The following is a 142,985-nucleotide window of genomic DNA, read 5'->3' as shown; positions in this document are numbered from 1 at the left end:
TTACCCATGCAACTGGCACGAGTTGTCCAGCTGCTACAAGGGGCCTGCAGCCTTCAATTCCTGGCCTCATGCTCAGATGTGTGCCAAAATTGAGTCTTTGCCTTGTATCCTGCACACTGTGCAGCCCCTCCAAAGCTGCCTGCCACCATAGTCCTTCCCCAGTGGGCCTCATCTCCCCCCAACCCAAATCATCGGTGGTCTGACTGCAAATGAAGTTGTCCCAAACCACAGCACCTGCCTCCCTCCTTGATTTGTCATTGCTACAGTGCTCCTCCCATCAGGCTACATTCTACTCTTCCCTGCCCAAACCCAGTCTGTGTAACTCCCTCCGGTACAAGGCTCGTTCCACCTGCCTGTCTCCCGAGGCCCTATCTCTACATCCCTCAGTGGCTGCCAGTGTCCTCCTTGTCATCAGGTCCCTGTACGCCTTGTCCAGAGTGTACAGACTTATGCTCAGCAATCCCAAGTGTTAAAGGTGGTATAGGAATGAATGGAATGATAATCTGGTATGTGTCAGAACTTTGTAAAATGCTGAACACATATAAGGTCTTGATACTCCTGATCCTGAAACTACCCTCCCCCTTTGCCTAATGCTCTGAGTTTACATTCTGTCCTGGAAATCTCATCTCCTCTCAGGGACCAGACCAAGGCCTTACTATTCACAGACACACAGGGCACTGTGGCCTCATGAATTTCTAGAGCCCTTCCTGTTTACATTGCTCTCAGTGACATCTCATCAGACCCTCCTTGGTAAGCCAGAGTCAGGAGACCTGATTCTGTTGCCAAAAAGTTGTATAAATTTGACCCTCTGTTTGCTAGTCTGTAAAAGGAAGGGGTCAAACAACACCTCTGGGCCTTTCTGTTCTGAGGTTTTCCCTGTGTGGACTTTTTTCCTTCTTATCTAAACTTTGTTTTTTTGTTTGTTTGTTTATTTGCTTTGTTTTTTTAAGAGATGGAGGGAAAGAGAGAAAGAGGGAGAGGCAGAGGGAGGGGGAAAGAGAGAATCTTAAGTAGGCTCCATGCCCAGTACAAGGCTCCATCTCACAACCCTGAGATCATTACCTGAGCCAAAATCAAGAGTCAGATGCTTAACCGACTGACCCGTAAGCATAAAAAATTATGCTTTTAATTTCCATCACAACTTAGAGCATACTGCCAGGCTCACAGAGGCTCTATAAATGTATTTCTGGATTGGTAACTGAGTAACAGGTTTGTTCTACTGATAAGGTAAAGTGATTTTTTTCACTTTCTTTAAAAGTTTATTTTTTCATTATATTATTGTTTTCATCATAAGTGTAGTCTTTAATCCCATCATCTATTTCACCCCCCCCCACCCACCTCCCCTCTAGTAACCATAGATTTGCAGTCTATCGTTAAGAGTCCATTTCTCGGTTTGTCTTTTTCTGTTTTGTTTCTTAAATTCCACATATGAGTGACATCATATGGTATTTATCTTCTTCTGACTTATTTTGCCTAGCATTATACTCTCTGGATCTATCCATGATGTTGCAAATGGCAAGATTCTATTCTTTTTTACAGCTGAATAATATTCCATTTTATACATACACCACATCTTCTTTATCCATTCACCTATTGATGGATACTTGGGCTGCTTCCAAGTTTGGCTATTGTAAATAATGTTGCAGTAAACATAGGGATGCATGTACCCTTTGAATTAGTGTTTTTGCATTTTTTTGTATAAATACCCAGTAGTATGATTACTCGATTGTAGGGTAGTTCCATTTTTAATTTTTTGAGGAACCTCCATCCTGTTTTCCGGTTTACATTCCCACCAACAATGCACAAGGGTTCCTTTCTCTCCACATTCTTGCCAACAGTTGTTGTTTCTTGTGTTTTTTATTTTATCCATTCTGACAGATGTGAGGTGATATCTCATTGTGGTTTTGGCTTGCATTTCCCTGCTGATGGGTGATGCTGAGCAACTTTTCATGCATCTGTTGACCATCTGTATGTCTTTGGAGAAATGTCTGTTGATGTCTTCTGCCCACTTTTTTGTTTTGAGGGTGTTGAGTTTTATCAGTTCTTATATATTTCACTTTGGACATTCCTCTAAGTTTATGTTTTCTTTTCCCATCTCATAACAACTGGATTGTTTCCTGGAATACATTTAGTTAGAATATTAAAGCATAGCCAAATGCCAGTGACTGAAACCTCTATATTCTATAAATGCAGATTCCCAGGCACCAAACCTAGAGATTCTGACTCAGTAGGTTGGGTGGAAATCTGCGCTTGTGACAAGCCCCTCAAGTGATTCTGAAGCTATAGCCCTGAGCTACCCTTTGAGAAACATTACTCCAAGAAGTAAGGATTTATAGGACAATGCAGAGAGTAAAGATCTGGTAGCAGCATGTGATGTTTTCTTTCTTTGTGGAGAGAGGTTGGGTGGTCTCCTTGAGAGATGGAGCCTAGAAGGCAGGGGAGTACCCACCACTGGTTTCTTCTGTGGCAGGTTGAAACTTCCGCAGCACAGGAACTAGAACAGCCCATGCTCTTGGACTCACACGTAACCTCCATGACTACTCCGTTCATGACCTTATTGTGCCAACACGAGGGTAGCCAAGGCCAGAGCCTGGCTGAGGATAACTAGAAGAGCCGTTCTGTTTGGTTGATGAGTGCCTGTCCTATGGGAGATGATTCTGCTGGGCATTAACATAGGTTACAAAGATGTTCACACTCCATGCCCACTATCTTGGTCCACTAGTCACATGCCTCTTTCAAACATACCTTTATCCCCACTCTCCCAATGTTTTCAAGTCCCTGACCAATTGGCCAAGCTACTCATGATTGCCCAGAAGCCTCTGTGCATGCTCGCTTTGGACCATTTCTCTTTCTTCACAAAGTAGATGACTTGATGTACTGCCTGATTCCATTCTTAGGAGGATACTCTTCACTGCAATCCCTGAGGGCCCCCTAAGTGAGCATGCACTACAGTAGCTGTTCGTTTTTGTCTCACACCTACATACCAACTGATCTGTCCATGAACCAAACAGCATTTTTCCTCCTGTCAACTAGTCATAGGAGCTCTCCATGTCATCTGTGGAGGGCTGACTCCAGGATGGCCCCATGATCACCACCTCTGGGTGTTCACTGTCTTGGGTAATCCCCTTCCCTTCAGTGTAGGCAAGTCCTGTGACTTGCTTCTATCAGTGGACTATGGCAAAGATGATGGGGTGTACATGTGTATGTGTACTTGATACACTATATAAGATTGTAACACCCACCTTGCAAGGACACTCCCCGTGCCTGTTTGCTGTGAAGAAGTGGCCATGTTGAGCTACTACATGGAAAGGGATGTGTGACAAGGAGCTGAAGGGGGCCTCCAGTTAAGAGCCAACAAGAAGATAAACCCCTCATTGTGGCAGTCTGCAAGGAAGTGGATTCTAATAATAACCACATGGGGCTGGAAGTGAATCTGTCCCCAGCTGGTGCTCAGACGATGTCACAGTCTTGATTACAATGCTCAGATAAAATCAATGCCTTGATTACAGCTTTGTGAAAACCCAAAGAGAGTTATGTTATGCCCCAGGTGCTGACCCACAAAAACTGTGAAATAATATGTGTTGTCTGAAGTTGCTAAATTTGTAGGAATACTGTTATTCAGCAGTAGAAAAACTAATACACAGTCAGAAATGTGAGCTGAAAGAGAGGCACTGGTACAGCATGGTAGGTGACATGGGAGCCTGGGCCACTTACTCATGCAGGTCCCTGTGCATTGCTGTTCCCAGGCTTACCACTTCCATTTTGTGATGGAATGCTGGTAGTTCCTCCCAACCTTGGTGAATGTGACAGAACCCAGCTCCTGGTGGGTAAATCTGCACATCTGGTCACTTAATGTTCCCTAGTTAGGTACTTAATCTATACCAGGGCTCAGTAGCACATAGGGATCTATTCTCCAAATGATTGTCTGCCACAGATGGCTCAGTAGCACATAGGGATCTATTCTCCAAATGATTGTCTGCCACAGATGGCACAGATCTCTATCAAGACCCCGGGGCTTTATGTTGTGCTTCTACTCTTCTCCACATGACATCTTTTCTCACTAATACCAGCGAGTCTACCTGGTCGTACAGCCCACTGATCATACTGCTCACATCTCTGTGATGCTTGCACGTTAGCCCGGATTTGCTGGCAATTTTCCTTGCCACTAAGTCAAGAAGGGAGAGCAGTACTTCTAAATATGAAATATGCTGCCCCCAGAAACCAAAAGGACTGCCAGACATTGTGCTTTTTTTCTTAGTCATGTGAGATAATAATTTGTCCTAATTTGCTGGGAATGGGAGAGTATGTCCCAGCTTGCACCAAACCACTGGATCCCTAAGAATGTCCCTGATGTGGTGATCCCTTGAATCATTGATCCTTTTTTCTGTCCTCTGGCTTGCATGTCTTACCCAATCCTCCACTATATCTGCCATTTCTTGTTCACCTAATCATTAATATAATACATGAATGTGATTTTTTGCAAAATTTCCAGATGGTCCAGGTCCTTAAGTATATGTTCTAGGAAAGGGCAGATTTAACATGGCTCAAAGGGAACACCGTGAATGTATACTTGTCCTGTCCTATGTGAATGTGAACTACTCTGATCATCGAGGATTGAAAAGAATATATTTATGAGATTGATGTCCATGTAACTTTGTGTCCAAGGCCATTTTAATGCGGTCTAGCAAAGATACCATATCCGGCTCATAGCTGCCGTTAGGCGGCTACTATTTGATTGAGTTTATGGTGACCCACTGTTATCCCCCAGAATACACTTAGTATTCTGTAGAATACTACAGAAGTATCTTTGTAGAAGACATACTGTGCTAATGGAATTGGCCTATGATGAGGACCACCATTCCTGTCTACTTCAGGTATTTCAGGGTAGCACTAATATCTGCCATATGCCTTCTAATTGTGGTGTTTTTTATTTACTCTCTGGCTGGGAGGGGTAGAATGGTTTCACAGGACTCTATTTGACATTCTCCACTGGATAGCCCTTACCCTACAAGCCAAGGAACCAATGTGTGTTCTGCCAATACCTGAGCATGGCCCTTCCGTTATTCCTTTGGGAACCAGGGAAATTACCAGCAGATGACTGTGTGGAGCAGGGCGAAACTACCATGAGTCAGACCTGAGAAAGACTCCATTTATTACTCTATCCTTTATCCACCCCACTCCCAAGAGGGGAGTTGTGAAGATGCTTTGGGTCCCTGGATATCTCAACTCAGATATCCATGTATCCAACACTCCTTGAAAGGTTTTGCATTCCTCTTTCCTTCAGTGTATAGTTATATGAGTAAAAGTCTTTGGAAAAGGACTAAGGAAATCATTACCTCAATTTTTTTTTCTTTTGCCATGGTGTTTCCAGGGTTTTTTCATGATGTACTCTGTCAGTAGAAAACTGACAGCTCAGGTCTGGGAACTGGGAAAGTGATCCAAGACTTTTATTGTCGTGGCTGTGGTCAGCCTCCTGATCATCCATATTGGATCTATTTTGATTCTGTAGACTCAGCAATACTCTCATTTGCTGTTCATCTGTCATGTCTCTCAGGATGCTATGCTGTATTAACCCCTTCCCTAGCTCTCTATGAGTCAGACCTCTCTGACTGCCCCTGACATTGTCACTCATGATAACAGTTATACCTGGCTTACTTTTGAAGGTTAAGTATTGTCATCTGGCCTCTGTTTGGGGAGTCTATTGTCCCCAATGCTATCAAAAAGACCCTACTTTGTCCTAACATCTCCTACCAGTGGCCTTGACCTATGGAGGACAGCCCACCATTGAGCTTCTTCTTCTTCTTTTTTAAGATTTTATTTATTTGACAGACAGAGACACAGTGAGAGAGACAACACAGGCAGGGGGAGTGCGAGAGAGAGAAGCAGGCTTCTCTATCCCAGGACCCTGGGATCATGACCTGAGCCAAAGGCAGACACTTCATGACTGAGCCACCCAGGCGCCCTGTCATTTAGATTCTTAATACTGGAGCTCCACTCATCAGCACATCCCTTGTCACTTTGGACAAGAACACTGAATCCTAAGAACAGAGGAGGCTAGTAGCTTTCTGACCTTATGTAGTATAGCCCAGTCAAGTGTCCGATTTCTTCCCACAGTGCTTAACACTGCACGGCATTTCTACTTAGTGTGGGTCCCTGCTTTCTCCAAGTTTCCAAGGGACAACCAACTACTATCACCTGAACTCTTTGGCAGGATATTAAACCCCACATCACAGGCTTTTCTCTCTTTTCCATCCAGTGCAGTACCATATATGCTCTTCCGCTTGGTCAATCAGTTTGTTACCCAGTTCCGCAGCTCCTTCAGCATAAAGACCTTTCCCACCACTAGCTGGCCCTGCGTTTCTTTGACTTCAATATAGCTCTGGTGGTCGGGAGTGAAGAGTAGGGGAGATACGTGTTGTATTACAAGGCAGAAACTTCTGCATCATCAAGCTTATACATACATCCAGAGAAAAGCATCAGCCTTTAACAGGGAAGAATGGGCTACTTAAAGAAATATGGAAACTTAAATTTTCAAATGCATCAACCCAGATGACCCTATTTCAAGTCTCAGCTTTTTCCAATGAGGACTTCGACCGTGGTGTCACAAGCTTTGTTAAAAGAGAAATGAATAAACATGTAAAATTAACAATATCATATTGAGCTTGTACCAAACAAAATTTATAGTCACTCATTTGGAGAAGACCCAGATCACCCTTATGGGTTAGGGAAAAGGTCTGCAGCAGAGATAACATTTTAAAAAGGTCAGATTTCAGTAAGATTTAAGAAAAATTCAGAATTGATGTAAGACATAGGTAAAGATAAAAAGGGAGTCTTCAAATTTGCCTGGAGCCCACAGTACATGTATCATGGTGAGGTTAAACATTATTATTAATCTTTTCATTTTTATTGAGCGTCTGCACCACCAGATTTCTGGGCAGAGTTCTGGGATTAGAAAAAGACCATTAGCTGTATGCGCGGGTGCTCCCTCTCACCAATGGCCCATCAGTAATACAGGTATAAGCCAAATGCGTTCAAAAGGGCAAAGACTGCGCCGTCAGACGTCTCTCCCTTTAAAGCACAGTTTGCCACGCGACGAGGACCCCGGAGGCAGAGGACAGGATTATCAGGGTTGCCCTCTCCTAGCGAGGGACCCACTCCACCCTCCCCATTCCCAGTCTTTCTTTGGGGTGAAGGAGGTTGTTAGCCGAACTGTGTCGCCGAAGAAAATCTGGAAGACGCCCCAGGGCTACCTATGAAGTTCGCCCTCCGGGGACAGCGGGACCGCAAGAGGAGCACGCCTCTCCCGCCCCCGACAGAGGCCCTTCCCCGCCCACGTTCGCTGAGCACGCCGGGTCCGGCGTCCCGGCGGCTCCTCCGCGTCGGTCACGTTCAGAGCTTCCTTGTCCCGCGGCCTCCAGTCCGAGGGATGCGCGAGGACAGCTGGAACTTTATTTACCCCTCCTAAGTCCTTCTCGCTCCACTCTAGGTGTCCCTAAAGCCCGTCTCACCCGTGCAGAGAACACGGCGCTCGCGCCCGCGGCTCCGCGCCCCGGGAGCGCGTGCGACGGGCCGGAAGTGACGCGCTCGGTGCCCGCGTATTCCCGCCCTGCCCTTCGCCGGCTTCTCGGTGGCGGGAACCCGGGCGACCGTGCTCACAGTGGCGAATGTAAGTGTCACCCGGTGTGGCGGCTCGGGGCTTCCTAGGCCTGAGAGTCTCACACTTGGGAACGGAGCTAAGACTTGGCGAGCACCCCACCCTTTCTCTGTCCCTGAAGCTCTGGGAACGAGCCGGCGGCGTCCAGTCTCGGGAGACGAGAGGCTGAAAGGCCCAGGCAGTGCCCGGGAGTACGGGGAGCTGGGCATAACAGGTGATCAGCCGGAGGACTTGGGAGGGTAGCCTTCGCTCTCCTCAGCTCCTGCGCCCTCGATGCCCCTGCGGTGTCTTCCCACTCCGCACTCGTTCGCGAAAATGGTAGCTCCGTGCAGCATCCTTCAGAGCCCTGTTTTGGGCGGTAGTACTCTTCAAGTAATCACTGCATCCTGTGGCAGGGATGAGTGATCCAGCAACGTTAAAAAGCTTGGCTGTTTACAGCTATTAGCCATTCATTTATTGAGTATCCAAATCCAAGCACGAAAGTGTGTGTGCCCAGGGGTATGCTTCTTCTGTGTGTGTGTGTGTGTGTGTTTTAAATAAAGTGGAGTCTAATTGACATACAAATAAGCTTCAGGTGTACAACAGTTATTAGACGCTTGTGAAATTATTTAGTGTATACCCTATGCTGTACATTATATTCTGTGACTTATTTATTTATAACTGGAAGTTTGTACTTCTTAACTCCCTTCCTCCTTTTTGCCCCGTCTCTTCTGACAAGCACCAGTTTGTTCTATGTATCTATGAGTCTGGGTTTTTGTCTGCTTTGTTTTTTAGATTACACGTGTAAGAGAAATCATGCAGTGTTTGTCTTTCTGACTTGTCTATTTCATTAGTATAATACCTGCAAGGTCCATCCATGTTGCCACAAATGGCAAGATTTCATTTTTTTTAATGGCTTTACATGTGTGTATCACATCGTTATCCATTCATCCATTGATGAACACTTAGATTGTTTCCATAACTTGCCTTTTGTAGTGTTGCATTGAACATAGGGGTGCATATGTCTTTTTGAATTAATGATTTTAGGTTTGGTTTTGTTCTTTTTTCTGGATAGATAGCCAGTAGTGGAACTGCTGGATCATATGGTAATTCTTTTTAGTATTTTGAGGAAACTCCATATTGAGGAAATTGTTTATCATAGTGTCTGCACCTTTTTACATTCCCACCAACAGTGCATGAGGGCTTTCACATTCTTTTATTTAACTTTTATTTACTGATTTAATCTTTTATTAGATGCCGTACTGAATGGGCCTTTACCTCCTTTTACAGCGAGGGAAGTTGAGTCTTATAAATGGTAAATCAGTCACCAGATGATATGTAACATCTATTGTGTACCAGTTACTGCTCTTGCCACTAGGGAAAGGCAATGAAAAAAGTAGAATTGCCACAGATGCTGGGGATTTTCAGGCAAGCCAATGATACTTTTCTGTCCCTAAAACAGCCTTCTGCTGCCTGGAAGAAAGTTTACATGAGTGTGTTTTTGTTTTTAGATTTTTTTTTTTTTTTAATTTATTTGGCCGAGAGGGAGACAGCTAGAGAGGGAGCACAAGCAGTGGGAGTGGGACAGGCAGAAGCAGGCTACTCTGAGCAGGGAGCCAGATGCAGGGCTTAGATCCTGGAACCCTGGGATCATGTCCTGAGTGAAGGCAGATGCTTAGGGACTGAGTCACCCAGGGCCCTGCTTGAGTGTTAATAGTAGTTATCTTTTGGGTGAGATTTTGTATGCCTTTTTAAAACAACTCATACTTTTTCTCTTTGTTTTGAATTCTTCTGATGAGCATGTTACTAACAAAAGAGCTGTTTTCATTTTAACAGAACAATCCCCAGCCCAACCCCCCCACCCCCAACAGGTTCTGAAGGCAGTCATTGGCTCTATTAGTAAAACAGGCCCTTGAGTGGAGCTCTTGGTCCAGAAAAAGAAATGGAAGTTCTCATTTGTGGTCTCAGCACTCCTCATTGCTTAGTCCATTCCAGGGTCTGAGCTAGAGCTAGGTCCATGACTGGAATGGAAGAGACTGTAGAAGCCCACGAACAGTTTGGTCACTAATGACATCATATTTGTCAAAAAGTGTAGAACTCTTAAAAATTTTTCAGTCATAAGATTTATCTTTGATCTGTAACTCTCACAATAAATAGATTCTAAGTTCCTTAAGCACTTTGGCCTCTTTAATTGTCCCTGTAGCTCTCAGTACAAAACATTTAGAGGATGCTAGGTCATGAAGTGATGACCTTTATTTGGTAAGTAATTGTTGGAATATTTTGCACAAGGTTAAATGTGTTAGATGTGCTTTCTTGCTATACTTTCTCATAATGATTTCAAAAGAAATCATTTTCTTTTCTGTCTTGATTCTGGTCAGGGTGAAGTAACCATGCAGGCTTTTCTAAAAGGCACATCTGTTAGTACTAAACCACCACTGAAGGATCGAGGAGTAGCTGCCACAGCTGGAAGCAGTGGAGAGAACAAGAAAACCAAACCGGTCCCATGGGTGGAAAAATAGTAAGAATGCTTGTATTTTTCTTGACATAGTTAGTAAATTACTTCTCTAACTAGTTTTAGTCACTTTTTTTGTTGCTGTTACTTAAGAGGAGGATGATTTACTTTGTTTAGATGTCCTTGGATATCACCCGAAAATGTTAAGTCCTAAAACCTTGTAACTAAAAGTACCATCAAATGATCTAGCTTAATTATTTTAAAGATGAACAAAGGTCTTTCCTATAACTCAGGTCTATGGCTTTACAGATTAAGATATAGCAAGAGAAAACAGAATTTAGAATGTGGCCATAAGCTCTTGGTCAGGAATTCAACATAAATCCAAATAATCTGTTACCTCTTTCATTACAGATGAGTGGAATTTGATGAGTTTTGTTTATACATTTCTGGCAAAAACACTTGAAGTGGCTAATTAAATTTCAGTCTGCTAAGTGATAATATGACAAGTAGTTGTAACCCCTGGTGTTGCCTCAATTATTATCAGAAGTTTGTGGCTTACGTATAGGTCAAATAAGACCCTCATGTGTTTTGTTTGGCACAAAAAATGATTTTTAAAATATGAAATTTCACATTAAAATCTAGATTTTTAATTAAAAAAATACAAAGGGGAAAAAAGTCTAGATTTTTCAGCTTCTCAAGAGATTAGGCAGAACTAGTACAGGTTCTCACTTGACAACAGTTAAATGGATCTGAGTACTGCTTCTCATTCTGGAAAGGTCGTATGTTCCTCAGTTTACCATAGTTCCTTCTGTTTTCTCTTGCCTTATACTCTGCCTTCTTTTACTCTTGTTTTCTCCCTGGCCCCTGTAGGTATTTGAATCTGAAACCCTAGTTTATAACTTATGCTGGTTTCCCTAGAAAACATTATCTGACCTAAAATTCCTACCTGGCATTGATTTGATTGATTAGAAATGTATAAATCAAAGAAGAGCTTCCGACTAGCTAAGTAAGCACAATACCTAATCTTAGGATTAGGAGTGTAACTTTGTTCCAGCTTCTCTTAAAATCACCAGTTTAATGTTGTAAGATGAAAATTGTGTGTTATTATTCTTCATCTTGGTTAAACTTGTTACTTAGTTAGCCCTCAATCAAGTCAGTAGGTAGGCATTTTTTGTGCAGTTAGGTGATGGATGAAATTGGTATTAATCAATTAACTGTATTAACCAAAATAGTTGCCTATCCTGAAGTTATTAAATGGCTCTTCCTTTTCAGCTTAAGTGCATGATCTTGTCAAAATACAGTACTTTCTAGGCAAGTGTTCACTTTAAAATTTTCACCAGTTGACATCTGTGGTGCAATAAAATCTTTTTGCTTAATTTTTGTAAGTATTATAGATGCAAATTGCATTTATAAAGGGAAAAATGACTTCACTACTTCAGTATTACCTTAAGGTAAATATAAATGGTGTTTCCACCTGCTTCCAGTTATGAAAGTTTCTTAATTTATTACCAATATATGAGAATTATCTTGATGTTTTAGTAAAAGGACACTTAAAACATTTCTGTGGCTACTATAATATGCTAAATAATCTCTGGGCTTTTTTCCAGTCGCCCAAAATGTGTGGATGAAGTTGCTTTCCAGGAAGAAGTGGTTGCAGTGCTGAAAAAGTCTTTAGAAGGAGCTGATGTGAGTAGCAGATGATGTTTCATGTCATTGGGAGATTTAAGTTTTAATTTACTCATTCTTTTCCTTCCTTTGATAATCAAATGCCTGCCTCCCCTTAAATACTAGCTGTATATACAGTAGGCCTTTGATAACTATTTGTACAACGATAATGAGTTCAACAGTTATTTACTGAAGAATTACTTACTTAGGGCATTGTTATGTAGTACTTAAGTAGAGACCATTGAACAATACATACAGGGTTTCTTTTCTCGTGAACTTTGATTTTTGGTGGGGAGAAGCAGAATACATGTGGAAGCCCAATAAATAAGAAAATAATAGATAATAATATGTGCTATAAAGAAGAGTCAGATTCTTTGAAAGTATAATTGCTCACCTAATGTTAAATTTCATTTGAACTACAATACAAAAAAATGAGTATTTAATTCTGCTTATAGCATTGTGTCTTCTACTGTCCAAATGTGGCAAAAAAAAAACTCTTGAATGACTTGCATTGTAGAAGAGTTAGAGACAAGATAACCCTATCAGAAGAATTAGGAGCTTAAAATTGTATATGATGAATTGCTTTAAGAGCTCAATGAAAGAAGGGGAAAAGTTGCAGATAAAAGTAAGGTGTGGTTTTTGCTTTATTCCCAAGGAAGATTTGCTTCCTTCCTTTCAACCTGGCTACTTTGAATTAGAGGTTCTTTGGGCTTTTGCTGCCATTATTCACTTCCTGGAATTACACTGTAATAGTACATATTTTGAAAGAAGTTATTTTTATTAAACTATTTAAAATCCTTTTTTGGGGTGCCTGGGCAGCTCAGTTCGTTAAATCGCTGCCTTCAGCTCGGGTCATGATCCTAGGGTCCTGGGATTGAGCCCTGCTTTGGGCTCCCTGCTCAGTGGAGAGCCTGCTTCTCCCTCTCTCCCTGCCACTCTGCCTACTTGTGCGCGCACGCTCTCTCTCTTTCTGTCAAATAAATAAATAAAATCTTTAAAAAAAATAAAATCTTTTTTGGGGGCCGCCGGGGTGGCTTGGTCAGTTAGGCAGCTGCCTTCAGCTCAGGTCATGATCCAAGGGTCCTGGGATCGAGCCTCGAATCGGGCTCCCTCCTCAGCAGAGAACCTGCTTCTCCCTCTCCTTCTGCCTGCCTCTCTGCCTACTTGTGATCTCTCTCTCTGTCAAATAAATAAATAAATCTTTAAAAAAAAATAAGTTAATAAAATCTTTTTCTTCGCCAATTTTTGTTTTGATCTGATCCAAATGTCTACGTTTTAATTTTATAATATACGATTTAATTGTATAGTAATAATTACACAGATTGCAGGACAAGATGTATTTTAATTGGTAGTATTCTGAACCCTTGAGGCAAATGTAGTGGGATTATGACCCAGTTCTTGACTATACATACCATCTATCTTACAAGGCTGAATTAAGAACTTTCTCTTTTAAAACACTTTCTTAATATTTTATGTTTCTTTTCAGGCCTAGTTTTGTAAAACTTAAAGGTGAACTAATTTTTTAAACTTTACAGAGTACAGAAAAATACTTTATTCTTTCATTTCCTTTAGTCGATGTACTGCTGAAGTGAGCACTCTTTCATTTATATTAAAAGATTTTAAGGTAGAATTACAATAGATAATTTTAAGAACTAGTATTCACATACAGTTCTTGAGTGTACCATATGTATCACTGTTATATAATGTGAGCTTTAATAATTTTACCATGTTTTAAAGAATTTAAGTTATCATATGTGATAGTTATATGGATGAATTATTACAAATATTGAGGTATGCATGAATCAAAATAATAGTTAAAGATGAAGAAGCCTAGGAATTTTTTTTTAATATAATTGGCATACCCAAACTGACTTCCTATCAGAAGGAAGGAAATAATAAAGATTAGAATGGAAATAAGCGAAATAGAGACTAAGAAGAAACAATAGAAAAGATCAGTGAAACCAAGAGCTGCTTCTTTGAGGCTCCTGGGTGGCTCAGTCTGTTAAGCATCTGCCTTCAGTTCAGATCATGATCCTAGGATCAAGCCCCACATCAGACTCCTGGCTCAGCAGGGAGCGTGCTTCTCCTTCTCCCCACCTCCCTGCTCATCCTCTCTCTCGCTCTCTTTCTCTCTCTCTCTCAAATAAATAAAATCTTAAAACCTAGATGGTTCTTTGAAAAGATAAACAAAATTGATAGACCTTTAACCAGATTCATCAAGAAAAGGAAAGGACTCAAAATCAGAAATGAAGGAAGAGAAATAGCAAATGACACCACAGAAATACAAAGAATTATAAGAGAATATTATGGAAAGGTATATACCAACAAACTGGACAACCTAGAAGAAATGGATAAATTTCTAGAAACATACAATCTTCCAAAACTGAATCAGAAAGAAATAGAAAATTTGAATAGACTGATTATTAGTAATAAAATTGAACGATAATCAAAAACTCCGAGCAGCCAAAAGCCAAGGACCAGGCGGCTTCACAGGTGAACTCAACTGAATATTTAAAGAAGAGTTAATACTTACTCTTCTAAAGCTATTACAAAAAATAGAAGAGGAAGGAAAACTTCCAAATTTGTTCCATAAGGCCAACATTACCCCGATACCAAAACCAGTCAAAAAGCTTAGGAGGTTCTTTGGTGTTTGTTTTTAAGTAGTGAAACTCATAGCCTATATCTTAAGCTGTATGCTATGTAGTAGCATAACATAGTAGTTTCAATTAATATATTTATCTGTGCATTGGTTTATTTATTGGGCACATGTTGAGTACTACACAAGATGCTGAGAATACAATTGCGAATAGAACAAATAAGGTTCTTGACCTTAAGCTTACCATCTAGTGAAGTAGACAGGTATTTTGTAATTAAACCAAAACACTAAATAAAGAACAATAATTGCAAATTAATGTATATAAATAAATAATTGCAAGTTTTTAAGTGCAACAAAGATTGACAAGAGAGTAACAGAGAAGTTCTACTTCAGACTGGGTGGTCAGGGAAGGCTTCTGACTTGTAATGCAGTAGAAGCTGGGGAAGCAGAAAAAAACCAGCCAGACCCTATCTCCTGGGGGACAGTATAGGCTGCAAAGTGCTTGGCTGGAGTTCATTGCAATTGGAGCCTGGAAAGGTGAGCAGATCATGGATGTCCATAAGGACAGGTTGTTTTTTGCTTGTCTGGTTTGGTTTTTCTGGGTGGAGTGTGAAACCAGTGAATAGTCTTAAGTAGCAAGCAGGGTGGCATCTAATTTAAGGTGAGGAGTGGATGGGAAGCTCCGGGGTTAGGCAAGAATGGAAGCAAATAAACTGTTGCCTAGTTTCCTATGTGCAGTGATTGCTTTATGTGAAAGGACATACTGAAGAGTACAGTTTTATGACAGAGCTCAGTAGAATTTAGTACATTCATCATTCCGTACCACAGATTAGTTGCCTGCTTGATAGGAGCCAAGCTAGTGAGATTTGAGGTATAAAAGAAGATAATTAGTGATTTACTCTTACCCTTTCTTTCTGTAATTAATTCTCCCTGATATATGTGGGCTTCCCTACAGGGTATATAATCATGGAATAGAGTCCTGCCAGCCACTTAGTAAACTCTTATTTTTTCCCCCCTACTCTTGGAACATCAGCTCATCCAGAGCCCTGAGAAGTCTGTTTCATTCCTTTTCCCTCTGTATTAGCCAAGCTGAAGTTCTCCTTTGGTCTGTTTCCCCCTTGAAGCAATGGACATCTTTATAAAATAGAAAATCTTGCCCAATCCTGAGCAGAGGGGTGGGATAGGGAACAGATAGAAGCGTGAGATTCCCTTCAGAAAAAAAGGAGTTTCGAGGTTCCTGGCTGGCTTATTCGGTGGAGCTTTGCACTCATGATCTCAGGGTTGTGAGTTCCAGCCCCACGATGGGTGTAGAGATTACTTAAAAATGAAATCTTTTTTTTTTTTTTTAAGATTTTATTTATTTATTTGACACAGAGAGATCCCAAGTAGACAGAAAGTCAAGCAGAGAGAGAGGGGGAAGCAGGCTCCCTGCTGAGCAGAGAGCCTGATGCGGGACTCGATCCCAGGACACTGAGATCATGACCCGAGCCGAAGGCAGCGGCTTAACCCACTGAGCCACCCAGGCGCCCCTAAAAATGAAATCTTTAAAAAAGAAGAAAGACAGGTTTCTAATTTGTACTGAAAACTTCACCTAGGTATATTGGGTATAGAACAGTCATAAATATTGCTTCAGCTTAAGATGATAGACAGACATTTTTGGGGGGAAAGTATAGTATTATGTGAAAAAGCAGGATTCACAACTGCTAATAGTGTGATACTGGTTATATTAAGAAATATTTGTAATCAGATATGTGCCCTATTAGAGGAGTTGTTGCACTGTTCCATAGAGATTTTCAGTCATCACTTTCATCTGTTTGTACCAGAATACAATTTTTAAAAAATAAAACTTAACTTCTGCAGCTCCCTAATCTCTTGTTTTATGGGCCACCTGGAACTGGAAAAACATCCACTATTTTGGCAGCAGCTAGGGAGCTTTTTGGGTAAGTTGAAATCTCTCTTTTTTTAAAAGACTTGACACCAAAAATCTCTGCTTCTTTAACTTCTTTGACTAAACTTCTTTAACTAAAAGTTTGTATTTGGTTTCTCTGTAAGGTGATTATTTCTGTATTTTTTTATTAATTCAGTGGGCCCATTTCCAGTTCCTCCCCTACAGTAAATAAGCTTGCTTACATCTTTTGTAATCTTCATTCTAGACCTTATTCAAATGTTTGAATGTACTACAACATAGGAAGCCTCATGATTTTTTTCATCACTTTAACTTTTTCAGTTTGATTTCAGACCCCAAAGGCCTGGTCTTTAGTAATGCCAGTACTTTCATCACTCCCTGAATGGCTGTGTTCACATTTGTATCTTTGTGTGATAGGATCTGCTGTGCCCCATGCTAATGACCCCACACCACTCCTTCTAGAGTTCTTTCTTGCTCTGGCCTTTCCAGGCCCTGCCTCAAGTGGCTAGGCCAGCTCCTTGCCCTCAAGTATCTTGAGTGTTAGCAGAGTATGTAGTGGTTGAGGCAGAATTCCAGGTACTCTGTGAGCCACTTTCTTAGATTCTTCTTCCAGGATTGACTATCTTGCCTTACCAATGTAGAGGAGACTTTCACATATATATGTATGTATGGATGTATGTGTGTGTGTTTGTGTGTGTGTGTGTATTTATATGATATATATCGGCCCAGATATGTATCAGCGCAGGTATTATATCTCTAAAACATGCACCAATAGCAAAGTCTATCTTGATCACTTCTTGGCCTTTTGACTAAGATCAAGTGTACCAAAGACTATCTTGAATTTATCCAGAACTTTGGTATCAGGCATATGGTCAAAGGATACATCTGAAAACCTACATGTGAAAATAATCAGATGCCTCCGAAACCACCAAATATTTGCAGATAATTCTATTGAAATGTAAAGAAAGAAAAAAAGGAAAGTGCTGTGAATCTAATACTTTATTTTTTTGAGAGCAATTTTTTATTTCTGAGGGAAATTATAAAAGAGCTTTTTTGATTATTCCACAACTCAGAAACAACCTGAATCCGTTTTAGTAATATAGTCATAATAAAACCCAAGTAGTTTGTTAATAGTTCTTTGAGAGAAGGTCAGTCCAAATTAGATAATTATTAAAATGCCCTTTTAAAAATAATGTTTGTCCTTATAGAACTAAATTGTGAATTCCACATTTCATAGTATATGTGGTTTTTAAAATGGAGAATAAAGCACAGAGCTTTATGATTGTGCCCATAAAAAAATGCTTAGGAGGATAGCATGGTGTTTAGGAAAACTAAAGACAAAACTAAGTCCCAACTCTTGTTTCTTTAACTAAAAAATAAATCTGTGTATAATAAAGTAGAGGGAAGTTTTATAAATGAAGACTTGACAGGGTGTGCCGGTTATTTTAATTTTGATTTCTCAGATAGCCTAATGGTGAGCTACTTTTAATAATTGTTTTTTAAAAACTCACTTAAAACCCTGTTTATGTTTTAATCCAGTAATAGTCCTTATAGCAAGCTACCTAATGGAAACAATTGAAAATAAGCTCTATTACAGCATTATTTAAAATTGTACCATATTTAAAATATCTAACAATAGAGTGTTAAATTAAGAAAATGATGGTACAGTCATAGGATAGAATGTCATATTGTTACTAAAATGGTAACTGCAGTGGTTCTGATAATGTGGCAAGATGTTCATGATATAATCTTAAGTGGAAAATTGATTTAAAGTTTTATGAATTCGTGATACCATCTACCTGTTTTTTAAACTTAATGGAAAAAAAACCTGCATGTCTCTAAAAATAAAAAATACAAAAGTGATTGCATGCTTTCCGTCTAGTGTTTACTAGGTAGTTTTAAATTACTATAGAATGCAATTGTTAAAATGTGGTTCAAATCTCAGTTATTCATTTGCTCTATTATTTTTCATATTTGTTTCATTTTGACATAGGCCTGAACTTTTTCGATTAAGAGTTCTTGAGTTAAATGCATCCGATGAACGTGGAATACAAGTAGTTAGAGAAAAAGTGAAGAATTTTGCTCAATTAACTGTGTCAGGAAGTCGTTCAGAGTAAGTAAAGCTCACTTTTCCTTCTTCATACCATGTCATTGCATTTGTTTAAAATACATGCTTCTACCAAATGTCCAACTCCTTTTTGTTTTTTTTAAGATTATATTTATTTATTTGACAGACAGAGATCACAAGTAGGTAGAGAAGCAGACAGAGAGAGGAGGGAAGCAGGCTCGCCACAGAGCAGAGAGCTCAATGTGGGACTTAGTCCCAGGACCCTGGGATCATGACCTGAGCCGAAGGCAGAGGCCTTAACCCACTGAGCCACCCAGGCACCCCTGTCCAACTCCTTTTTTATCTTGGAGCATATGGGTTTTTTTATTCTATTTTTTTTAGTAATCTGTACAAGCAACATGGGACTCAAACTTACAACCCCAAGATTAAGAATTTCATGCTCTACTGAGCCAGCCAGGCACCCCTTTATCTAAATTATTAAAACTCAGAAATGACCTTTCCATTATAATACCTAATTTTAAATTGTTTAGGTGTCAAGGGTTTTGAACTTACGTTTTTGTCTAAGGAGTATTTATTAATCAAATTTGGTAGTTTGGTGGTACGCTGCTAGCAAAATATCCTGATTTTTGTTAGTGTGTTACTAAAAAAAAGTTCTGTTAGATATCTTAAGCTTCAGTATATACTTCCTAATTAAGGTGACCATGTAAGTTATTGAACTAACTGGGACAATTTTAGATTAAAAGAGGAAGTATTATTAATAATTTAAATAGGACTGCCCTGAGTTAAACAGGGATGTTCAGTTGGCTACTTAAAATCCTTATGGAACCTGGCTATATTTAAATTTTATTGGAGCACACTTTAGAATTTGTAGAAGGTAAATGATTGATTTTTCATTATCTACCTTGGATTGACAATGCATATATATCCTATATTTGATAAGGAACTTCCATCAAGAGTATATAAAGAACTCATCCATTTTAATAATCAAGAGAAAATCCAATTTAAAAGGCAAAGTAATTGAGTAGACATTATACCAAAGAAGATACAGTGGTCCCCCTTTAGCTATGATTTTAGTCAGTTTCCATGGTTTCAGTTGCCTACACTCAGATGAAGGCCAGAGCAAATGATTCACCTTCTGACATAATCATCAGGTCATTAATAGTAGACTAACATCACAGTGCCTGTGTCATACCTCACTTTGTCTCATCACATAGGCATTTTACCATCTCACATCACAAGAAGGGGGGAGTACAGTCCAATAAGATATTCTGAGAGACCACAGTTGCATAACTTTTATTGTACTATATTGTTAAAATTGTTTCATTATTACTGTTGTTAATCTCTTACTGTGCCTGATTTATAAACTGAACTTTTTCATAGGTATGTGTATAGGAAAAACATGGCATATATATTTATACACTGTTCGATATCATCCAGGGCTTCAGGCATCTGCTGGGGTCTTGAAACACATTTCCTGTGGAATGTGTTCTATACAAAAGGCTTATAAAGCTCCATTAGCCATGGACTGCAAATCAAAACCGTGATGAGATACAACTTTATGCATACTAGGATGGCTCTTAGCAAAAAGAGAACATCCTGGCAAGAATGTCGAGAAATTGGAACACTTATATTTTGCTGGTTGGAATGTAAGATGGTACAGACATTTTGAAAATAGTTTGGCAGGTCCTCTAAAAGTTAAACATAGCCTAGGTGTATACCCACAAGAAATGAAACCATAGGTCTACTCAAAACATGTTAAAAAATGTTCATTGCAGTGTTAGACATAGTAGTCAAAACATGTAAACCACCCAACTATCCATCCAACTATGAATGAATGAATAAAATGTGCTATATCCCTTTGCCATATTATTTAGCAATGAAAAGGAATGAAGTAATGATATACTACCACACAGATGAACCTTGAAAGCATGCTAAGTGAAAGAAGCCAATCACAAAAGACAACTTATTAATCCATTTATATGCAGTATGCAGAACAGGCAGATCTGTGGAAACAGAATGTAGAGATCCATGATTGCCTACAGCTGGGAGAATTGGAAGGCATGATGGGCATGGGGTTTCTTTTTGGGACAATGAGAGTGTTCTAAAATTAGATTTTGGTGATGATCTATGAATTACAACTCTTGTTTCTCTGAATCAGTGGGAAGCCATGTCCTCCTTTTAAGATTGTGATTCTGGATGAGGCAGATTCTATGACCTCAGCTGCTCAGGCAGCTTTACGACGTACCATGGAGAAGGAGTCTAAAACCACGAGATTCTGTCTCATCTGTAACTATGTCAGTCGGTAGGTATATTGCCCTAAAGATAGATGCTGGGCAGCCTTGTTTTGATAACCTTAATTAGGGAGAGGAAGAAATGGAAATAATGTTTCAAGACTAGTAATTTCTCCTCCATCGAATCTTGATTTGTTGATAAAAATGAGTTCATTGATAAAAATGGGGAAAATCTTCTTTAGACACTGACTTTTTTTTCCTTAATATCTTACAGAATAATTGAACCTCTGACGTCTAGATGTTCTAAATTCCGATTCAAACCACTGTCAGATAAAATTCAACAGCAGCGATTACTAGACATTGCTGATAAAGAACATGTCAAAATTAGCAATGAGGTAATTACTAATTACTACAAATATTGTAATTACGAATTCCTTTGATGAATTCATAATAGGTCCTGAAAGTATCACATGTGATAATTTAATTTCTGATGCCTTCAGGCAAAGTTAAGCTAAATAAGGGCAACATTTGGAAAGTCTAGGAATTATAGGTTAAGCCTTATTCACAGTATTTCAGAGAGCCAGAACTAGGACATACTTCATACACATAATGCAAATTTTCCAATAACAAATCTCTGCACAGTGGTGAGATTTTTTAGTGTCCTAGCTACTGTTTCCTTAATGAGTGAATTTGGTGATGAAATTTTGGTACAGAAAGAGGATATCGTAGGCCTTACTCATCTTAACAGAATTTTACCATAATTTGAATGGTCTTTGCAAATTTTTTTCTTTTTTTTAAAAGATTTTATTTATTTGACAGATAGAGATCACAAGTAGATGGAGAGGCAGGCAGAGAGAGGAGGAAGCAGGCTCCCTGCTGAGCAGAGAGCCCGCCGTGGGGCTCGATCCCAGGACCCTGGGATCATGACCTGAGCCGAAAGCAGAGGCTTTAACCCACTGAGCCACCCAGGCGCCCCTGCAAATTTCTTCTGAAGGCAAGAGATCTCTAGCCTTTCACTGGACTGATGCGGTCTCCGTGAATTCTGCCATCATAGGACTGATTAACATTCCCTTAAAACTGAAAATAATTCTCCCACTAGCTCTAGGCTAAAGCTGTGTTTTTCCACTTTTATTAAAGTCAAAAAGTCTAACTTGACCATCCATTGTAGGTTAAAAAAAACTTTTTTTTCTTTTCAGGGAATAGCTTATCTTGTTAAAGTGTCAGAAGGAGATTTAAGAAAAGCCATTACATTTCTTCAAAGCGCTACCCGATTAACAGGTGGAAAGGAGATCACAGAGAAGGTGATTACAGACATTGCTGGGGTAAGAGCACAAGATACTCTAAAATTTTTGGTTGGGCTTAGGACTCACTATTTTCAACTAACAAAATGTATTCAGAATGCTGATGTGCATTCAGGCAGTTTTAACAAAATACCATAGGCTGAGTGGCTTATAAATAAGTGTCCTAATTCTGGAGGCTGGGCAGTCCAAGATCAAGATACCTGTATCGAGTATCTGGTGAGGAGTAACTTCTTAGTACATAGACTCCTAGTTCAGACTCAACTGCGACCTTTAAAGGGCACTAATCCCATTCATGGGGGTTCTGTTCTCCCTATCCAACCAACTTCCCGAAGTTCTCAGTAGGGATTTTTAACATGAATCTTGAGGGCATTTAGTTTATAGCATGTGCCAAGTACTATGCTACAGTGTAATAAGGAAACAACCTGGAAGCATTGCAACACTTCAGGAATATGGCAGTTGAGATTTAATGGATACTCCTGTTCTTTCAAATCTGACCAAGGATCATATATGAAGGGCCAGTATTCCATATAGAGAAATCGCTTAGATCAGGGTTCAGCTCTACTACTAGTAGGATCCCTACTACTTTTTCAAGACTTAGTTCCTAAGGTATTTTTCATACCATCATGAAATTGATAGCATTAGTTCCCTTTACCTTTTGGGTATTATGGGCTTTCTAAAAGCAATCTTGTTAGTGGCATCTTTACTAGGAAAGGGGCACTTCCCTTAATTCCCTTTTTAAGCTAGTAAACAAGAGGTTAGCCACTGCTAAGGAAGTTAGAACCACTTGGGTGCAAACCATCGGCCACAATTTTTAGCTGCTCACCCACTGACTAGATTAGCTATTCTTGTTCTTTCATGGGCCCAAACTTGAAACTCATCAGAAGCAAAGAAAATTCTGTATATATCACGGAGACATTAATTTCTTAAAACCCAAATGCCTCACTATTCCATGATAGTGACTAAAAATGGTCTGAATCAGGATTAAAAGGGTACAGCTACCTGGAGAGCTTATTTCAATCGCTTCCTGGAGCTCATGACAGGAGCATGAGGCTCTTCCAAAGTTCTCATCCTTTGCCTTCCCAAAACTTTTAGGTAATACCAGTGGAGACCATTGATGGAATATTTGCTGCGTGTCAGAGTGGCTCATTTGACAAACTAGAAGCTGTGGTAAAAGTAAGTCACTTTACTGGTTAACTTTGGGGAAGGGAAAAAGAGTAAAATGACCATACCAAATTCAACTCTCTTGCAGGACTTAATTGATGAGGGTCATGCAGCAACTCAGCTTGTAAATCAATTTCATGATGTGGTTGTAGAAAATGAGAACCTTTCTGATAAACAGAAATCCATTATCACAGAAAAACTTGCCGTAAGTAGATACTTCTGCACATCTCAGCAAAATGTGTTAAATACAACCCAAAGGGAAATTTTCCTAACTTTTTAATTTTCTTACAGGAAGTAGACAAATGCTTAGCCGATGGTGCTGATGAACATCTACAATTGATCAGCCTCTGTGCGACAGTGATGCAGCAGTTAACTCAGAATTGCTGAAGTGATCATTTTTGTAAGATTTAAGTTTTTAAAGTATGATCTGATACAAATAAAAATGACCAAAGCACCTTTAAAGTGAATATACAATTTATTTAACATTCAAACTTCATTAAGACATGTGCAATATGGCAATTTTACTGGGGGTTTAACCCTACCTAGGATATGATTGCTTGCTGGGGCTTAGCAACAGGGTCCAGTTCACACTTAGCACTAATTAAATACTTTATTGAATAAATACAATACCAAACAAAATGCATTCAAATGCTTTCTAAAAAAAAAATCAATTTTAAAGGCCTTTCTATTCAGGCTAATGACAAAACACAATAAAGGCAGATATGCTAGTTTAACATAATTGGCTGATTTTATACAGCACTTATATCTTTTAGTCCACAAGTATATTATTAAATGATAGAGAACATCTAATACAACCATTTCTACAGAACTAGGAAATAAATTTCTAAGAAAGAAAGATTTTACAGACCCCATCTTTTATACCCAACCCCAACAGTCTAACTCTAAAGAGGATAAAGCCAATGCCTCTCCTCACAAGAGCTCACGACTAACGTCGCTTTGCTATCAAAATCTGTATTTCTGATCCGTTATGAGCATTGAGACAAGATTCAAATATTCCCAAAGAAAGAAGCACAATGCACGTTGTGATCGCCTATTCAGCAACAGCGAGCACTGCATTCAAAACTATCTCATCCCAGGAATTAAATAAGGTCAGCCACATTCATTGGCATTTCCTCCACTGTAGTATTGTAGAAAGTCTCAATGTCACGAAGAATCCTCTTGTCTTCTTCAGTAACAAAGTTTATAGCCACACCTTTCCTCCCAAATCGACCCCCTCTGCCAATTCTGTGTAAGAAAAAGAAATCAGAGCAGTTAGAATGTTACTTCTCCCATATGGATGAACTATTGAACATGATGATCCACTTGTTAACCACCAGCTGCGGTTTACTTAGTAAGGGTTATAGTTCGTGCTTCTAATTGGAGCGCACTAGCTGCTAATCAATATCTAGAGAAAAAAATCTTCCTTTGCAGTTAGTGCCAAAAGGATTCAAGGCTTGTCTGGCTGCAAAATGAGATTTTTATCAGGTGTCTTGAGCATTACTTTTAAAGCAGATGACAGTATTGTGTTTGGGGTAGTGAAATTAAAGCCCATACCAAAGTGGGCCAGCCAAGAGCAGATGTCAGCCTGGGACAGATGTAAACACCAGGGATAAAACAAAAAGAACAGTTATGTAATCCATTTCGACGCACCTCTGGAACTGTAAACTGTAAATACAAATGCTGCAAGGTTAACTATTGTCTAAAACTTACTTTTTCCAGTGGGAAAACAAGTATTTGGTATGGTAACCCAAACTTATCACTGCTTTTTTTGCTCAGTTTCACACGTTGTTAACTCAAAATTACTCAAAACGTGTTTACCTCCAAAACAGCCTTCTACCTTCCTGATAGAAACCAGACAACACAAACCACCTAACATACATACAAAAATGCCTTGGCTGGAGCAACTTAAAAATATCAAATAATCATGACAAAAGAAAAACAAATATAAATACCGACTCGCTCTTTATTCAAACAGTGTGCTGTTTCGCTTATGATTCCACGTCCTAAATTACGTCAACGCCGTTTCTGAGCGCCATCTCGTCATCAACTGCTGCTATCGACTCCTGTATTTTTTAAAAAGTCTTTTTTTACATCATATAACAAAGTACAGTTCAATTTACTTAGGGATAAAGCCACTATAACTAAACCAGGGACTGCTCAAATTGCTACCAGACAACACCAAGAAAATCCCAACTACAGAGGAATCACCAAGAAAGCACATGGACACAAGAACTTCACTAAAAACTCAAAAGTAAGCTAAGACCAACAGATCTAAACAACCTGATCTGTATGTAGTTAAGTCCACAATTTGGGCAACATTTATGAGTGTTTTCCCACTGCAGATGACCAATCTTCCCAAATACCATTTTAGTTCTACCTTACCTAGTTAATAAGTCTTTTTGCTTCCCTGATAAGAAGTTACCTTTCAAACAAATCAGTCCACAGAAAAACCACACACAAATTCAATTTACCAATATAGTAATAGCCAAAATGCCACCTACTCACCTGTGAATATAGTTTTCACGATTGGTAGGTAGATCATAGTTTATAACCAATGACACTTGTTGCACATCAATCCCACGAGCCTGAAACACAATGGTATGGTGTTCAAATTCTAATTTAAACTAAATAGCTATGTAATGTAGGCCACAAAATAGTAGTGGACTATATTTAGTGGTATAGCCCACTGTGGAGTGTGGTCTTTTCTTTACTCTCCCAAAGAGCCCAAGCTGGTAAAGGTTATCAAAAAACCTTCCCCCCAAAACAAACTTTTGGTAGGCTGAAAAGAACAGTAAGAGACTTACCAACAAGTCAGTAGTGATCAAAACACGGCTTGACCCTGATCTGAATTCCCTCATGATAACATCTCTTTCCTTCTGGTCCATGTCACCATGCTGCAAATGAACAAACCTTAAATCAAGAATCACCAGCCAAATCAACTATTTGATTTTTACTGACATGTATGAGACCAAGCGTCCCTGGCTGCTACAAGGGTATAGCAGACAGGTATAGTTAAGAAACAACTTTATTTTGAGCAGGGGGAACGACAACACAGCACTTAACAGCTATATTGTAGTCTAAATCCTGCTTTAATGAAAATAAAATTATCACTACCAGAACACCTCTTACCAGAGCAGAAACTGTGAAGTCCCTGGCATGCATTTTCTCAGTGAGCCAGTCCACCTTGCGCCTTGTATTGAGAAAAATAACAGCCTGAGTAATCGTCAGTGTCTCGTACAAGTCACAAAGAGTATCCAACTTCCATTCCTACAATTTTTCAAAGTTAACAGTTATTAAAATCTAGCTTCCAACCCATGTAAATTAGAAATTCATTCTGTTAGGCCTATCCCAAGACATATTGCACCAAATCTTAAGACTAAGGACACTGGACATTAAGAAAGAGGTCCACCCCAGTCTTTACAATCTAGTGCAGTTACTTTTCTTCTTGTGTGTACTCTGCTAGCATTATTACAAAAACTAAGGCAATCCTAGTTTCTGCAATTTTAGCACAGTGCTTATACAAGAAGGTTAAAAAATAAACTACATGTTAATGTTTAGTAATTAGATAAATTACCTCTCTTTCAACATTAATGTAGAACTGTTTGATTCCTTCAAGGGTCAATTCTTCCTTTTTCACCAGAATTCGAATTGGATCTCTCATAAATTTTTTGGTCACTTCCAATACATCAGTTGGCATTGTGGCAGAAAGCAACACAACCTTAAAATAAGGATTATATTGTCACACAAAGAGCACAACTTTAAAAATACTCAGTTTGAGACCCAGTGTTTCTGCCTTGCTAAGAAATCATGTAGTTATTCTGCACCAACTGCTTTAAGCAGGGGTAGGAAAAATACATCAGGTGTACTCTATGTAACCTTCATTAAACCTAAGCCCCAACCTACTATAGGACCAGAGTAAAATTAAAGCTCACCTGAATACTTGTATTTAATTTTTGGAAAATCTCATAGATTTGATCCTTAAACCCTCGGCTCAACATTTCATCTGCTTCATCCAAAACAAACATTTTGATCCATTTTGGAGCTGACAAAGAAAGTCATACATACTATCAGCTCTAGATGCGCAGGGACACTAAGTTTTCAATTTCTAGTAACACAAACAAATTATACTCTCAATGAACAATACTTACAAAGGTATCTTCTGTTTAACATATCAAATACTCTCCCTGGTGTACCAACAACAATGTGTGGTGCTTCAGCCTGCAGTTTTTGCATTTCGTTCCGAACATTGGTTCCACCAATGCAGGCATGACAAGTTGCTCCCATATAGTCACCAAGGGCCAAAATTACCTTTTGGATCTAAAAGCCAAAACCCTTAATTATTATCCAGGAGAATTACAGGCTGTGACTAAACTTCCAAAGCATAATGGCAAATATCTGGTCTGCAAATAGCTTCTATGCATGCACGATATTTAACTGCTTCCAAGCTTAAAATACAGACTGATCTAACTGCTTCATAATAAAATTCCCTTATCGTGTCTCTTCCTTGTGCCTTGTCAGAACTGAGATCCTGTTGCCCCAGATACCAGCTAGGTTAATTGATTTTAGTTAAATCATTTCCTACACTGCTTTTCATTGTGTAGGAAGGTAGATGTAAGTAGTGGAACTCTGCAATTACATCTAAGACAACTTACTGAAACTTTAGTTTTTCCCAAAGTACTGGACCTGATGTCCTCTTGACCTTAAAACCTAGTTTTATTAGCAAGGTTTTACTTCAAAGCCAATATAGCAGTGAGCTTTGAAAACATAGCATGCAACAGATGCATCACAAACTACTGAGACAGTCAAATGATAACATGTCACTGCAGTTTTCATGTTGCACAACTGCATTCAAACTTAAAAATGGGAACAGATCTAGTCCACCCTGAAAAGCTTTGGTTTCTCAAATCTGTTACACAACCCTGCAAACCATACCTGTACACCCAGTTCCTATTTTTAACTTTCAACAAAAACTCCCTGCATGCACGGACATTTAAAAGGAGGGCTCCTACTGACAGGACCAATTTATACTAAGTTTTTAATTCTTCACAGTTGTGAAACCTGAAACCTATGCAACACGCAAGCAGTTTTTTTGAACTACACTATCAATACCTGTTGAGCCAGTTCTCTGGTGGGGGCCAATACTAGTGCTTGGGTCTCCTTGAACTCAATCTCCAACTGTTGCAGGATGGAAATAGCAAATGTGGCTGTCTTGCCAGTACCTGACTGAGCTTGAGCAATCACATCATACCCTAAAAAAAGTAGGATACATATTTACCGATCCCACATCAAACCGCCACTTCTAGTTCACACCATGTATTCCGTATGGAACATTAATTATGCCCAAATAATCAAGTGATCAGCAATGAGTATTCTCTTCATTTCAGGTCAGTCCCGAAAGATGATTGCCATCATTTCACTTTAAGGAATACAAACAGGTGCTAGTCCCCCAGAAGTTATTTTCCCTTTTATGATCCAGGTCTATGTAGACAGTTAATTCATTTTTTAAAAGTACTGACTAGTTCTTTTACCTTTAATACAAGGAATAATAGCTCTCTGTTGAATAGCTGAAGGCTTCTCAAAACCATAAGCATAGATGCCCCGAAGAAGAGACTCCTTTAAATTCATATCGTCAAAGTTATCAACAATCTCATTCCAGTTGCTCTGCAAATTACATATAAAAAAGACTGAATAAATGGGTTGAACGAGCTCACCTTTCCAACGTTTCAAAATCAACACACATTCTTACCTCGATGACACCATCGGGGTCCATTCCCTCTGGGCCTCCATGTTCTCTGCTGACAAGAATACTGTAGTTAGAGAACATCCCTTCCCCCAGCCATCTTAACTACACAGGAGGGGAGAGCCCTATTATACAGCCCGTCTCATCTGGCCACCCTCCCCTGCACGTGCACACCCCAAGGCAGTAAAGGAAGCTGGCGGCGCAGGACACATAATGTTCCCTGCGCGCCCGCCGGGAAGGCCGGCAACAGGGGACGCCCAGGAAAGGCCCCACGGACGCCGGCCCTCCCCCACCCCAGGCCCGAGCGCCAGGCGCTCCCGTCTTGGCGGCAGACCGTCTCGCGAGAGCTCCACGCGCTGAGCTCCGCCCCTTACACTGCGCAAGCCGGGGTGATTGACGCGGGCCGAGGCCTGGCGAGAGCTATGCCAACGGTTCGCGGGGATCCCGTTGCCGGCGCGGTCCCTTCCGCCCAGGGGCCTTGGCGAGCGGGCGTCGCTGTCACCCTCCCCCCTTACCCCACCTAAAGTCGAGCACTGAAACTCGCGCCTTCCGCCGCCAATAAAGCTTCGGGCCCCGTTACACTGTCGACTGCGGCCTGCGCCACCGCTTTAACTAAACGTGCTCCGTACGGGCAGGGGAAACGGCCAGGATTTCAAAGCGTCTTCGGGAGGGAAAAAAAAAGACACCCTCCAACCACCCCGTTTTCTACCCTAGTCTCCCCGCAATCCAGGCCCTACCCATCATGGAAGCTTCTCGAAGGGCAGAGGGGTGCTAAACCCCAAGGAAACGCCTACGAACCCAGCGCTCCCTGCCTCCACGCCGTCCACTACCATCTCCGCTGCTGTCAGATGACCTTCACCACAAATTAGCACCACCGAGAAAGCGCCATACCTGTTATAATCCGCGGAGCCACCAGACATGATCCGAAGAACCACTCAGCGCCCGACTGGAAAGACAGCGGTACCGCGCCACCCGTTTTTTATAGGCTCGCGGCCGGAACCCGTTTTCTGCGGAGGAATTTTCTCGTCGCTCTTCGGCCATCCACCAAATTGTGATCCTGGGGTCCTTACCTCAGAAAATATCCTAAACGAGTGGGTGGGAAAATCCAAATTTGGTGATTTCTTGATCTTACAGGGCCGCTGGAAATCCAGGGTCTTGGGGGAAGGTTGGGACTCTTTGCCTTGCGGCGGAAGAATATTGCAGCAAGTGGTGGCCAAACCGCGCTCCCCGCCCGCCCCGCTCCTACGGGGTTTCCGCGTCCCTGAAGCAGAGGCGGCCGGGGGAACCGAGTGGGTCCGGGAGGCGGAAGCCTGGGGCGGCTGCGTGCCGGGCGGTCGGCGTTTCCCCGCGAGCCTGTGGGGCCGAGCTTGCCGTCCTCCTCCGACTCTCCGGGCCGCGGCGGAGACCCGGCCGCGCTCTGCACTGGGGAGAAGAAATGGGGTTGTTCCGCCGGCTCCCACCGCTCTTTAATTCGACGGTAAAGGGCTGTTTGCCCTTTAGCTGAGCGTTTAACATCTCTTCTCATCTTAAAAGTGTGAAACTCCCTGCTAGGGAAAATGTCGGCCACCCAGCACGTCCCAGAAAATCCGGCGTACCGTAGTACATTGTGCCCAGCGAGGAAAAACCGTGCAGTGTCCTTTGCAAATTGTCTCTGGAGTAACCAACTCTGTTCTCCCTATGCTGCCTCTGGTCTTTCCTCGTTCTGTTTTTAAAATAAAACTAATAATTTTTGCGTGTACGGAATGCCCGATAAAATCATTGTGAACTTTTGCAAAGGGTTAACAGCTAAGGAGTGATTTTCCTTGTAACGCAGGAATTTAAATGGACGCTTCCGGCAGATAGCTCCATGCCCCTTTGGGACTAGATAGATTGTGATTCTGATCTATACTGCTCATTATTTTCCAAAAGGCTTTGAACTTTAATTGCTTAATACCTAATGCATGTTGGTTTAATGGAAATTGAGAGCAATATAACCCTTGCTGCTTAAATAAAACTAAACGATTCTTTAAAACCCAGAGGTTTTCAACTGTAGCCCTGACCCAGGCCTGGGTTAGGCCCAATGCATTTAGTCACTTAACTTGAAAACACTACCCACACTGCAATATATTACCAGGGAAGCATTTTCTCATTAATTCAGATGGCCACCTAAGGGCTCTAACTGGAAAAGTTGATATAATTTTCTGTATCTGTATATGATAGCTGATTCTAAATACATGCTTTTTCAAAAAATTATTATTGTGCCAGGAACTCTGACATAAACTGACACCAAGATGACAAAGTAGACATGGGTCTCAGTTTAGGGATACTGCTCCTTATCCATCTCCCTATAATAATGTTCAAATTCAGATATAACACCAGATATTTTCTGAGAATGAAGGTCAAAGGTCCTTATTGTCACATCTAAAAACTACTAAAACCCTCCTGGGTTCTGAGAAACCAAACAAAATACTAAATCAGAAAAATGACCAACCATTTAGTCTCACTGGAGTCTTTAGGGTGAAACCAATCAATCACAGGGTGAAATCAGTCAACAATTAACACCTATTGTTGACTGTTTTCTTTAGCTTTAGTACTACTGCTACATGCTGTGGAGGATTTCCAGACTCTCTTTAAAAGGAAATAAACAAGGGCTAAATTCTTGTTTAGGTCACAGTTGCTGAAGGGGTTTCAAGGTTTAAAAAAAGCTTCCTGGGGCGCCTGGGTGGCTCAGTTGGTTAGACTGCCTTCTGCTCAGGTCCTGATCCCGGAGTCTTGGGATCAAGTCTCGCATCAGGCTCCCAGCTCCATGAGGAGTCTTCTTCTCTCTCTGACCTCCGCTCTCATGCTCTCTCACTCTGTCTCTCTCAAATACATAAATAAAATCTTAAAAAAAAAAAAAAAAAGCTTCCTAATCAAAAATCTAGTCAAAATCCAAACCACTGCACCTGTAACCCTACAATGTATTTCCAACTGCTTTGTTTACCACATCTGTATCAGCTTACGAAACACCATTAGGTAATAGATGAGTTAAAGATCCAAAATGTACATATTAACAAAGTTTGCTATCAACAGAGAGCATATTTTTTTGCGGCTAGATAAACTTTCTACTTGCCTTAGATCTAAAATTAGAGCCTTCTCAAAGTCCACTGCAACTACTTCTTAGCTAACCTGGATCATGTGAGGCCATTTCTACTCTTAAATAGCCACAACTGACAACTCTAAACCCAGCTACCAATTGTAAGCCATCGTTCACTAATGAAGGAATTACTATGAATTTGTCAGTTCAAAAACAAAATTTTAGAAACAGTAGACTTTATGCTGATAGTAATGGCTTCTTCTGGAAAGTACCATGTATTCCTTAGAGGTTCTTACATTATTTCAAGTCCATCAGTTGATCTTAAGTGACAGGCATTTAAAGCAGCGTCTTGGTAAGCTATAGAGATGCAAACATTCGTTAAGGTATGTGTTTGGATCTTTACCTCATTTATTATTTATTAATGTCATTTATTGTTTAGTAAACACAATATAATACATGCTTGTCCCTACATCTGTCATTTAAGTGTTTAAGAATTGCGTTGAGCTGGATAGGATAGGATAGCTAGATAGCTGCTCACCTCTTATTATTCAGGTGCTGGAGGAAACAAGAGGCTAGCTTCTGCTGGAATGTAGGTGGTTCCCACTGATGCAATGTGAGGGGCAGCACTCACTGACACATCCTTCACAATAACTCTGAAAACCATTTGCATAGAGATAAGTAAAGATTCAGAGAGTTGAAGGAAATAGTGAAAATTGAGGAGGACCACAGAAAGGACTGTAGAAGCTGTATATAAGGACTGGATTTAAATCTGTTAACCCAATGTTCTTAAATTCTATTGTGTAGCCAAGATATGGAGGGTGTTTGTTTTTTTTTTTGTTTTTTTTTAGCTCTACCTTCATAAAGACTAAAGTAAAAATACAGTATTATACTTCAAATAGATGCATCCAAAACTGTAGCATGAATAAATATCAATGGGAAGGTCTACTTGGAATGCCTGTAGAAGTGAGTTCTGCCCAGATTCAGTTCTACCCAGATTCAGGGGATTGGATCTGAAGTGGGGGCCGCTTTTTGTTTTGAAAAACTCAAAACCTAAGGAAGAGTTGCAAGAGTAAAGAAATGAACACCAAATCTTTGTCACACTTATCAATTGTTAACCATTTACTACATTTGCTCTCTCTCAGTTTAATGACTTTTTTTTTTTTGAGCTTTCTGCAAATCACCGACATAGTAGTGATACTTGACTCCTAATACTTGACACTACATCAGAAAATAAAGACATTCTCCTTCCTGGAATCACAGGAATATCATTATATCCCCCCAAGTTTACTATTAAAATAATATCTTCAAAACTATCTATAGTCAACACTTCTCAAGTGTCCCAATAATGTACTTTATAGCCTTAAATAAAATAAATAAAATGTAGGCCCCAAGCAAGGGTTACACATTATATTTAGTGAGCCTGTCTCTGTAGCCTCTTTTAATCTAGAACAGAACACCCCCTTGGAGAAGGAATTTTCTCATTAGAAAGACTATTACATGCATATGTATAATGTGTATATGTGTATGTGCTGTGTGCTTGCATTTCCTGCGATCTCATTATCTGGTTTGCTTGTTTTTTTCCGTCTTCTAGGACATTCACATTTGTGAAGATTCCAGAGCAGTTTGGTTTCATTTCTTTGTTTTAGTACGTCCCACACTTTTAATTTGTCTGATTGTTCCCTCATTATTAGGTTCAATGTCAACATTTTTGGCAAGAATATTACATTTAGGGCATGAAGGATCCTCTTCAAGCCATCATATCAGGGGGCACATGGTGTTAGACTTTCCTTTACTCCTATGTGATTCTGATTCAGGTTAATCTACAGACGACATTCTGAAGAACACTTTCTTGTAAAACCTTGTGAAGTTGTGTGTTTTATTTGAAGTCATGAAACTTTGCCAGAATTCTCTATGACCAGCTCTAATCCTTTATTGCAAGTGCTAAAACTATCAACAATCAACAGATAACTATTATGGTATGTAGCATGGTGCTGGGTCCTTGAAGACATCAAGAAAATGAAAAAGGCACAGGTCCCACTTTTGATCCGATAGAGAAAGGAAAAGAAGCATATAAAAAAGAGAAGACTTCTCAATCAGGTGATCAAAGATCAGAAAATTTGACAATACTCAGGAAAAATACATATCCTTTTGCCGGTGGGAGTTTAAATTAGTATAACCTTTTTGAATATATTTTGACAATATGATGAATTAAAATGCACACGTTCTTTGACCCAGCAATTCCAGTTAGGAATTTTATCCTATGCATATATTAGCACAAGAACCCAGAACTCTCTCCTACACTGTCTTCTGCCTCTCTTCCCATTTTCCATCCCTACACCCTCAAAGAACAAGAACATCTATTCCTTGGCACCTGGGTGGCTCAGTCAGTTAAGCATCTGCCTTCCACTCAGGTCATGATCCCAGGGTCCTGGGATAGAGCCCCACGTGTCCACTCCCTGCTTAATGGGGAGCCTACTTCTACCTCTGCCTCTGCAGCTCCCCCTGCTTGTGATCTCTGGCTCACTCTCTCAGATAAATAAACTCTTAAAAAAAAAAAAAAAAGAGCTCTTTTCCTTTTTTCATTATTTTAATAGCCCCCCCCAAAACAACAAAAAATCACAACAAAAAAACACCCTTGAAACAACCTCAATGCTATCAGAGAGAGACCGGTTAATGAATTAATGAACTATATGCCATGCACATCATTTAACCATCAAAAGCAATGACTTTCACTTCTAGGAAGATGGCATAGACACACTTTGCCCTATTTCTCCTGCAAAGTACAACTAAAACCCCTGGATATTATGTGTAAAGCAGACAGAAGAAGACAGAAATGGAGAAGGGAAGGCAGGCTGGCTAGAAACCTTGAGATGGACACGTGAGTTCCTTGGGTTTTGCTCTTGCCTCATTGGTCCCAGAATGGAACTGAAGAAGTCAGCAACCCAGGAAAGCTAATAGACACAGGCCACAAAAAGCTCTGACAGCCTTGTCTGGGTCGTCTGAACATGGCCGTGCGTGGCGTCAGGCTGTGGCTGTGACTGAGACCAGGACCGTGCTGAAGGAAATGCGCCTGTGCTCTGAGCTGCCCACAGGACTGAGGTAGGCTGCATGGGCCCTGAGTCAGGTGGGCACTGAGCAGTCCCCTCGGCACCGCCTGGACCCTGGAATTGCCCATGCTCTGGGGTCCCTCTACAAAAGCAGCCACCAGGCCAGGCCCACTGGGGTCCTAGAGGGTGCTGGGGTCACTACATCTTCCCGGGCCAAGGAGATGAGTTTTGATGCACCAGTCAAGCTCTGCAGGTAAAAAGTTGACATCACAGTGGTCAGGGCACTCTGCTCCTCTGGTCTCTGTTTTTCTTCCTCATGGAAAAATTCTTTTCCCTCGAGCTGCAAAAAAAAAAAAAAAAAATGCTGGTGCTTCTCTTCACATTAGCCCAAACACTTCTCTGGCAACATTTGAATCTGTTCCTTGGTTTCCTCTGGTGACATTCTCTCCTCCGGCTCCTTTTCCTTCCTTTCCTCCTGCCCTTCCCTCATCTTCTGTCCTATCATCCTGTCCACCCCTTCCACCTTGTGCCACGTCCTCCCCAACTACAGGGTAAGGCAGCCCTTTGACCGTGGTGGTGGAGAGCTTGGGGGGCACTTCAGGATGTGGCCATGGTGCTAAATGCCAGAGTCGGGATGCGGCTGCAGCGAGGCAGCCATTCAGGGAAGATGGTCCCTGGCCCAGGTGGAAGTCTAGCCTCTGGACCCTCAGGGCGCTATGGACAGCCCTCAAGCAGCCAAGGATCAACCTCATGCAAGGAAAAATCTTTGCTCTCTGAAATACTCTGTTAAAGGGATGAAAAGACAAGCTACAGAATAAGCGAAAATATTTGCAAACCATCTATCTGATAAAGTACAGTTATCCTTTGAACAACACAGGTTTGAATTGTACAGGCCCACTTGCAGATTTTTTTTCAATAAATACAGTGCAGTACTGTACAATGCATTTTCACTTCCCTAGGACTTTCTTTTTTTTAAGAGTTTATTTGTTGATGGGTGGGAGAGAGCACGAGTAGGGGGAGGAAGAGAGGGAGAAGAAGAGGGAGGGGCAGACACCCTGCTGAGAGCAGAGCCTACCACGGGGCTTGATCCAAGGACCTTAAGATCTTGACCTGAGCAGAAGTCAGATGCTTAATGGAGGGAGCCACCTAGGCACCCCTGCTTATGACTTCCTTAATAACATTTTTTCTCTGGCTTACTTTATAAGAAAACAGCATATAATACATATAACATACAAAATTGACTATTTTGACTATTTTTTTTTATTTTGACCATTTTTTAAAGTTTATTATTTTTTTACAGTTTTAAAAGTTGACTATTTCTTAAAATTTATTATTATTTATTTTTTAGTAATCTCTACACCTAGTGTGGGCCTCACACTTATGACCCTGAGATCAAGAATCGCATGCTCTTCCCACTGAGCCAGCTAGACACCCTGTTAATGGACTATTTATGTTATCGGTAAAGCTTCTGGTCCACAGAGGTTATTAGTAGTTAAGGTTTGGGGGGAGTTATGTAGTCAAAAGTTATGTAGGAATTTTTTACTGCATGGGGGATCAGTGCCCCAACTCCTGCATTGTTTAAATGTCAACTGTACTAGTATCTAGATATATTAAAACTCAAAAACTCAATAGTAAAAAACCAAACAATCCTACTAAAACGTGAGAGAGAACTGATAGACATTTCACTGAAGAGGATGGATAGAGGGCAAATAAGCAAGTGCAAAGAGGTTATAGATCATTAGCCATTTCGGAAATGTGAATAGATACCACAGTAAGTGGAGCTTGGGTGGCTCAGTCGGTTAAGAATCCAACTGTTGGTTTCAGCTCAAGTCATGATCTCAGGGTTCATGAGATTGAACCACATATTGGGCTCCATGCTAGGTGCAGAGCCCTTTTCCCTGCCTCCCCCCAAAAAGGAAGAAGCAAAACCACCATGAGCTATCGCACACATCTAATAGAACTGGCAAAAATAAAAACAGTGACAACACCAAATTCTGGCAAGGATGTAGGGAAACTGTACCTCTTCTACATTGCTGGTGGGAATGTAAAATGGTACAGCTCCTCTGAAAAAGAGTTTGGCAGTTTCTTACAAAACTAAATGTGCAACTATCATATGATGTAGCAACTGTTACTCCTAGACATGTACCAGAGAGAAATGAAGACTAATGTTCACACAAAGTCTTGTGCGTGAATGATCATAGCAGCTTTATTTACAATAGTCAAAAGCTGGAAACAATTCACATGTCTTTCAATTGGGGAACAAGTTGAGGTGCACTTCATCTAGCCATGGAATACTATTCAGCTGTAGAAAGGATCTATTCATCCATACACACACAACCTGGAGGAATTTCTAGACTATTGGACTGAATGAAAAAAACCCGATGTCAAAAGGTTACCTACTGTGTGATTCTATTTAGATCACATTCTTGAACAGAGAAAATTACAGAAATGGAAAACAGGTTAGTAGTTGTGGGGGGGTGTGGTAAAGAAAGAGCAGGTGGGAGAGAAGTGGGTGTGGCTATGAAGGGCCACAGAAGAGATCCTTGTAGTGACAGAGGTATTCATATCCTGAATGCACCACTGTCAGCATCCTGGTTGTGATACCATTCTGTAGTTTTCCGAGATGGTCCTTACCGTGGGGAGAAACTGGGGGAAGAATGCATGTGTTATTTCTTACAACTGCATGTGAATCTACAGTGATCTCAAAATAAAATTATAAGTTTAATTAAAAAAACAAAAAGAATAATTGTCAAATGGATTCCTGTATTCTGGGGTGGACACTGATAGGATACAATGACAGTGGAAAAGAACAAAATGAGGTCACTAGATCTGTGTGTACCAGTTTGGAAAGATGTTCAAGATGTACCGTAAATGGAAAAGGCTCATTGAGGAACAGTATATTTAGCAAGATCCTATTTGTGTTAAAAATGGATAGATATATGCATAGTTCTATGCAGAGAACCATGCTATCTTAGTCTGTTTGGGCTGCCATAAGAAAGAACCATAGCCTGGGGGGCTCAGACAACAGAAATTTATTTCTCATAGTTCTGGAGACTAGAAGTCCAAGATTGAGGTGCTGGCAGGGTCCGTGCCTTATGAGAGCTCTCTCCTTGGGTGGCAGATGGCAGCTTTCTCACTGGGTCCTCACATGACCTTCCCTAGGTACATTTGGGCAGAGAAAGTGAGAGGAAGCAATCTCTCTGGCATCTTAACTATAATTATTTCAATCAGACTTTTCCAGAAGGAAACCAATGCCCTCTAAAGGAAGTACATAAATGAGAGAAAAGAAAATTTTAATTTTTTACTTGACATGCAGTTGTTCAGTTTATTTTTTTGTGCCATGGGCATATATTACGGCTATAATTTTTAAAACCATAATTACAATATGATATGGACTGACCTGGGTTCCCCCAAGTTCATATGTTGAAGCTCTAACCCCCAGTGTACTAGATGAGGAGTTAGGGCCTTTAAAGAGGTAATTACGGGTGGCGGGTATTAGGGAGGGCACGTATTGCATGGAGCACTGGGTGCGGTACAAAAACAATGAATACTGTTACACTGAAAAGAAATTTTTAAAAAATGAAAAAAAAAAGAGGTAATTACGGTTAAATGAGGTCATAAGGGGGGGCTCTCTTCAGAAAGAACTGTTGTCTTTGCTTGCACAGACTGAAGGCCATGTGCACACTTACACCACTTTCTCTATTCCTTTTATCTCTTAAAATTTACTTAACCTCTTCGGGTGGGCTCAAAAGCCTTCTTTTCCTAATTGCCCTCAAAATGAAGTGATTTCCTTCTTTGGACTCCATAGACATTGGGTGGTGCCTCCCTTAAAACAATCATCCTGTTCCTGCCTGTAATATGCCACACACTAGTGTGTGTCTCTTCTCCTCTGACCAGTCAGTAAGCGTCCTGAGAGAGTGAATGTGTCTTACTCATCTTTGTGTCTCTCACAACAGGAAGCCCAATGCTTTGATGTTTGCATTTGTTTCTATTGCTCTTGTAACTCAACACAAGGAACTTCATGGCTTAAACCAACCAAAAATGTGTTCTCTTTTACTTCTAGAGCTCAGGAAACTGGAATGGGTCTTACAAGGCTAAATTCAAGGGGTCAGCAGAGCTGTGCTCCTCAGGGAGGCCCCGGGGAGAATCTGTTCCTTGTGTTTTCCAGCCTCAAGAGGCTTCCACCTTCCTTGGCTCCTGGCCACATCAGTCTGGTGTGGGGATTAGGGTATGGACATCTCTGGGGGGCTTGGGGCATTATTTTGCCAACTACAACAGCCAATCAATTTGTGGAATAGTGTATAAAATAAGTCCTGAGGGGAGATACTAAACAAATTATTAGAATGGAATAGAGGTAACCCATAAAAGCTTCTAAGAAGTTGTGAATTTTGATTCAAAAATGGAAAAATGATTTTTTTTGCTTCCTTGATTCATAGGTCAAACCAAGTGATTAGAAGAAATTTTTTAAAAAGATTTTATTTATTTATTTGACAGAAATCACAAGTAGGCAGAGAGGCAGGCAGAGAGAGGAAGGGAAGCAGGCTCCCTGCTGAGCAGAGAGCCCCATGTGGGACTGGATCCCAGGACCTTGAGATCATGACCTGAGCCAAAGGCAGAGGCTTAACCCACTGAGCCACCCAGGCGTCCCTAGAAGAATTTTTCATTGCTGGCAGTAATTCCTTATACATATAGTAAGCACTCAACAATTTTTTGATGAATGAGTGAATAATTAGAGGAATGAATAGTAGAACTCAAAGATGGAGGACTATTATCTATTTCCTGCAGTGATTTATGTTGAAACTGTGTCTGATTTCTTTCAGAGAGTAAATTACTTCTTATATGGAGTACTAGCTACATTCAAAAAGGACAGGTCCTGATGTTCCTTCTAGTTTCTACACCAAATTTTTACCCCCTAGGCCTTCATTTACTTGTTGAAATGGTGATGATTTACATACAAGTAAATTTACATACAAGTAAATTTATGTAAATAAATTTAAATACAGGTTTTTCAACAAAGAGCTCTTTTAAACTGTCTAGACTGTAAAATAAATTGCAATTTTACTTGCAATTTAGTAATCTTACTCTTTTATGCTACAACTAACACTTTAAAAACCATGGAGAACATTTAAAAAGTAAAATTTCTCCTCACCCTACTACATTAGGGAACAAAGCTTACTGCAGCTGAGCATTTCCGCCCCACTCCCTGCTCTGTTAGCTGCCCTGGTCTGGTCACTTCTACCAGTCTTATTTAAGTGGAGGCTGGGTCTGGATCAGGGCCTAGGGGAAGGGGGGCGCTAGTGTTCCTCAGACACAGTTCTTACATCTGCCTCAGGGATTACTCAGGCCTTGTGATTTTTGCCATACTTGAGTACCATCTGAGTAACATTATTTACCTGATAGTTTTATAAGTTGATTTGCATTTACTTTATCGGAGTGAAACCATAGGTTTAATTTGTTGCATTTTCCTAATACTAGTTAAAATAATTATGTAACTATTGAAATAAATGCATGTCAATACACTCCATCTAAAGATTTCTGACTAGGGATATACTAGTTCTGAGAGACCGGAGGCTTACCAAAATCTGTAGTCCTTAGCCAGATTATGGCAGAAGCCAATTTGATCTTGGGTTTCCAGTGCTGAATTCTGAATGAGAAGCTTGCTGAAGTCTGTGACTAGCCAGATAAATATTGTCAGTTGTTTTTGGTGAAAATTATTTTTTATTGTATCAATAGAACTTTGGCAAACAAAACAAAACAAAAACTTTCTAGAACTGCCATTCTGCTATCTTCCTGACTCTTATTGAAAGACTGAGGCAAAACATAACTAGCTGGTGCTTTCTGAGACTGTCTCTGTTTGAGAAGGCCTTTTTTTTTTTTTTTAAGTAATCTCTGTATCCAATGTGGGGTCAAACCCACAACCCCAAGACCAAGAGTTGCACACTCCACCAACTGAGCCAGCCAGGTGCCCCTTGGGAAGATCTTCTAGTCTTCCCTGAAGAAAGAAGACAGTCAAGGGGTAGTGCCCCCTTGCTGGAGGCTTTTATTTTTATTCTCCTTTAACATTTTTTTTTAGAAAAGTAACTTTATAAGTTTACACTTATACTTTATCTCAATTTTTAAAATTACATAAGGTATAATGTCATTTAATAAGCTCTGAGGAAGGGCAGCTGGCTGGATCAGTTGGATAAGCATAGGACTCTTTTTTAAAAAATTTTATTTATTTATCTGAGAGAGAGGGACAGAGATAACAAGAGAAAGCATGAGAGGGGGAAGGAAAGGGAGAAGCAAGCCCCCCCCCCCCACTGAGCAGGGCATCAGATGCAGGACTTGATCCCAGGTCCCTGGGATCATGACCAGAGCCAAAGGCAGTTGCTTAACAGACTAAGACCCCTAGGCATCCCACGTACGTGACTTTTGATCTTGGAATTGTGAGTTCCAGCCCAACATGGGGTGTAGAGATTACTCAAATAAATTTTAAAAAACCCTTTTAAAATAATAATAATAATAATAGTAAGAAGAAGAAGAAGAAATAGCAGCAGCAGCAGCAGCAGCTCTGGTGCAAGGAAACTTTTATGATCTGTTATGACCTTGACCTATTATGTCAAGTACATGAAATTTTCCAAGTACTAGGCTGGTCATTGTCTTCCACAATAACTTAAGAAATCAGGGATCAAGAATATGTACAAACCAAGGGCACATGCGTGGTTCAGTCAGTTAAGTGTCCAACTCTTGATTTTGGCTCAGGTCATGGTCTCAGGGTTGTGAGACTGAGACCCACGTTGGATTCCATACTGGACACGGAGCTTGCTTAAAATTCTTTCTCTCCCTCTGCCTCTGCACCGCCCCTCCTTAAAATGTTTTTTATATATACATATATAAAATTTTATATTATATATAATTATGCATATAATTACATATATATGTATCTGGATTGTACATATGTGTACATATGTACAATCCAGCAATCCAGTAATTTCAGGAATAAGGCGACCAGATGGGTGGAGAAAAGGACTCATTTAATTGTAATGTATAAGGCTCTATCTCTTAAGGTCAATAAGAAATACCAGAAATTTTCTTGGATGCCCAGTGCTGCCCACATGTGTTTCCTTCACTGATTCATCGTTTGATCTCTTATCCATTGCAAAGCAAATATAACTTTGCAGTGTTTCTTTAATCTACAGAATATGTTTGCAGTAGGAAATGGGATTTATTTACTTACCTTGCTGTTGAACTTTGATAGTCTTGATTTAACATAATTGATCTTTCTACATAACCTGAAGTCTCTTCTGTTACTTGATTAGGAAACCTGAGACTCTGTGTCTAGGTGTCTTCTTGGTGGCTGTGTAAGTAAAAGAAAATAGGAATTCTAATAAATGTACATCTAAACACACCCCAAACACACCCAGACCCTGGACCAGAGGAGGCTGTGGTAACTTCAGCTGGCAAAACTGCCTTCAGAAGGAAAGGAGAGGGGCACTTGGGTGGCTCAGTGGGTTAAACCTCTGCCTTCTGCTCAGGTCGTGATCCCAGAGTCCTGGGATCGAGCCCTGCATCGGGCTCTCTGCTCGGATGGGAGCCTGCTTCCTCCTCTCTCTCTGCCTGCCTCTCTGCCTACCTGCGATCTCTGTCTATCAAATAAATAAAATAATTTTAAAAAAAAAGAAGCAAAGGAGATGTTCTGGATGGACCCCTGACAAACCAAAGGAAGTAAAAGGCAGCCTGCTGATCCTTTGGGGCCTTCCTCAGGAGTCTTCCTGTCTTCCCTGCCTGGCTCTAATTTGGGGTTAGTTGCTGAATCTGTCAGACTCACCGAAGTAGAAAATGAATGGAACATTTATCAGATGAAGTAAATGAGGTTCACAGGTTAAAAAGTAGAGGCAGGGAGTGCATTTATTTTCTTTCCTTTTTTTTTTTTTTTTTTTTTAAAGATTTTTATTTATTTATTTGACAGAGAGAGAGACATAGCAAGAGAGGGAAAACAAGTAGGGGGAGGGTGGGAGAGGGAAAAGCAGGCTTCCTGCTGAGCAGGGAGCCCCATGCGGGGCTCAATCCCAGGACCCTGGGATCCTGACCTGAAGCAAAGGCAGAAGCATAACCAAATGAGCCACCCAGGCGCCCTGGGAGTACATTTCTATATGAGTTTAGATGAATCAGATCAAAGGTCATCTGATAAGACAGAGGTATGTTTGTGGGACGGTAAGAATCACTGAGGGATAGACTCTCAGTGGGGTACTGATTGAAGCAAATGACTATATTTTTTTGGGGGGGAGCCTATTTTCCAACTTTGGGGGCCTTCTTTCTTTGCAGGAACCCTGATTCCTAGAGGTAAAATCCATGGAGGAGATTGGATGGTACAGAGATTAAATGATTCATTTTGAAATGCTTACACAGGAATGTTTTGCTCAGGAGGCACCTGGGTGGCTCAGTGGATTAAGTCTCTGCCTTCATGATCCCAGGGTCTTGGGATCGAGCCCCAAACTAAGCAGGGAACCTGCTTCCTCCTCTCTCTCTGTCTGCCTCTCTGCCTATTTGTGATCTGTCTGTCAAATAAATAAATAAAATCTTTGAAAAATCTAAAAAAAAAAAAAAAAAAAAAGAATGTTTTGCTTGCATGGAAGGAGATGAGAGTTCCCTCGGCAATCCCCCCTAGGTTACCAAGTATGAACTGAGGTCTCAAAGCTTCCCAGGGAACTCTGAATAATTCAGTTTGTGAATCCAGATAGATGCTTTAGACCCCTAGAGGCATTAACAGCCCCACCTTTGCTCCATCCTTACCTCTGCCTTCAAGAAGAGATTTTGTCTCTGTATATTACAGTCTTGACTTTTGTTTCAAGTTGGAAGATGCTAAGAGCTAACTAAAATAAGGGTAAAAAGTCTGGTTAAAAAGACTTAAACCCTCAAGAAAATTGGACAAGAGACAACAGCCCACAAAGCTTCTTAAATTGGAAAGCAAAAGGGGAAATGATGACAAAATTAACAGATGGGAGAAAGCTTAGTCCTAAACGGGGAGTGGAGGAAGCCGAGAGCAACCCAGTTATGGTGCAGAACAGCCGAAAGCCTCAGGAACTAGAAGCATCAGGTTCCTTTGGACATAGATGTGAGACTAAACCATCAAAACGGGTTGAAAATCCTTTGCAAAAGCTGTTGGAAACCACCAGCACAGAGAGGAACAAGCACATTTCTGTGCTGGGGCACCTCCAGATCGCCGAGCTGCAGCAGGGCCCAGCATGGACCAGCGCTCTGCACATGCCCCCCACCCCCACCCTATTAGAACCCTGGGGTGCAGAGAAAACTCAGGAGTAGAAATGGACAAAGTGACCCATCAGGCTGAAATTAATAGAAACCTCCAGGAAGTAAAGAAGAAAAAAGAAACCCAGGGATCAGAAAAGCCCATGGGCCTTTTAATGAAACCTTAGATGGACTAGGAAATCCAGAGTTTCCTACAAGAACGGGAACCCCTTGCATGTGAAGGAGTGAGGATGGAGAATCATGTATGGTCAACAGCCAATGGCTAGGGTCTCAAGCACAGGGGCCTGAAGGAAAATGGCAACAATGTCTCCAGATGCTCATCAATTTGCAGGATTTACTCTCTACTATTCATGAGGCCAACCAGAGGAGAAAACCTGGTCCTGTCCTTATACAGAGGCCCTTCCCAGGATCCTGGGGTACAGATAAGAGGACAGTGGCTTCTCAGGTCCTTACTATGCACATGGGGCTGACCTCCCACCTCCTGAGCCCAGCCCTAGGCTTGCACCATTTTTCTTTCCAATGTGATCTACCTGGAGGGTCTTTGGGTACCTGAATTCAAGCCCTGAGACACGCAACCTCCAAAGTCAAGTACATTCCGGTTTCCTGCCTGTCTCCTAGCCGGCCCCAGCTCCCAACAGGTGTCAGCCTCCTCTGACTCAGATTCAGATCCTGAACTCAAAGAAAATTGGAACCAGGATCCCATTGCTGTCTGAAAGATAATGGCATAGAACAATTCTCTATACTCATGACTCTTTCCTTTCCCAGTCCAATGCAATGAGAATAAATGTGACATTAAATGAAGACAAAAAAAAAAAATGAAGACAAAAGAAAGAAGAAAAAGACTTCGGGAATTCCTTCCCTACTCCCATAGAGTTAGGCAACTTTCCCTCCATGCTGGCTAGGCTAGAGGTTTATTCTCCAAATATACTAGGTTTCTGGATTGAGGGTCCTCATGAAGGTACACTAGAAATTTGGTGTTTAATGCAGAGAACTGTGGTTTTACTCTTGCATACTGTTAGACATGGGAAAGGACCAAGTTCATACTGAAAAGTCTACTGCTACTCCTCAGAGAGGGTTTTGCTATGCCGCAGGGCTTTTTTGCTCTGTTCTCTTTGCTGCCACATCACCAGACCTGGCCCAGGCCTACCACAGGTATATGGGGGACAACCTATTCTGTTACCATTAGAACCTAATCCAGATTTCAGTTTGGGTAATAATAAGTTTGATATTCAAGTAAGAATGTTGACTAGGCAATAATATAGCATCCATGAGTCTGGGGACCCAGGGGTGGGCATGGAAGAAATCAAGTCATAAGATCTCAAGTTGGGAGTCATTAGCATGTATATGACATTTAAAATCCCTAGACTGAATAGAATCAGTGAGAGGCTGGTGTCAAATTATAAGACACTGGGTAACAGACTGAGTCCAAAGGCCCTCAACATTGAAGGGTCAGCCAAGGAGCTGAAGTCCACAAAGAAGTCTGAGAAAAGGCAGTGAAGTAAGTGACAAACAAAAGGAATATAGGGTTTCAAGGAAGCCATGTGCAATGGTTCGAATGTTAATGGAAGATCAAGTCCATGATTAAGAATCAACGACTGGTTAGCAAGGTGAGTGTTATGGTAAGGTTGACCAGAACAGTTTTGGTGGTGGGGATAGAAGCTTGATTTATGTGGATTAAAGAGTGATGGGGAGTTAAGATTCCACACACAGTGAGCTGATAGGATCTCAAAATCTCCCTACAATAACTCCCAGAAATGTTAGATAAGTTATAACAAAGACTTTTTTAAATTCATAGCTGAACTTGCAAGGAAGAAGGGATATAGCAGAGACCCACCATGAAGAAGGAGGTGAAAATGGGACCAGTAAGCATACAAGCTGACTCCACAGCGTACCTAATTGGTTTAGGAACTGGGGGGCTTCATTTTTAAAACATTACCTCTTTATTTTGGATAATTTGGGGTTTGCAAAGAAGTTGCAAAGATAGTACCCAGAGTTCCTATATGTGCCCCTTTCTTCTCATTGTTAACATCTTAGAGTCTGGCTCCTCAGAGAGGTTTGGAGTTTGGTTTTCTTTTACCAATCAAGTCCCCCAAACTCCAGAGTGAGAACCTGACCTAAGAATGTGTCCCAGTGCAGTGACATCTCAAGACTCCTGGCAGAGTCAACGAGAATGGATCTGCCAGAACTCTTTTTTGCCTGGGGCACGATGGGTTCTCTAAGCAAAAAGCAAGCACAGCTACAGATGAGTTCATAGTCAAAACATGAACACACATGGAAACAAGGCACCCTGCATGAGAGTCAGTCCTTAGAATAAGCCGTGGGATTCCGTGGCCATGAACGCCAGATGACGGAAAGGCTGTCTGAATGAGAACCTTAAATAAGAACGTTTAAAATGACTAAGATCTACAAGATCTGAACCCTAAGAAAAGAATGAGAATCATTGGAGGGAAAGCAATTCAGAGGGGGCTGGGCGGCTGGAGATCAGAGCTTCTCCTTCTTCCTCCAGTCTTTGCTCTTTGTCTCCCCTTCTAACCCCCTCCTCTACTTCTTTCTTTTAACCATCATAAACACAGCAGGAGAGCCCCAAATCCTTTCCTAGCTTAATAAAGAAAATTCACAGGTATTTATGTCTTTCGGAAAAAAAAGAGACAATCATTTAGATATTGTTATCAGACAGATAACTTGCTAAGAATGATAGCCAGTGAGAAATTAAACTAGAGGCTAAAAGCAATTTATACTAGACATGGCAATAGTGTCTCTCTGAACTACTGTAGTTCCAACTCACTAAACATTTGTTCAGCCCCTAATTCTCCAAGAGTCGATGCCAAGGCATCCATACAGATCCCAGCTCTCAGGGGATATATAATTTGACAACTTCCGTTTGCTTAAGATTCCATCCTTCCTGCTTTCAGTGTTCTGAAACACCTCTGAGGGTGCTCTGATGTGAAGGGCTTGCAAGTGTCACTTCCACTGGGACACCTCCATCCTTTGTGTCCCATTGAGGTCTGTGTTTATGTCAGTGAGTTCACTGTCACAAATTCCTCTGGCTGCATACATACCTGGAGTCTAGAGTCCAGCAGCTTTATCAACATTCCCCGTCAGTAACTTCTAATGACATCCAATTTATCTTCTAATGATACCACTTTTCCTTTTGTTGCTGCACTTTCATCTTTGTTGGACAATTCTCTTTCCATCACCCATTTTTGTAAAATGTTCTGTGGGTTTATTGCTGGGAATGTCCACTGCAATGTGTCCAGATCGGATGGGGGCCACCAAATATGGGGTGACACCATCAGGTGGAAGCCAGCAGCGGGGTGGTGAAAGGATTCATCCAAGGCCATGGTGGAGGGTTGGGAACAAAGGAGAGACCGTGTGCAATAAGGCAGGCAAGGGTGGGATGGGGGTGATATAGTTAAGCGGGGAGGGTGAGGAGGTATGGGAATGTGTGGAATTCTTTTTTGGTCAGGTGAAGTAACCCATTGATTAGCTAGGATTTATGGATATTTCACAGTGGATCACCTAACAGGCCTGTTTGTATTCTGCCAGGGAGCTGGGGGTCACTGTGGACACTTCTATCTTTGTCAGGTTTCCTTTGTTCAAGTTGGTTGGCTACAAAGAGCCTCTACAGCAACTACATGCCTGGCCGATTGCGTGAACTGCGTAACAGACACAGGCTGACAACTTAGCAATAGACTCTGAAGGAAGATATGTAATTGGCCACTCATCAAGATGACTCTGATGGAAGAGATCTGATTGGCCACTCATCAGGATGCACATCTGTATTTCCCTAGTGTTTCCAGGACTGCGAAATTTGCACTATGTGGTAACTGAAATTTGCACTGCATTGTTGCAGTACTGGTCTTCATTTAACTAAATTTGTAGAAAACAGAACCGAAATTTGTAGATATCAGAACCGTGCCAAGTAAGGATTGCCCGCACTCATTACGGGTCCAGAAAATGATCGAAGTGGTTTCTGGAAGAAGAGGTTATCAACAGAGAAGTTCTATGTTAATTACTTTGTCGTCTTTGGAATCAATTCACTCAGGTCAAAAGGTGGCTAATGTCCAACCTTGGTGCATGGGAAGGTGAGTCAGTACTTACGAGAGACAAAGTACAAGGGCGCCTGTCTGGCTCAGTCTGTAGAACGTGGGACTCTTGGTCTAGGGGTTGTGATCTTGAGTTCCCACTGGGCATTGAGAGTACTTAAAAAAAAAAAAATTAGCCCTCAGGGAGATTCAAATTAAAACCACATTGAGATATCACCTTACACCAGTTAGAATGGCCAAAATTAACAGAACAGGAAACAACATGTGTTTGAGAGGATGTGGAGAAAGGGGAACCCTCTTACACTGTTGGTGGGAATGCAAGTTGGTGCAGCCTCTTTGGAGAACAGTGTGGAGATTCCTCAAGAAATTAAAAATAGAGCTTCCCTATGACCCTGCAATTGCACTCCTGGGTATTTACCCCAAAGACACAGATGTCGTGAAAAGAAGGGCCATCTGTACCCCAATGTTTATAGCAGCAATGGCCACGGTCGCCAAACTATGGAAAGAACCAAGATGCCCTTCAACAGATGAATGGATAAGGAAGATGTGGTCCATATATACTATGGAGTATTATGCCTCCATCAGAAAGGATGAATACCCAACTTTTGTAGCAACATGGACGGGACTGGAAGAGATTATGCTGAGTGAAATAAGTCAAGCAGAGAGAGCCAATTATCATATGGTTTCACTTATTTGTGGAGCATAACAAATAGCATGGAGGACAAGGGGCGTTAGAGAGGAGAAGGAAATTTGGGTAAATTGGAAGGGGAGGTGAACCATGAGAGACTATGGACTCTGAAAAACAGTCTGAGGGGTTTGAAGTGGCGGGGGGGTGGGAGGTTGGGGTACCAGGTGGTGGGTATTATAGAGGGCACAGCTTGCATGGAGCACTGGGTGTGGTGAAAAAATAATGAATACTGTTTTTCTGAAAATAAATAAATTGGAAAAAAAAAAGACCTAAAATAAATGGAGCAGCACCTCCTTCATGGATGAGGAGGTAAAAAAAAAAAAAAAAAAAATAGAATAAAGTTTGGGTTTAAAAAAAGAAATAAAGTACATATGATCGAATTCCCGAGAAACAAGTCTGAAGAAAGACCTTTCTGTTAACAAACAGGCTGAATTGCCCCTTGGGAATTTCTCTCTTAGTTCTATCTTTACTTCTCTCCTCTCCCTTTAGTCATCAAAACAATTCTTTTAATCAGATTCTTAATGTTTCCCTTTCAGCATTACCCAGGGCTTGCTCAAACACAGATTGCTGGATATTTCCATTACCAGCAGGTTCCTAGATAATGCTGACTTGTTGGTCCGAGGACCACACTTTGAGAACCACTGCTTTGGGGAGTAGACTCGGGAGTGGAATTGAATTTTTGTTCATAAATTGGATAATTAACAAAATATTTGACTAGTAAAATGTTGTGATCAAGTGATGAAACAGATGAATAGCTCCCTCAGGCCATAATTTAGGCAGTCCCTTAAGACAAACCCTCAATTCTCTAGCATGCCGCTTTTTACATTACAAATGCAAATGTACCTTCTCATACATACATATGAAAATTTTAAAAATTTCAGAATACAACCTAGCTATTTGAACTTTTGCAAAAATACATGTGACAAAAAGTTAAGACCTGAAGGCAAACAAACAAACAAAAAGGAAAGAAAGAAAAAAGAAAAAAAGACCAAAGTTTTGCTGTGAACAGAAAGAAACAGTATGGGGACTCGTGGGTGACTCAGTGGATTAAGCCACTGCCTTCGGCTCAGGTCATGATCCAAGGGTCCTGGAATCAAGTCCCGCATCAGGCTCTCTGCTCAGCTGGGAGCCTGCTTCTCTCTCTGCCTCTGCCTGCCACTCTGACTGCTTGTGCTCTCTCTCTCTCTCTGACAAATAAATAAATAAATAAATAAATAAATAAAATCTTAAAAAAAAAAAGAAAGAAAGAAAAGAAAGAAACAGTATGTTCAGGTTCCTACTTATGGCTTGCTTTTTGAATCGAGGTTTTGAAACATCATTTAAAAGCTCATAGGAAATCAGAATAATGTGATAGTGTGGTTTGTAGTATTATATTATACTGTATTATAGTCTATTATGTCCACTATTGTATTATACTATACAATGTTAATTTCTTAGTTTTATTAATTGCACTGTGATTATATAAGATGTTAACATCAGGGGAAGCTGGGTGAAAGGGGTATACAAGAACCATCTTATTTTTGTAACTCCTCTGTCAGTCTAAAATCAGGCCACAATTTAAAAAGTTTGGAAAAACTCATTGGAAGAAGAGAATGCTGATGTATGGATACTTACACATTAAAAACAGTTTGTATCTGGGGCGCCTGGGTGGCTCAGTTGGTTGGGCCACTGCCTTTGGCTCAGGTCATGATCCCGGAGTCCTGGGATCAAGTCCCGCATCAGGCTCCTTGCTTGGCAGGGAGCCTGCTACTCCCCCTGCTTGTGTGCTCTCTCTCTCTCTTTATGACAAATAAATAAATCTTTAAAAAAAAAAACCACAGTTTGTATCTATGAAAAACTATAGGGTTTCCTCATTTATCTCTACAAAAGAGTTCAGTTACATGTTCTTTCTACTTCACACAATTTCAGGATACTTTTTGAGACAGTCTGAATGGACTTTACTGGGACGCCAACAGAACTTTGGTGGAGGTGTGGAAAGCATAGACCACTGAGTTTTTTCGAAATCGGTAACATCTCACAATTATCTTTCTCTTCTAAAAATGTTTATTTCTATTTTGTGAATAGGTAACACATTTATAAGATTTAAAGTTTAGGGGCACCTGGGTGGTTCAGTTGGTTAAGGATCTGACTCTTGGTTTTGGCTCAGGTCATGATCTCAGGATTGTGAGATCGGCCCTCTGAACGGTTCCACAGTGAGCATGGAATCTGCTTGAAATTCTCTCTCGCGCTCTCTTTCTGTGCCTCCCCCTGCTCCCATGTGCACTCTAAATAAACACATAAATAAAATCTTTTTAAAAAGGATTTACAGTAAGTATATACAGTAAAGAGTCACCTTCTCACTCTTGTCTCACTGCCACCTAGTTATCCTCTTCAGAGTCAACCAATAATATTAATTCCTTCTGTGTCCTTTAGATATATATATTAATGCATAAGCAAGGAAATCATGTCTAATTTACAGAAATGAGGGATACTTTATTTTTCTGAATCTCTCTCTCTCTTTTTTTTTCTCTTAATATATTTTGAGATACCATTTCCATATGAGTACATAATCTTGATCCTTCCTTAGGTCTGCCTTGCATTCTACTGCACAGTTACACAGCTCCTTTCACTAATTCCATTAATGGACATTTAGACATTTCCCATCTTTTGCTATTACACATAGCATTGCCATGAACAGCTTTGTACCATGGTCATTTGCACATGTGTGGATATAACCATAAGAAGTGCAATTCAGGGGCACCTGGGTGGCTCAGTGGGTTAAGCCGCTGCCTTCAGCTCAGGTCATGATCTCAGGGTCCTGGGATCGAGTCCCGCATCGGGCTCTCTGCTCAGCAGGGAGCCTGCTTCCCTCTGTCTCTCTCTGCCTGCCTCTCCATCTACTTGTGATTTCTTTCTGTCAAATAAATGAATAAAATCTTTAAAAAAAAAAAAAAAGAAGTGCAATTCAAGGATTGGGTATGTGAAATTGTAATTTAGAAGAGGGTTATTTTGTAATATGCACTTTTGGATAAGCAATGACATACTGTACCAAATGCAAAAGAAAAGGGTAAGTGGTTAAAAGGAAGTCTTTCTCATACCCCTTTCCCCTCTGGCTGCTCTCCCCATAGGTAACCACTGCTACTTGCTTCCTTGCTATGAACAGTATTTCTGGCCACTTGAGTCCAGTTTTTCCAAGATCCTTGGCCAGTGAGTGGGACAGCTTGTAGGGGCCCAAAGCTTCTGAATTTGGTGTCAAATTGTAGAAATGGATAATATATGAAAAAGTAACCTGAAGAGACTGCACAGTTGGTAAAAATAATAGAAAAGGTGACCGAAAATTTTAAAAGAGTATTTTATAATAGCCATACAGAGGTGAACAGTGGAAAAAAATTCCTTTAAGTGGTAAAGAAACATACTGTTTTATGCTTGTGATTAATTATGAAGTACTCAAAAACATCACAAGGATCAGGATAAACATTGGCACACTTGTGAAAAGTGAGAGTATACATCCAGAGCCATGACAATTTTTGCCGCCACGTTGGAACGTAGTTTAGGCAAAGAACTTTTACCTGCTTCATGCTGACAGCAGACTACATATCCAGAGACCAATTTTCTTTTCCCAAACTGCAAGTCATCTCTCCTTTGTTAAACATAATTTAAAAAATTCGTTAACTTTGCTCTAGCTCTGATATGTACACATGCATACATATATACTTATGTAGTTAGCTAAATTTAAATGACAATACTTAAATCTTTAAAACTCTAGGTTTTAAAGCAGCTTTACCAAGTCTACCATAATTTGATGTTTATATTTATTTTGCCTTAATTGAGTATTCTGAGGGGAAAAAGTATTCATGCATAAATAAGAATACATTCATGAAAACAAGCTTCAGTGCTATGTAGGAACTGTACATTTTATTTTTTTATTTCTCTTTGTGTTGGGAGACAAGCCTCCATGGGTTTCTCATAATTATGCACATCTTTTTTTTTTTTTTAAGATTCCACTCATTTATTTGACAGACAAAGATCACAAGTAGGCAGAGAGGCAGGCAGAGAGAGAGAGGAAGGTAAGCAGACTCCCTGCTGAGCAGAGAGCCCGATGCGGGGCTCGATCCCAGGACCCTGGGATCATGACCTAAGCCAAAGGCAGAGGCTTTAACACATTGAGCCACGCAGGTGCCCCAATTCTGCACATATTGAGAGCAGAGGCAATGGCTAACTTTGTTCTGCACTATCTTTCAAGGATGTTTGTACAATGAACAGCCCTGGGAGTAGAGATTGTGTCTCCTTTCTGAGTAAAGGACAATTTTATTTACTGTCCCTTATAATAAAGATAATGTCTCCTTCCAGCCCAAAGGTCAGGCAGGCTTACTGCATATTATAAAATATCTGTTTTCTTAAAACTCGGGGTTCCTCTCCTGCTATGCAATCCACCATGTGTGTAGTGCAGGTCTCGGCTGAACCCCTCCCTTGGGTCACCCCGTGAAACGCTGGGATTGCGATATGCAATGTTGTCTTGGACTCAGGTGTCTTGTGTCTTCTGCCAGGATCATGAAACTGTGGGAGGCTAACTTGTTAGCTTGAGATGAGAGTAATGTATTAGATTATTCTTGGCACTCTGAACTTCAATAGTTCTAAAAGTCCCTAGGTAAATGTTGATTATTAACTAAGTATTAGTTACTAATCTATTAGTTCAAGGTTCCAAAGACAACTGTGAATTAAAAAATATTAAGTTGGTATTAAAGTTCAATGTAGGGGCACCTGGGTGGCTCAGTGGGTTAAAGCCTCTGCCTTCGGCTCACGTCATGATCCCAGGGTCCTGGGATGGAGCCCCAAATCTGGCTATGCACTCAGCAGGGAGACAGCTTCCTTCTCTCTCTCTCTGCCTGCTTCTCTGCCTACTTGTGATCTCTGTCTGTCAAATAAACAAATAAAATCTTTTAAAAAAATTTTACTTTTCTAAGTTTACTCAGTGGGGCAAATGGAAGAACTCTGCAGGTTCTCCTAAGTTACAGTGTTATCCAAGGTTTATGAGACTAGTTTCCAATGACACTTGTTATTCAAGTAAAAACTAAATCCAGTTGTATGCCCATATTCATGTTTATAGACTTTAAAACATCAGTGTAAATCAATAATACATTACATGTCAAGTGTTTAGAATCTTGAAACTTGTATTTAATTTAACATTTTGTAAAATACTAAACTTATCACATGAAATTACATGTTATGTTTTTGAATTTTCATTTCTTGATTGACAAAACTGGGACAAAATATATAGCTATCTTTCATAGCCAGAATATATAAAATGATTTATCAAAGTATTTGAGCAGTATCACATAAACTTGGCTTATATTTACTTTTTATTCTTACATTTTAAAGGTAATATGAAAACTCTATAAATCATGGTTAAAGGATTTCTTTTTTTTTTTTAAGATCTATTTATTTATTTTAGAGGGGGAGGAAGAGAGAATCTTAAGCAGACTCCCCTCTGAGCACCTGAGCACAGAGCCCAATAGGTGCTCCATCTCAGGACCCTGAGATCACAATTTGAGCTGAAACCAAGAGTCTGATGCTTAACCTACTGTGCCACACAGGTGCCTCTAAAAGAATTTCTTTTTTTTTTTTTTTTAAGATTTTATTTATTTATTTGACAGAGAGAGATCACAAGTAGGCAGAGGCAGGCGTGGGGGGTGGGGAAGCAGGCTCCCTGCTGAGCAGAAAGCCTGATGCTGGACTTGATCCCAGGACCCTGAGATCATGACCTGAGGTGAAGGCAGTGGCTTAACACACTGAGCCACCCACATGCCCTCTAAAAGAATTTCTTAGAGTCTTTTCAATAGGAAGCTGTTTCTTTATAATTTATCATTTAACAAATGAAAGGGCTTTCCTTCATTTGTCTTTTCATTCCCTTTTTATAACTATAAATTATGGGTGAGATGTCAATTTGCCTATCTCTACTTTTTATTTTAGAATTGAAAGGACATTCAATGAGAGCTTATTTTCCTTTTCCTCATCTAAAAACATTTTTGAGAATGTTTATAAGAGAAACACAAGCCATATTGTTTAAATTTTTATTAATACTTTAGTTATCTTAATATCATAATTGGTATATTTTAACTTTATTTTAATCATAGTATTAATTCTCATATAAATCTAAACTTTTCCTCTTGGAAGTCCCTAGGAGGAAAAAGTCCCTTTTTTTTTTAAAGTTTTTTGTTTGTTTGTTTGTTTGTTTGTTTTTATTTATTTGACAGACAGAGATCACAAGTAGGCAGAGAGGCAGGCAGAGAGAGAGAGAGAGGAGGAAGCAGGCTCACTCCAGAGCAGAGAGCCCAATGTGGGGCTCCATCCCAGGACCCTGGGATCATGACCTGAGCCAAAAGCAGAGGTTTTAACCCACTGAACCACCCAGGTGCCCTGAAAAAGTCCCTTTTAAGTTGCTCTCTTTCATAGACTAACTTCAGTATACTTGATGCATTTCTACAAGCTGCATGCTGTAATTTTTATGCTGGGCACCCAGACATGGTGACAACAGAGCATTTATTTGCCTTTCCTCCCAGCCTGGAGGATTTTTTTTCTTCAGGCCTACTGTCTCACTTTTCTGGAGAAACTTTACGATTCTTTCTTTCAGATTCATATAAAGTCTAGTGGTCTTTTTTTTTAATTAAAGATTTTATTTATTTATTCATGAGAGATAGAGAGAGAGGCAGAGGCAGAGGGAGAAGCAGGATCCCAGCAGAACAGGGAACCTGATGTAGGACTTGATCCCAGAACCCTGGGATCATGACCTAAGCCCAAGGCAGATGGTTAACCAACTGAACCTCCCAAGCATCCCTTTGGTGGTCTTTTGAAACCAACTCTAGGAGCCCCACTAAACTTGAGGTATTTTACTGGACTTTGTTTTTTAATTTCCTCCATGGCTAAGTTATCCTATATAATTCAAAGTCTTCTGCCCTGGGAGGTTCTTGTTCTCTGGTGTTTGTGGCAGATCCACACTAGTTTCCTCCATTTCCCTGCCAAAGCTTCAGAAAGGTTGTGAGTCCCACATCCTCCTGGGTACATAAGAACTTTCATATGGGGAAAAAAACCCCACAGCCAGATAAAAAAGAGAATTAGTAAACTCTCAGGCAAATGGAAATTGTACAGCAACTCCATAAGAGCAAGGGAAAAAAAGGATGGAAATGTATTCATTAGGAAAAGAAAGTGGGACACTTGGGTAGCTCAGTTGGTTGGACAACAGGCTCTTGCTTTCCGCTCACGTTGTGATCTCATGGGTCGTAATCTCTTGGGTGGTGATCTCATGAGTGGGGATCTCATGGGTCCTGAGATCCAGCCCTGCCTTGGGGCTCTGTAGATCCGCAGGGAATCTACTTGAAGAGTCTCTCCCTCTGCCCCTCTCCCCACTCGTGCAAGCACATGCATGTGTGCTCTCTCTCTCTCTCTCTCTCACAAATAAACAAATCTTAAGAAGAAGAAGAAGAAGAAGAAGAAGAAGAAGAAGGGGGGGAGGGGGAGGAGGAGGAGAGAATTTTCTCCCGGTGGCCTTGAGTTTCCCAGAGAGACCTTCCCCTAAGCATTTATCCTCTGGGGGGCAGCAGTTCCCTGTAAAGGAGGAAAGGTAACCTTGGAAAAGGACCGTGGCCCCTCGCCCTCATTCAGTCCACTTCTCATTTTAGAAGTGAAGAGAAACTTGCTTCCTACAAAGGCTGGAATTTCACAAAAAATCCTCACTCACTGGACTAAGATTGAAGCTGAATCTCCTCTCAAGTGTAGAAACAGGTATTCTAGAAGTAAAGACCGTTGGTCCTCCTTCTGGCTCAACTACTGACAGATGGCTCCCCACCTATTTCATGGACCCACCTTTTGTACTATGAGTCAAAGGGCAGGACAGTAAAAACAACAACAAATATCATGCTTACAAATTCTCTTGGCCACTTCAATGTTTTGGAAGGGCATCACAGTTAAAATGTATCCATAGGAAGCTATATCACCTCAGTCAGTTAAGCCTCCGACTCTTGATTTCAGCTCAGGTCTCAGGTCCTGCATTCAAGCTCCACATGGGCTCCTTGCTGGGTGTTGAGCCTTCTTAAAAAACAAGAAAGAAACCAAAAAAAAAGGTATTCATATATTTGGGGTGCATAGCTGGCTCAGTGGGTATGTGACTTCTGATCTTGGGGTTGTGAGTAGAGATTGATTGGTGTTAGGCATAGAAATTACTTAAAAATAAAAAATTCTTTAAAAGGCATTCATATATTTATTATAATTATGAAAGAATTTATGGGAACCAAATCTAAGGACATAAAAAAATGGTCATGATTTTTATACACTACATTTATAGCATAAGTCCCTTTTTGGAGTATACACACCTACAGACATTTGGAGAAAACATTTCTAGAAAGTTATAACCAAAATTTCCACAGTAGTTTCATTTGGCTAGTGAGATTACAATAGCTTTTATTTTCTGCTTTACATTATTCTGTATTTTCTAAAGTTCCCACATAAAACACTAAAGGATTATGTACTATAAAATACATAAAAAGAAAGAACACGGGGTGCCTGGGTGTCTAAGTTGATTGAGCATCTGAATCTTGATTTTGGCTCAGGTCATGATCTCAGGATGGTGGGATGGAGGTGTCAGGCTCTGCGCTCAGCACAGAGTCTGCTTGAGATTCCCTCTCTCCCTCTCCTTCTGCCCCTCCCCTGCCTCAAATAAATAGATAAACCTTGGGGCATCTGCGAGGCTCTGTCGGTTGAGTGTCTGACTCTTGATTTCAGCTCAGGTCATGACCTCAGGGTCATGTGATTGAGCCCCATGTCAGGTTCTGTGCTGGGCACAGAGCCTGCATGAGATTCTCTCTCTCTCCCTCTCTATAAAAATAAATAAATAAAGTAAAATAAATCACCTTGAAAAAGTGGTTCATTAAAAAAAAAAGAAAGAACACACATACTAAGAACGTGAAAGAAACATTAATAAGGAATTTCACTATTTAAATGAATATTTGAATATAAATAACCTCAATCTTAGTCCTACATTTTCCTGCCAAATATTCGGGCTTTTACTTATTCATATTTATCTCGTCTGTATATGGAGCATAAAGTTGTTTTGGGGTGGATAAGTTTTCCAAACTAAGCAGTAGCAGATGTCCAAAACAGAGAGACTAAATGCATCTGCTAAATAAACTTTTAGGGCAAATCTAAGCAAATTATTGCCCGTATGTTTTTCCTTCTCCTCTTGGTCTATCAGGTTCTAGATTGCTTCATCACATAATTCTAGACTTTTTGAGGAGGATGAGCCACATCTGTCCTCTTGTCCTGCCCTTTTACTGACCTAGAAATCCTTCCCAGAATACCTCTGACTTCTGGCCTTGACATCAGTGCTTCTTTTTTTAAATTTTTTTTTTAAGATTTTATTTATTTATTTGGCAGAGAGTGAGATCACAAGTAGGCAGAGAGGCAGGTGAGAGAGAGGAGGAAGCAGGCTCCCCACTGAGCAGAGAGCAAGCAGTGGGGAGGAGCAGAGAGAGAGAGAGAATCCTCAAGCAGACTCCCTGCTGAGCAGAGAGCCCAATGCAGGGCCCGATCCCAGGACCCTGACATCATGACCTGAGCTGAAACCAAGAGTCAGACATTTAACTGACTGAGCCACCCAGCTGCCCCTATTTCATTATTTTTAATAGCCATGATAAAATAGTGTTATTTCCACCCAGTCAATATGATGCCATCTCCACATGCCAGATAAAGAAGACAAAAGTTAGGAAAGCTGTTGTAACAAAGGTCTTTTGCTAGATTCAGGCTTCTGGCTCAGTAGTAGAAATAGAAGCTGAGTTTACCTTCAGAGAACAATTTCTTCCCTTTCAGTTCTTCCTGTTCTTTCTAATCTCTTCTTCTGATTACAGCAGTCATAAACTTAATCCAGGTGTAAAATGATACTCGCCTGGGTGTATGGTGGGGGTCACAGATAGCAAAGGAAATGAAATAATGATTTGAGACAGATGAGGGATGTATATTCCACTTGTACATTGATTTCCTATGTTCATCCAGGTATTGAAATATCTGAAATGATGTGCCTTTTGGGTCAGTTTCTCTGCGAGTCACTGGAAAGCACAGACCACCCCTCCCCGATTTCCTTGCTCGTGTCAATCTATCCCCTTAGGCACACTAGACTGGAACACTTTCTGTCGTTTTTTATTTATTCCTGTCCTTCATTCAAATGTAGTCATTTGTTTTTAAGTCTTTGAAATGCCATTTATACCCATTTTGTACTCTCGGTTCTTATTGGGACAATCCTGGTGCATATAATACTCACAGTCTCCGTCTGACCATCTATCCATCTTTTGTGAGTTTCATAACCTTCCTGTTTTCAAAAAGATTTAAAAGAGTTAATACAGTGGAACAATGTAAATCTGGATAATTAAGATTAAAAAAAGAACAGAGAGGGCCTAAATCAATTGTTCTCACTATTGGATGCATTACAAACAATGGAGAACTTAAGAAAAATAGTGCTACTTGGGAGATTTGGGTCTATATTTTCCAAGCGCCGTAGGTGATTTGAATGTGCAGCCAAGGTTCAGAACCTGTGGAATTGGACATGAAGGAGTAGACACTACCAGCCACTTTATGAGCTAATTAAAACTTTTGAATCCTGAGTATGGCTGCAAAGGCAAAAAGGGACAGATGCTGTGTTCAACACCTCTCGTTATCTGACAAAACATTTTTTCCCCAGAGTTAGACTCTAAAAATAATATATTGTGTATGTCCTAATAATGCAATAGTTACCCTTTATTTTTTTTATAGCAATCTCTACACCCAATGTGAGGCTTAAACCCATGAGGCCCAAGGACTGAGCCAGCCAGGAGCCCCTCATAGCTACCCATTGTTGACTGTTTGCCAAGGGCTAAACAATATGCCCATTGAAGGAATTAGCTGTTTTAAGTCTCAAACACGTCTATGATGTGAGCGCATTATCAACCTTATATTTCAGGTGAGGAATCTTGGGTCTTGAGGAATTAAATAAATCACAGCTTTTGGACTAACTGTAGAATCTGATTCTTGACCACCTCCTATACTGTCTCTGGTATGAATGCCCTGGGCAAAATCTCCAGTTAAAGTTGTGCAAAAGACAGAATGGTGTTCAAATGGAGATTCTTGTAAAATAAAGGCTGAAGGAAAATAATTTAACAAAAGACTTTGCGTAAGGTGTTGAGACAATATTTGGCTTTCTGGTGGACTTAAAGGGAAAGACACTGGGACTCCTCCAAGAGTGGGTTGACATCATGTCTGCATTTTCTCACAGGGGCCTTGGGGAGGTCTGGCCTTTCCCACAAGGCTAGCAAATGGAGCAGCAGCAGAAGGGGTCCAAGCTTGGATGCAAGAGATCAGCAAGGATGATGAGATCAGCAAGCCTCAAGTCTCTTGGAACCAGGATTAGAGGCAGGAAATGGAATATAGGGTAAAAAGCCAAGAAGGGCATCCTGCTTGAGCTGCCAGGCCCAGACAACATGAGGAATGTCGGTTGGACTGGGCAAGAGGAAATTCCCATGCTGAAGAGAAGCATGAAGGGATCAACTGCATGGTTCTAGAGCCAAATAAAAACTGTGGGTGTGCCTCTGGCTCAGGGGGAGAATACAGATTTTTTTTTTTTAAAAGGAGTAAAATGTGGGTGCTGGGTGATAGGAAACTCATGATTATTTTACCTTAAAAAGGTCCAAAGTGGACCAAATCTTCATGTTCATGAACAACAACTTCATGTTGTTGAGTAAAGTGAGAACCATAGGCTTTGGAGGCCAGATTTGAGTAGTCATTCTTCCGTTAAGGTGTGATGAACCAGATATGCCTGGGGCACGGCCTTGAGTCCAGTCGGTCTCATCTGGCCCGTGCATCCCAGAATCTTCCGAATAATGGGTCTTAACATTCTTCCAGCACATCTTAGCTCAAGAAATGTTAAAGACCCTCCATGGCTTGCTCTGAACTCAATTCCCAACTGGACTTCATTTTTTCTCTCCACCTTGGTCCCTCCACCTCTTCACATCTTCCTATCACATCAGACAGGCCCACTCACTGCTCCACAAGTGACCGTGGCTTGGATTAAATATCTTTAGTTCTTGACTGCCCAATGAGATTGCAAGTTCTTTGAGGGAAAGGATTTATGGCTTTTAAAATTTTCTCTTCTACTCAGGATCTTGTACTAAGCAAATGGAAAAGAGCCAATCCTGCACCTGACTCAGGTACCCTGGGTAGTACCTAGGACAGCGCCAGCCTCAATATGCTATTTAATAAGGGTTTTTGGATTGAGCAAATGATCTTCTTGGAATCTGAAATTATCTTGATGTGTTTTTTGGTAATGACAACTTTGATAACAAAGGTTCCTTATTATGTGGCATAGTGGAGTTCAAAAGGCTTGAATTTCAGCTCTGTCACATATTAATTGTGTGCCCTGGGCAGGGCACTGAGAGCTACAGTTTCCTCATTGTAAAAGAAAGGTGATCGTGGAGAACCTCTGAGTGGTTGTGAGAATTAAGTTACACACCAAAAGGAAATTAGCACAGCAAATGGCTATCATAGGCATTCAATACCTGTGTTTTACTACAGAAAATTTAAAATCTCTATCACTTTCTCTTCTACTGGATTCCTAGTTTCTCCTCTACCTAGATCAGAAAGATATTTTTAAAAATTTTAAAGAACTTTGTTGTGGTTAGGTATTTTCTAATAATGAGAAGTTGGTAGGCATCCCATTAACACAAGATTTTCTTTTCTTTTTGGTCATTATCTGGACCATAAAAAAAAAAGTATAAGACACATTATTCTTCAGTTTAGGCTGGAATCAGAAGAAGAGAGAAGGAAAGGTGGAGAGTCCTTAGATTGCTGGTAGAAACATGACCCACTAAATGTTAATGTAGCCCCCATGATGCAGTCTTGGTGGTAAGGTAGCCTCGCCCAAGGGACTCCTGCCTTGGTTAGGACAAACACTCTAGAGCTGGGCTAGGAGTTTCCATGACAGAGCCACAGCACCACCATGAATTCACCAGGAATGAGAGCATCAAGACTGAACTTTATTTCATCCAGCAACAGAACAGTAGAATAGCATTCTTCTTTTTAACTTTTATCCCATCTTCTTGTCCTTCGAGCCAGGGCTGGTGATAGAGGTTGTTGGGGCTATTGTGCCAGGCGTGAAGATTCTGCCCACTGGTCAAGAGACCTCGCTCTCAGATGCTGGCTCTGCCCCTGCCTCCTGAGCTCGGCCCTTGTACTCGCAGGGCCTTAGGTGCCTCTGTAAGTATAGTAAAACTCTGTTAATCTGTTGTTATCATTCAACAAAAGAAGAGTGAAGCAACCATTTGACAAGATGAGACTTTTTCCTGACATCATTGGTTCTTTATTTAAAAGTGCAGATCATATCGGAAATGAAATAAAAACTCAGAGGTTCAAATGTATCCCATACACTAAAGTAGCGGTGGCACTCATCCACAGGGAAGTGTAGCTGTTTAAAGCCCTATCTTATTTCCCTGGGCCACAAGCACAGCAAGGGTTGTAAAATATATGCCTCCCACATGTTATAAGGCAATTAAAGACAATCGTATTATTCTCTCTTGCAAAAACCAGTGCTCTTCAGCATCACAGCAAAAAGATGAGATGATCATAAAGTGAGGCTAAATGGGAATTTCCTCATAAAATTTCTGAACGAACTTTGCATCCCATCTCAGGATATACCCTTGTCAAATATTGAAAAAACATCTTCCTTGGCAAGACTGCCTCGATATTACTTCCTCTGCTTTCTGTCCTTATCGTTAAACTCAGAGTTGCTAAAAGCCCAGGATTACTTAGTGTAGCCCAGGCAACAAATAAACAAACAAAACTCCCATGTGAAAGCCCTGTTGCAAAGGGTACTTCGTGAGCAAACGGAAATGACTGACTGACAAGAAACCCTCTCACCCAGAAAAAGAATTATCAGGACAGCTTTGTCAAGTGGGAGTGACTATTTGACATACTAGTCATTCTGGAAACTGAAAGTCAATCAGTTTACTTCCCCCTGTCCTCTCTTGGGCCAATTTGTCTTTCTTTCTTGTCTCTTTAACCTCTGGAGGTTTTATTGTTATTTTTCTTTTCCCATTAAGAAGTGCAGCATTTAGTCTCTTGACTTCCCTTATTTTCACACGTGTTCAGGGACCACATGCCACAGTTTATTCAGAATGTCAAGAATCTTTGCATGAAAGTTGATGACATACATTTTAAGGTACACATTTGTTAAGGCACACATTTGTTGTACCAGTTGTGGTAGGCCATAAGGCATGTGAGTTTGTCCATTTTCGGTGTTAGTAAAGAAGTCTTGGGAGGAAGACCCAGAGGGAATTTAGGATTCTGTACACAGCTTTATGTTGTCCATAGAGATTGACAGTGTCCCACTGGGCATCTCACCCCTTTTCTCTAGGCTGTTCTGAAGCTTCAGGGCTTTTGGTGCATTATCAGGATATTTAGACAATGGGGAGGAGGAATGATCAAGTGTTAAGTCTCATGTCTACATAAATTAATACAAAGCATCAGTGAGATCAAAATCATGAAATTCTTTCACTTCCACAGCTGGATTCAATCCATTAACTGGCTTCCAAGGGCGTCCAGGACATTTGGGGGAGGTTTTTTCTGGCAAGTCAGATACCAGGTTAAATGAAAGGCTATTTGGCTGTATCTGAATGTCAGGGATCCAATCATCATCCCTCTCTGTGGGAGATGGTGGGTTAGGCATCAGGGCTGCAATGAGATCTGAGTCCTGAAAGTCAGGCACGGTAACTGCTATCCCTGGCTGGGCTAGGGAAGGGAGGGGTGTTGGCTCTTCTGTCTTCTCTTGTGTCTCTGCAGAAGAGGTGGCACTATCTTCAGAAGAACTTGCCAAATGCTCTGTTTTCCAACCATTATGCTTTTCATTGTCTTTTCTTTTATTTTTATATTTTCCATGGCCTTGGCCATGCTCATGTGTATGTCCCTGGGCTAGGCCACGTCCCCTGTGATGTCCATGGCCAAGGCCATGTCTCCCTTGGTGTTCAGGGTCATAGTCAAGTTCCCATTGATGTCCATGACCAAGGCCATGTTGCTTTTGTTGTCCATGGCCACGACCATGTTGCTTCTGATGTCCATGGCCAAGGTCATGTCCCCTGTGGTACCCATGGCCTTGGCCATGCTCATGTTTATGCCCATGGCCAAAGCCATGTTTTATTTGCTTTCTATGGCCCCAGCCATGCCCATGGGTAGGTCCTTGTTCTTTTCCTGAATCCTGCTCTTCATCTTGTACAGATGCCATGGAAGTGTGGGGTGGACTTACAGTTGTTCCTTCTTCTATTTTCTTCATGGGTACTGATCGGAAAGGTGAAAAACCTGGAGGCCTTTTCATCAATATGATCTAAACGGGAAATATTAAGATGAATGCATTACTGTGAAAACCATACTATCCATGAAGAAAGAAGGGACTGAGTCCTGGCAATGCTATCTCAGTTTACAATAGGACCTATCTACCAGACTTTAAATACTCTATTAATATTCCAGAGAGGATGATAATGAATATTTTTTCCTCTTTTGATTGATTTTATAATTTGTGGGTATTGATTATTGCTCTTAGTACTCTAAGCTGGAGAGTTTTTCCTTTGTTGGGAAACATTGGGTGGTGGTACTGAACAATGTATAGGGTATCTTCTAAGTCAATGGTTACATAAAACTATGAAATATTATTTATTCATTGATACTGTTTGTATTAGCACAATTATTGTTTTTATCCTAAAAGGCCCTAACTGGCTTTATGAGCTGAATATCTAGGGAGCATATATCCACAACTACTTTGTTGGATTAAAACACATTAGCAGTGCAGCACATTAGCAGCTTGAAACTCAGTCTTTGTATAATGTTTCAGCTGGACTATAACATACCGACACATGGCAAAATCCTAAATCAGAAAAAAGTAAAAAGAGGCAAATTGCACTGAAGATATGATCTTGTGGGTTATTTCCTCTACACTTTCACTACTGTGAGAATGTGCTGGTCAGAGGCAGTGTCTGGTGGCACAAAGGGCATGGTTTGGGGAGGCAAACAAGTCAGAACCTGCTAGGAATCAGCATCATAGTGAAAAGGGTGGGCTCTGATTTGATCTAGATTTGAATCCAAGCATCACCAGCTTCACTTTTCTTATCTGTAAACAGGATAACAACAGCACCTGCCTCACAGAGGGGTCATGAGGGAAATATGTGTGACGCTCTCAGTACAGGGCCTGGGATAGAGAGTGCACTTGGTGCACTCTTAGCAATTTTGTAATTTTTAGTATGCCATCCTTGAAAACAGAGAAAGTTTTACTTACCTCCCAGGGATCTTTTAAAAAATTTTAAAAAATGATGCAAAGAAATGCTTCCTGAATTTGAACATGACTTTCCCCCACCCGGGGTATGACTTCCCCCCACCCGGCGATCATGTCAAAAATGCAGATTGTAAGTCAACAGATGTGCAGAGGGGGCTGAGATCTGCATTTCTCCAGAGCTCCTTGGCTGTAAGCAGTGGGCATGGGAGAGCTGGGGCTCCTCTCAGGCACACCTTGAAAGTGCACAGCTATGGCGTGAGCCCTCCACAGTAGCATCAGCCCTTCCCCAAGAGAGGGCCCCCTGCCTGTGGGATGCTGACAAGGCATGGCCAAGTAATTATGAGGACTGCTGCTCTTGTGTCTCAGGCCATAAAGAGGTCAGCACAGAAATGTGAGCGTTTTCCCTCATTTTAAGAAGGTAGTCTCCCAGTTCATTTAAATAATGGTTCATATTCAACCTCCATATATGACTTTTCAGAATGAGCAAAATTGACCTGAGCTGACTGTAATTAGAATCATACCTTTGTCAGAGGCCGACAGTTGATAGTAGGGTAAATTTTTTTCTCCCAAGGTATCACAAAAATTTCAGCTTTACATTCTAGGGCTTGCTATCCATGAAAACAGAAGCCAAAAGAGAGAACAATGTTATTCATGAGATGCTTAAACAAGTATAAAACATCAAAAAGTTTTCCAGGGAACAGGTATACAGTTGTATTATTACTTACTCCATATTTATTGATCTGGCAACTTTCTGTCAACTCTTCGTTACTTTCCTTGGAACACGTGGTTTCCCTGGCTGTGAACTCAACTGAAAATTTCTCTCCAGCTACCACCTGGATAATTAATTAGCACAAAGTAGGAGCTTAATTAATACTATATAATAAATCATATGTTTTCACCCTAAGAACTTTTGGGGGAGAATATTGACATTTTAATTATATACTGAACAAATGAGAGTTACACAGAAAAGTACAAATGTTTGACAGCAGAACTTTCAATTTGTATGCATGTGAAAAATATTTGGCTAATGACTGGTCGGTCTCATTTCCCTTTCTAAATGGGGAAGTGGGAAAGCAAGCTATAATTTCCATTTTTATATTTTCCTTAGTTTTCTTTTGTTTGACAGCTGCAAAATTCATGAATAATTCAAGGGCTCAAGTTGTAATAGAATCTAAGAAAAGTAGGAAGAAAAACTTAAATATTTTCTTTGAAATGCCTTATCATCCTGCCAAATCTTATGTCAGAGAAATACTGAGTTGTTACCACTATAGAATTATTTGATTAGAAAAACATTTGGATTTTTGAGCTTTCTTCTCTTCCTTTTTTATATTATGAATGTATTTTAATCTCTAGCAACAACTTTAATCATTTATCTTTAATCATGTTGTCTTCCTTTAAGCAGTTTGTGTGTTTTTTTGTTGTTGTTGTTGTTTGTTTTGGTCTAGAAGAGGCACACCTCATTTATTTATTTAAGAAATTAATCTCATGTTTTTTTAAAATACTCTGACTCAATAAAAATCCCAGGGATGGCTTTTTAAGTCATTTAAAAATGCCATATCTTACATTTCTTCTACCCTGAAAAATACACTTGATAAAAATGTTTCTAAATTATATGTTAAGAAGTTGATGTGGTTTCTAAACCAAGTTATTTGGTATTTAATTCTAGGATTTAAGTGTGTGTGTGTGTGTGTGCGTGTGTGTGTGATGAACTGACTATGTCCCCCACCAAACTTGTATATTGAAGTCCTGACCTCCATTGTGATGGTATTGGAAGGTAGGTATTTTGGGAGGCAGTTAGATTTAGATGAGGTCATGTTGGTACCCTCATAATGGGCTTCGTATCCTTAAGTAAGTGTCTTTAGAAGGGTCTCATAAGACCAAAGCTCACTTGCTCTCTCTGAAGTTGACACAGCAAGAAGGTGGCCATCTGCAAGCCAGGAAGAGAGCCTTCACCAAGGAACTGAATTGGTTGACTTTTAGACTCCTAAGATCCTAGCACTATGAGAAACAAACTCCTATTGTTTAAATCACCCAAACTTTGCTATTTTACTATGGTAGTCTAAGCAGACTGTGTACGTGTGCGTGCATGTGTGTGTTTGTGTGTGTGTGTGTGTGTGTGTGTGAGAGAGAGAGAGAGCGAGAGATTATGTAGCTGTCAAGAGAATATATCATACATACCTGTTGACCTAGAAGGAAGACCATTTTTGGAAAAAAATAAAGTTATAGGGTGATAGTACAATCCCATTTGTAAAAGCAAAACTTAACATCTTCCCTATCTTTTTATATTTTGTAGAAACATGGGAAAAGCAAGATGGGAGGCAAGTGAGGAAGGCAGAGTTGTAGGAAGAACTAAGCTTCTCTTGCTTCTTTCTTGGCATTGCCTCACTGGTAAGTACAGTTAAAATCTTAAGAGAAATATAATAATTAACTTTTAAAACTCCAAATGTATGTGTAAGTAGGGAGGAAGTTTCTAAGAGGGTTTTAACATCTATACTTTGGTGATCATAAATTTTCTGGCTCATTTCAGGGAATACTTTAATCCAATTTTTTGGCCTTAGAGTTGATCAATATGATGTTGCCTAAGAAAGTTGACAGCACCTGGTGGCTCAGTGGGTTAAGGCCTCTGCCTTCGGCTCAGGGCATGATCTCAGGGCCCTGGGATCAAGCCCCAAATTGGACTCTCTGCTCAGCAGGGAACCTGCTTCCCTTCCTCTTTCTCTGCCTGCCTCTCTTCCCACTTGCGATCTCTGTCTGTCCAATAAATAAAAATCTTAAAAAAAAAAAAAGTTGACAACACATAATTAAATGACAGCTGGAAGCTTAGTTGTATTCAGGGTCCAGAGGAATGGAGACCTAATGCCATCTTCTGTTTGAGGGCCTCAAGGTCATGTCCTTTATCACCATCATCACCTACTAAGAATGACAGGTGTCATTCTTACCAGTAGTCTTCCCTGCTAAAATCCATCCTGCCCAAGTTTTGTTTTTAAAATAGAGAATGCTATATATATAGCAATATAAGTTCTAATGATGTTTGAAAATTTAAATTAATGAGCCGAACAGATATAAATATTCATCACATCTAGGGATGAGGAAGCCCTTTCTTAGGTGAAAAGCAGAAGAAGGAAACCTAAAGGGAGGGGAAAGTGTCTAAATTTGACTCGACAAAAATGAAAACTGATTCTCAAAATCACAGTAAGCAAAGTAGCAAGGCAATTGGGGAAAAACATAATGTAGGATCAATAAAAAGCCCAATGCCAAAACAAATGTGGAAAGGACATGAACAGGTATTTCAGGAAAGAAGTTAAAATGATCATTTATCCTGGAAAAAAAAAAGTTTACTTCATTAATAACCAAGGATATGCACATTTAAAAAGCAATGCAACATCCTTTTTAATCTTCCATGTTGGCAGAGATGGAAGCCAGGGATGATGCCTGCTGTTGGCCAGGGCTGGGGAACATGCAGCTTCGATCACCGCTGGGAGGAGTAGAATTCGAGATCATCAGTGTCTTATACCCAGTTGGTATGAATGTACATTAGCATCATTGCAAATAATTTTGTCATTCAGCCATGTGCATTCAGTCTTAGGCATATACCTATACCTATTACTTGACATTTCCAAGATTTTGTCCAAGGAGAACCTCCTCAGTGCACACACACGGATCCTTGATGTATACTCATCTGAGCAGAGGCAGGGAGGAACGCTGATGGGGCGGGTGGGGGGTGGCGGACAGCGCCAGCAGGAGTGGGGCAAAATAAGGGGCATGTGACAGAAATCACAACCATTCACAAGTGAAAAATGGAGGATTTAAGAAGTTCTCGGTTTCTGAAATATGAATAGATATGCACCCACACAGGACTAAACATGCAAAGCCAAGGCAAGACTAAAACTGGAAAAGAAATCTCTAGCAATCTGGCAGATTGGTCATATGGAGCGTGGCTCTTAACAAAATCATCTTATGATAAATCGAGTTTTTTAGTAAAGGGGCTGCTTCCACCAACGCTGCCCTGTGTATCTATCCTCGAGCAGTCAAATTGCTCTCTCTTTCAACACAGGCATCAGTAAGGCATCATCCCTGAAAAGTAAGTTTAAAATCTTCACGATATTCCAGCTCGATCTGGCAACGGAGGGCTGTCAGTTGCCTTCCATTCACACAGCATGACCTACTGTGGTTCCCCGGCATTCTTAGCGTAAACAAACACGCATGCACGCTGGAGAGCGCATTGGCTACCTTACAGAGGGAACTAGAGCGACCGAGAGGACTAGACAGTCACGCTTGGGAATGAGTGGTTCTCTTCCTGACAGCAAATCTCGGACCCGAAAGAAATGGCAGGCACTGCACGACTCCTGCTTCGTGAAGAACAAGGGATGGTCCCAGCAAGGCGGAGAGGTGGAGCGCCAGGGAGAGCTGACAAACAGAAGTGGCCTGGATTCTCTCTCTCGTCTTCCCGGAGGGAACCCCGTGCCAGGCACGTGCTGGTGAGACCAGGAGAAGGGGGCCAGCCTTGGGGACAGGAGCAAGCGCCTGAGTAGGGGACAAAGGGTCAGGTTTGGTTTACTTTCATGCTGTTTGTTTAGAGGTTTTCTTAAAACTGGAACAGGAGGGGCGCCTGGGTGGCTCAGTGGGTTAAGCCGCTGCCTTCGGCTCAGGGTCATGATCTCAGGGTCCCGGGATCAAGCCCTGCATGGGGCTCTCTGCTCAGCAGGGAGCCTGCTTCCTCCTCTCTTTCTGCCTACTTGTGATAAATAAAATCTTAAAAAAAAAACAAAAACAAAAACAAACTAGAACAGGAAATTGGAAAGATGAGCATAAATAGCCCATTGTCCTGTCACCTAAAACAAAACAAAACAAAAAAACCACCACTGTGAATAGTCTGCGAGTTTTGTCTCTTTTCAGTATTGTCTTCTGTACTTTTTAATAACACAGTTGAGGACAGAATGTATGTTCAGTTTATGGCCTCTTGTTTTTCCCTGCATATTTTAGCAGGAGTCATTGTCCACACCAAGAATGCCTCACAAAGATGCTTTCAAATTGCTGCTTAAAAATACTCTATTATAAGGATATGTCAGACATAGTGAATCATTTCTAGATTATTGATCGTTTTGACAGTTTATCTTTTTCGGGGGGGTGTTGCAGTTAAAGCTACGATGAATATCACTGTATATAAATACTCCTTCTAGTTTATATTTCTAGAAATTAGAAATTTGGCTTAGTACTGAGCCAAAGTATGAATTTTTTTAGTGCTATTTCTTTCACCAGATTATAAAGATCATGTTGGTTTGCTGTAACAGTTTGGTTCTATTTTGATTACTTTTCTTTAGCTTGCATTTAGGGAAGTCAGTTTTGAGGTGTATCATAGGACTCTCTCCATGAATACATTGGTTATAGGCTTCTGGAGTGGAAGGAATCTGGGTTCTATTAATCCAGCCACTCGTTTTTTCAGATGGGGCCACAGGGCTGAGTGAGTCTGAGTGACTCCAGGGTCACCCAGGACAGTGGTGGTGCTGTGGTAGAGCTGGGTCTCTCCTGACCCCCGGAATAGGACACCCCTCAGCCTCTCCTGACAGGGCATGGAAAGAGAGATGAATCCCCAGAAGGTACATCTGAAAGAGGGAAGGGCACCCAAGGCAGGGGAGAAATGACATGTAGATGAGTCTGAAGAATCTGGACAAAGACAGAACAATGGGGCCAAGCCCAAGGCACTAAGTGATGCTATGAGAATGAATCTAGAAAGGCAGAGAGTAAGTCTTGCTTTTCTAGGCACTGCATTTTGCTAATTATGTAATAGTTGCAAATATTTATAGAGCACTTTGGAGTTTGAAAAGTGATTGAGATATATATGTTCGTATTTGATCCTCACCCTATCCTTTACAGACAGAAAATGGAGAACATGTTCTAAATGACTTTTCCAAGATCATACACAAAGAATGCAGGGAGGTTGGCACTTGAAATTCAGATCTCCCAAATCCTATTCCCTGGGTATGCTGGTTCCCAATGCAGAACCAAGGACAATGGCAAAATTAGTCAGCAAGTCACACTTAGGCTATAATATCACTCTTTTTGTAGCATACTTTACAGACCTGTACTGTTGCACTTTTCACTTTGTCAACCTTGAAATAGAAAGTTCCGTTATTCTCTGCATTAAGCTTTGCGATGGAATGATTCAGAGGCACCTCCAGCTCTGGGCTGTTGACAGGGATGTCTTTGGGGCAGCCAGTGCAAATCGTAGAAGGTTGTACAAAATCCTCCCCTGAAAGAAACACGTTTCAAATTAGTGTGTGCAGAAGAAGGAAAAGTCTAGCCGAGTAGCTCTCCTGCACATGACCTAACATCTATTTGTAGAGGGCCACGTGACAGCCCAAGGCTCAGCAGTGAGCGAGCAGAAGTTGTCTGCACACCTTCTGGCCTCTCCTCTTTTTCTCTTCTCAGAGCCAAGTGTGTTTAGGAAAACATTCAACCAGTAGGTGTTAGTGGCACAATCAATCTGCTGTATTTTTCCTAAGTTTTTGCATCTTGATGGAACCACCTATAAAGAACAATGCTTAACTTAAAGGAATGACTCTCTAAGTGGGAAACTTTAAGTCCTATGATTCTGGTGAGCAGGCAGATTCCATAATGCTTCTCACCATGAAATGCACACGACTAACTTCCAAGAGTGAGAAAAGTCAACTCTTGGTATTGTATCCAGAGGCCACCCATTTCCCCTTGTCATCACCATATTCCCTTCTGGCTACTTACAGAGCAGTGTCACCTGCACCTGTCGCCGCCCAACTGGGCAGAGACAGGGTAAGTTGTTCTTGGGAAGGTCTACTGATATTACAGACTTGGTGGCAGATCATGGAAACCAAAACACAATTCCCGTGAGAAGACCTAGCCCGTTGTCAGGGGCCAAGAGGCACTAGTAGAGCACTAACATGTATCACGTCATACCTGGATAGAGGTCACACTTCTGCGAGAAAGAAGCAATTCTCAGCTGAGGATCCACGTGTGCCTCATCTGTACATTCACCAATATCCTGGTTTTTTAAAAAAAGTATATGGGTACAGAAAGTAAGAACATTTTTAAGAGCCTTTAAAGTAATCAACTAGTAAAACTAAAGATAGGATGTTGACTTTACAAATCATCATGTAGAAAATGAAAACAAAATATAGTCTGATTCTGAAGAGGGAATAGAAGACAGCTAAGAGCATCAACAATAAGCACATAGGCACAAACCCACAGAAACATGAAACAAGATGAAGAGAATACCCAGTGTAGAAATAATAACCATAAAAGTGAACAGATAAAATTTTCTTTAAGAGAGGTAATGAATTTTAGATTAAGCTAAAAACAAAATTAAGGTATTACATCTTCAAATATACTATCTTATAATAAAAAAGATAAAGTTTAAATATAATGGGTGAGCAAAGTTATATGAGGCAAATATGACAAAAAATTATATTGGAAAAAGTAAAATTCAAGGTAACAAAAACTCATAAAGGTAGTATGAAGATTATTTTATTTACATAAAAGATAGAGTCTAGAAGCCCAGAATCAAGATACATAAAGCAGGAAACATATAGGAATAGAAATGGATAGAAATCATTGTGGTGGGAAATAAAACATACAACTATAAATTGAAAACAGGCCAGATGGATTAAAAAATAAATAAGGTAATTGAAGACTTGAATAATATAATAAATATCTAGTTAAATCACATTTCCATATGATACACATGATTTAAAATGATACTTTCATAAGTATGGTGCAAAATTTTTAATCACTTCCACACTAGGTCATAAAAAAGCCACAATAAATTTATCAAATAAAAAATAATACAGGTCATGTTCTTTGGCCTCAACATCAAAAGGAAAAAAAAACCTCCCTGAAAATTAATATTAAATTATTTACATGTTTAACCAAATAAATAAAAATGAACTACTTGGAAATATAAACACACTTGGCTAACTAGTTAGGGTTCCTTGGATAAGGAAAGAAATAAAAGATAAAACAAAAATTAAAATTCCACATCATATTGCCAGAGCGCCATTTAAAGTTAACTTGTGACTTTATATGCTTTTGTAATTTAAAGAGGCAAGAAACAAAACTAAACATTCCTAACTCTATATATTTATCTCAAGAAGTTAAAGAAAAAGAATAATGAACAGTCTTCAGGAAAATAAGAAGGAGAAAACAATGAAGGTAAAAGCAATACTGAGAAGTTAGAAAACAGCATTAGCATTAAAAAATAAACTCAAAAGATCACTCTTGGGGTGAGGAAAAAAATCAAGCACAAAAAAAAGCAACAAAGCAAAGTGTACAGAGAAGTATAAAAATATAAGAGAATATTATGAACAAGTGTGTGATAAATTAAATTCCAAAGAAATAGATAATTTTCTGAAAATTATAATTAACCAACTGACTTAAAAACAAGAAGAAGACTTGAATAGATGAATGACTGGAAGGAAAGGATGTTATTCCTCTTAACTTCATTCCACTTCTCACCTCCAAACAATATAGATGTTTTATGGATGAATAATTTTAAAAATTAAAGAAGTATATATATTTCCATGTTGTATAAGTTGTTTCTGAATATAGAAAATAGTGGCAGAAGTGCCTGGTTGGCTCAGTGGGTAGAACATGTGACTCTTGATTTCAGGGTATTGGGTTTGAGCCCCATGTTGAGTGTAGAGATTACTAAAAAAATAAACTTAAGAAACCAAAAGAGTGGCAAACTATTTTCATTCTATAAAATTCTAATCCTGATATCAAAACCTGAAAAAATAGAATGCACATACACACACCGAGAAAACTGTTAAAGCCCTTTCACTTATAAATATAGATGTCAAATTCCTAAATTAGAAATAGAATCCAAACATATATCTAAAAAATAATTAAACTAAACAAATAGAGTTTAGTTTAGGAACCCAAAGATTACTTTAGGAAAGCAGTCAAAACAACATAACCGATTAAATTAGGAAAGCAGGGGCTTCTGGGTGGCTCAGATGGTTAAGCTTCTGCCTTTGGCTCAGGTCATGATCTCAGGGTCCTGGGACTGAGCCCCTGTGCCGGGCTCCATACTCAGCAGGGAGTCTGCCTCTCGCATTCCCACTGCCTCTCCCCCTGCTTGTGCACACGCGCTCTCTCTCTCTCTCTCTCTCTCTCTCTCTCAAATGAATAAAAAATCTTTAAAAAATAAATTAGGAAAACAAAATATGACATTTTAATATCTGTTCTAAACCATTTGCTGAATTCAATACCAATTCCTTATTTAAGAACAAAACTCTTTAAAGAACGGGAATGTAAGGATGCTTCCTTAACATGACAAAGAATGTCTACCTGGAACCCACAGCACATATAATACATAATGACAAACACTTGGAAGCTTTCCCAATAAAATCAGGAATAAAACATGATGGTGTGGGATCACTGTTACTTCAAAAATTATGTCTGTCTGTTTGGGTCAATTCATTAAGACACTGAACAAAAAAATGAGCATCAGAAAAGAAAATAAAAGTATTTTTTGCATAAGATATTATTATATATCAAGAGTAATCAAAAGAATCAATGAAAAGCTCTTAAAGCTAGTGAGAATTCAGCGGAGTTGCTGGATGTAAGAAAAATGCATAGGGACGCCTGGGTGGCTCAGTTGGTTGGACGACTGCCTTCGGCTCAGGGCGTGATCCTGGAGTCCCGGGATCGAGTCCCGCATCAGGCTCCCAGCTCCATGGGGAGTCTGCTTCGCCCTCTGACCTTCTCCTCGCTCGTGCTCTCTCTCACTGTCTCTCTCTCTCAAATAAATAAATAAAATCTTTAAAAAAAAAAAAAAGAAAAACGTATAAAAAGTATACATTTCTTTCTAACAATAATTTATTAAAAAGAGAAGGAAATAAAAACAAAAGGATCTAATTCCTCATAGCAATAACCAAAAACAAACAAAAAAAAACCCAAAATGAAACTTAGAAATAGCCTTAGTGAGCAATATTCTGGATATATATAAAGAAAATCCCACAACTTTAGAAATATAAAATGAAACTTTGTCTAAATAGAGATGTATACCAAATTCTGGACTAAAAAGACTAAATGAGAGTACATATGGGTTCTCCTCAAATTAATTTAGACATGTAATGGAATCCCAATCTATGTGACAATGTAAGTTTTCCTCACAAATTTTTTCTAAGGTTGGTTTTGAAGATATAAACACTGGATAATAAATCACATATTTAAACTTTCTATGAACCTATGGCTGTTTAAACATGGTAGTTTTGATACAAAAACAGAGAACACATTTTTTTGGACAAGACTACTACGGAATAAAAGTTGTCATTAATTTGTGTAGCAGGAAAGACTGTTGCAACATCTGGTTATTCTCTTAGAAAATTGAAAAAAAATCACGAGATACATCAAAATTAATTCCAGATAGGATTGAAACTTATATTATAAAATACTGACTATAGACAAACTAGAAAAACAAAAAATAAAGTGACTGCTGTGCAAATGGTGGAAAATTTCAAATGAAAATATTGGTAGATTTGGCCACCTGCAAAAAAATATTTATAAGTCAGAAGTACTATAATGAAAACTAAAAAGTAAACATCTGAGAAGATATGACAAAGCACTGATACATTTACTATAGAAATATGGCTTTCCAAATCTTTAAGATTTATTCTAAAGACAAATGGGCAAAGAATATAGAAGATAATTTATAAATTCAACCCATAAATTTCCAACAAATCTATGAAAACATATTGGCTAAATAAATGCATATTAACTACATTGTTTGATAAAATGAAAACTAAAAAGGTTTTTGTCTATGAAACTAGCTAAGTTTTTTTTTTAATTTTCATAACTTTTTAATTCACATTTTTTTTTTAAGTAAACTCTGCCCCAAGGTGGGGGCCTGAACTCATGACCCCAAAATCAAGAGTCTCACGCTCTACCAATTGATCCAGCCAGGTTTTTTGTTTTGTTTTGTTTTTTTAATACTGAATTCTATCAGGAGTATACATTGCTGATAGAATTTAAATTGATGCATTCAACAAACAATTTATATATATCAAGAGTTTTAAGAGCTTTTGGGAAAAATTGAAGTATAGTTATAATATCTTACTAGTTTTAGGTGTACATCATAGTGATTCAATATTTTTTAAAAGATACTGTTTAAAAAAAAATATTGTTTTCCATAGCAGCTGTACCAATTTAATCCCCACCCCCACCCACAGTGCACCTAGGTTCCCCTTTCTCCTCAGCAATAACACTTGTTATTTTTTATCTTTTTGATACTAGTGAATCTGACCGTGTGAGATACCTCATTGTGATTTTATTTGCACTTTCCTGATGATGAGTGATGTGAGGCTGAGCTTCATTTCATGAATGTGTTGGCCATCTGTGTGTCTTCTTTGGGAAAATGTCGGTTTAGGTCCTCTGCCCATTTTTAAATAGGATTATTTCTTTTTTTGGTGTTGATTTGTGTCATTTCTTTATATATTTTGGACACTAACCCACTAACAGATGTGTGATTTGCCAATATCTTCTTCCATTCAGTAGCCTTTTTTTTTGTTGATGATTTCCTTCACTGTGCAGAAGCTTTTAATTTTGATGTAATCTCATTTGCTTATTTTAGTTCTGTTGCCCCTGCCTGAGGAGACTGATCCAAAAAGGCATTTCTAAAACGGGTATCAAAGAGCGGTCTCTGTTTTCTTCTACAAGCATAATGGTTTCAGGTCTCACATTCAACTCTTTAGTCCATTTTGAATTTATTTTGTTTATGACATGAGGCAGTGGTCCAATTTTATTCTTTTGCTTGTTGCTGTCCAGTTTTCCCAACATCATTGGTTGAAGAGACTGTCTTTTCCCCACTGTATATTTTTATCTTCTTTGTCAGAGATCACCACATAAGCGTGGTTCATTCTGGGCTCTCTATTCTGCTCCATTGGTCTCTGTGTCTGTTTTTATGCCAATACCATACTACTTTGATTACTATAGCTTTGTAGTAAAGCTCTGTAGTAAATCAGGAACTATGATACTTCCATCTTTGTTCTTTCTCTAGATAAGAGTTTTAAGAGCGTCTATACAATCTTATACTATGCGTAAAGCAGAGAGTTTATTCTGAGGGGAAAAAAATGCCGAATACAGAAAAAACTTTATTCTAAAAAATGTTTGGTGAGTTATTAATTATAATAAAAAAATAGGAAGAAACCAAATGTCCAGAAAAAGAAAAGTAATTAGAAAATAATCTATGGTATACTCACTAGAATATTCCAGTTATTTAAAAATAAGTTTATTGAGAGTTTTAATGGCATAGGAAAATATTTAGGGGAAAAATGTAGCATGGAAAATAAATACAACTATTAAAAGACAAAAAAATTACCAAAAATTGTCTGTATGCCCTACAAAAACGAAAGGAGGAGAAATACTCTAAGATGTCTTTGGATGTTTGGGCATGTGTGGTTCAGTATTATTTTTTTCTATTTTTTTCTCTGTTTTTGCATTTCCTTAAAGTTTTCTTTTTTTTTTTCTTAAAGTTTTCTATACATGTATATTTCCAAAATAGGAGTATATATATGTGTATATAATATGTATATGTACATACATATACATATTATATACACATATATATAATGTCATATTTTTGAAAGATACAGGGAACATCAGACTTAGATGTTATTAGAATACCTTAATTTCAGATGGGAAGAGGGTGCTAGAAGTAGCCCAAAGATTCTGAATTCTATCAGTATATTTGGTTCACCTGAGAAGCTTCTAGATCATTCTGATTTCAGGGACCCACCCCAGACCAATTACATCAGAATGTCAGGGTGAATGACCTGGGAATAGGTGTTTTTTAAAGCTAGCAGAGTGATTTTAATATGCAAAATGAAACCTCTTAAATCAGTGCTTTTCAGACAAATAAATTACCAGAGAATCTTGTTAATATGCAGATTCTGAATCAGCTGGAGTGGAGTTGAGCTCCTGCTTTTCCAACAGCCTCCCTGGTGATGCTGTTTCTACCACTCACTGCCATGCACTTTGCATAGCAAGGCCTTACACTATACCAGTCGTAGGCAAAACATTTCATTTCTGTTTCATGCCCTTGAAGTACGCTAAGCCATCTGTGAGACAGGTGTCGCTATTCTTCATTCTTTTGCAAACGAGGCCATGGAGGCTCAGAGAAGCTATTCCCAAAGTCTGATTGGCTTTGTGACCCCCCCCACCCGCCCTTGTATCTCTCTGGGGTGTGAGGAGAAAACTAAACTGAGGTTCTAACAAGCCAATGCAGAAAAATTGAGGCTAGAGGGCACTGTAGGCTTCTGTCACTTCACACCACTAACTACACAGAGAAGCACGAGGTGTTCATAGATGCTTGAGTGGCCGGACTTGAATCAAACTGACAAAGTGAAACAGTAGTGAGAGCTTATGCTTTTAGAGGATCCCTCTCCTTTTCTTTTTATACTATGCTTTTATTATGCTAAAATACCTACAACATAAAATTTGCTATTTTAGCCATTTAAAAATGTATAATTCAGGGCATTAAGTACATTCATAGTGGTGTGCTGCCCTCGCCACTAATAATTTGCAAAAGTGTTCATCACCCCAAACACAAATCCTGTACCCATTAAACAGTAAATCCCCATTCTCCCTCCTCTAGCCCCTGATAAACTCCAATCCATCTTCTGTCTCTATGAATTTGCATAGGTTAGATATTACATAAGTGGAATCACGCAACGTGCGTCTTCTTATGTCTGGTTTCTTTCACTTAGCATAACGTTTTCCAGGTTTAGCCATGTTGTAGTGTGTGTTGGGATTTCTTTCTATGATTAAGAATTTTCCATTTATATATATATATCCCATCTTGTTTACCCATTCATTTGTTGATGGGCCTTTGTGTTGTTTCCACCTTTCTGCTAGTGCGAATAATGCTGCAGTGAATGTTGCCAGGCAAGTATCTGTTTGTGTCTCCATTTTCAATTTGTTTGGGTACATACACCTAGGCTTGCTGTTGCTGGGTCATGTGGTAATTCTATGTTTAACTTTTTGAGGAAGCGCCAAATTGTTTCCCACAGTGGCTACATCATTTTATGTTCCCATTGGCAATATACAAAATTCCCAATTTCTCCTCATCCTCCCCAATACATGCTATTTCCCAATTATTAAAAATGAGAAATGATTTCCCAATTTATTAAAAATGACAACCACCCTCTGGGTGTCAAGTGGCAGCTCAGTGTGGTTCATATTCACATCCCCCGATGGCTGACCATGTTGAGCACCTTTTCGTGTGCTTATTGGCCATTTGTATGTCTTTTTTTTTTTTAAGATTTTATTCATTTATTTGACAGAGAGAGATCACAAGTAGGCAGATAGGCAGAGAGAGAGAGAGGAGGAAGCAGGCTCCCTGCCGAGCAGAGAGCCTGATGCGGAACTCGATCCCAGGACCCTGAGATCATGACCTGAGCGGAAGGCAGAGGCTTAACCCACTGAGCCACCCAGGAGCCCCCATTTGTATGTCTTCTTGAAAGAAACATCTATTGAATCCTTTTGCCCATTTTTAAATTGGGTGGTCTTTTTGTTGTGGCAATGTAAGGGCTTTTAATAATATATTCTTCATACTAAACCCTTATCAAATAAGGAATTATTGTGTCCCACTCTGTGGATTGTCTTTTCACCCTCTTAAGGCTGTCCTTTTAATTTTTCCTAATTAAGAAATAAATACAAACTTCATCAGAGACCTTAAAAAAGTATGAAGTACTTAAAAAGTACTGAAGAGTTCCAAAAAGTATGAAGAATTAGAAAAAGCTCCAAAATTTCCAACTCAAAGTTAACTATATTTTATGTTTTGGCATATTAGTTTTTCGTCACTTTTTATAAATTTATTTATTTATTTATTTGTCAGAGAAAGAGAGAGGGAAAGCACAAGCAGGGAGAGCAGAAGGGAGAGGGAGAAGCAGGCTTCCCACTGAGCAAGGAGCCCGATGCGGGACTCGATCCTGAGTCTAAGGCAGACACTTAACCGACTGAGCCACCCAGGAGCCCCAGCTTCTCATCATTTTTTATACTTATGTTTACTTTATAGATTTGAGTGACTCTGTCTGTATAGTTCTGTACCCTACTTTTTTGGTTTTTATTTAACATATTATAGTCATTTTACTAAGTCACTAAAGACTAGAAATGTAATTTGAATAGCTGCATATATTCTACTATACAGATACACTGTAATTTACTTAACCATTCCTTACTGTTGAAGATATAAGTCACTTCCAGTGTTGTTCTATTAATAATAATGCTGAAATTATTGCTATCTGGATTTCTCATTTTCTTCCCATGTAATGGAATTCTAGAAGTCAAATTCCTTGGTTAAAGGGCTTGCTTAAAGCATGGTCTCCTACTACCATGCCCACATCCCCAAGGAAGCCATGCCTTGGCTATCTTAACCTGCATCTCGACATACTCTCCTTTAACATAGTTTTGGTTCAGACAACAGGATATCATCCCAGAAAGGGTCACTAAGGGATAGGGACTCGGGATGTGTTCATTAGAGATAAAAGCAGGGGAGGAAAGGTAAGAAAACAAGTTGGAAGTGAGGGACTGTTCTGAGTAGAGCTTGGGAGAAAAGATATACAGCACATGGGGAAGAAAAGGACACAGGAGACTGAAGGCATGAAAAGACCAACTTGATCATGGCATCATCTGGTCTCAGGCTCTCCTAGTCCCTGCTTATATCTGTAAGTGCTCTGCTAGGCATGCAGATTCTTGAACTAGGTGGGAAAGCAGCGTGACCAGTGTGTGAGCTTCGGAGTTCCCGGGGGAATGTGAATCAGTAAATGTCGCATAATATTATTTTAGTGACTGACACTTCCTACACAGCTGAGCGTTCCTCCACCTGGAAAGACTGGACACAAGGTGCTAAGAACTTCATAAAGAGAGTTTTGCCTACTTACACCATTCAAAAGGGACTTGCAGTCTGGAGTTAAGAACAGAAAATTCTCCTTGGAACAATTCGTTTGCGCAATTGAGTAAGTAATTTCATAGTTCCATCCAGATACCACCTGAAACAATTTGGGAGCAAATATTTAAAAGGCAGTTTAAACATCATTGACAGCATTATGGGGCACAGAGAAGACTGCCTGGCATATCGTAAGTGGTGGATGATATGAACGATGATTGTGAGTAGGCAGAAGTCACTTCTGAATAAACAGCAAACGGATGCCTCTCACTCTGTCCACACCACCCCTGCCCCCTGCCCTCCGACCCATCTAACAACAGAAAGCAATGTACATATGGAATTACTCTAGTTCCCTAAGACCTAGCAGTACTTCCCGGCTAGGCAGCAGGAAGAAAAGCTTCCATCAACTTTGTGAAATATTAGTAATGCTATTCTAGATCGAGAAAGAAGACTTTCGAGCTTGGGCGCCCTTTCCAGGTAGGGCCTCAGTTTTCCCAACTGCCAGGCCAGGAAAATTTCTCCTGCTTCACCCTGGGCTAGTTGCGTCCTGATACAGCTGGATATGGACATAATGGAGTAGAACACGGTCTTGCGTGAAAGCAAACCGGAAGGTCTATTAAAAGCAGGGCATATTGGGGCGCCTGGGTGGCTCGGTGGGTTAAGCCGCTGCCTTCGGCTCAGGTCATGATCTCGGGGTCCTGGGATCGAGTCCCGCATCGGGCTCTCTGCTCAGCAGGGAGCCTGCTTCCTCCTCTCTCTGCCTGCCTCTCTGCCTACTTGTGATCTCTCTCTGTCAAATAAATAAATAAAATCTTAAAAAAAAAAAAAAGCAGGGCATATTACTGACCAAAGTGAGTCCTTCATAATTAGAGGCTGAAATACAAAGGAAATAGTCAGCTGTCAGTAGAGGCTTAGTGAACTGAGGCAACGAAAAGACCAGTTTTAGAAGTATTTACTCCCCCCCTCCCCCGCAATGATATGGAACCTAGAATTTAAAGGATATCCGGAAAACTGTACCAACTTTTTAGGTACAGTTTAATTTGGGGAGCCATGTTTGACTCATGAATGCTGGGTAATGATATGGTTTTCTTAAAGCCTAAAGGACAGAAGAACTTTTCTGTTTCACTGTCTCTACAAAGAACACGTAATACTGATTACTGTTTGCAATCAACAATTAAAGAACAAACCTGTCGGTTGGCCCTTTTCACTTCTTTAAGAGCAAAGAGGTGGGAATGATCCGTGTTGTTGTTGAAATGTTCAATGGCATGTCTTAGAACGGGTTCCAGGTCAGGGCTCGCGGTCGAGATGGGGTGCACACAGCCAAGGCAGTCAAACTGGGCTCTCACCACCGGGCCCTCGGCTTGACAAAGAGCAGGCAAAGGGGCAGCATTAATGAGTGAAACCTGCGTTCAGATGCACTGCCCTAAATGAGATAATTTGGAAAGCCCTCATAAACCTTCCAGTGAATCCTAGTATTCACTAAGAAAGAGAATACAAGACTGCTTTCTAGGCAAAGCAATAAACCTCTCATTCACTTAGGAACATCTTACACGTGTACTACTGTGCACAGTTATTTTAAGCCGCTGCCTTCGGCTCAGGTCATGATCTCAGGGTCCTGGGATCGAGTCCCGCATCGGGCTCTCTGTTCAGCAGGGAGCCTGCTTCCCTCTCTCTCTCTCTCTCTGCCTGCCTCTCCGTCTACTTGTGATCTCTCTCTGTCAAATAAATAAATAAATAATCTTTAAAAAAAGAAAATAAAAAAAGGAATTTTAAATTATAGAAGCAACCTGGATTTATCCTCTTATTAAAAAGTAAAACATTGGGACGCCTGGGTGGCTTGGTCGGTTAAGCATCCGACTCTTGATTTCAGTTCAGGTCATGGTCTCAGGGTCATGAGATGGAACCTCTCTGCCAGGCTCTCCGCTCAGCACAGAGTCTGCTTGAGATTCACTCTGTCCCTCTGCCCCTCTGCGTCCCTTCCCACCTCGCACTCTCTCCCTCTCTCTAAAATAAATAAATAAATAAATAAATCTGTTTTTTTTTTTTAAAGTAAAACAAAATAGATACATTATTCTTTACTTTTTATTATTATTTTTTTAGCATGAACTAAAGCTCCTTGAAGCCTGGTTCGGAGCACAATGTATCTTCTATTGATTCAGTCCAACCAACATGTTTTGCATCTGCTGTAGTGAGCCAGGTGCTGAGCTTGGCTCTGCGGGTATGTTAATCCATCAGTAATGGTCACCGGTCACCGGTGTGAAGCAGTTGGGCAGAAGTCAAGCGAGAGAAACAGGCTGCACATGGGTCTGCTGTTTTCGGAAAGGAGTAAGTAGCTGTATCGGTTGATAAGTGGCTCCATTCTTAAATGCCAAAGGAATTGTGTTTAGTCAGCATCTACATTACCAACTCTGATAATTAGTAGCTGTGGGATCTTGGGCAAGGTATCTAACGTTGGCTGACCTCAGTTTCTCTCCTGTGAAGTGAGGATTTAATGCCTGCCTCATAGAGTTGTGAGGATTAAGTACGTTACCATACGTGAAGCATTTAGAACTGTGGCTGGCTGTAAATGCTCAGGAATCATTAGCTCTTACGACCCCGTATCCTGGCTATCATTACTAGATTGTGACGGCAGGACCTTCAGGCATCTCTTCCAGCTGAGTCTACAACAAGTCTGTGAGGTAGGATCATTGGTATCCCTTACTCCCTTTCAGAGATAAGGAAGAGAAAACCCGATAAGGTGAGGAATTTGGAAAGATTCCAGGCCAAGTCTGACCTCAAAGCCTGTGCTTCTCTCCTTCCCTCCTGGCCTACAATTGAAGATAGTTCTCGTGTCTTCTGGTCCCTTCTCAGAGCCTTTGCACAGGCCCCACACACTGGAGCAGTCAGGAGCGGAGCCCAGAGAGAGCTGAAGGGATGATCGGAAGGAGCCTGGCCCAGACCTAGGACTCTGCCCTTCCACCATCCCACCCACAGTGCACCGTCGCTGGTGCCACTGAGGGAGGGGGCTTCCTCGAGGCTGTGCCCCTGACACCACAGAGAACCGGTTCCTTTTCCCCCAGACACATTAGCTACCTGGAGTGATCTGGCAGGTCTGTGTAGCCACAGAGAATTTCATATTCCCTCTCTTCCCCACTGTGGCGGAGCATTCTCCTGTGGCCTAAAAAGAAAGAAAAAAAAGAAAGAGAGAAACCATTTATCTTCATCTTTTAGATGGAGAAGCCCACCTAGTACTATAGCTCAATATAGCTTTTCCTTTTTTTATTTTTTTGAACTTGCCAAATTTTTTTCAGAGTTTTGACACGCAGGAGTGAAAGTTTTTGTATCCTCGTGACTATTTTTAACAGCCACTGATTTCACCAGACATTGGAGGAGAGGTAGTATAAAAGGCTAGGTTTTAAAGCACGTTTCCTTTTCACCAAAATGGATGCATGTGCCTGCTAAACCCTCCTCATGACTTTCCCTTCAATTTCAGTGTTGAAACTGCAAGCAGGGCATGACAGGCTTGGGTTCCTGGAAGCGGGAAAGAGCAGCTTACTGGGGTTGGGGCGGGGGTGGGGGCAAGCACTGCTGAAGGGGAGCAAACATTGTCCCCATGCCCCCCTCATTAAGGCAACAGTCAGCCCCCGCTGTGCCAGGCAGGGGTTAGGCATTTGGTTAAGACAGCCATTGTTACCCAAAAAAGGTTCTTTGCATATCCTGCCTCATTTCGTCCTCCAACAGTCTGATGAGGTCAGTGTCCTCTCCCCTTTAGGAAGCAGCATCCAGATTCTGGGGTGTCAGCTAGTGGGAGGCAGAGGCATGCTGTCCCCTCACCAGCCCTCAGTCTTGGCCCAAATGTTGCTCTGGGGTCTCTTTGGGGCCATGTCCTCCGTCCCAATGGGTCATTAGAGTCCCCTTCTCATGGGAGGGCTTCTCTGTGTTTCACTGCTGTCCTCTCCGTGTTCTGACACACAGAAGGAGAACACGGACACCAAGCCTTTGGCTTTTCCACACCTTTGAGGGTTTATCTGCATGACTTACAAAGAGGCCTGACAGTACTAACCATCTCCCGCCCTAGTGAAAAGATCTGACATCTCCACAGAGAACACCAGGGGCTCAGGAACCACCGCCCACTTACAGCTTGAGCAGATTCTATGTAGTCACAATCCTGCCAGGTTTTGCCGCTTTGAACAGAACAGTTTCCTTCCCTAATTTCGTACTTGAAGGAGTAAAACGTGTTAGGGTCATCCTGAAAAAAAGCAACCAGACACACATAACTGACCCAACAGCAAATAACTCTGAGTGGGAGCTAAAGCTGATATGAGTATGTGATCTTGATTTAATTCAGTAAGACCAAAACATTTATTAAAAATACTGAAAGCTGACACCTGCTCAGTCACCTGCCTTTGGCTCAGGTCATGATCTCAGCGTCTTGAGATCAAGCCTCCTGTGAGGTTTCCTGCTCAGCCAGGAGTCTGCTTACCCCGCTTTGCTTCTGCTCCTCCCCCTACTTGTGAGCACACACACACACACACACACACAAACTTGCACGTGCTCTCTCTCAAATAAAATCTTAAAAAAATACTGAAAGTTATATTTACTTGAAGAATGTAAGAATGTACAAATATATATTTGTAAGTTACAAAGTGGTATCCTAGTATTAGCCCATTTCTGTAGAAACCAATTTGTAGGTACATATATAATTCTTTAAAGTTCAGAAAGTTATGAAGCAAAGCTATTAAAATGTTTGTCTTTCAGTGGTAGGAGTACAGCTGTCTCACTTCTTTAATCAAGTGTTTGTGAGCTGTCTTTTAAAAAAATAAACATTTCTTTTACAGCGAGGAAACAAATAAGAAGCCACTTTTCATTTTTATAAAAAAATTAAGTTATCGCTGGATGGCAGATTAATTTTTGGTAACTTTACTGTTTTTATTGCCTCATTTTTCTATTTTTTCTACCATGACATGAGATAATAAATAAAACTTTTAAAGTGCAAAGACATTTTAAAGACCTGTGAGACCTGAAAATATAAAACTCCTAGAAGAAAGCATAGGCAGTAATTTCTCTGACATTGGGCTTGGCAACATCTTTCTAGATATGTCTTCTCAGGCAACGGGAACAAAAGCCGAAATAAATGATTAGGACTGCACCAAAATGAAAAGCTCTTGTATAGCAAAGAAAACCATCAACAAAATGAAAAGGCCACCAACCTACTGAATGGGAGAAGATAATTGCATATGATATATTTGGTAAAGGGTTAGCATCCAAAATATATAATGAACTTACGCAACTCAACATCAAATAAAACAAATAATCCGATTAAAAAATGGGCAGAGGACCTGAATAGATGTTTTTTCTAAAGAAGACATACAGATGGCCAACAGACACATGAAAAGATGCTCAGCACCACTCAGCATCAGGGAATTGCAACTTAAAACCACAATGGGATACCACCTTGCATCTGTCAGAATGACTAGAATCAAAAAGACAAGAAATAACAAGTGGTGAGGACATGGAGAAAAAGGAACCCTCTTGCACTGTCAGTGGGAATGTAAATTGGTGCAGCCACCATGAAAAATAGTATGAAGCTTCCTTAAACAATTAAAAATAGAAATATTATATGATCCAGCAATCGACTATTGTGTATTTACCCAAAGAAAACAAAAACACTACTGTGAAAAGACACATGAATCCATATGTTTACGGCAGCATTATTTACAGTAGCCACGATAGAGAGGCAATGCTGATGTCCATCAATAGATGAATGGATAAAGAATATGTGTGTGTGTGTGTGTGTGTGTATACATATACATGCATATATATATGGTAGGCAAACCTTGGTGTATACATATATATAATGGAATATTACACAGCCATACAAAAGAATGAGATCTTGCCATTTATGACAACATGGATGGACCTAGAGGGTATTATATTAAGTAAAACAGATCAGCCAGGGAAAGATAAATACCATATCATTTCAATTATATGAGGAATCTAAAAAATGAAGCAAATGAACAAATAAAAAGTTGAAACAGATCCTTAAATACAGAGAAAAAACTCTGCCAGGGCAGAGGAGGGTGGGGGATGGGTAAAATGGGTGAAGGGGAGTGGGAGGTATAAGCTTCTAGTTATGGAATGAGTAAGTCACAGGGAAGAAAGGCACAGCACAGGGAATACAGGCAATGGTACAGTCATAGCGTTTACGGTGACAGATGGTAACTATGCCTGTAGTGAGCAGAGCATAGCACAGAGTTGTCAAACCATTATTTTACACACCTGAAACTAGTGTAACATGTGTGTCAACTATACTTCAACTAAAAACAGAAAGTGCAAAGGTGCTGAGTCAGGTGAGCTTTCCTAATGGAAAAGCATGGCACATCTAATAGCAAGAGACCGGAGAGGTGATTTTGTCCAGCCCCTCACTTTGCAAGTGGGAGAAAGGAGGCCCTGAGCTGATGGGAAGGGCTGAGGCAGCCCCCACACCTTGAAAAAGCAGAGCCGGCCCCATATCCTAAGTCTCCTGACTCTGGGACCCTGCTTGTGTCACTTTATTTGCATCTGGGATGATGGAGTCAAACAAGATAGCCTTCCAAGTTCCTTCCAGGTCTCAGATTTTGTAAGAAATATACAGTAGTGTATAGATGGGACCCATACAGCAGAGAAAAGATAAAGCATGATTCCATGGACATTTTGGAACAAAAAAGCCCATTTGTCATGGATGTCAGCCAATGAAGAGAACACCAGTCAACTCTTGCTTGTGAGGACCAGGACCAAATGTCTACATCACTACACTAGTTTGTAAAACAGGATGATCCAATTTTACTTTCAGAAAATAAAAATAATATTCATGCCCCCTGGCCTTTTTTCTTTACCCTGATCATGTCAGATGACTAGACTTTTCTCCTCCGCCAAAGTAAATAGTTACTTAACTATGATAGGCACAGAGTTTTATAGTGAAATTCATTTAAACAAACTATTGAAAGATTTGTGTTTTTTGAAACCACACCTACGTCAGAATTTGTCTCCAACCTGAATGCATCAATTAGCTATAAAAAAAATATTAAAAACAGGGGCTGCCTGGGTGGCTCAGTGGGTCAAGCCTCTGCCTTCAGCTCAGGTTATGATCTCAGGGTCCTGGGATCGAGTCCCACATCGGGCTCTCTGCTAGGCAGGAAGCCTGCTTCCTCCTCCCTCTCTCTCTCTCCCTCCCTCTCTACCTACTTGTGATCTCTCTCTGTCAAATAAATAAAATCTTTTAAAAATATATTAAAAACCATCTAGAACATCGCTGTTACACTTGATGCATTCAGCTATACAGACTGGTAGACATTTTGTGTAATGCATGTTAATCTCATTCTTACCTCCTCTTAGATGTAACTCTGCCTTCCCCCTAGCTTTCTTGCAGTATAATAGATAAATGAAAATTGCATATATTTGAAGTGTGCAATGCGATGATATATATGCACAGATATACACATACATCGTGAACTAGTTGTCACAAACAAGCTGATCCACATGTCCATCACCTGATATACTTACCTTTTTTGGGTATGTCTGGTGAGAACACTTAAAATCTAGTCTCCTAGCAAATTTCAAGTATACGATACAGTATTCTTAACTATAGTCACCATGTTGTATATTAGATCCCCAGAACCTACTCATCTCAAAACTGGAAGTTTGTACCCTTGGATCAGCATCTTCAATTTTCCCCTAGCCTGGGCCCCTGGCAACCACCACTGTACTTTCTGCCTTAGTGAGTTAGACTTTTTAAAAAAATTCCACATGTAAGTGAGATCATACATTATTTGTTAGACATAAGAATCCCCTCCCCACCTGGGGTCTGGAGGTCTCTCTATTTTAGTCTAAGGGCTGGTCATCCAGTAAGTCCTTTTGCTGCAATCCCGTTGAGTTCCTGGATCCTCCTACCCTGAATGGTTTCCTTCAAATGACTCCATGGCACTTTAGTTTCCTGATCACCCAGGAAGCCAAGCTTGGCTGCCCAAGGACGAGTCATACCCTGCCCTTTACCCCTGGGACCAAAGAGTGGTGTTGATCTTTTCTAAGAGATGTAAGCTTCTGCCTTTGCTCCTGGGTTCTTGGGTGATGGTTGGTGTTGCTATTGTTGGGGTGTGGGCTGGTGGGATTGGGGGAGGGTCTGGGCTAGGAAGGACAGCACACATCTCAAATGGCCTCAAGGTAAAACACAGCTCACTTACCGTCCTGACGACCTCAGTTACACGGTACAACACAAACTGGTTGCCGCTTTGGCTTCTACTGTTATATTTCTTCAGCGCAGTGTCCACTGCCTTAAATAAGTCTTCATCATCGCAGTCGATTTCTTGTGAGGACTCCTGGGTTAAACTTGGTAGCAGCCTGGAGCAGAGAAAAAGCAAGGCAAGTAATTTCATGATTTAGCAGTCTCCCTCTGGAGCAGAGGGACAGGTTCACCAAGAATCAAGAATCGGGCGCCAACTTTGATGCTGATTTTAGCTATTCCCAGGCCTTTATCTCTGTACACGTATCTCTCTGCCTCAGGGCTCCAGGTCCTGGTGGGTTCCTGCCACCATACACCATTCGCCCTATTTCCAAAGAACAAATGGCTCTGTTGGGTTATCCAGACAGATTTCAGGCTGAAACGTTTTAACACTGGGGTCGTTAACCTGCTTGTTTGCATTCAGGAAGCACGTGGGAGCACAGAGCACATTTCCAGGTGATTGCACAAGGTTGTATAACAAATCAGAAACTATTTAAAGGAGGAGGAAAAAAAAAACACCAATCACCTGTTATTCCCTTTCCCAGGTGACTTTCCCGAAACCCTTCCTGAAGGTCACTACGTGGCACAACAGTGCAACAATGAGTACAACAAACAGATATCTTTTAATCATTTCTTTGCAAGATATCTAGCTGCAGAAAAATGGGCTGCTACTGATCACGTTGCATGCCTGGGGAGCCTGTGCACGGGGACATAGTGCATGCCGGGAGTCCCATACCAGGACGCTGGGGCAACCAAAAATAAAATATGGGCATCCTCTCTGGTCTCTAGTCAAGTTGGCCTCTCATCACTTAGTTGCATTGGTTCTAGAAAGAAAAATGCTCCCCAGGGTGGAGAAGACAGTAGAAAAGCATAAGAAGAGATGGGTTGAATGAGGTCCCGTTTTCCCCCTCCTTGCATCTTGTTTCCAGGGTGGTGGATTTGGGTGTCTACTCGCCAAACCTAAGGAACCTTTCTGATAAACCCTAAGTTCTGATTCCAGCTCCTCCTGCACTGTGTGCTGTTAGACCTCTCTTCTCTCTCCTAGTTTCAGCTTCTGCCTCTTTGTGGGCCTCTCCTTTTTCCCAACCTAACAACCAACTTACCCACATCTCCTTTGGCCTTAGTTTTTTTTTTTTTCCCCATATACTTCCCTCCCTTCCCAGACACACACACACACACACACACACACACACACAAACACATCTACCTCCTGCCATCACTATGTACCTACAAGTGCTTCCAGTAATTCAGGTAGCAAACCCAAAGTCTTATTAGCCTATGTCTAAATGCTTGAGCTCTGATTTGGGAAGAAGGGAAAAGAAAGAGGATTTAATTATGGAGAAAGAGTCCTCTGGTACCAAAACTGAATAAAGAGAGGTTACCTGAGCCTAGAATACCCCTAGCCTAGGGGGAAAATATGAGCAGAACAGAGATTTCTGGAGGTCCTAAGCAGAGAACATGTCTGTCCTGCTTTCTGGTCATGTAGCCTGGAAGGCAGCAAGACCTCAGGAAGAGAATAGCCAAGGGCAGACAAGTTCATTAGCAATCTTGCAGAGAATCTTTTACCTTCAGTTTGATACTGCAGTAGCTGATAAGCTCGACCCAAGGAGGGAGGCATACAGGGTAGTAAGCATCCCTCAGCAGGAGGGAAGCTAGTGGACCAGTGAAGGAAACTCAGAGCTCCTTTCTCATGCCCACCACCCAAACACCTTGGCACTACATGAAATTCTAGAACTGCGGCACAAGGTTGTGTGGGGAGTAGCAGGGTGAGGGAACTCTAAGAAGAACTGAGGTTGAGTCTCCTATTAATCTACCAGGATGGCAGCCTGAAATGGAAATTAATTTGTTCTGAAAATAAAGTGATATTTCTTGTGCACCTGAACTCATGGTTATGATTTGTTCCTGCAACATTCTTTGTAGTTCATAGCCCAAGCCTTGATTGCATCAAATTGAGTTTAGAACTTACTTTTTTCCAAAGGGAAACTTAGAGGACTAGAAATAACAAGTAGGAGGGAAATTGAATTTGGGGTTAGAAGAATAATCCCTTGACTGATAAAACATACCTTCTTGGTATGCCCAGCTACAACCTAACTACTCAGTGAGGAAAGCCTCTAGACTTAAAGGAGTTATTAAATTCAGGAAAGAAAGAGGATCAGAGATTTGCTGCAAGGATTTCGTGGTCAGTGACAGACTTTTAGCATTGACATCTTTCCTCTCCTTTCCTTTCGTCTCTGTCTTCTTATGCCATCTCCTCCCTCACCCACATTTGCCCTACCATGAATATGTAAGTTAAGATTAAAGTACATGAATTTTGTATTCATTATTGGTCATATTTTATTTATGGTTCTAAGTCAGAACATTAATTTTTCTCCATCGAGGAAATCAGATTTTATTTTGGAAGCGAGTATGCAAAAAACTTTGAGACATGTGAAAACTCACTCTTAAATGTCCCTGGGCATGATTCAGAAACTGATTGAGGGAAGGGCTGAATTTCTGGCTTTTTAGGATTGTTGAAGTCTGGCAATGAGAAGCTGGGAAAATTGGCTTCTGGAAGAGGAAGAACTTCACCATCCTTTAGTGGAGGTAGCCGGTGAACATATCCCATTTGTCTCCAGTGGAAGGGAAAGTGTCTTTTACCTAGATCTCTTTCTTCTGAGTGCCTAGATGGTGGGCCATGGCCCCGGCGATGGTGATCTTTGGGACCCTGGCTTTGGGGTGGTGGATCACAAGGCCCATGGTCAAAGAAATCATGGCTGTGGGGATGGTGTCCATGGGGATGATGCTTATGGGGATGGTGTCCATGGGGATGGTGTCCATGGGGATGGTGTCCATGGGGATGATGCTTATGCGGATGGTGTCCATGGGGATGGTGCCCATGGGGATGATGCCCAGGAGGAGGGTGTCCGTGGGGATGGTGCTCACTGGAACTATGATTATGAGGGTGTCCATGGGTCCCACTGGGGCCAAAATGGGGGTGATGACATCCTGGTCCTGGAGGGGGCCATCGTGGAGGAGCTCCTGCCTGAAATGGTGGTCTGTCTTCTAGGAGAGGTGGGCATCCAAATTTATGTGGCTTGTGGGGATGATGGTGATCTCTAAATTCATCGGGCTTAAATGGAGGCTTCCCAGCAAGAGAATGCTCATGCCTACCAGAGTGGTGAGGATGGCCAAAATGGTGTGGTATACCACTGATGTTTCTACATTCCTGGTAAAGGATACAGACAAGTGAGTGTCATTGCAGAGCACAAAAGGAGTAGTTAGATGTGAAAGTCAGTTTAGACCAATGGATTTCAGACTTTCAGACTCCACAAATCAATTTTTAAAATAGGATTGCAGTCTCAAACTTTTATCCATCCAAACTAACATTTAAAATGCAAACAATGGGGCACCTGGGTGACTCAGTCAATTAAGCATCCGGTCATGGTTTCCACTCAGGTCAAGATCTCAGGGTTCTGAGGTTAAGCCCTACATCCGTCTCCATATTGAGCAGGGAATCTGCTTAGGATTCTTTCTCTCCCTCTCCTTTGGCCCTTCTCTCTGCTTGAGCACTCTCTCTCTCTCTCTTTAAAATAAATAAATCAGTCTTAAATAAAATAAAATACAAATAATACAGTCACCTGCTACCATCATTATTTCACAATCAGAATATTTTGATAATACAAGAGTCAGAAATATATCTCAGAGTAAAGGTGGTTCTTCAGAGGCAATAAATATTGTATTATGAAAAACTTTACTTATCATCCCTATTTTTTCATTTCAACATCAAATAGTGAAATTACATTTAGAATGTTACTTATACTGTATAAGCATTTCTTACTCCTTAAGGGTGACCATTTCATTTCTTCACTCTCCTTCTTGTCAAGATTTTAATTAAAAAAAAAAAAATCTGTGGAGCCTTACTCCTGGTGACCAACCTGCCTTGTTCGCCCCCCCCCCACCTTTGTTTTATGGTTTGGCACATAGACGTTTGCATTATTTCCAGTTTTTGCTGACATGAAAAATACTGTGATGACTGTCTTGGTACGGAACAAAGCTTTCCGGGACAGATGTGAAACACTGCTTTGTGCCTTATTTTATGTATCTTTATGTAATGTGTTTGAGGTTTATTCATTCCCCTTAGGTTCTAGGCTTGATGATGAAAGTGAAGATTTGAGTCTCAGGACTGGAGCTTTGGCTACAAGGACCATTTTCATATTCATTAGACATTCAATGAATTGGTTATGATTTTACTTTACAAAGCTTACCTCTTCCCAATTGGGGTATCATATCAGCAATTGTACCCCATTTGTTCCCTTGGGGCCTATTCCCTCGGTATTCCATCTCAGCCCCCTCTCATCTCTCTGCCTCTATCCCTATCTCCCCCCCCACCCCCAGAGCTAAAAGAACAAAATACACTATATGTATGAAAATATCTCTTTGTCTGGCACGACACATGACAAAGATGACTTAAGCAACCCACCTCAAAATTGAAGACTTCACAGTTTATGGCAATGTGTTCTGGCGTTTCCAAGTCAGAGACTTCTACATCGTAGGACAAATCTGCTCTGCAGAATCCCAAGACCTATAAAGAATAGAGAAGCCTGTTTGTGTGTATACGTATGCATTTGCGTGTGTATGTGTGTGTGCAGGTCGTAAGAAGGTGCACAGCTAGAGCTGTAAACTTTTATACGTTTGGCAAAGATAAGCTTTAGAAAAATCAGGGTAATGTTGTCAAATATCTCTGCTAGTTATTCAACAATCTTTCCCAGTCAATACTTGGAGAAAGTGCAGTTTCCTAAGTGGTTCACTTGAAGTTACCGTGGTTCTCTTCCATGAGGGGTCACACCAGGTTCACACCAGGGTCACCCCATGGGGGGTCGTGAGGGATACCCCATCATTGATGCCTTGCCTTTCCTCCAACCCTTCTGCATTGGAGACCCAATTTCCTGTGCCTAGAGAGAAAGAAGAGAGGTGCCGAAGAGGGATTTGTACAACTTTACTCTGACCCTTGAAGGAAAGTGCTGGAAAGGAGGGAACCAGTATGAAAATGGGTTTGCTGGACCCTGTCAAAGTGATTTAGGGCTGTACCCTGAGTACAGAGGCTATGACTGGCTGGCATCCCTATGCTGCAGAGGCTCCTAAACCCAGCTGTCAAAATTGGACTAGGACAAGAAGACAATGCTTTTCTAGATGTGACAGTTAAGCACTGAGTTTCTGAGAACAATTCTGGAGTCAGACGGAGCTATGTAAATTCTGGCTTCACCATTTACCAGTTGTGTGAGTTTAGGCAAGTCACTTGAAATTTCTAACTACCTTCAGGTTGTAGGAGGGCTTAATTAAATGAGATCATGCTGTAAAACCCTTCGGACTGAGACTCCTCTTCTCCGGCTGCCAAGTTTCTGCACTGGGTTGTTCAGGATTTGTTGAAGAAGAGACAGAGAGAGAAAGAGAGGTATCTTTTCTGGGGGCAGCATTCTAGAACTGCTTCAGGTGGGAACACTGACCAGCCAGAAGGGAACTAACGAATACTTCCTCTCTTCTGGCCCTGGAGAATATGCTGTTAAACCTCAGAATTATCCTGAACTTGAAATCAGAATCCACTGTTAAAATCCTATGTCCTAACACTGTCTAGCTAAGTGCACTTGGGCAACTGGTTAAACTTCTGGGCCCTTCTGTCCTAGGGAAATGAGGGCAGACGTTTGCTTCTCCTCAGCATGGTTGTCACAGGGATCCAACAAGGCAATACCATCAGTGGAGGTGTTTTGGAAACTCTAAGTCGCCCTACAAATGCTGAGTTTCACTAATAAAAGCTTTCTACAGATGCATGAGTATCCACTTATAAGTGATTAGGGGGAAAATCGCACTGGACTGAGCATTAGGAGAACTGGATTCTAATCTCAGTTTGGATATGAACCTTGGGCAAGCCCCCTTGCTGGTCCTCAGGTACGTCCATATTTGTCACAGGGGGTCACTGTGAAGAGCAAATGAGATGAAGTGAATGAAGGCATCCATGGTGTAGGCTCTTAACCTTTTAGCTAAGTCTTTAATCCTAGTGAGTTTAAGTTCAATCTCAGTGTCAAGGTTAGGTATTTATTGTGCATATTATAAAATTGTACTCATATGATTCATTTAACTTCCCTGTGCCTCAGTTTCTCCATCTCTAAGAGAGACAAAAATAGTATCTTCTTCACAGGGTGGTGGAAGGGTGCCTGATGCATGGGGGGTGGCCTCTGAATGTTACCTATAACCAAATACTCTAGTATTTCAGAGACATTTATTATACTCACATTATGGCGCCTGGGGAAATGGTGGCTCCTGGAGCAGTTTCTCACAGAGAAGTCCACGTAGTAGTTGGTTCTTTCCCCTCCTCTCTAGAACAAATTGGATCAAAGCAGTTTCAGGCACGTAAGATGTTAGAATAAAGGAAGAGGCCATAGATGCCTACTATCCACTGGACTGTAAAGCACCACGGTGACTCAAATCGCCAATATGTGCCCTTTTTCTCATGGCCACTGTCTTTTAAAAATTCATCACGTAAATGATAAGGTAAATACTATTTCATTGAAAAGGTCAAATAATATAGACCTAACCAAGCAGTATGAAAACTCACCCTTCCTGCTCTTGATCTCTTCTTCCCAGAAGTACCCCTACCACATATCTGATGTGTTTCTTCTAGCTTTTTCCTAAACATATTGCCCATATACACACATATCTAATCAACACAAATGGGATCAGAGTCCAAGTTTCATTCTCTAACCTGCTTTTCCCCTTAGGAACTCTTCCCAGTGCATACAGACCCAAAACATTCTCTCTAGTAACTGTGCTGTATTCATTCCATCACAGGTACACACCGTAATTAATTTAACTTGGCATTTTCAAAATGCAAGAAATTAATCAGAGAACCACTTTACAACACCCCTCTGGGTGGGAGGCAACGGGAGCCCTAGACTGGAATGGAAGGCAGGGGAACTGTCTTGCACCAGCCACACCCCTGGGTGTGCTGAGACGGTGTCTCTGTGCCTCAGTTTCCCATCATCATACAAGGAGGTTAGGACTGGGTGATTTTCAATGACTCACGTAACCCCAATAATGCTCTTCTGTCTTTCCCTCCTTCCTGTCTGAGTTTTCCCTCCTCTTCGGTAGATATTTATATTCCCACAACTCCCCAACATTAAAAAACTGCAGGAAAGCAGTTTCTTCGGTATCTCTTGCCTTTCGGTTGAGGCTACAACAGGGCCCTCAGTTAGAAAGGAGCTGGACATGTGAGGCCAGTGGAGAGGGCCAGTGCCACCGAGTCCGGACCTGCCAGGTTGGAGTTGCGCCCTCAGAAGCCAGCTGACGTGAGCAGAGACTCACCGCTCTGACAACTCTCTCCACTCGGTCCACTCTGAAAGCAGCAAAATCTCCATTCTCCCGTTTGTACTTCTCGAAGGCTTTGTTGGCTAGTTCCCTGTAAAGCTCAGTTTCTTCTAAGAAGTCGAAGAGTACAGGGCTATCTTTAGTATTGGTCAGTGCCGAAGAGACTGGGGAAAGAAGATGGCAATTTTGCAGTACTGGGTTGGAAACAGCAATGTCAATGCTGGGACTTAATACACATAAGTATGGTAGCAAGAGGAATGATCGCTCCCATTTTACAGATGAGCAAATTGAGGGTTGGAGAAGCTAAGTGATTCGCTTGAGATCAAATCCTCCAGTCAGTAGCAGAGCTCTGCTTAAATCCAGATCTTTTTGATGCTTTAGTCTCTGTTGTGTACCCATTGAGACACACCTCCCATCACTCACAAAGGGTTAATATTTCACTAAACTCCTCCTGTCTCTCCGAGGAGGCAGAGGCATTATTAACCGAGTTTTGCCCAGAGAGAGAAGATACAGGTCACTCTTTCTTCAAGGTGACTTCCTGAAGGAGTCTCTTGGCTATGAAATTGTTGTAAGTTGAATCATGTTGCAATGGACAATTTTAAAAGGAATTCTGTAATGATTCTTTTGGAAACAACAACAAAAAAGAGGATGACACTCAGAGTCAATAGTCCCGAAATAGGATCATGTCTTTACCACATTTTTGCTGTGTTCCCAAGGCCAAGTCACTGAACCGCTTTGAGACTCGGTTATTTTATCTCTAAAATAGAAAGTATCATAATCTTTACCTCGTATGGTCTTGTTGTAAGATGAGAAATGGGATAAACTGTGTAAGCACTTTGGGAACTCTACAGTAATACACAACTTTTAGATGCTGAAATCAGTAATGGAGTGCTAAGTAGTCTGCAAAGTATGCTACATATAGCATCTTACTTAATTCTAAGAAGGATCTGGAAGGCTAATACTATTATGATCCTTATTTTACAAAGGAGGAAAGCTTAAAGAGGTTAAGTAACTTGCCCTTAAGATGGTACAACTATTAAGTGAGGAAGCTGGGATTAAAACTCAAATGTGACCTCAGAACATACATTCTGTACAATGATACTGTACCACCTCTTACAGATTTCTATTCTATATCGAATTTCTTTAAGGGAAGGTGTACCGGTAACAGAAGAAAACCCTCTCCCTTCTCCTCTGAAGACAGCAAATAATAATCGAGTCTATGAGGGCAGGAACCATTTCTTAGGATTATATGATGAATACCATGGTGTAATTGTTAATCCGGAATTAGCATTTTAACAGATGACCATACCAGAACTTGTGGTGCAGTTATAGTCATTCACTCTGAAATGCTGGGAGTCATTCAAACATTGTGTAGCTATTAGCTTACACTGTCCGATCACCTGTAAGAGAAAAGGGTTTGTGTCATTGCATACTGCTTTCCCTGGGTTGAACGTGAGGGGACAAAAAGTGAGGTCACATACCCCTACTATCAACTGAGAATTCAGCTATGTTTTCTCTCACCAAATCCTCTTTCAAAACCTGTATTGTCTTAGTCTATATCTGGAAGCTGAACGCTGTAGGCTTCTAAAACCTTCATGAGAGCCAGGGAGAAACTGTTTAAACAGATCATGACCATATCCCAAACATTTTCAAGGGAAAAAAGTACTAAAAGTTCTATGTATGCAAACATCTTATTTTCTAGAAGTGAAATCTTGTATATGTGCTTAATCTTCTTTGTGTTCTCTTCCCGTGGTGGAGAGCCTGGTGAGTGCCCACATGCAATGTGTAGATTAAGACCCTATTCCTCAAGGTCACCGCAGTTAATCCCTTCGGCTATTCCTGCCGATGGGGCCAGTCTTTTCAGGACATACTCACAAGTTCATAGGTACTTAGACCCATGGAGTGAACCTTGGGGTCCAGCTACTCCAAACCCCTCCTCTTCTTTCACAGTTGAGGAGGCAAAATTCTAACAACTTTAGGTGATTTGCCCAAGGTCTCACAGCTGGGCTTGTTATCCCATGAGACCATAATCCCCAGGATCCCGGATCCCAGGTATGGCTCTCAAGAGACTACTCCTCAAGGTCAACATAGTCTTCATGAGTCAAGAGGCAAAATCTGCTCTTCCTTTCTCGCTGTGTTAGCCACCAAGCATGCGGCCACCCTGTGTAAGCAGAGTTTAGACAGAGGTCAAGGTCAAGAACGATAAAAGAAGGAGAAGGGTACCTTGCTTACTTACTATCTCAGGTACACGTTTAGAAAGAGCTGGCTCACAGTCATCCCAGCGTTTCCTGGATAGGACCGAACAGTCAGATTCTTTCACATCCAAGACTAAGTAATAGACAGCTGCAGATTCCTGAGGAATGCCAAGAGAGCAACAGGTGAATAGCATGTGGGAGCCCAGTGCTTTTTTGAGAGAAGCAGTCTCTTTATTTCTGAAACAGAAGTCCTGCTCCTCTCCAAGCCCTCACAGATGTCCTACCTTTGTGTCATTTGATCTACTTATTTTGAATAAATAGCTTCAAAGAGTTGCTTCCAAATGTTCTTTCTAACTGGTCATGATGCTGCTTCTGCCCACGAGCTTTAAAAAGCAACCACTAAATAGCCGTGTGGGTTTGGGTGGAGGTGGTGAAGGTGCAAGCCCAGAATTGTAAGTGATGACAGCCTCCAATCTGTACGCGCAGTCATGTCCTCTCTCCCAGCTCTATTCCTGAACTTGGATTGCTTGCCTTGATTTCAACTTGCCCAAAGCTGAAACCACTCTCTTCTCCTACAAACCAGCTCCCTCTCCCAACTCCCCTTGTCTTTCAGCAGAGGCATCATTAATTACTGATCACCTTAGTCTCTGGCTTAGAATCAGAATCAGGAGAGCAACTTTTACTTCCTTCCTTTGCTTTCACTATCCAGGCACCAGGCTTGCCCACCGTCTTTCTTTGAAATGTCTCCTGTCTTTCCTTCATTCTTCCTGTTCTGATTCCCACTGCCTGAGGCTGGTCCTCCTTTCCTCCCTCCTGAACACAGGAAAGAGCTTCCTGGTTCATGTCACCTGCCTCCATCTCTCCAGGCACACTGTGGACCTGCCTTAATCACCCATGTAACTTCTCACCACCACTCAGAGGTAGCACTGTCCCAAGCCATCCTATGCTCTGCACAGGAGGCAGAGAGCCTGAAATGGAACCAACAGTCGCTGAATTGCTGCTTGAATCCTAAAGTCCAGCAATCGGTCTTGGTCTCTGCAACGTGTAACGTCTCCGTCTCTAATACTGGTAACAAGTAGAATTTCTCTGCTTGTCTTCCTGCGCAGCTCTGTGGTCTGGCCTCCTTGATTTCAGCAGTTCCACCAAAGGAAGCATGTGGAGGAGCCCAGTCTTATTTTGGTGGTGGGGTGGGGAGGGAAGCCTCCTTCCAGAATCTCTATCAAACCCTCAAATGTACTCCAAATGAGCATTTAATCTTATTATTATGTGAAAGCAGTAGGCTCTCTTTGCTTCAAGATAAGCCTAGTTTCTCTTCCAACCTGATAGCTGCTCCAAAGCCCACATAAATCTTCTGGAACTACCCCCCTCCCCCTCGGCTTATGTGCAATTACTCCCTGACACCCTCCTTCCTGATTCCCTACCCACACCCCTCTCCCACCCAATTTTAATCTCCTTTCCTTAGATTGTTTCAGCACCTATACCGCTCATTTGGCTATGGAACTGTGCCCTATCTTACACAGTTTGCCTGTGCGTGTCTGTGAGCCAATAATTCTTTCCTTGAGGACCCCGGCCACACTTCGCTCTAAGTCTTCTCTTACAGTACTTATTATTTGATTTGGCTCAGAATAAATGCTTATAGGGACTGAGAGACTGATTCACAATTAAGGACATACGAATAACAGATGTGAGTTCGAAGGAAAGAAGAACAATGTAGAGCAGCAGCAGACACTAAACGGGAAGCCCTAGCCGAAGCCACCGCATAGTGCAAAGCAGCAAGATTCGGGCCCAAAACCACTTTCCCCCTCGGGGCTCCTGGTCTCCCAGCTCAGCTCTGGCCCTGCTGATTCCTCACCGCTTGGTCCACATAGGCATCAGCGACCCGCAGCAACTGGAAAAGGTAACCATGCCGCCGTCCCTTATTGATCACGTCTAGCACTTTCCCAGCAAAGGGCTCAGTAGCATCGCAGTCTGCAGGACTCAAGGTGGCGGCGCAGGAGTTCTGCAGCGCGAGCAAGGGGAGCAGGAGCAGGGTTGCCCTGAAGGCTCTCATTTCCCGCACATGTGAAAACCACCCCTTGCTATAGTTTTATCCCAGCAGAGAATTTTATACAGACTTTCTAAAACACATACAAACACACACACACAATTGATTAAACAAAGTCTTTATGCATTTCTGTTATGTAACCAGAGAGAGTCACCTTGACCCCTGGTTAAAACATCTGTCAACATGCTGTAAATGATTAGTGGGTCCCTGGGGACAGAAAGTCAAGACATGCCTCTGGTGAGTGGGTAGACCTGTGATCCGCACGAAATCTGGATTTTTCTAGTAGTAGCAGATCCAGAGTGTGTTGTTGACCTTAAGCACAGCCTACATTGGGGTGTGGGATGGAGTTAGAAGTAAAGCAGTTCTCTGCTGTCTGCCTGCCTGTCACCACCAGGAATCTCCATCATCACGCCCCGCCCCGCCCCCCCACTCATTATTACACCCAAAGTCCTCAGTAGAATGTAGCTGCATTGCTGAAGGGAGGGAACACATTAAATGGTTAGCACCATAAAAGGAACTGAGTTCTGAGTAAAATAGAAGGATTAAAAGCCTGTGACTTTGGAGTCTGATCTGAATTTCAAACCTGCCCTGTTCTCCTACTGTGTGATGCTGGGTAAACTACAAAACTTCTCTCATTCTTAATTTTCTCATTTACAAAATGGAGATTCACAACTCTTGGCAGGATTGGGTGATGCTTAAATAAGAAAACACATAGAAAGTAACTAGCGCAATGCTTGGCACGGATTCAGGTGTTGACTAAGGGATGTGCAGTCTTGTTATCATTGTGATCACTACGGTTATCTGAGAAGAATTGGGGACACCCCATGTCATTTCAGTTCTCTGTGGCCCCTAAAGTGTGCTAAAGAGAATTGGTTTATGTGGAAGAGAATGGTGGTAACGGTAGGAGTCAAGCAATTTGATGTCCCTCCCAGAAAAGGGGCTGGGAGGACTAACCTCTAGGAGGGGCTCAGCATGGGAGGCAGACCTCGGGTTAAGTTGATATCCCAACCCACCCTTTTAGAGAAATAATATACCTGTACACACTCTTCCCACCAGCAGCGGCCAGCAGTAGACAGGACCGGAGGGAACCATCCCAGATTCCCTCCCATGACCAGTCCCTTGAACAGCAGCTCCCCTCTTCCTGCTATCTCTCTGCAGTGAGTTGTTTCTAAAGGACAAAGCAGTGGTTCTAATACTACTGGGAATCACCTTGTTGGGTCCCCAATGTTGGGTCCCCCAATAATGGGTCCGTGATTAAAAGAGTGAGACTGATACAAAGCGAAGGTCAAGCAAAGCTTTATTTCACGCCAAGCATCAAGAATCAAACTGAACGTTCGGGGCTGCGCCTCTTACAGAGAGGGCGACCCCTCTCTGCTTCACAGACTAGCTTTTAAGGGCAAAGGCCATGCGGTTGGGCCTGGCCACACACAGGTGGTCAATGAAATTGTAACACACAGAGAAAGCTGCACAGTCATGCTAGGTGACCAATTGAATTACAATTTACCCTAGTAGATATTTGAACCAGCCTATCACCTTGGTCAGAATTGGCACCCAAAGGGCACCCAAAGGGTGGGGCCCATACTCCTTGGTAGCTAGGGAGACAGTATGCGTGCTTTACTGATTGGATGTCTCCACCTGACCGGACTCATCCCTGCATTGGGCTGTTATCTTCACCTGACCTGACCCACCCTTGTATTTGGGCTTTGTTACCTAGGACTGGTTTCCGGGACTTGCTTTTAAGTAAGTTCCCCTGGGGTGGAGGGCGGGGGCAGGGTCAATTTAAGTTTTACTGCATAAACAACAAAATGGCTGTTCAACCGGGGTAGGGTGGCTCTGGCTGAATAGGCCCTTACAGGCCTTATGTCTAGGTCTGTCCCCAGAGCAATTAAATCATGATCTCTGGGGGGTGGACCCAGGTGTGGGTACTTCAAAAACTTCCAGGTGATTCCAATATATATTCACAGTCAAGAGCCCCTGGACTCTAAACAGACCCTGAAGGGAGGAAAAGAATTGGAAGAAGGAAGGAAAGGGGAGGGTAAGTAAAAATCAGGCCTCACTTCCCAGAGTCACAGGTTGGCCTAGCAAGGGCTAACCATGGAAGACACATGTTTTAAATTGTGCTTGATATTGAGCTTTTAGTATCAGTGACACTAGCTTTTGAATGCCACAAGAGAACCTCTTCAGTGAATTTTAGAATGACGGGAATGGTATGGAATCTGGTCAAGGTTCTACTATGGGGACTCGAACCGGGGTGTGACAGGGAGATGGCTATAGATGAACACAGAAACCTGTACATTTTGATGAGTTGAGCTCCTCCATTAAGCCTTCTATTCTTGCTGTCTTGGCCAACCCAACACAGAGGGCCTGTGGGGGAGCTGAATGCGGGTGGAGGGAAAGGCTGGGGAGGAAAGGACTCCTGGGATGAAGATAAGCTTTTCCTCCAGTTTTGCCGAGATTTAGGTGTGCCTCTTGAGCCATGCATTCTCTTCCCCTTCCTTCACTGAACCTTCAAGTTCAGTACAGTGCTAGTGATGCATTGTTTCTTATTAGACTCTTGAGTGAGACAGGTTCTAACACTCGGCATGACGCCTCTCCTCCATCATTTTTCCTTCCTATAGGAAGCAGCTAAGACTAACAGCGTGTGAATATTGTCTGCTGCTCTTAAATGAATGCTGTCAAGGCCTATGTGCCTCTTCTAAGAACCAGTGCCAGGCTGGAACACAGTAGTTACACTTGCAAATTCCCTGTTGTACTAGCTTGCTAGGGCTGCCATAAGAAAGTATTAGAAATTGAGTGGATGAAATGACAGCAATTAATTTCCTCACAATCTTGGAGACTAGAAAGAAGTGCAAAGTCAAGTTGTCAGCAGGTTACTTTCTTTTGAGGCCTCTCTCCTTGGCCACCTTCTGTGTCCTTGTATGGTCTTGCTTCTGTGCTCATCTGTGTTCCTGGGCTCATCTGGGCCCATGTTGTATTAGGGCCCACACTAATGATTTCATTCTAGGTTTATTACCTTTTTAAAGACCTATATACAAATACAACCACATTCTGAGGTACTGGGGGGGTTATAACTTCAGTATATGAATTTTGGGAAAACAATGCAACCCATAATACTTGTCAAATTTCAAAAGATATGTGTATGTATATGCATATATTTGTGTAAGTATATATATATATATATATACACACATATACATGTGTACAATATATAGTATATACATATTTATTATTTTGTAAGTGATAAAACTGGGAATGAATGTTATCGGGTCCTGAACATCTACTCTGAGTAAAACTATTCTAGGAGCCAGAAAGCTCCCCAACTTGAAGCAATGTTGGGTTCTCCCCAGGCTCAACCACAGACCACAGGCAACTGTCTCTTTCAACTACTCCAATTGATAGGTGAGTTTATCAAGTTCTGGGACTCAGAGATTACTTGGACAGATCAGAAAAAAAGCCACAAAATTCCACCCTCGGGTTGAAGGTTGTGCAGACAGTGTCTGACTGATACTTGGCGTTGAAGTAATTATGGCGTTGAAGTAATTATGGAATAAAGTATGACACCCTGATGAATCCCAGTCTCTTGGTATTCTTCAATTTTCATCTCCTTTTGATCAAAAGAATCACAGTGTGCTCCTACCCAGAAAGAAGAGGGCATTTCTAAGTATGGCAGACCCTATAGCAGAGACTTAGCTGAAAGTCAGTAAGATTACAGAGGGAGAGGCTGAAGACAGGGGAGGCGGAGAGAGTCTGTCCATGGTATGAGACCCTGGATGGTTCAGAAGAGATGAAGCCTCACATACAAGTACACAGTGTAGTCTTATACTTCCAGAGAACATGATGAGACCAAGAGAGTCAGATTTGTACTTTATTAGTCACTCTCTACGTTTGAACTGCCTCTCTGTCTCCCTTCCCCAGCACCTCTCTTCTCCTGCAGGGCACTATACCCCCCATGGAATTCTCTACGTGGTTCTCATGGTGGAAGAATAAGAGGGTTATTCTGCTGGGCTGGTCCTGGGCACTCAGCAGAGTGTCGTTCATCCTCGGGGAAAGGCAGGACAAGAAGCTTCTGCTCTGCAGGCCCAATGAAAAGGAAGGACACATCCAATGTTTCTCCCTGAGGATTTGTGGTAAGATCCAGCTTCACAGGGCAGGGCTCAGCATGGTAGTTTTCCTCAGCATCCTCGGGGTTCTTCTCATCATCCAAGTCGGGGAGGTGTTGGACAGATCCTTTAGGCACAGCTTTGGGGGGCAAGCCGGGAGTAGGAGCTACGACTTTCTGCTGAGACTCTTCCACCCCAGGGAGATGTGCAGGTCCCTGGTTAGCAGCATTGACTTCCCCTCCAGAGGCAGGGCCCTGAAATAAGAACATTTTCAAATAAGGGAACATTTCCAGGAAAAACTCCTACCATGGCTAGTACCAAGCTAAGCCTGTTCTGGGACTTTCTGATGGAATGTCTCAAAGGAAGACCAGCTAGAGGGATGATTTAACTCTGCTTAAATGGTTAAACGGTTAAAAGAAGCAAAAGCAGACAACAGAGTATGTGAGACCGAGCTGAACAATTGTTTGGAGGGGTTGAATGGCTTCTTCCAAGTACCCTGGGGTGCTGTCACCCCATCCCAGTAGTGCAGCCACAGTCCCTTTACTTATGGTTTATTCAATGCCATGTGCCACACAGGGCCCTTCCTCTAGTTCTCTCATTGCTTCCCACATGTGATTCCTACAATCACATGGTGATTGTTGCAACCCCATTCTACAGACAAGACAACCAAGATTCAGAAAGGTAAGAAGTTGTCCAGAGTCACACACATTTCATAGGTGGCGGAGCAGGACTGGGACAAGGTGGCCTGTCTCAATCACCCTTTCAATGATAGCTGGCTGCCCCGTAGTGAACACTCGGCAAATACTTTGGGAAAGGGTGAGGGTCTTTGGGACACTGGATTTAATGTTTCAGAGGCCTCAGCCATCTGAGCTAGGATATCTCTATTTCTGAAGGAGTCTTATTTATTCAGTAGGACCACATTGTGACTGGAAAAAAAAAAATTTGACTGGTGTTTATCCAGTCACCCTGTGGGTGTGACCTTGGGGCAGCCTGAATAAAGTAGTGATCATGGATTTTAGGAAATCAAAAGGAGAGTACAGTTAGGATTTCGATTATCTGCTCTCTTGTTCAATAAGAAGACAAACAATTAGATTGAAAAATACCTGTTGTTCAAAGAAGTTACAAGACACGGAGACAAACTTTTCCATTGGTGTTTGAGTCATGGAACCTGTGCAAAGACCAACAGGCTACAGACAGAGAAAATACAACATTCTGTGAGTATTATGATTATTAGTGATTAGAAATGGAAATCAACTTGTTTTCTGCTTGTGTAGACCCACAGTAAGTCAACATTTTTATGTGCCTACAATGTTATGGGCAGGCCCTGAGCCAATTCTCTCTACATCATTTTTGCCAATCACCCAAACAAAGCTAAATTTCCTCCAGTTATGTGGAACTCAGGATGTACTTTTTAAAGTAGGCTCCATGCCCATTGCTGAGCCCAGTGCCAGGCTTGAACTCATGACCATGAGATCCAGACCTCAGCTGAGATCAAGAGTTGGATGCTTAACCGACTCAGCCACCCAGGGGTCCCTAAACTCAGGATTTCTTGAGGAACAAGCCATTAGAAAAGTCTTTGTATTGAGCAGAAATCTGTGTCTATAGAACATCTATGTCTTGGTCTTACTTCTACCCTTGGGTCATTTTGAACACCTGCTCTCATTTTGCACATAGTAGTGGCCTTTTATGTACGTTCCACCCAGAGCCTTCTCTTCTCAGACAAAATTCCTCTAAGCTCCTTCAACTTCTCCTTATTTAGAAATAAAATAATTTTGTTTTCTTTATACAAATATAATAAATAGTTATTTAGAATATGGATAAACAAAAAGTTAAAAAGACCCATAATTGCATGAAAGGTAACTATTTCTTTTTTTCTAACCTTTTTTCCTATGCATATATATTTTTATTCTAGATAAATGGGATTACATTACGTATTTTATAACTGCTTCTCATCACTTAGTAGTATATTGTGAAAATCCTTTAATGGCATTAAATAGTGTTCTGTGATCTCTTTTATAATCATTAACTAATATTCTTCTGATTATTTAACAAGTTCTTAGTTACTTCTTAGGGTAAATTCCTAGAAGAGGAATTTTAGAGACTTAGAGCACACATATATTTAAGGTCAAATAGAATATTATAATAAAATGTTGCCTCAATTTCTAAAGAACTCTTAAGAAAGAATATTCACATGGAATATACAAAAATGTATCTAAATGGATTGCCTGAATATCCTATCACCCATGTGAAGACTCTGTAAAGAGAAGATTGGAAGTTCCTTATGATGGGAAAATCCATGAGTATAGAAAGTCCTTAGAGAATGGTGCTTCAGCCTCTTCCTTCTCCAATTCTTCACCAAATCATATTGGGGACACTAAGAGAAGCTTCTGGAGAAACTGCAGTTACCTGTACCAACTAGAGCCTAGCTACTCCCACTCTGACTAGAATTTGCTGAGCTACTTTAATTCATGCTGAATCTAGAGAAAACCACAAAAAGGGAGTTTGTAGACATGCTTAACATGGGAACCCTAGAGTTTTGGGACATATGGGCTATGAAGATTGGTATCTGCTTCTCTCTCAGAACATTCTGAAGGCAGGATCTTGGCTAAAGCAGCCTACTATGGTAGGGTAAGGAAAAAGGGTGGGAAAGGGAACACTATCTCCACTGTTTGGAATAGTAAAAATGTGTGAATTCCTTGAGACAAGCAAATGCCATAGGTAGGGCTTTTTTGAAAGTACCTTCCCACGGGACAATCTTCCAGAGAAGGGATAATAATAGGTGAGAGTAAATCACTTGTTTACTATCACACTAAAGCGATAGTAAAAATCTGTGGAGGCTGAACCTGAGAAGGAGTGGTTCCAAGAAGTCAGCTAGAGAATACATCATCCTGCCAGGAAAGAACCTCTGGATGAAACCAAACCTGTACCACTTGAGAGAACCAGCACTGGAACCTGGCTTATGGAGGGCCAGTGTAGACCAAGAGAAAACCAAAACCGCAGTTATATAAAAAAGACTTTGGGCTCTTCTCTCTTCTCTTTCATTCTTCTTGGAACTTGGAAGAGCAAGAATTAAGCAAAAGATGACAGAGAAGGAAGAAAGAGTGAAAGAATAGACCTTGACTCCCTTTCACAAAGCAGGTCCTAAGCTCTGAGTCAGGATGAAGCTATGAAAAAAGAGAAAAGCTCTGCCTTGGATATAAGATAGAAGTTTTGATTCAGAATTGACTGAACAGATTTTTTTTCAGACCTGTAAGTGAACTAATTATCTAAGTGAAATTGTCCTTATTATTGATAATGACCAGAGCGCTATGGGATCTGCCCAAGATGTTATTGACAAGTGAGAAGAAGAGATCCTACAGAATAGGTGAAAATGTTTTCCCAATTATTCCTTGAGAAAATTCACTTGAATAATTATACAAGTCTTTTGAGACACACATTTTAAAGATTTTTTTATTTTATTTTATTTATTTGACAGAGAGAGTGATCACAAGTAGGCAGAGAGGCAGGCAGAGAGGCAGGCACAGAGAAAGAGAGGAGGAAGCAGGCTCCCCACCTAGTAGAGAGCCTGATAAGGGGCTCGATCCCAGGACCCTGGGATCATGACCTGAGCTGAAGGCAGAGGCTTTAACCCACTGAGCCACCCAGGTGCCCCGAGACACACATTTTAGATGCAAAGACACATGTAGGTTGAAAGTAAAAAATGGAAAAAATATAAATGCAAACAATAACAAAAAGAGAGATGGAACGGCTATACAAATGTCAGACAAAATTGACTTGAAGATAAAAATTGTTGGTAGAGACAAAGAAAAACACTTTATAATGATAAAAGTCCACCTTATTAAGAAGACACAATAACTAAAAATATATATGTACCTAAAAACAGAGCCCCAAAGAACATAAACCAAACTGACAGAATTCAAAGAAGATAAAGACAAGTCAACAGTAATAGTTGGAAATCTCACTTTCAGTAAAGGATAGAACAACTATGCAGGACATCAACAAGGAAAGAGAAGACTTAAACAACACTACAAACCAATCATTACAGAATGCTCACCTAACAACAGTACAATATACACCCTTCTCAAGTGCACATGGACCATTTTCCAGGATATACCTTATGCTAAATTTTAAAACAAACCAATTAATTTAAAAGAATTGAGATCATATGGCGCATGTTCTCCAATGGAATGAGATTGGAGATGGATAACAAAATATTGGGGAATTTTGCAAATATTAGATGACATACTCCTACATAACCAATTGGTCAATGAAATAATCACAAAGAAAATTAGAGAATACTTTGAGATGAATAGAAACCAAAACAAAATATACACAACTTATGAGATTCAGCTAAAGCATTGCTGAGAAGGAAATCTGTAGATGTAATTGCTATTGTTAAGAAAAAAAAACCAATAACAAATCATTTATGTAACCTTCTACCTTAAGAAACAGAAAAAGCAGAAAAACAAAACAAAACAAAAACAAAAACAAACTCATCCCAAAGCAAACAAAAAGAAGGCCATAATAAAGAGCAGAGAGGAAAAAATTAACTAGATGATTACAAAAACAGAAAATGAAACTGAAAGTTGATTATTTGAAAAGATCAACAAAATTCACAAAACTTTAGCTGGACTGACCACGAAAAAAATGTCTCATATATTAAAATTGGAATTAAATTTTAACCTTTCAGAAATAAGAAGGGAATACTATGAACATCTTCTTGGATGCTAAGAAATTAAGTAACTTCGATGAAATGAACAAATTCCTAGTAAGACAGGAACTACCAAAACTTAAGGAAACAGAAAATCTAAATAGAACTATAACAAGTGAAGAAATCAAATTATTAATAATAATTCCTTTCTAAAAACCCCAAACTTCTTGTAAAGACAAGTTCAGGCCCACTGTTGAATTCTACAAAACATTTAAAGAAAAATAAACACCAATCTTAAACTCTTCCAAAATAAAACAGAAGAGGAGGGAAATTTTCCCAACTCATTCTGTGAGGCCAATATTAAACTCATATGGAAATTAGGCAGAGAAAATATAAGAAAACTATAGATTAATATCTCTTATGAACATGAAAATGGAAAACCTTATAAAAAAATACTGGCAAATTGAATTCAGCAACATGTAAAAAGGATTATATACCATGATCAACTGAGATTCATTCCCAAAGTGCAAGCTTGTTTTAACATACAAGAGTCAATCATTGTTAATACAGTAATGACAGATTAAAGGAAAAGAAAACCATGGCTACCTCCTTAATTCAGAAAAAGCATTTGATAAACTCTAATACTATTTTTTAATTAAAAAATTTTTCAGAAAATAAGAATAGAACTTTTTGAACTTAAAAGAGGGCATCCATGAAAAAGTTATAGTTAACATCATATTAATGATGAAATACTCAGTGTTTTCCCCAGGAATACAATAAGGATGTCTACTCTTCCCACCTCTGTTCAATATTATACTGGAAGGTCTAGCCAGGGAAATTAGGCAAGAAAAAGAATTAAAAGGCATGCAGATTGGAAAGAAAGAAGTAAAGCTATCTCTAATTGCAGATGACATGACCTTGTATGTAGAAAATCCCAAGAAACCTACTAGAAAACATTTAGAACTAGTAAATGAGTCCAGCAAGGTTCCAGGATACAAGATCAGTATGTAAAAATCAATTGTATTCCTATACACTTATAGGAAACAATTCAAAAATAAAATAAAGGAAACAAATACATTATTTTAGCATCAAAGAGAATAAAATATTTAGATATACAAGTAAGTGAGTATTGAACATTGAAAATTATAAAACATTGTTGAAGGAAATTGAGTCTTAAACAAAAGGAAAAAATCCATATTCATGGACTGAAAGACTTACTATTGTTAATATGACAGTATGTCCCACATTGGCCTACAGATTCAGTGCAATTCTTATCACATTTCTAACTTCTTTTTTAAAAATAGAAAATTATTATGAAAATGCAATGGATCCAGAATACCCAAATAATCTTGAATAAAGAGAACAAAATAGGAGCACTTACACTTCCCAATTTCAAAATTTACTACAAAGCTATAGTATTCATGATAGTGAAATAGTGGCATAGGGATAGCTATATAGATCCATGGAATAAAATTGAGAGTGCAGAAATAAATCTTGACATTTATAGCCAAGTTATCTTCAAGAAGTATTCCAAGACACTTAAGTGGGAAAAAATGATTGTTTTTTTTTTCAACAAATAATTCTAGGACAAATGGACATCCAGAAGCAGAAGAATGAAGTTGAACTTCCTACCTCACACAATATTAAAAAAAAATTAACTTACTACAGGTCACAAACTTAAACCTAAGAGTTAAAGCTAGAAAACTCTTCAAAGAATACATAGGAGTAAGTCTTAGTGATTTGGGATTAGGCAATGATTTCTTAGAGATGACTCCAAGCACACATTCAGTGATGACACAAATAAGTAAGAGGGACTTCATGCAAATTAAAAAACCTTTTATACTTCAAAGAACATCATTAAGAAAATGGAATAGACAACCCAGAGAATGAGAGAAAATCTTTATAATCATATATGTGATTAAGGGATTGTTATCTAGAATATGTAAAGAGCTCCTATAACTCAACAATAAGAAAATGACTAATCCGATTTTAAAATGGGCAAAGGATTTGAATAGACATTTCTCCAAAGAATATATATACGATAATGGCCAATAAGTACATTAAAGATGTTTAACATCATTAGCCATGAAGAAAATGCAAGTAACAACCAAAATGAGATGACACTCCATACTCAATAAGATAGCTAAAATAAAAAAAAGACAGATAATTATGATAAGAAGTGTGAACAAAAATGTGGAGAAATTAAAACCCACATACATGGCAGATAGGATCATAAAACTGGTGCAGTCACTTTGGAAAACAGTTTGGCAGTTCATCAAAATGTTAAACTTGAAGTATGACTCAGCAATCCCACTTCAGACCATACACCCAGGAGAAACGAAAACACAATAGGCATAAAAACTTGTATACAAATGCACCTTGCACTATCATTTATCACAGCTCCAACAGGGAAGCAACCCAAACAGCCATTGACTATAGGATGAAAAGCAGTACTTGGTGCATCCATGCAAATGAACTATTATTTGGCCATAGAAAGGAATGAGGTACCAATACATGCTACAACACAGATAAATTTTGAAAACATTATGTTAAGTGAAAAAAGGCAGACACAAAAGGACCTACACACCATGATTCTGTTACATGAAATGTCTGGAAGAAGACAAAGTCATCGAGACGACGAGTAGACTAGCGGGCTCCAGGGACTTGGGTGAGGGGTAAGGGGAACAACTGCTAATAGGTAAGGGGTTTCTTTTTGGGCTGACGAAGATATTCAAAAGTTAGATAGTAGTGATGGTGCACAGCTCTGTGAATATACTAAAAAACCCACTGGACTGTATATCTTTTTTATTTTTTTAAAGATTTTATTTATTTATTTGACAGACATCACAAGTAGGCAGAGAGGCAGGCAGAGAGAGAGGAGGAAGCAGGCTCCCCGTGGAGCAGAGAGCCCGATGTGGGGCTCAGTCCCAGGACCCGGGATTATGACCTGAGCCGAAGGCAGAGGCTTAACCCACTGATCCACCCAGGTGCCCCTGGATTGTATATCTTAAAGGGTGAATTTTATGATGTGTGAATTATCTTAATAAAGCTGTTAGTATAACTAAGAAGAAAAAAGTCTTTTGACTCATTTTGCCTGATTGTGCTACACAATACACTGTGTCAATCAGTATTTCCCACCAAGTGTGTTTTCGATGGTTTTAAGGTTCCCTGCCCATCATGGACACATTCTTTGAAAGAAGGCCTGTTTGACTTCTTTGTCCTTCATAAGAGCGGTCCGAGGATCAGAATACCATGGTGTATTCCAAATGTAACGGGATTTGTTCAGATAGAAGCAGGACCATCACAAACCACTGAGAAGATCTGCCTATGTTTTACAGTGTCTATGATCATTTTTTTTTTTGCAAAGTCATCATATTGCTGGTGAAAATTGCAATTATGATAAAATAAAATCCTTATTTTTGTACCTGAACCTGCACAATCTCTACTTAGTCCATTGTTCCTTAAGGGGAACAATGCATCTCGTGCATTACAATACCTCATGTAATAATTTATGCTCAGAAAGTACATATAGGTGACTTGTGAACACAAATCCTAAATTATAAAGACATTCAGGAATACTTACCTCAGAGTCAAGGGGCTGAAGTGCACAGTTGCTGGCCTGGGATTTGGTACATGGTGACTCTTTGATTAAGTATTCCACAAAGTAGGCAGGGCCAACCACCCACTGGTATGAGACAAGAGATGAGAAAGAAAAAAAATCAAATCTTACCATGTGGAGAAATGATTCAGGTTTGGCAGCATTTTATTTAGGAGAACCAAACATCCTCAGTCAAAGTCATTGTCAGCCCAGGTCTGTTGCTGTCCCTGTACTCCCCACCAAGATCAAAGCATGTATTGTGATTCTGTCATTTAAAAAATCATAATCACTATGCTTTTCTTCCCTTCTTAAGGATTTGAAAGGGCTCTAAAAACCTTCCTTGGTTGAGCAGATTTTTCCTCCTGTAGATTTGTTTTTAGATTAGATTTTCTCTATATAATAGATTTAACATCATCCAAATGCAAACGAGCCTCCACTTTCCCTAATCTGTAAAACTCATAATCCATTCCAGGCTTTAAGATGAAGCAGAAATTGACTTGCTAAATGGTCCACCATCAGTTAAATATAAGTGTAGCAGCAAATAGTAAACCAAAGTAGAATAACCAAGGAGACCATGAGTCTATTTCCCTTCTCACCTTAAGGCCAATGAAGGAAAACAGAGTCCCACAACTCTGGTGGAAATCCCATGGCATAACTCAGACATGGAAACGTGACTGAATGGATATCAGGTCCACCCAAGGAGGGAATAAAGAAAAGGCTTTTCAGGTCAAATTAAAAGGAGTGCCTTGATATTCACCTCAGCTTAGGAACTGAGAGTAACAGGAGAGACATTGTTGGTGTAATGACACTTCAACCTCACCTGTCTAGAAGCCTGGGTGACTTGGACAAGAGAATACTTCTTTGAGGGGTTCTCACTGTTGTATTTTGCAAGAGACTCAAGGGCAGCTTCCAGATACTCAGGATCTGACAAGTTGGTGGGGAAGGGGCAGTCAGGGCACATTGTGTGAATTCCTCTTCGAGAAACTGTTGATGCCAAAGAGAGAAGTTTTAAAATGAAACTCCTTAATGATTTTTAATCCCATAAATCATGACTACAACAGAGGCAGAGATTAAAAAAAGAAGAAGAAGAAGAAGAAAAAAGAAAAGAAAGAAAGAAATCATTTCGGCAAGGAGGGAGTGGAAAAGGCATTGTCTAGAAAGAAAGCAGTCAGCAGAGAGTTTCCTACAATGACTGTGTACTACTTTCATAATTAAAAAAAAAAAAATCAAAGCAAGATTTTTTTTGCCTCACACAAAGGTATTTACCTGAAGAATTGTGTTCAGAAATGCATGTGTGTTATATTGATACAAAAACTTGCCCCCAGTTAGCTCAGTGAAGATATCTTCCACCATCACTGCCTCTGTCAGGCAGACTGAGTGTCTAAAAATGTTGGGATTTCATGAGTGTCATGTCTTAGTCCCCAGCACTTAACATAACATCTCATGCATTGTAAGTGCTTAGCAAGTGATGTTGAGTGACACATAGAAGGTAAGCACACCCTCCCCAGTTAGAGGAAGTTGTAGAAAATACAAGCGAGCCAGAAAACACACATTGGTCAAATCACTGTGTGACTGGATAGAATAATCCTGCTAAAGGTGTAGCGAGCATTTCTGACTGGAAAGAGCTGGAGGTGGCAAAACTCTCATGGAAGTCAGGCCAGGGAACTTTTCTGGAAGTTATTTCTGTAGCTCAAACACTTTGTTTTGATCAATTGCATGCTGATTTGCATGTATTTGGGCATCCTGGGAGGCAGTTTCCATAGCTTGGCACTCCGGGCACCATCATCCCCATGGGTCACTTCCTAATCTCCCATACCTCTAGCACCTATGACTTTCATTTAAATCCCAGTCTGGGGCACCTGGGTGGCTCAGTGGGTTAAGCCGCTGCCTTCGGCTCAGGTCATGATCTCAGGGTCCTGGGATCGAGTCCCGCATCGGGCTCTCTGCTCAGCAGGGAGCCTGCTTCCTCCTCTCTCTCTCTCTGCCTGCCTCTCTGCCTACTTGTGATCTCTCTCTGTCAAATAAATAAATAAATAATCTTTAAAAATAAATAAATAAATAAATAAATAAATAAATCCCAGTCTGTCTTGTTGGTTCTACTCTGGTTTATTTATATAAAACTCCTCTTGGCAACCAGGAAGCTTAAAACATGGCCAATAAAATATTTGATCTGTTGCTTTATCTCCCAAAAAAACCAGCAACATTGTTATCTCCTGAAACTTATTAGAAATGCAGACTCTCAGGCCACACCCCACACCTCTAGAATCACAATCTGCACTTGAACAAAGATCCACCAGGAAAGTCATATTCACACAATAGTCTGCCAAGTAACCACATCCTATTTGCCCAGGACTTGGATGCTTTTTTTCCAAAGAAGGATCCAGAACAAATGCACGTGCATATTTGAAATGTCATTAGGTTCAGCCTCATTCTTAGTTCATTTATTCAACAATACTATGGACTCCGTACACTTGATACGAATGGAGGGAGAGCTTTGGCAGGCACGAAGAAGGAAGACATGCTCAGCTTGATGGAAGAAGATAGGAGACCCAAGTCAAGGCAGTCCACTCTGTTCCATGAGGAGTGGTTAGTCTAACATTGTATAGGAATGATAACAGGTGAGCACTTTTCCTTTTTGGAGCAGAGAACATGGTGGAAGAAGCAGCATTGGCAGGGGCCCTCAAACAATGTAAGTTCTAAGGGCAGAGGGTGTCAGGTGAGGGCATCCTCATTGGAGGAGGAAGCAAACAGTACATACGGAGACTGGAAAGTGCAATGTGTGTTTGGAAAATAGTGAAGCACCCATTCAGTTTCAGAAGTGCAAAATTGGTGTAGTCAAGGAAATAACCTCAGAAGAGCTAGAAAGGGAGCCTGGGGACCAGAGCAGAGATTAAGCCATTTACATCAGACTGAAAATGTAGGATTTAATGCAACTGTCTATAATAAAAGATTTAAGCAGTGTATTTAAGAAGATTCTTTGTGGGAAGAGGAGTGGTACAAGATGAACTTCACAGGAGAAGCAAAAAGTGGATATAAGAACATGGCCTTTGTATGAATAGGAAGTAAGGATGGGAGAACCCTGTATTCTCTAGGCATAGCTCTATTTAATGCTCTTTTCCATATTTTATTAAAATGAGTTAAATTAGAGTGCTCTCTTACCTGGTCGAAGAGTACAGTTATAAGCAGATAAGTAGAGAATCCTTTCTGGCCTGTTAACATAATATATTGCTTTGCACTGACCATAAACCTGGAAAAAACACACACATTTTATGAGATGGTGGAGAAAAACCCGAACTTTTAAAAATATCCAAAATTAGATTAGACATTTTATTTTTGAAGATTTGTTTGTTTGAGAGAAGCAGAAGGAGAAGGAGAGAGAATTTCAAGCAGACTCCACACTGAACACAGAGCCTAACATGGGGCTGGATCTCAGGACCCTGAGACCACTAACCTGAACCAAAACCAAGAGTTGGACGCTTAATGGACTGTGTCACCCCAGTTCCTCTGGACATTTTCTTTTTAAATAATGAAAAACTAAGGTCAATTTTAGGAGTTTGGGGTGTGAGAAACCGCCAGCCAATCAACAAATCATTCAACCTGCTTCTGAGACACAGCCGGTCTATATTTCCCAGCTTCCTTCCAGAGTAAATGTGACTATGTATAATTGAGCTGCAGCCACAGGAAGGTGAGCAGAAGTGACTGTAACCATTTTCAGGTGGCCCATGAAGTTTTTTCCCATGTGACTTATCTACCATACTCTTTCTTTTTCTATAATCTGATGCAGAGAAGCTATGCAGTCATAGAAACCACCAGTTGAAGGTGGCGGTCTAGATCTACAATGTGGAGGGAACATGGGTCTCCAAGGTACTTCTGAAAGAAAACTCCCTCTTGATCAGGAATTTCTATTTTGAGCTTTACATGAGTGAGAAATAAACTTCTATCATATTGGAATCAGTATACAATTTTTAGGGTATATATTAGAGCCACTAGTGCCACCTTAAATATAATTCACAACAGGGTAAGAACACTTTTTGCTCTTTAAAACCAGATAGGTGTAATTTTCTTTTTCATCTTTATTTTTTTATTTTTTATTTTTTAATAAACATATAATGTATTTTTATCCCCAGGGGTACAGGTCTGTGAATAGCCAGGTTTACACACTTCATAACACTGACCATAGCACATACCCTCCCCAATGTCCATAACCCCACCCCCTCTCCCAACACTCCTCCCCCCAGCAACCCTCAGTTTGTTTTGTGAGATTAAGAGTCACTTATGGTTTGTCTCCCTCCCGATCCCATCTTGTTTCATTTATTCTTCTCCTACCCCCCAGCCCCCCACATTGCATCTCCACTTCAGATAGGTGTAATTTGACAGATTTGGTTAAATGATTAGAAATCTTGAGTAAATAGTTTACTTCTAAACACAGTTCTGCACTCCAGATATAAAGTTTCATGTCAATTAATGGACATAACCTCAGGATAACTGAAAATCAAAAGAAAACTATGTTATTTTCAAGCTTCTTCATGAGTCTCCTTTAAAAGGTTGACTTCTGAGGACTTTTAGGTTCTATGATTCCAGGAAATCCTTCCATTGCACCTTTGGCAGCTCCCATACTATAATCTTTCCCTTTTCCCAGCCTCACGTTTCTTATTAGTGTTCACCGAAACAAAGCAAAATAAAACCAGGAAAGAAGCTCTCTCTCCAATACTTCTATAGTCTTCCTTAGATATGTATCCAAAGCATTACCTATCAAATCTTTTTTCTCACAATCCAAACACTAGCTCGGAATCTATAGGAAGTTCTTGAAGGTAGGAAACCATTTGGGGGCAACTTTTCAATTCTGGGGTCATAACTCCCAGGGGGATGCTCAGAAACTCCTTTGATTAAGCTGTTCCATCTACAGCATTGAAATAAACACATGAGTGCTCTGCCTGAGAGTTGATAATGAAGGACATTCAAGAGATGGACACATTGAGCAATCTTCACCCAGGTCAGAGAACACCTACCTTCTGCAGCATGCCTGGACACTTACCGATCTATGAATGTACCTCACCCCACAGTCCTTCCATGCCTTCCTGGTGAGTACATGGCAGCCCGTTTCTAACACGTCCAGTGTGAGATAGAACACAGATCCCAGGACCTGTAAAAGGGGGTTGAGAAATGCACTGCATCCCACATGAAGCAGAAACCCCTGAAGACTGACCAAGAAGTCTCTGTTTTATGGCAGAACCAAAGCCTTTGATGTTTGTGAAGATCATGGGTAACCTGTGGGACACTAGACAAGCTTCAGAGTAGGATAACTATTAGCCCAAGAACAAGAGCGCATAGCACACCCTGGCGGAGAAGAGAGGAATGTTCTTAGCAGGATTTCCAATTTGGAAAGCATCTTCCAACACATGTCTCTGGGGTCCCATTCCCCCCATGGCCTCCTCAGCTTGTGGAAGCACCTGCTCACGATAGGGAACCATCACTTGCCTGTCTGTGTTCGCGGACATCCCTCACTCGGTTGAGGCTCAGCACATAGCCATCTTTTCGGTCCCTGTTGATGTCCTGAAGGGCAAAGCCTGCGACTGTCAGAACATCTGAGTCATTGCAGCCACGGGAGAGCATAATTGAGGGGGGGGGTCGTGGGGGTACAGATCTAGCACTGCAGCATGCAGCCAGAGTGCAGAGCACCAAGGGTAGGAGCAGACCCATTCTGTAGGGAATAAGGCCCAGGGTAAGTCAGGTTATAGAGTTACAGGGATTGGGCTGCTCGCAGCGCTCTCTCTATAAAGCCAATTTGCACGGTTTGGTAATTGCAATGTGAACCTATAACCAGGTTTTGAGACCCAATGTCCCATTTTATCTCCTTGAATTCTAAATGTGGATTTCCCTGAGTCAGTACTTTGGATGGGATTTGCCAACGTTTCTAACCTTGGGCCCTGGAGCAATCTCATATTCACGTGTCATGTAAACAAATTTGTTTCCTAACCTTTTCCGAAGAAACCATAATGAACACTCAGGTCAAGGCTCCTAAGAGGTCATGAATGGATTCTGGTTTGTGTCCAGGGCCCTACCTGAATCAGAATACATGGGCTGTCACTTTTCTCCTTCTCTCCTGGTACCTGCCCACCAGCCAATGTACTGGGCCACACTAATAGTTATCCTGGGCATGGAACCTGGGGTGCGGTCCCAGTGGTGTTCAGTGAGTTCAGATTTCCTGCCTGACTTCCCATGTTTACCTCTTATTAGATCAGGAAAAGGGCTCTAACCTCACATCCCCTACAGAAAGTAACTGTGACATCCTTAATGCACTTTGGGCTAGAAAGTGGTCTACTTGGCCTTATTTGAATTTTTTAAAACAAAGGCTTCATTTAAAGAAAAAAGAAGTGAATGATTCATCAAAAGTTCTTACACCATACTCCAAGTCTACTTCTCTTTCTGTGGTCTGTATGGAAGCAAACTCATTAAACACTATTCTTAAGAAGAGATAACTAATCATTCAGAATAGGAGAGATAAAGAGTTTCTCAAACACTGAAGGAGTTCATGCCCATTGAACCAGCCCTGCAAGAAATATTAAAGGGGACTCTTTGATAGTGAAGGAGAGACCAAAAATGGCAGCATAAAGGTAGCAAACACAAAAATAGTAGAAATGAGTATTTCTGTAAAAAAAAAAAATCAGTCAAGAAACTCACATGAGAAAAAGAATATAAAATATAGGGGTACCTGAGTGGCTCAGTCAGTTAAGTGTCTACCTTTGGCACAGGTCATGATCCTAGGGTCCTGGCACTGAGCCCAGTGTCAGGCTCACTGTTCAGTAGGGAGTCTGCTTCTCCCTCTCCCTCTAACCCTCCCCCCTGTTGATGCTATCTCTCTCAAATAAATAAAACCTTTGGGGGAAAAAAAGGATATAAACTATAATAACATATACCTAAAATGTGGGGAGGAGAGGAGAAAAGAAGGGGTTCAAACTTGAACAACCATCAACTTAATAAACACTGCTATTTGAAGAAGAGTTATATACAACTTAATGGTAACTGTATATCTAAAACCACTAATAAACATGCAAAGAATAAAGAGAATGAAATCCCAAAATATCACTAAAGAAAATAAGCAAGACATGCGAGAAAGACAAGAATCAGAGAAAATCTTCAGAAACAACCAGAAAACAAGTAATAAAATGGCAACGAATATATATCTATCAATAATAATTTTGTTTTTTGGTTTTCTTAAAAGACTTTATTTATTTGTCAGAGAGAGAGAGAGAGCAGGGGAACCAGCAGGCAGAGGGAGAAGCAGACTCTCTGCTGTTGCAGGGAGCCCAATGCAGGACTTGAGCCATGGGATCATGGCCAGAGCTGAAGACAGAAGCTTAACTGACTAAACCTCCCAGGTGTCCCTATCAATAATTTTGAATGTAAATGTACTAAACACTCCAATCAAAAGAAATGGGGTGACAGAGAGGATAAAAAAAAACAAAAAAACAAGACCCATCTATGAGCCTGAAAGAGACTCATTTTAGACCTAAAGACATGTGCAGGTTGAAGGGATGGAGAAACATTCATTATGCAAATAGATGCCTGTGGAAAGAAAGCTGGAGAATACTTATATCAGACAAAATAGACTTTAAAACAAAGACTAACAAGAGACAAAAAGAACACTATATAATAATAAAGGGGACAATCCAACAACTGTAAATATTTATGCATCCAACATAGGAACACCCCAAATCGTAAAACAGTTAATAACAAACAGAAAGGAACTAACCAATAATAGTGCAATAATAGTAGAGGATCCTAACAGCCTACTTACATCAATGGACATATCATCTAAACAGAAAAATCAACAAAGAAACAATCATTTTGAATGACACACTGGGTCAGATGGATATATTCAGAATATTCTAGCCTAAAACAGCACAATACACATTCTTTTAAAGTGCACATGGGATGTTCTCCAGAATAGATCATTAGTGCACAAAACAAATCCCAATGAATTCAAGAAGATCGAAATTATACCATGCATATTTTCTGACCACAAAGCTATGAAACTAGAAATCAACAAGAAAAAATCTGGAAAGACCACAAATACATAGAGGCTCAACAGCATGCTACTAAAAAATGAACAGTTCATCCAAGAAATCAAACAAGAAATATAAAGTTACATGGAAACAAATAAAAATGAAAACACAATGGCCAAAACCTCTGGGATGCAGCAAATGTGGTCCTAAGAGGAAAGTTCATAGGAATACAGGCCTACCTCAAGAAGCAAGAAAAATATCAAATAAACAACCTAAACAACCTAACCTTACACCTAAAAGAGTTAAAAAAGAACAACAAATGGAACCTAAACCCATCAGAAGGAAGGAAATAATAGAGATTAGAGCAGAAATTTGTGATATAGAAACTAAAAAAACAATAGAACTGATCAATGAAACCAGAAACTGGTTCTTTGAAAAAATTAATAAAATTGATAACCCCCTAACCAGGCTTATCAAAAAGAAAAAAGAAGGGACCTAAAAAATAAAGTCACAAATGAGAGTGAGAAAATAACAACAAACACCATAGAAATGCAAACAATTATAAGAGAATATTATGAAAAACTGTATGCCAACATATTGGACAACCTGGAAGAAAAGGATAAATTCCTAGAAACACATAAACTACCAAAACTGACATCAGAAGAAATAGAAAATAGACAAATTACTAACAAAGAAATTGAATCAGTAAACAAAAAATTCTCAACAAACAGAAGGCCAGGACCAGATGGCCTCACAGGCACATTCTAACATTTAAAAGGAGTTAATATGTATTCTTCCCAAACTATTCCAAAAAATAGAAAAGGGAGGAAAACTTCCAAATTTATTCTATGAGGCCAACATTACCCCAATACTGAAACTAGATAAAGACACCAAAAACAAAAACAAAAAAGAAAGGAAAAGAAAGAAAGAAAAGAATAGAAAAAAGAAGAAAAGAAATAAAAGAAAAAAAAAGACCACAGGCCAATATACCTGATGGTAGTCAATGCAAAAATACTCAAGAAAATGCTAGCAAACTGAATTCAACATTAAAAACAAAAAAATCATTCACCACAATCAAGTGGAGTTTATTTCTGGGATGCAGGGGTGGTTTGGTATTCCCTTATCGATGTGATACATCACATCAATAAGAGAAGGGATAAGAACCATATGATCATTTTGATAGATGCAGAAAAAGCATTTGGCCAAGTACAACATCCATTCATGATGAAAAAAAAAAAAAAACCCTCAACAAAGTAGGTTTAAAGAGAACATACCTCAATATAACAAAGACCATATATGAAAAACCTATAGCTAACATGGGAGGCTCTCTGGAATCAGGAGTTAATTGGACTAATTGGATTAATAAAATATAGCCCCTTGCTGATTCCTGCAAGCGAGTAAACAGTTTTAGAGGCTTGATGTACAGACCCAAATCTAAAGATCCCAGTTCCTTAGAGCTGGGCATTCGGCATTAACACTAGGAAAATGGGTACAGAAGTCAGAAAATGGGCATGGAAACCAGATACTCAAGTTCTGGGGTCAAACAAAGATTTCCAGCCAGCGAGTGCAGAAACATTCATGCGGCCTGAGCCCTGTGTGGAAAGAGGTCAAGAAGGGCAGAGGATACAGAACAGGCAGAGGTTGTCCGAGGCGTGAAGAAATGCATCAGATGTACACAGCTGAAGGCCATTACTGCAACCGGAATGAAAGGCAGGGCTCCAAAAACCAGATTAAAATCCCATGACGCACTGACGAGAGAGTAAGGCAGATTCTGACCCAGATGTCCTAGTTCAGCCCTTAGCTGTGTGACCAAGAGGGAGGGGCACAGCCTTCTGAGGCCTGGTGTCCCCATCTGTGAAACTGGGTTTGGGGCCATGTGATCACCTAGAACCCTTCCAGCTGCAGGAAGACCTTCCTGCCTTTCTCTTTACCCAACCTCATTCCATTTCCATGGGATCTGGGTTTCAGCTCCATTTCCAACAACATGGGTCCAGCCTCCTTCTAGACTGTGGAGTACCAGAGCCCTGGGAGATGCCACAGGGAAGAGGCCAGACTTTGGAGGCAGACAGACCTGGGTTCAAGTTCCACTTCTGCCATTTGCATGACAGAAGGCTTCAGATGTTGTGGCTGTGCCCTAACCTCTAGTTTTTTTCTCCATAAACACACACACACACACACACACACACTTGCACCCACTTGGAGAAAGAGGGGACCATATTTCCTGTCCCTAGGAACCGCACCCCCGGTAACACTTTTTTGGCCTCCATGTGCGTATGGACGATTTGAGTGTCAGCATAGTTTGGTTTCAGCATCAGAGTGAAGATCGAGGCCGTGGAGACGTTCGACCTGGGTCTGCATCTTGGCTCTGGCTTAGGGTCATCCCCTAAGCTTCCACTCCCATGTTTAAGTTTACATTTTCTAGTAGCCACATTTAAAAAGTAAGAAGAAATAGACACAATTCACTTTAGTGTTTTGCTCCACCCAGTGTATTCAAAACACCATCATTTCCATCTGTAACGAATACAAAACCTGGGAATGAGCCAGTGGCCACTGTCACACTGCAGCAGACCTGAGTTGAGGGACTCAGTGGTCAGTTGCGGCCACCTGATTAGGTTCGTCCAGGCTGCTCCTCATCCAAGGCAGGTGGCAGGAGGACCTGAGACTGGTCAGGATCGGACGCAAAGCCAGTGCATGCAGGGTGCTGGGTGCCACCCAGGGCCCTAGGAAGCCCAGAGACCATGTCTGCTCTCAGGGCTGTGATGTTCCCGGGGCTCCTCACCTTGTCACACCCATCGCAGATCCCGCGCCGCTCTGCTGGCTGCCTTGTCCAGGTTCACCTGAACGGAGTCACCACCAAGCAGTCTAGGTTAGGAGAAAAAAGTGCTGGTTTTCCTTGAGGCAGGAGGGGGCAGGTACGAGACCTCTCAGTCCGCCCACCCCCTGACACGTGTGATTCGTGATTGTTCTAGAGTAGGAAGAGGTAGATAGGTGAGGCCTTGTTTGCTGCCGAGCTGGGAGAGGCACAGTGCATGGGATTGGGTCTCTGGGGAGTTAGAAATTCAGGCACCAAGTCTTGCCCTGAGAGGGCAGGGTGTGTACAGAGGGGATCTGGGCAGCACCCCGGGGCTCCAAGTGCCAGGCGGGGACTGCCCTGGATGAAGATGATCTCTGGGGCCGCTTAGCCTCTTCTCTCTCCTCTCTTTCCTTGTTTCTCTTCTTCCTTCCACAAATACTGAATGAACATTTATTCCGTAAGCTGCCAACACCCAGCATTATAAATAATAAACAACACTAATGAGTTCTCAGTATGTGTCCAGCCTTATGCTAAACACTGTTTGCGCCTTCTCTCATTTCAAGCCCACAACCAACCCAGGGCTGGAAGTGTTGTCATTATTCTCATTGTTCAGAAAGGGGAAACCGAGGAACAGAGAGGTGAAGTGTTTGCCCAAAGTCTTAAGCTAGAGGTTGCATCTAGCCTATATGGCTTCAGAAAGGAAGGTCCTCTTGAGTGGGTACTAGGAAAGCAATCCAAGGACAAACTAGCTCTGCTGGGAAAGTCAAGAAAGGCATCTTGGAGGAGGGGACATTCTGTCTGGGGCTTGAAGGTTGAGTAAATGTATTCCCGGTAGGAAGGGAACTCAAGGAAGCAGGATCAGGAATCAGTAAAAATTTAAAAATTTGAATTACGTAGTTTATCTTCCATGTCCTTCCAGCTGTCTGCTCTATTAACCGAACGGTATTCGTCTTCCCAGCCCACCCAGTGGCCTCCGTTACTTTTGGCAATTTGTCTCCTAAAGTACCCTAGATCTAGAACTTCTTTCTCTCCCTAACTTTTATCAATCATATTTAGGCAATGTTTGAGAAAATTCAGAAAGTTTAGGGCACATTTTTCAGTATCAAAAAGATTCTTAGGGCAAACCTGCCTTGCAGTATCATGAGTGGGATTTCTTCTAAGAACCTGTTATGGTGTTGTAGCCAAGAGGACAGACTCTGGGCTTGAATGAGCCTGAATTGGAATCCCATCTCTACCACTCATCAGCTGTGTCACCAAAGATGGGTCCCTCACCGTCTCTGAATCTCAGCTTCCTCACTGATAAATTGAAGTCACAGTTAATCCACAGGACAGATGTGAAGGTTAGGTGTGTTCCCACACACAAATAAAACACCTGGCACACAGTTTTTCTCAATACCTCACTAAAGAGGGGCACCTGGGTGGCTCAGTCAGTTAAGCATCTGCCTTTGGCTATGGTCATGATCCCAGGGTCTTGGGAGGGAGCCCCATGCCTGACTCCCTGTTCATTGGGGAGCCTACTTCTCCCTCTGTACTCTTCCTGCTTGTGCTGTGTGTGTGTGTGTGTGATAAATAAATTAACAAGTCTTTAAAAAAAAAATACTTCACCAAAGAGTTTCTAAGAGAGAGCGCCCTAAGGGAAAGGGGGTAGTATCTTCAAATGCACATCTCCTATTCACTGTTGTGAATGAGGTTGGAGGGAGTAGTGCTGTTTTAGGGAGAGATGTCTAGCATGTGTCAGCTGTGCAGGTCACAATACAGGCTTTCCTAAGGACTATTTCCTTAGGAAATAGTCCTTGGGAATTTCGTAAGGAATCCCTGAGACCTGGGGGCTGACTCACAAGCAACTGATATATAAACCAGAATCCTGTGGTTAATTTACACGGGAGAAGGATGCCTCTCCAGCATCTTCCCATCAGGCTGGATAAACACTGAGAAATTCTTGCCCTCTGATGCCCCTTTCATACCTGCAGACAGACTGCATTGTCACTTCGGAATGCCAGGCCACAATGCACTTGGCTGAGCTGCAGCCTTCATTAGCCTACTACTACTAGTTCCCAAGTTAGAGCTGGGGGTAAGGGGAGCAGAAGGCTAATTTTTTTTTTTATAGGAAGAATGGCAAAGAAATCTTGATTTATTATGAAAAAATCAGTCTCACTAGGTTTCTAAAATATACAAGATCACTTGGCTTCAATTTTAGACTGAATACAACTACACAGAATTCCTCTAAATGTTTTCTCAGTGATATGTTTGGTCTATTTTTTAAAAATTTATTTTCAGCGTAACAGTATTCATTATTTTTGCACCACACCCAGTGCTCCATGCAATCCGTGCCCTCTCTAATACCCACCACCTGGTTCCCCCAACCTCCCACCCCCCACCCCTTCAAAACCCTCAGATTGTTTTTCAGAGTCCATAATCTCTCATGGTTCACCTTCCCTTCCAATTTCCCCCAACTCCCTTCTCCTAACTCCCCATGTGCTCCATGCTATTTGCTATGCTCCATAAATAAGTGAAACCATATGATAACTGACTCTCTCTGCTTGACTTATTTCACTGAGCATAATCTCTTCAGTCACATCCATGTTGCTACAAAAGTTGGGTATTCATCCTTTCTGATGGAGGCATAATACTCCATAGTGTATATGGACCACGTCTTCCTTATTCATTCGTCCGTTGAAGGGCATCTTGGTTCTTTCCACAGTTTGGCGACCATGGCCATTGCTGCTCTAAACATTGGGGTACAGATGGTCCTTCTCTTCACTACATCTGTATCTTTGGAGTAAATACCCAGGAGTGCAATTGCAGGGTCATAGGGAAGTTCTTTTTTTAATTTCTTGAGGAATCTCCACACTCTTCTCCAAAGAGGCTGCACCAACTTGCATTCCCACCAACAGTGTAAGAGGGTTCCCCTTTCTCCACATCCACTCCAACACATGTTGTTTCCTGTCTTGCTAATTTGGGCCATTCTAACTGGTGTAAGGAGGATAATCTTTAAATTAGGTGCAGTTGCTTTCTGAGGAGCCGCCTGGCACCTTGCTCGGACCTGGGACTTCCCAAATTACCTCACCAACATTTGTACAAGGCAACCTGGGGGGTGCGGCGGCTCTGGAAATGGCTCCCTTCACCCAGAAGTGAGACCCAGGGCTGGCCTTATTGCAGTATCCCATCCCATAACCAGTGCTGCCCATACACTGATGAAGAAGTAAAGGGGAACGAGCACTGCTTAGTGGGAGGTCTTACACTCAAGCCTCAGCCTTTGTTAGAAGGTGTTTTTATCCCTTTCTGTTGACTGCATCACCCCAAGGCCTATGCTTTTTCCAATACCCCATTTGTGGTAACATCTACCAGAGTCACAGAACCAGAACTCGGGGGCAGGACATATTCCCCTGGAGGCATGGCAGTTCTGGAACATTCACTTTCAGTGGAAGCTCAGCTATAATTCAGTTACTTCTCTTCTGGATTTGGCTTGAATGCTGGAGGATAAGGAGATTTTGATGAAGAAATAAAAGAATATGGGCTTGAGGGTGGGCCAAATGGGTGAAGGTGGTCACAGAGTATATACTTGCAGCTATAAGATGAATAAAGTCTGAGGATCTAATGTGCAGCATGGGGGCTACAGTCAACAATGCCGTATTTAATTTTGCATTTAACTTAATTTAATTTAACTTGCACTTGCAAGTTAAGACAGGAGACTTTGACTGATCTCATCAACACAGTGCCCATCCCCCCCCAAAAGAAACAATGGTAAATATGTGAGGTGATGGAAGCATTCACTAACTTTATTGCAGTAATCATTTCTAAATATAGACCTATACGAACTCATCATGTTGTAAACCTTAAACTTATATAATGTTACGTGTCTATTATACCTCCATAAAGCTGGAAAGAAAAAGGATATGGGATGGCCAAGTTTGAGTGGAGCAAGGAGGAGGCATGTTCCAGGGGGAATCTCACCAAATCCTATTGAAGGGAGGCATAACTGGTAATAATTAAAAGAGAATTTTAAATATAAATAAGAATCAGAAAATAAATTACTCAAAATTGCTAGTACTATTTTCTAAAAATTCCTTTTTATAGAGTTTTGACTTTTGGAACCATGTTAGTGTTTTAATTATTCAAAACAATAAAATTAATTCGACAAAGCTGGGGGAAGAAAACGAAAATGATTATGAACAGAAACAAATGAGCCTGTGTTTCAGATGAATACCACAATGAAATGGGAAAAGTGGACTAATCCAAGTAACATTAGAACATAATGTTTTGATCGTGTATCATCAGTTTAAAGAAAAAAGAGAACACAAACAAACGTCGAACTCTGCTTTGTAGGTTTGTTTTTAATAGTGGAATAGAGGTAGCAATTCCTGAAACTATTTTGTATGTTGCAATATTGAGCAAATGATACTCTTGTTTTGTCATTTGGGAACCAAGGTTCTCAGGAAGGAGGAGAGTGGAGACAGAGAAAGATAAGGAAAATTCCATTGGATTGGTGCTAGGGGGAGCAGTACAAATTCAGAATTTTACATGAATGGTATGAATGAGAGCTAGACTGTATGACATGACCATTCCTTCCAATTTTGTCCACTGTGGAGGCCTAGAAGTAAGAGCACTCAGCCCATCTGGTGCCCAGGTCTTGCTTTTTAAATAGTATTCCCCATTAGGAGCAGCCAAAGCTTCTGGAAGAAATGGTTGATCCTAGGGAAAAAGAAGTAGAAAATGAGCTTGTGCCAGAAAGTAAGAAAGCACTCGAAGAATGATGAGGGTCTGCAAAAAGGAGCCACTTAGAAATCTGGCACAACCTGGGCATTACAACAAACAATGAGAGTAACAAATTACAATCTGTTGGATAAAATAGAGATCCCGTACTAGCACTAACTAAAGAAGGAAAAAGGCAAGACTTTTCTCACAATAAAACGCCAATGACTAGAAATATTGATAAAATGATACAGTCAGAAAATCAACATTGTCACCATTGTTGTAATTCTGAACCAAGGCAAGACCATCAATGTATGTTAAATAGTAGGGGGAAAATTTTATACAGAATAGGTTATCTATACACTCTTAAAGCATCTCTCTACAGACTACTTAATAATTAATTAATTGCAATGAATTAATCATTAACTACTTATTCAGTATCAGGGGGAAATTATAATTAAAAAGCAGAGAAACCTGGAAGACACCACCTTTTTTTTTTTTTTTAAAGATTTTATTTATTTATTTGACAGAGAGATCACAAGCAGGCAGAGAGGCAGGCAGAGAGAGAGAGGTGGAAGCAGGCTCCCTGCTGAGCAGAGAGCCCGATGTGGGCCTCGATCCCAGGACCCTGAGATCATGACCTGAGCCGAAGGCAGCGGCTTAACCCACTGAGCCACCCAGGCACCCCTGGAAGACACCACCTTAACCGAGGTATCAGAATTCACATCTCCAATAACAGGACAAATAGATACCATCTGCTTCCTGATGGGGTACACTGAGGACACAACATCTCCTCCATGGTATTCCTGGGGGAAGGGGGAAAGCATAGACTAACTATGATTAGACATAATCTAACTAAAGATTAGACAAACCCCAATTTGAAGGGCATTCTACAGAACAACTAGCTTATCTCTTCCAAAATGGCGTTAACCTTAAGAACTGTTTTAGACTAAGAACTGTTTTATACATTAAAAAGAATGTATAACTGGGGGACCTGGCTAGCTAAGTTGGCGGAGCATGGAACTCTTGATCTTGGGGTCATGAGTTTGAGCCTCATGTTGGGCATAGAGATTACTTAATAATAAATAATAATTAAAAAAGGAATTATAACTAAGTGCAAGGTGTGATTCCAATGTGACCCTGGACTGACTCTTGGGCTGAGGAGGAAAGATTGCTTTAAAGAACTCCATTGAGACTGTTAGCAAATTTTGCATATGGAATATAAATTATATAATAGTATGTGTTAAATTTTGAGAACCATAATGTGATTATGTAAGAAAATGTGCTTGTTCTTATGAAACAGACATGAAGTTTTTAGATTGGGAGTGTGTAAGTAGGGAAGGAGAGAGAGAGAGGGAAATAAAAAAGTAGCAAAGTAACAAAATATCAATAATTGGTGAATCTGGAGCAAGGGTACTTTGTGATTCTTTGGCACTTTTGAAGATAATCAAAATAAAAAGAAATACTATTCAAAACTGAAATTTGCTAGTTACATAAATACCAAGTAATAATTAGGAAGCAGGAAATTTATTAAAGTCATTGTTTACCATAAATGCCCAAATGCTGTGGACTGAAGGTGTGTGTCCCTTCAAAATCCGTATATTGAGACCCTCATCCCATGTGATGATATCTGGAGGCGGGAACTGTGGAGATGATTGGGTTTAGATGACATCATGGGGTGGAACCCTCAAGATGGGATTAGTGCCCTTTAAAAGGATTAAGAGCCCAGAGCTCTCTTGCTCTCTCAGTTATGGGAGGGTGCAACAATGAGGTGACAAGCCCAGGAGAGCCCTCATCAAGAATCCAAGCTGGTGGTGGGGGAGAATCGCAGCCGGTTGGCACCCTGATCTTGGATGTCTAGCATGCAGAACTGTGAGGAATAAATTCCTGCTGTTTAAGCCACTCAGTCTGTGAGATTCTTTCCAGCCACCCTAGCTGACCAAGCAGCAAATAACAAGAAAATCAGTTGCTCTCCCAATGGGAAGCCTTGGTCTTATTCCTTGCTTATATGTTGAGACAACACTTCCAACAGCATTACACATGGATTCCCAAAGTGCCCAATTCCCCCCTCCCAGCAACACTGTATGTGTGCATGCATCCATTTTTCTACAAAAGGACTCACCACACAAGGGGATCCCACGCCACCTCTGGAGCCCTGGGTGGAGAAGCTGGACGCTGCTTGTGCTGACCCAGCCTTCAGCCCTGAGCCTTCCTCTTTACCATTACATCCACTCATCTCTGCTTCACTCATAAAAGAGTGCTCTTACTTCTAGGCCTCCAACAGTTTGAACCCAGGACCTTGTCACTGATCTCCTTAGTTTGTTCATTCATCCCACATGTGGCCTCTGTAAGGGGCCTCAGCAGGCAGCTGATGGGGGACTGGAGAAGGGCCAGAGATGGCCACATGTGATCTGAGGAGAGCGTGGGGAAGGAGTACCATCAAAAGATGTACAGAGGGGAGAACAGCTTTGAGGGAAAGATAGGAAAGCCATGGGGAGCTGAATTTTGGAATAAGTATAGGGTTAAATATTGTGACAGGACATCCGGGTGATGTTTACAGCCAGAAGCTGCTCGGTGTTTGCAGACCAAGTAGGAGGGCTGCAAGATAAGCCCTTGGAGGGGATAGTGGAAGCCCCAAGGGTTGGTAAGTCCACCAGGGCTGAGTTTAGGGCAGGAGTCAAGGACAGAATTTTCGTACTACTTCCATTAGGATTTTACAGACTGTGGGTCAGAGTTCTACATATTTCTGTAATTTTCTAAAGAAAAAGACTCATTCTTTTGTAAGATGGACCTATTCTTTATAAGATGCCATCCCATCATATCTATGTCTGTCTATCTATCTCTCTACATATCTACCAACATATCCATCCATCTGTCTACATCTGTCTATATCTATCTATATATCTACATATCTATCTAGCTACATATCTACTATCTATCTACATATCTATCAATCTACATATCTATCTACATGTCTATCTAATATCTACATATCTATCTGTCTGCACATCTATTGACATATCTATCTACCTACCTATCTATCCATCCACCTACCTATATATGCAGTATTTACTCTCCGAGGGTCGGTAAACCCAGGAGAAGAAAGGTTTTCTCATGTTATAATTATTATGTGTTATGACAGTGTGTGGGGAATAAAATTAAAGCAATAAATCTGACATTGGTTTTATTCAGTCAGTATTGTTACAGATAACTTTATCTTGACACGTTCCACACTAATCACATTGAGAAAACACCCATACGGAGCACATCTCATTTTAAAGCCCACCAGTTCCTCAGTCTTCTACTTCTGGATGCCTCACCTCTTCTCTCCTCAGAAACATGATTGTCCCAGGCACTGGGATGAGGTGGGACAAGGGAAGCAAGTGGAATATTTAAAAGAAATGAAATGGGACCACCCACCCAAGGACACACCCTAAAGGGGAGTCGGCTAGTTGCAGAACCTCTTGAAACAGGTGGTCTCACATCCCGCCTTCCGCCCCATGCCACCCAATCCTCACTTGGGTTAAATAAAGGTGGGAAGCATTTTTGCCAATAAAATACAAAAACACTTAGTGTATAGATAAAATAAAGTTTGAACATCCAATTGGCACCTCTGCCTTTGAGGTTGGAATAATCTAGAAAATGCAGGAGCATTTTCCCTGCTCCAATATTCAGGTAGGACCAGGTAGCAGCATTAGCCCTTGGGAACATTCCTAATGTCGTGAGCACATTGATTTGCTCTGCCCAAGGATGGAACACCATCCAGTGAGGGCATCTGCTTTATTCAGTTGGTGCTACTACAGGTGACTCTATCTGGACACCTCCCACACCAATGACCTTGGGAAAACAGAAGAACAGACCCCATGGAGATTCAGGCCTGTGGGAAGTGTCCGACGAGCTGAGGACTTTCCAGTGTGGTTCAAGCAGAAGGATTAGAAGATGGTTATTTGTGCTTCATTCATCAAACTCCTCCCAAGGACCTATGTGTACCAGGTACTAAGTAGCTGGGGAGGTTGAGATGTGAATAAGACCGAGTCCTGACTCATAAAGCACTCTGAGCCTGGAGGAGAGGAGCTATTTGTAAGGAGAAAATACAATACCTTGCCATGTGTGTGTGTTTGTGTGTGGCCAATAAATCTCTGGTCACAACATTTTCATCAACTGATCAATAATATATATCCTCATTTTATGTGTTTCTGTTTAAAAACATTGTATTTAATCCACACCGTTAGTTCCTTAACTACCACAATCCTGAGAAATTCGATGACCTGCCTAAGACCATGCATCCAGCCAGGGATTGAACCCTAAACACTCCATCCCAGTGCTTTCCTTAGTGAGTGGGTGGTGTTTGTTGTTCTCCTTCATCATGGATCTGGTTGGGTAAATACTCAGAGAGATAGACTAATAATACATTAACTACAGGGGAAAAACCAATATACACCCCCATGGCTTTGATCCAGCTTCTTCTACTAATGCAAGGGTCTCCCGCCTTTGATGGCTTATGGACAATGGCCTCAGAACTCATTTGCTTTAACTCTTCTCAGTGCAGGCACTGGCCTCAGGGTTGAGGCTTCTGACTGGGGGCCTCTGCTGTGCTAGATAGTAGAAAGGCCTGCCACTCCTAACTGGGTAGGCCTGTTGAATGGAATCTGTCACTAACTGTGTGATTTCAGGCACAATGTATTTTCTCAACACTCAGTTCTCTATTCAATAAAAATGGAGACATGTTTATTTTCTAGGACTCAATGAGATCATGCACGTGCTCCACCAATTTTAAGTCTTAATATTTGATAATCTTTTCCTCCTCCTCCTCCTTCTTTTTGGTTAAAAAGTATTTATGCCTATTAATGGTGTTGGGTGAAGGACTTAGAGAACTCACTGCAAGTTATTTAAACTTTTTCTCATTAAAAGGATATGATCAAAGCAATTTAAGCACCTTATAGAAAAATCAAAAAGACAGAAAGTGAAAAAGATGGCAATATTCCATTGCATATTAATAGTGGATGGATATCTCTCTAGACTTTCTTCTATGCACATATAACATACATGTTATATACAGATAACATGATACTGACTTACTATATTATGACTTTCCTTTAAAGTCCAATAATAGATCATGAACATCTTAATATATAAATAAACCCGCTTGCACAACTTAATTTTTAATTACTGCACAGTGGTCCATTGACAGTGGATTCAGTTTTCCAAACCAATTCTCTTTGATGGATATGCAGAGTGTTTCCAATTTTCTGCTGTTATGAACATGCTACAATTAACATTCTTACGGGTAAGTCTTTGTTCACATCCTTAATTATTTTCTTAGTACAGATGGCTAGAAATGGAATTACTGGATGAAGGCATTTCTTAATGTGAAAGCATTTTAAGGACTTGGTTCTCATAAAGATCACTCAAGCCCAGCTTCTTCAGGATACACGTGTCACCAAGGTCAGAGGCAAAAGAATGGGCTTGTGTATTCATCCATCCTAATGGGTTCTAGCTCATGTTTGTGGGCTCTGGCCTGCTTCCCACTCCCCACTTCACAGTTGATCTTCTATTCTTGAATTCCTGCCCCATGGACTTCAGGCTCCAGGAGCAGATAAAAATACAGTCTCACAAGGACTGTTTATTCAGTCCCCGCAATGAGGGGGGGGGTCATCATTGCGTAAGCCTGTCCCCTGTAATACCTCCCACTCGTTCCACTCCTCAGGTTGAACCCTGACAGATACGATCATGAACCAAGGAGACCTATTGGAGGTGATGTTGCTGCAGAGGCAGAAGTGACAGTACGTACAGAGAGGAAGGGACGGATCTGAGATATATTAGAAAGGTAGGAAGTCAAGACTTGGTGACCCAGCAAATATGGCAGTGAGGAGGAGAGAGGGGTCAGGAATGAGCCCAGGGGTTTCAGGTGAGGTGACTGGGTGGAGGGATTTTTGGATGGGGGCAGGGGGTAGGCAGGTCTGGAAACCTGTGTGTGAGGCTTGACAAATCTCTAAGTGTAATAAGTGTTGGACACATGGACCCGCAGCTTGTGGGGGCTGAGCCGGACCACAATCAGTACACCATGGAGCAGGTGAGCTCCCTCTGGGAAGGCAGGTAAGGTAAGAAAAATCAACGTGGAACTCCAGAAAAACTAACATTTTGGGGATAAGCAGCGGAAGGTGAGCTTAAAAAAATAAAGTCTGCGATTGAGAGGCTGCAGAGGAGAAAGCCAGACTCCCTGGATGAGGGAAGACTGAATTCAGAAAAGAAAGTGGGGGGGTGGTGAAAGGGTCACAGTCGTATTATTTATACGATAAATAATATTTATCATCGGGCTACTTATGACTATGAAAACGTGGGAACCACCTAAATGTCCGACAAGAGAGAAGAGTTAAGTAAACTATGGTATGTTCATTTGCTGAAATCCTGACTAGTTATCACAAATGACATTTGGGAGGCCTAGAAAGATATTTATGTTATAATGTTAAATCACAATATGGGATAGTCCATTGAAACTACCGGGTAATTATATGGTGTTTATGAGGCATCTCTATGGTGGGAGCAGGGGAGAAGCATGAATATAATACAGGAAAATGTTACTAGTGCCTGCATCAGAGATACAAGACTATATATAGGAGATCCCTATTTTTAGTCTTTCAGTTTTCAGTATGTTCCAAATTTTCCTTAGTGAACATGTAACATTTTAAAAAAACTGAAGTAAGCATTTTTTAAAAAGAGGTTTGATGGGAATGGGAAAGGGATGGATGGGGAGTGGCTTGAGAGAGGGGAGTGGGTTTTTAGAATAGGGATTATCTGAAAGGATTTGTGGTCAGGGGAAGGGTGAGTCTGGTTTAGGAGAGAAAAGACACCAGGAAGGACACAGTAATCAGGGATGGGGTGCGGGAGGTTGTGGTTGGGTTGGAAGAGTAGCTTGAGAGCTGGGAAAATCATCTCTTTTGAGCAAGAGGTAAGAATGGTTGACATGGAGATGTACTGGAGGGAAGTGGAGGATTTTTCACTGGGGAACATTATTTTATTTGGAAACTAGAAATCTTAATCTGTTGAGGGTCAAGATGTGGGAGGGAAGTGGTGTCATTTACGATGTATTATCTCAACACAAGATTTTATTTGAGCCTTTCTCAGGACAAGGCAGTGTTCTAGGCAGGCTGAAGAACAAGAGAGTGAATTAAAATGAATGACGCAATCTGAGATATGCAAACAAATAGCCACAAAATAGACTAGAAAGTGCTCTGTGCCATAAGATGGGTCCAGAAAGGGGTGTGGTTTTTCAGCTGGGGTTTAGGGAAGGTTTTTGGAAGAAGAGGGTATTGGAGATGGGTCTTGGAATAGCACTCAGACATATGGTTTGGGGGCGTTGGGGAGAAGACAGGGAGCAGCATGAGATGGTAGAGGAACAAGAAATCCCAGGGTCTGTTCAGATGAGATCTAGTAGCTGAATTTGGTTACAACACAGCATATATAGGAAATAGGATACAGAAGGTGAAAGAGCTGATTTTGTAAGGACTTCATTGCCTAGGTAAGGAATCTAGACTTCATTCCGCACATTTGGGGTTTCTAAATTTTTTTAATCATGCACCTTGTTAGTAATAGAATGTTAGAATATGCATCCCTGATATATGTATGACTATTTGTGTTTATATCAATAATTAATATATTAAATATTAGCAAAGCTTAATTTCTTTCTTTGTAAGTTAAAACAAGTAAAAACAGGTTCCTTTAAGAGAATGAGAAAACAAGTCTCAGACTGGGAGAAAATAATTTACAAAAGATAAATCTAGTAAAGGTCTTTATCCAAAACATTCAAAGAACTCTTAAAACTCAACAGTGAAATAAACAACCCGATTTAACAATGGCAGGGGTACTTGGGTGGCTTGGTCCGTCAAGGATCAGACTCTTGATTTCGGTTGTGAAATACAGTCCCACATCGCAGCACCCAGCATCGGGCCCCATGCTCAGCGGGGAGTCTGCTTCTCTCCCTCTCCTCCTGTCCCTCCCCCTCCTGCTCGCATATACACACGCACCCTCTCTCCCTCTCTCTCTCTCAGATAAATAAATCATCAAAAAAAAAAAAGAATAAGAATAAAAAAGGGCAAAAGAAATGAATCTCAACAAAGAAGATACACAGGTGGCAAATAAGCATATAAAAAGGTGTTTCACATCAGATGTCAACAAGGAATGCAAACTAACACAACCATGAGATACCACAACACACCTAGAATGCCAGAATCCAAAATACTGACCACACCAAATACCGGTGAGGGTATGCAGCAACAGGAATGCTCATCATTGCTGGTGGGAATGCAAAGTGGTACAACCACTTTGGAAGACAGTTTGGTGGTTTCTTACAACACTAATCACTCTTACCATACAAACAATTCAGCAGCCATGTTCCTTGGTATTGACCCAGATGAAACAAAAACCACATCCACACAGAGACCTGCACATGGGTGTTTACAGCAGCTTTATTCTTAATTTCTAACACTTGGAAGCAACCAACATGTCCTTCCACAGATAAACTCTGGTCCATCCAGGCAATGGAATATTACTCAGCACTAAAAGGAAATGGGCTATCAAACCATGAAAACACATGGAGGAACTGTACATGCACCTTGTTAAGTTAAAAAAGCCAATATGAAAAGGCTACCCATTTTTCCAACTATACGACATCCCAGAAAGTGTGAAACTGCAGAGACAGTAAAAAGATCAGTGGTTGCCAGACAATGGAGGGGAGAGAGGACTTTCAGGGCAATGAGATGTATGTGTGGTACCATAATGGTAGACACAGGCCATTATGCTCACATCCAAGCCTATGGAGTGTGCGACATCAAGAGTCAACCCTAATATGAACTGGGGACTTGGGGTGAAAATAACATGTTGACATAGGTTTATAGATTACAACAAATGTAACACTAGTCAGGGATGTTGAGAGTGGAGAAGGCTGTGGCCGTGTGGGGACAGGGGCATGTGGGCATTCTCTGTACTTTTTACTCAATTTTGCTGTGACCCTAAAACTGCTCCAAATAATAAAGACTGTTGAAAAGGAAAAGTCACTCTCATATGACCTAATGTACACAGCCAATAGATATAGTAAAATAGTAAAAAACAAAACAAAACAAAACAAAAAACCCATAAGACAGTGATTTATCTCGTGCATTCCCGGGGGTTTGCACCCCTTACTTTGGAGACCTGCGATCATACAAATCCTCCCTTTGCAGGGTAGTGCCAGAGCCTGGTCTTTGTGCATGAGCTTCTGGAAGCCCAGTATCAGACCACTGAAGGAGGCAGGCTGGAGCTGGCAAGATCCATTAGGAGGTCAATCTTTTTTTACTTACTCATTGAGTTCTTCCTCTATCTAGGCAATGCCCCAAGAGGCGGTGAAGTAAATAAAGAAGGATACAATGGAGGAAGTGATAAAGATGACGAACACATCATTGCCCAGTCCAGTTACATTGGGACTTGCCTCAGTGGGGACCAAAGGCCAAAGAGTCATGGATGGACTTTGGGTAAGGTGAGACTAGGGGAGGAGGGCATGGAGGTGACCTAGTGAGGGAAAGGCCTCACCTCCTCCAGAAGTTGCTGCTGTTTCCTGTATTCAAGGCCTGGAAATGAACTCATCTCATGGCCTGCTCCTGCAACAGCAAATTACTGCCTACTCATTCCCAACACGAACCCTCGAGAGGCCCACATGCCCCCAGCCGAACCCCTTTTGCTGTCTGTCCTCTCTGGGCAATGTCATCTTCTTTGTGCTCTCTGTGTCCTCCCTGCAAACTGATAAGCCATTAGGCCCCCCTCTTCTGCCTAGATCTTTCTTTCCACTGTGTGTTCTGAAATTCCCTTTCCTTAGTAAATAAAGCTACCTATGTCATTAACCTCGTCACTTCCTGCGCTCAACCGAAGGCACAGCTGCTCCATAAAAGCTGTGGCATAGAGGCTGACATCTGGTAACATTGGCACCCTCCTCATTTCCAGTGCTATTTCCAGGATGGTTAAGCCTCTATGCTTGCGTAAACCCTGTTTCTTTGAGAGTCACGCCACATGGCCGCATCAGCCTCCTGCTTCGGGTCACTGGCATCTTCTGACCTTCTGGTCACTTCCTCTCTGCTGTAAAGCCTTTAGCTCCTGGCTCATCCTGCTGCCTTCCACCCTCATCCTGCTATTGTTCAGAAAAATTCATCATTCCCCTGGCAGCAGTCTAGCTTTTTCCTACTTGACCACTCTGACTCTAGAGATTAGCACCCAACTCCGTATGGAATCACCCTGCTCTAGGAACACCATTTTCCTCCCAGTTCCATTTCTCTTTATTTCTACTTTTCTAGGACACTGTGACCTGAGGGCCAGATGCAGCTCACTGTTAACTTTGTAAATAAAGTTTTTATTGGGACCAGCCATGACCCTATGTTTCTGTATTGTCTATGGCTATTTCTACAACAGAAGAGTCAAGTAGCTGAGACAGACAGACACCATATGGCCCATGAAACCTAAAATATTACTACCTGGCCCTTGATAGAAGAAATTTGCTAACCCCCATTCTAAGCAGAAAAATAAAATAAAAATCTTGCTTATAAAATTAGTACACAAGTATTATAGAAAGTTTAGAAAACACAGAAAAAGAATAAAGAAAAAACAACTCATTATTCCATAACTTTGATACAATCACTATTAATACTTTGGAGTTTTTCGGGCGCCTGGGTGGCTCAGTGGATTAAGCCGCTGCCTTCGGCTCAGGTGATGATCTCAGGGTCCTGGGATCGAGTCCCGCATTGGGGTCTCTGCTCAGCAGGGAGCTCTTGCTTCCTCCTCTCTCTGCCTGCCTCTCTGCCCACTTGTGATCTCTCTCTGTCAAATAAATAAATAAAATCTTTAAAAAAAAATACTTTGGAGTTTTTCTCTCTGTTATCTTGCAGTTTTCATGCCTGAGTGTGTGTCAATATGAGTATGCCTATATACAAAATTAGGATCATAATTTAAAAACCTGCCTTGTGATTTCAAAATACATGAATATTTTCATATAAGAATTGTTATGTTTTTGTAACATGATTTTAAATTTCTGTGTAGTGGTCTCAATGGAATGGATGTAACAAAGTTTAGTCAGTCATCATTACAGAAATTTATGATGTTTACAATTTTTGGTCTTTTAAATAATGCTGTAATATGGGCGCCTGGGTGGCTCAGTGGGTTAAGCCTCTGCCTTTGGCTCAGGTCATGATCTCAGGGTCCTGGGATCGAGTCCCACATTGGGATCTCTGCTCAGCAGGGGGCCTGCTTACCTTCCTTTCTCTCTGCCTGCTTCTCTGCCTACTTGTGATCTCTGTCTGTCAAATAAATAAATAAAATCTTTATAAATAAATAAATAAATAATGCTGTAATAAACACTGTGAACATTCTCAGCTCTAGAAGCTCTAGAAGACCACAAAGAGGAGGGTTAGAGTAACCACATACTGAATGGACATCTTGTGTTCTCTCTCTCTCTCTCCACACACACACACACATACATATAAAAACATACATATATATACATATATATGTATATATATAGTGAGAAGAATGCTAGTAAGTCAACATGGTATTTCACATATTCCTAGTGATCCTTGGGGTGGTAAGGGCCTCGGTAGGGGGTGGGAAAAGGGCTGGAGGCAAGAGGAGCAGTATATGTTAGCACCAGCAATATTTTATGAAAGCAATTAACTGGGAAACAATGTTAAGAGTGCTATTATTTTTTTAAGATTTTATTTATTTGACAGAGAAAGACACAACGAGAGAGGGAACACAAGCAGGGGGAGTGGGAGAGGAAGAAGCAGGCTTCCCACCAACCAGGGAGCCCGATGTGGGGCTCGATCCCAGGATCCTGGGATCATGACCTGAGTCGAAAGCAGACGCTTAAAGACTGAGCCACCCAGGCGCCCGTAAGAGTGCTATATTATATAGGTTACATATTCTTGCTTTAAATCTTAAAGACTAAAGGAATAGAATTTACCTTGTGATGAATAAAATATTAATTGTTGGGCAACTGGGTATCAGGAACCAAAATGGGAAAGATGCAGGGATGGGGGTCAGTTTGCAAGAGAAATGGACCAGTTGCGGTTTGCACATACCAGATAGTTATATCTTATGATAGTGACATGGCATGATTTTAAATTATGCAAATTTTAAATGGTTGGATATTAAAATAGTAATGAAATCTCACCCTACACACAAAATCAGAAGCAACTTGAATTCTCCAAATGTTAAAAATTAGCCAAAGATTGGGATACTTGTGTGGCTCAGTCTGTTAACTGTCTGACTCTGGATTTCAGCTCAGGTGATGATCTCAGGGTCATGAGATCAAGCCTCGCATCAGGCTCTGCACTGTCATGGAGGCTGCTTAAAATTCTGTCTCTCCCTCTTCCTCTGGCCACCTCTCTACCCTTCCATCCCGGCTCACACATGTACACACTCTATCTCAAAAAAAAATTTTTTTTAAGATTAAAAAAAAATAGCCAAAGATTGAGTTTTTCTTAAGTGAGTACTTTGTAAGCCTTACTTATGACATTGTCACATGATTGTCCCGTGGAAGAGAAATACCCAGAATCCTTTGTCAATATCGTGAGAACCACACTTTTTTGCATGAGCAGCAAAATTCTGATGATTGATTTTTATGACCCTGCTATTCAATTATTCTAATGTTCAATGTTATCATAGTTGCAAATACTAGAATCATCCTAAGAGTCACCAAATATTGTTAATTTGTGGTGGTGGTACAAGTACTAAAAAATACAGTTGAAATTCAACAACCTTGGAACATGAGTTAGATGTGATTTAAAGGTCACTAAGAAGGCAAGTAAGTGAGACACTTGCAATGCTATTAATTTAGGAGAAAGCATTCTGCAAAATTTTAAAGAATATGCTGAGAAAATACAGAGAAGCACTAATGCAAAAAAAAAAAATGTGTTATAAGAGCAGGAGACCTAACAGCTCCACAACTCATCCTCTCTAATTTATGTTTATTCTTGTGAAGACATTTTTCTAGAATATGCACATTTTGAATAATGCTGAGTCTTCAGGTATGCCTCTCTTAGATAAAATAAATCACATAGGAGGTTGTTCTACATAAATTCAAGTGAGGAAATCCTGGAGGCATTTGGAAATGCGATTTCAAAAAAGAATTCAAAAAAGGGAATTCAAAAAAGGGGCCCAAACTGGAGGTGTAAAGTTGGATGTTATTCGTGCAAGACTGAGAGTTTAAATCATGAGACCTGCTAAAGAGAAAGTACACATTCAAGAGAAGGTCAAGAATACAATCCTCTGAAGCCATCAAAGTCAGAGGACAGGAAGCAGAGAGGGAGGACACTTACTGAGAACCTAGAACCTACAGAACCTGTGTCCAGAAGGTTCCAAGCCTATACTTCTAGCATCTCATCGAATCCTGCAGTCGCCCTGCCAGACTGCTCCCTGCACCTGGTTGTAGAATGAGGGCAGTGAGACGTGAGAGCTGAAGCAGCTTGGCCCAGGTCACTCAGGTCTGTCAGATTCACTGTTTCCTTGAGAGGCATGAGATCAAGGAATGGGTAAGGCTGACGGAAAAATCAACTGCAGGGGTGCCTGGGGGGGCTCAGTCAGTTAAGCAGCTAACTCTTGATTTCACCTCAGGTTATGATCTCAGTGTCCTGGGATGGAGTCCCACGTCAGGTTCCACGCTCAGTGAGGAGTCTGCTTGAGATTCTCTCTCTCCCTCTCTTTCTACCCCTCCCCTGCTTGAGCCCATGCTCTCTCTCTAAAATAAGTAAATCAATCTTTAAAGAAAAGAAAAGTCAAATGCACAATTTGAGGACAGAGAGGAGGGAGGGTGAGATAACTCAAATGAAATGAACCAAGGCCCTCTTCCTCCATGAATGGCACCACTATCTACCCAATCTGCAAAGCCATAAATCCAGGAGTTACCTTTTACTTCCCTCTTTCTCACCTCCATGTCAAACCCATCAGGAGCTCCTAGGATTTCCACCTGAAAATTATATCCTGGCTTCACCATGTCTCCTGCCCACCACCTTACCCTGAAGTATACCCTTCTCCCTCCCCTAGAAAGCTCTAGTCTTCTTCCTATCCCAGCTTTCACCCATTTTCCCTACAACAAACAACAGATAAATGCTATTGATATTTGAGGCATTAGCTAATCATTATTAATTGTTGGGGTTTCCTTATGAGGCTGACCTGTCCATTTCAGAGTGTGTGGCATCCTTGGCCTCTGTCCAGTAGCCCCCCAAGTTAGCGCCTCTGCTCACTTTCCAATTC

At 41.0% G+C, this 142,985-nt stretch overlaps 5 protein-coding genes, 4 non-coding genes and 1 pseudogene across 16 annotated transcripts; 1 reads left to right on the top strand and 9 right to left on the bottom strand.

Annotated features, from left to right (window-relative positions):
- Positions 1–7,596: 7,596 nt before the first annotated feature.
- RFC4 (replication factor C subunit 4) lies at positions 7,597–23,475 on the top strand. 2 transcript variants are annotated; one of them, XM_044251956.1, is made up of 11 exons: positions 7,597–7,666; positions 10,012–10,151; positions 11,693–11,771; positions 16,207–16,286; positions 18,246–18,365; positions 20,479–20,622; positions 20,826–20,946; positions 21,748–21,873; positions 22,945–23,025; positions 23,102–23,218; positions 23,305–23,475. In XM_044251956.1, exons 2-11 carry the CDS (start codon positions 10,024–10,026, stop codon positions 23,398–23,400), a joined length of 1,092 nt encoding a protein of 363 aa, XP_044107891.1. In that variant the 5' UTR covers positions 7,597–7,666; positions 10,012–10,023; the 3' UTR covers positions 23,401–23,475. The 2 variants fall into 2 exon arrangements, with proteins under 2 accessions (XP_044107891.1, XP_044107892.1); XM_044251957.1 differs by lacking the exon at positions 7,597–7,666 and adding an exon at positions 7,673–7,868.
- Positions 23,470–29,747, bottom strand: EIF4A2 (eukaryotic translation initiation factor 4A2). Of its 3 annotated transcripts, XR_006385023.1 has the most exons (12): positions 29,645–29,742; positions 28,760–28,808; positions 28,542–28,674; positions 28,123–28,262; positions 27,162–27,330; positions 26,946–27,055; positions 26,588–26,731; positions 26,143–26,280; positions 25,818–25,907; positions 25,519–25,598; positions 24,966–25,076; positions 24,213–24,258 (listed from the first exon to the last, which is right to left on the bottom strand). XR_006385023.1 is itself a non-coding variant. In XM_044251955.1 (11 exons), the coding sequence occupies exons 1-11, from the start codon at positions 29,671–29,673 to the stop codon at positions 24,114–24,116; spliced, it is 1,224 nt and encodes a 407-aa protein (XP_044107890.1). In that variant the 5' UTR covers positions 29,674–29,747; the 3' UTR covers positions 23,470–24,113. The 3 variants fall into 3 exon arrangements, 2 of the variants coding, with proteins under 2 accessions (XP_044107890.1, XP_044107889.1); XM_044251955.1 differs by lacking the exon at positions 24,966–25,076 and having other exon boundaries at positions 23,470–24,258; positions 28,760–28,805; positions 29,645–29,747; XM_044251954.1 differs by lacking the exon at positions 24,966–25,076 and having other exon boundaries at positions 23,470–24,258; positions 29,645–29,740.
- Positions 25,652–25,791, bottom strand: LOC122911061. The gene has a single exon (XR_006385386.1). It is a non-coding gene; the product is annotated as a small nucleolar RNA SNORA4 (small nucleolar RNA).
- Positions 25,972–26,103, bottom strand: LOC122911048. The gene has a single exon (XR_006385375.1). It is a non-coding gene; the product is annotated as a small nucleolar RNA SNORA63 (small nucleolar RNA).
- Positions 26,367–26,542, bottom strand: LOC122911087. Its single transcript, XR_006385408.1, has one exon. It is a non-coding gene; the product is annotated as a small nucleolar RNA SNORA81 (small nucleolar RNA).
- On the bottom strand, positions 28,364–28,432 carry LOC122911091. The gene has a single exon (XR_006385412.1). It is a non-coding gene; the product is annotated as a small nucleolar RNA SNORD2 (small nucleolar RNA).
- A 4,885-nt stretch (positions 29,748–34,632) lies between the features above and the next one.
- LOC122910114 lies at positions 34,633–47,196 on the bottom strand (annotated as a pseudogene).
- A 14,649-nt stretch (positions 47,197–61,845) lies between these two features.
- KNG1 (kininogen 1) lies at positions 61,846–89,731 on the bottom strand. Of its 2 annotated transcripts, XM_044251953.1 has the most exons (11): positions 89,262–89,723; positions 85,181–85,291; positions 84,136–84,220; positions 82,251–82,423; positions 81,059–81,166; positions 72,078–72,162; positions 71,228–71,397; positions 65,873–65,980; positions 65,669–65,755; positions 64,128–64,205; positions 61,846–62,084 (listed from the first exon to the last, which is right to left on the bottom strand). In XM_044251953.1, exons 1-11 carry the CDS (start codon positions 89,451–89,453, stop codon positions 62,004–62,006), a joined length of 1,278 nt encoding a protein of 425 aa, XP_044107888.1. In that variant the 5' UTR covers positions 89,454–89,723; the 3' UTR covers positions 61,846–62,003. The 2 variants fall into 2 exon arrangements, with proteins under 2 accessions (XP_044107888.1, XP_044107887.1); XM_044251952.1 differs by lacking the exon at positions 61,846–62,084 and having other exon boundaries at positions 62,167–64,205; positions 89,262–89,731.
- Positions 89,732–91,614: 1,883 nt separating this feature from the next.
- HRG (histidine rich glycoprotein) lies at positions 91,615–100,922 on the bottom strand. The gene is made up of 7 exons (XM_044255131.1): positions 100,685–100,922; positions 98,874–98,990; positions 97,947–98,037; positions 96,635–96,801; positions 95,566–95,649; positions 93,759–93,860; positions 91,615–92,504 (listed from the first exon to the last, which is right to left on the bottom strand). Exons 1-7 carry the CDS (start codon positions 100,880–100,882, stop codon positions 91,689–91,691), a joined length of 1,575 nt encoding a protein of 524 aa, XP_044111066.1. The 5' UTR covers positions 100,883–100,922; the 3' UTR covers positions 91,615–91,688.
- Positions 100,923–104,846: 3,924 nt separating this feature from the next.
- Positions 104,847–118,925, bottom strand: FETUB (fetuin B). 4 transcript variants are annotated; one of them, XM_044255127.1, is made up of 8 exons: positions 118,704–118,925; positions 118,560–118,562; positions 118,261–118,368; positions 116,385–116,472; positions 114,046–114,209; positions 113,211–113,312; positions 106,080–106,163; positions 104,847–105,230 (listed from the first exon to the last, which is right to left on the bottom strand). In XM_044255127.1, exons 1-8 carry the CDS (start codon positions 118,923–118,925, stop codon positions 104,847–104,849), a joined length of 1,155 nt encoding a protein of 384 aa, XP_044111062.1. The 4 variants fall into 4 exon arrangements, with proteins under 4 accessions (XP_044111062.1, XP_044111063.1, XP_044111064.1 ...); XM_044255128.1 differs by lacking the exon at positions 118,560–118,562 and having other exon boundaries at positions 118,704–118,838; XM_044255129.1 differs by lacking the exons at positions 118,261–118,368; positions 118,560–118,562.
- Between the last annotated feature and the right edge of the window lie 24,060 nt (positions 118,926–142,985).

The sequence above is a fragment of the Neovison vison genome, chromosome 6 (assembly GCF_020171115.1).
Source record: "Neovison vison isolate M4711 chromosome 6, ASM_NN_V1, whole genome shotgun sequence".
Taxonomy (NCBI): Eukaryota; Metazoa; Chordata; class Mammalia; order Carnivora; family Mustelidae; genus Neogale; species Neogale vison.
This window is presented reverse-complemented; position numbering and strand designations above follow the sequence as displayed.

What these genes read in the sequence shown, in the direction of transcription:
- FETUB (XM_044255127.1), bottom strand. Translation starts at nt 118,925, where the DNA reads ATGGGTCTGCTCCTACCCTTGGTGCTCTGCACTCTGGCTGCATGCTGC. An exon ending in TGAGGTACATTCATAGATCG is followed by an intron (nt 116,473 to 118,260) that starts GTAAGTGTCCAG and finishes TGTTTTTTCCAG; the next exon opens with GTTTATGGTCAGTGCAAAGC. An exon ending in TTCAGCCCCTTGACTCTGAG is followed by an intron (nt 106,164 to 113,210) that starts GTAAGTATTCCT and finishes CTCTGTCTGTAG; the next exon opens with CCTGTTGGTCTTTGCACAGG.
- RFC4 (XM_044251956.1), top strand. Translation starts at nt 10,024, where the DNA reads ATGCAGGCTTTTCTAAAAGGCACATCTGTTAGTACTAAACCACCACTG. An exon ending in GCAGCTAGGGAGCTTTTTGG is followed by an intron (nt 16,287 to 18,245) that starts GTAAGTTGAAAT and finishes ATTTTGACATAG; the next exon opens with GCCTGAACTTTTTCGATTAA. An exon ending in TTATCACAGAAAAACTTGCC is followed by an intron (nt 23,219 to 23,304) that starts GTAAGTAGATAC and finishes ATTTTCTTACAG; the next exon opens with GAAGTAGACAAATGCTTAGC.
- EIF4A2 (XM_044251954.1), bottom strand. Translation starts at nt 29,673, where the DNA reads ATGTCTGGTGGCTCCGCGGATTATAACAG. An exon ending in TGATCACTACTGACTTGTTG is followed by an intron (nt 25,599 to 25,817) that starts GTAAGTCTCTTA and finishes ATTGTGTTTCAG; the next exon opens with GCTCGTGGGATTGATGTGCA. An exon ending in CGTGAAAACTATATTCACAG is followed by an intron (nt 24,259 to 25,518) that starts GTGAGTAGGTGG and finishes TTTCTTACACAG; the next exon opens with AATTGGCAGAGGGGGTCGAT.
- HRG (XM_044255131.1), bottom strand. Translation starts at nt 100,882, where the DNA reads ATGAGAGCCTTCAGGGCAACCCTGCTCCTGCTCCCCTTGCTCGCGCTG. An exon ending in TAACTGCACCACAAGTTCTG is followed by an intron (nt 96,802 to 97,946) that starts GTATGGTCATCT and finishes TTCTTTCCCCAG; the next exon opens with TCTCTTCGGCACTGACCAAT. An exon ending in ATTTCCCCAGGCGCCATAAT is followed by an intron (nt 93,861 to 95,565) that starts GTGAGTATAATA and finishes TATTCTTTATAG; the next exon opens with GTCTTGGGATTCTGCAGAGC.
- KNG1 (XM_044251952.1), bottom strand. Translation starts at nt 89,453, where the DNA reads ATGAAATTACTTGCCTTGCTTTTTCTCTGCTCCAGGCTGCTACCAAGT. An exon ending in TGAAAAGGGCCAACCGACAG is followed by an intron (nt 81,167 to 82,250) that starts GTTTGTTCTTTA and finishes AAATTGTTTCAG; the next exon opens with GTGGTATCTGGATGGAACTA. An exon ending in GAAGTGTGACCTCTATCCAG is followed by an intron (nt 71,398 to 72,077) that starts GTATGACGTGAT and finishes TGTTTCTTTCAG; the next exon opens with GGGAGGATTTTGTACAACCT.